Below are 122,434 nucleotides of genomic sequence, written 5' to 3' on the forward strand. Positions count from 1 at the left end.
TACGTAACGCAAAATGTTCATAAAGCTCTAATAAAAATTAAAAAAAAAGACCTTGAGTTATGCGTTAAAAAGGTGGGGGGGTGGGGTAGGAGGGATCGCTCATCTGTTCCCGCATAGTCAACAACCATACAGTCACCATTTGTCGAATGATTTTTCCGAGGGGCAGGACACACCTAATTAATTATTGTATCACTAATCAACTAGCGTAATTTTCAGTTAATTAGCTAATCAATTAGCGCTGACCTGACACGTCATTCCCACCCCGATTTAAACTATCTTGTCATATCGAGAAGAGTCATTTTGACAGCAGCAAACGTGCTTTGTTTCCAATGTTTTTGGAATGATTCTCAAACCCCGATTCGGAATATTCCGAGAAAATTGCACCTTCCAGGACGACCATTATCGTTATTCCTGTGGTCTAAGCAAAAGAGGTGGACTGCAGCACCAATCCTGGTCATTATTTTCGGAAATTCGGTTTGGCTCTTGAGTGAGAACTATGGTTTTGAAGCACAAATATAAGTTCAATCTTTGGTGTCCCCAGCGGAAATTCCCGGAGATCGAGCTTTTAGTAGATGGCCCTGGAGTTTCTCCGCGTCAGGAACCAGCGGATGATGCTTCCGCCGCCACGTTTTGTTCGTTTCGACACGGATTTCTTAAAATTCTGCCAACTCAGCCAAATTCCTTTTTTTTTTCGGCGACACGGTTTTTGGTTCTGCTACCGCTTGCTGCTATTGCGACAGTAACGACCTAAAAATGTGGCCCAGATAGGTTGGGCTGGCCGTAACCAGAAAATGTTTTTCGCAGACAGATAAACGGAAACGAGGAAGCAAGCACGGTTCTAATAATTCAGACCATTCGAATCGAGCTTCTTCCGGGATCAAATTTCAAGGCGCTTCGTAGTTGCGGACCTTTATAGACGAGTTAGAAGTGGAAAAGATTAGTTTGCGATATCCAGAATGATGTAGCCTGGGTGATACGATCACTTTATCCCTTGTGATTCCGGCAGTGCAAATTACCAAAAGATTGACTTGGCCAGTTCTTGAGCGGTAATTTCATTACAAAGAAATTCCCCCACCCCCATATGTAAAAACCAAAATTTATTTCACATGTAATCTCCAGATTAGAATAATCCCCCTTTTAGCACTCGTGTTACAAATGATGGCCAACGCCAACAATTTTTCGCAGTCCAGGATCGCACTCCTGACCGAATCCTTCCGAGTGCGGTCCAACCTGTCAATCACGTCCTGGTACATGCTCGTGTTGTTCTCCTAGTTCCGACTGTAGATGTTAACGCTGCCGTTCTCCAGCAGGTGGATAAGCGTCCGATCTCCGTCGTACTTCCACTCGCACTTAAATCAATCCCGTCGAATCGCTCCAACACTTTCTGAACGCCCTTGGGCGGATGCGCCAATACGGGCCTCAACGGTGTTCCCGGCATCATCGAACACTTGTCCACCAGCAGCAATGGTACAATCTGGTTGTAATTCGGACACTTTCAGTGCACCGTCTTCAGCACATCCTCCACCTTCGCCTTCGGAAGCTTTTCTACACTTGCGAACCGTGTCAACCCGCCATAAACATCGACTGAATCTTGTCCATCATCCGTGCCAGTCATCTTGTTAATCTTCCTCAACTTTCCAAACACGTCCTTGACCGAAAGCGGCGCCGGCCGGAACATCATCCGATGGCTACTCTTGCTCTGATCCGCCGTCGTCTGTGCGTCCATCAAGATTTGCGCCAAACTTCGGCCCGTGCTCTGCTTAATCGCATCATCAACGAGTGCTCCGCAATGTCCAGCTTGACGCCCTCGTAGGCCGGCGCCAAGCAAGCCGGTTCAAGCTTAAGTACACACTCGCCAGCAGATCGTCCGGACTCAGAATCACCGACCAGAAGTAGTTGGCCAGAATCTTGATCATCCGCAGCCGCTCGCTAGTCTTCTTGATGCTCTGGAACGTCCGCGCCAAGCACGTCACCGTTTCGCTCTTCCGCCAAAACGCATTCTCCAGCGGGTGGTAACCCTTTGTCCCGTATTGTACTCCGTCCTGTTGTTCTTGGAAGCGGCCGGACTCGCCGCAAACGCATTTTCTTTGCGCTCGTGACGAAACTCATCATATTGTTCTTGGTGTAAACCTCCTTTTCGGCGATTCCGACGGTTCGCACTTCTTCTTCTTTTCAGCCAACTTGGACGATCCATGGACTCTGCAGAGTCCTTGATAGACTTTGACGATGCGCTTTTTTGTGTATTTTTCTCCTCCTCTTGGCATGCTGTCGCTCGGGGATTTCTGTGAAAAATAGTTGTTTTAGCCAGCTCCATAACAGTGAAACGGTTATCATCTACCAACCTGGCTTTCCCGGTGTTTCCTCCTCACTGAACGACACAATTCCACTTCGTCGACTTGCGTCCCGGCTGCAGGTTCGTCGGTGGAGGAAGCCTCCAGTTTGGGTTTCTTGCCGGCGCTGCAGACCGCGGACGTATCGAAATAACAAAAACAAACGCTCATCCACAATCAACAGCTGCTTGTTCTGCTGCTGTCGGATGATACCGTGCTGAGATGCTAACTTCTTTCTCACCCGGTGAACGGAAATGTCCCTTGTCGTTTGCAGCCGCGTCCCGACGGAACTTTTGTGACTTCTGCTGAAAAAAATTGTTTTTGTTTTGTGTTTTTGACATTTCTTGATCAGACCAAGATAATGATAGAAGGTGGGAACCGTTAGTTGATTAGCATCACACTAATTGTTTAACTGGTAATTTCTAATCAATTAGCCGATTATTATAATTGATTAGAGCATGTGTCCTGCCCCTCGGATTTTTCCTAAATGATCTTGATAATACACCAAATAGGGTGCAACCGTACATTTTCCATTCCCCAAACAATCTTACAATTTATTAAATAGGTCGTTAGGTTATGTTACAATACATTTTTACAAGGGATTTTTTTCGTGGATCATAGTCATACCGTACCCCAAACTGTTCAATTTTTATTTTATGTGAACCGTACCACAAATTAATAAAATATGATTTTAAATGGTAAACTGCTTTACCGACACTTACCGACACCATTTGAAAAGGGAGGAGCCAAAAAATAAACTCTACAAATGTTCTGGGAACTATGGATTTAACGGGAATGGTAAGTATATGATTATTAATGGTTAGCGTTTTTTTTGTAATGTCCGGGATTTGTTACCGCTTGATGATGATGTCTCCTGTTGATTCTTCCGTTGTGCTGCCGCCTTATCTAATTGAGCTATCTCAGTTACATTACGTTTGGCGGTTTAAAATGCATTTTATTATGAAATGTGGCCTCAAAATTTATCATAAATATATCGTAACATGTATGGTAGAACCATACAAATAAATTATAGACCAATCACATGGCGAACAGTTATCGTTCTGATAATGGTCAATCAATTGTTTAAATTATTTGGACTTATAAAAATTATCACGAAAATAAATTAGCTTTACATACAAACTATATGGCAAACAGGTATATCGTTCCATGAATTGTTGAACAATGGTTTGAATTGTTGAGACTTAGGAAAATTTCCGCTGAATTCAGGTATATCGTTCCATGAATTGTTGAACAATGGTTTGAATTGTTGAGACTTAGGAAAATTTTCACTGAATTCAGGTATATCGTTCCATGAATTGTTGAACAATGGTTTGAATTGTTGAGACTTAGGAAAATTTTCGCTGAATTCAGGTATATCGTTCCATGAATTGTTGAACAATGGTTTGAATTGTTGGGACTTAGGAAAATTATCGCCATAATTCAGGTATATCGTTCCATGAATTGTTAAAGTATTATTTGAATCATTCGGACTTAAGATTTTTTTTTGCTGTAGTTCATTTGGCTCAATCATACAATACCTGTTTCAAATAATCCTAAGCGTTAGGCGAACAGTTATATCGTTCCATGAATTGTTGTACAATTGTTTGGATTATTGGGACTTAAGAGTTTTTCGCTGAGCTTCAAGTTGAAAATACTACGTCGGCTATGGTACCCTTATGTTTTAACAATAGCTGTTCCGAAAAATCCTTACCATATGGCGAAAAGTTATATTTCTCCATGAATTGTTGAACAATTGTTTGAATCATCGGGACTTAAGAAAATTTTCGCTAAAATTCATTTTTGGCTCAATCATACAAAAACTGTTTGAAATAATACCAAACATATGAGGAATAATTATATCGTACCATTAATTGTTGTGCAATTGTTTCAATTATTAGGACTTAGGAAATTTAGGAAATTTTCCGCTTAAGTTTCTTTGACTAAATCATACCGAGTATCATAACTTTTATCATACCGGCTACAGTACTATTATGTTCTAACAATAGCTGTTTCGAACCATCCTAATCGTATGACGAATAGATACCGTTCATTAAATTGTAGGAAAAAAAATCAACCATTCGAATATGTCAAGATAAGTGTAACAATTCGGGAAATAGTACCATTTTAATTTTGTTATATGGTTGTGACATTATATCAACAATATCACAAATGGTAACCATACCAGAAATAATTTTCTTATGATTTCGACAGTTTCACCTTTGGTATTTGATTATGCGGGTTACGATTTGTTACGAAGGGGGAGGAGGGGGGGGGGTCAAAAATTTTGCGTTACGTAATAAAAGAACGCTCCTCAAAACGAGAAAACGGAGACGGCACAACGCTCAAATGACGTAGCACTTTAGAGGAAGGTCAGGCATTAAGCATCAAGCTGGTAAGCATCTGGCCGTATTCGGTCGGGTATATGCCAGCCCGTAGAGAACGCACCCACAGCTACTATGACAATCAATAGGGGAAAATTTTATATTTATTTTAATCACACTAAGCGCACTAAGCCGATCGACCATTCTCATCGCTTTTGCCGTTTTCCGCTATCAACATTTTCAGATGTTTCAAAAATGAAGAGTTGCTTGCTCACTTTTATTTGAACTATTTATTACTTTGGAACAGTCAAAACTCTTAATTAAAGCTGTAATTCATGATCAAAGTGCTGATATGCCGATAAAAGAAATAAGCTGAGAAAGGGTATAGTTCCCCTATTTAAGAAAATTGACAGCGAAAAATGTCAGATAAAAACGTAACGATCAAGTCTCCACCAAGGGAATGATGGAAAGAGAGGAATCTTAAATCCGTATAAATGGAGCCTAACATTTCAAAAGGGCACAAAACTTTTGTAAACAATAGAGTTATTTACGTGCGCATGTATGGCGTGTACGTACACGAAAAAAAGTGAGGTTAAATTTTGTCCGGTCAGCAAAATCAAATGGTGCGCTAGTGTGTATACGCGAAACGTCATAAAGCTCTATAGTTTATCCCTTTCACTCAAATGACAGTTTGCATAAGGTGTGAGAGGGATACACTCTTGTTTACAAAAGTTTTGTGCCCTAATGAAATGGAAAGCACGAAATAATTTCAAGATTGTTCAGGTGTAAACCGAAAACGCGATCAAAAATTAAAGTGGAAGAATAAGGCTTTTAACTGCTTATTTCCTTGTCGGTGTACAGTCCGCCGCACGGTTTAATCATTTTCTGACGTACATTCAATTTTGCAGTCCAAAACCCGTCCCAGTCCCAGGCCAAAACCAGTAAATGAATTAAAAAAATAAAATTATTTTTCAAATTTTCTTTTCTTGATTTGTGTGCACCTACGTCGAAGACCAAGATTGTTTACTTTTTGCTCTTTGGTCTGACAGTCTTGGTCTGACAGATTTGGTCTGACAGCTTTATCATGGATTTTGGTCTGGTCTAGGCGAGGGATAGGACACAGCACCTTCCTGGGCTCCACTGAACGAAAATTGAACACCCCGAATTTTATTTTCCAGATTGCTGAGACGTGTACCACGTATACCGCGTTACGGGGTCGAAAATTCGTCATATTCGGGTTATATTATATATTTTTTTTGTCACTGGGCCTACAAAGCCTTTTTTTTCTTGATTAAAAAACAATATTTAAAAAAAATCGGGTTTGAGTGTATAAAAAACTGTAAGGTTTTCTAGACCCGGTGAAAAAAAATATAATTTAAACCAAAAATGATGAACTTTTCGTCACAGTATCCTGATTCAAACAATGATCGATCCAAGTAATGAAAATGACAGTTCTTCAAAGGGGACCATTGTATTGCATTGTCATTTCTTTTTTTTAATGGTGGAAAAAGTGATCAAAAATGGTTTTTAATCGTGTTTTTTACCGTTGTACATAACAATTTACATAAGGTTTTATGACCCTATTTACGGCGTTAACTTCCAGTGTACCCATTTTAGGGTAATTTGAATTTGAGCAAATTCATACGGGAAACAACCCAAAAACGGGTTCTTTTGCTTAATCGTGCACTATGACGTTTTTGTCAAACGGGGGACCGTTCTCATATTGCGTTACGCCGTTTTGTGAAAATCAAACCCCCGCCCCCTCGCAACGCGTTTGACATGTGATTTTATATGAAACAAATCTCACCAATCCCCCCCTCCCCCTCCCCCTCACAAACCCAAACTACGTTACGTAATCGAAGAATGCTCCCCAAAATGCTTCGGTAGTGGTGCAAGCTTTTTTTAATCGTTGATGTCAAAAACTGTGAAAAACAATATGTCAATAGGGAGATTTTTCGTAAACAATCGGATGAAATTCTGAATTTCCAGGTGCTTTCCGGCCTTCGAGGAGGTGAAAATGCAGCACAACTCCCAGGCGCACTTGTTCCAGATACAGGTAAGTGTTCGCGGGTGGCCATTTGAGCGCTGGAATGCATCACCCACAACACACCAATCGAGGCCTGATTTACCCACTTTTTCCTCTCTTGTCTTCTTCTTATTTCATGGCTTTGCTACGCTTCGGAACTGGCCACTGGAACTGCTAAAATGCTTGCCGTCGGGGGACAATGGCATCTGCAGGTCAAATCCCTGATCAAAACGTTAAAGTGTCTACAATCGGACGATAAATACCAGGCTTTACTGTTTCTCATCTCGGCCATTAAGTTGTACGTGAAATTCTTGTACAACGACAACCAGGAGCGAATTTATAAGCCGTCAATACTCAAAGAGTTGAGCAACATCCAGAATGTGATTATTGCGAATCTGTTAAAGTGCCGTAGTGCGGCCGGGACATCGTCCTCGTCGTCGGCAGTGGCATGTGAACTGCGAACCAGTGTGCGGAACAACCTCGCCGGGGCGTCCGGCAGTGATGGAATTCTGCTCTTCCGCCATGGTGGCTCCCGTCCGCTTCGGTCGCTGTCCGCGTACGACCTCAAGGGGAAGCTGCTACGTGGTGGTCTTTTCGACGGAATCCCGCTGTCCGGAGCGGTCAACATCAAACCACGCAACCGCCTTGGAACCATCACCTGCTTCGGAAGTGTCCAGCTGAACCGTTCGCTGGTGCGATTGATCGCATCGCGTAACTTTAAGCTGCTGTTCAACATGTTCGAGCAGAACGTTTTCCCGACGTGGAAGATCTTCAAGGAGAATCGCCCAGGTGGGGGTGGCCGGTCCCGGACACGACCATCAATGCCGGCAATTTGCTACAGCGGCGGATCGTCCCACTCTCCGCCGGCGGCCTACATCAAGAAGGAAGACTTTGACTTTGACGCGCCGTACTCGCTGGCCGTGGACGATCCCTGCTTCGAGGAGCTCAAGGACGACATGGACCTGGACCTGCTGAAGGACGAGGACGACGACGACGACGATGACGATTCGATTTCCAACGAAATCTACTCGGAAGAATCGTCCACCAACAACACGCTGATGCTTTCGTCCGACACCAACACGCTAGACACGAACGATTCGAACTTGGTGCCGGGCGAGCGAAGCAAAGAGCAGGTTTACCAGTGTTTGCTGTGCGACAAGAGGTAGGGCGTAGCATCGTGGCTTGATTGGAAGCGGATTGCTAATTGAGGGTTTCGATTGCTCTTTTTCAGCTACCGGAAACGAAAATCCTTGGTTATTCACTTCAGCCACCATCCGGGATTCTGTCCGGACTGTGGAAAGCAACGAGGCGCTACTTCATTGGTAAGTTTTTTTTTTTTTGCAACCCCCTTCAATTGTTTGGAAAATTAACATTTAACATCAAATTACCTGTTCATTGAAGAACATTTTCTTGTTTGAATAAAGAAAAAAAGTGAAAATTCTCTTTCGAGACTGTGACTCATCGTCAACTCTTTATTTGTTCAGGTGTGCGACAAAATTGCGCAATTACCTGTGACTTATTGGATCAGGTAGATTCGACATTCCTAGTTGTATTTTGATAATGTTTTTGATTCTTTTCTCATTCAGTACAGTTGTTGTTGATGTTAATTACTTTGTTTCTGGCCGCTTCAACTTGTTGGTAATTCGCTGTGCTTAAAACATAGTACATGTACACAAGTTATTGCCTAAAACTTATTTTTGATGACATCACGAGACATTTTAAAATCCAGGGTTGTTATGGACAGCGCGGATTTGGCGCGGATTTTCTGGCTAATTTTGCTTAGGCGCGGGTTTCGCGCGGATGTGAAATTTGGTTAATATGTTAATATTTAAAATAATTGAGAGAGATAAAATTACTTTCAAGTAATAAAGAAAGGTATTATCAGGGAATCAGGGTTTTTTTTTAATTTGCTTCGATTTCTATTACTGAAACAAAATGAGTCGTGTGGTGTTCGTGGGGGAGATCGGTGGGTCAATCGACGCGAGAAAGTAATGGAAGTTCCTTTAATTTTTTGATAGAAGGCTTCGCGTTGTCGTATATATGTTGAATTTAATTTCGTTTTGAAAGCCCTTCCCATAGCATCGTTGCTCGGATGGCACGCCGACGGTAAGAAGGAAAAATTACGGGATTGAGTTTATAATTAAGTTCATCTAGCGTCGAAGATCGGAGAGCAACGAATATGTTTCACTATCTGGTCATATTATCTACCGCCGCCGGTTTAGTTCGTTTATGCTATTGTTTTAATTTCATTACAATCGGTTACGTGGTCTCCTCTTTTCTTGTAGTTCAAATTTGTGGATTGTAAAAATGTATTCCAACGGGCAGTTTTAGTAGTAACTCATCAAACTTTCCATAACTATTTTTAAAATTTACTCGCGTTATCGTATAAACAGTAAAAATATACTGATAAGTCCAGCCCATAGCAATACTGCTCGGTTGGCACGCGTTCGATTAAAAAACTTTTTAAATAATCAATTATGTATCTTTCCGCAGCCGGCTGCCTTAGATTTTTTAAAAAATCAACAGATAAACAAATTTCTTATGGTCGCATCACCTACCGCAGTGAATCCTGACCTCATACCCATCTACTATCCCCCTCAAAACTCATGTGATACTTTGTCGGAGAAGCAGTCGATTGGGCGGTCTCTATCACTCAAGTATCGGACTAACATTCCCATCCACTTCCCCGTGTCTTACCACTGGTCGTGGACGGCGTCGGTATTGATCAGCATGATAGGGATCTTTGAAAATTGCGAAGGGGTGATGATTGGTTCCTACTTTTCATCTGTGGTCCACGGAGCTCCTGGTCAATAACGAAGTAGCAGCTACGGGTAGACACCAATGCTATGCTATGCTATGCTATTTCTGTTACTGAAACAAAATTGAGTTTTCTTCCGAAAATGTTTGTTTGTATTTTCTTAATAAAAAACGTCAAAATGAGGATTTCTTAAACAAATTTATTACTACACTCAACTAATTTTTACCGGCTTTGAATATTTTCAATATCTTTTGAGTTTTGAGTAACGTTCTTTTTAACCTTATTTATTGTTTATTTTATAAAGGATCATGTGAATCATTTTTCAAACTTTTCTCGAAGTTATATACCAGGATGTAAGAAAAATGATTATTGGGGCTTGTTTCCGTGGCCGTACTGTGCTCAAATGCGGATGCTGGCTCTTCGCCGTTGAATTGTAGTAAAACCCACCCCATAGAAAGATTTTTTTTCTAGATTTCTTGGGGGAAAAAATAAAAGATCAAAACATTCCAAAAAGAAAGCTACAATATTCAAAACTCAAAGATTCAGAAATTAGTAATATTCTTGATTTTTTTAGTCTTTTTTACTGAAAACGATCGGGACTGGCAACACCAGCCAGCAACAGCCAACTGTTCGGAGCTCCTCAAACTTTTCGATTTTTTCGCCGTAATTAACAGCGTTTACCCGCGAGTTTGCTGCTCCAGCATGCCAAGGGCCAGCCGTGGCCGTGGCAGTTCGAGTGCGGCCTCGAAAAACCCGCGAAGTTCATCTACCGGCAGAGTGCAGAAAGGTAAACACACCAACGCCGCATCGACCGCCATCGCACACGGGAGCGTGCCCAGTGACGTCACCGATCCATCGTTTTTACACGTGTCATACCGCCCACGTGAGTCCCCAGTACGGACGAGACAATCGACCCGGGCATCCGGAAGCACTTCCGGCCAGCAGCAGCAGCAGCAGTCCACCAGCACTACGACAACAACCACTTCCAACGTTCCCACCAGCAACGAATTTGAGATGCTGAGTGGAGAAGAAAACAACACCGCCAGTGACAGCCGTAGTGCTAGCGACGACGATGACTATGATGAACTTGCGCGCAAGCAAGAAAAGAAGAAAAAATGCAACTCTCCGAAGGAACGACGTCCACCTCCAATTTTTGTTTTGGAAACGTTGGCAGACGATATTGACGAGTTGCTTGAGGGACTCCAATATTGTCTGAAAATTAGTAAAACTTCAGTGCAAGTTATTACGCACAATAAACAGAATTTCGACCTGGTGGTGAAGAAGTTGAAGTTGCGAAACTTCAAATTCTTCACATTTGATCCTGCAGAGAAGGTCCCAGTGAAGATCGTCCTTCAGGGATATCCGGACCGCCCGATCTCCGACCTGGAAGAACACCTGACGGGCGTCAAGGTTAAGCCTCGAGAAATAAAGGTGCTCTCGAAATCGACAACGGTGACAGGTACGTACACCTTGTACCTCCTGTACTTCGATCGCGGGTCCGTCAAAATCCAGGACCTACGGCGGATCAAAGCACTGGACGGCTTCTTCGTGACGTGGCGATTCTACACGAAGAATCCGGCCGACGCAGCGCAATGCCACCGCTGTCAAAAATTCGGACACGGTTCTAGAAATTGTAATCTTCCACCCCGGTGCGTAAAGTTCGGTGAGACCCACTTTACCGAAAGGTGCAATCTTCCGCGGAAAGACCAGCTGGGGGAAAACGCCCAGCAGCACAAAGCGCGCGTCAAGTGTGCGAACTGTGGTGGAAACCACACGGCGAATTTCCGTGGCTGTGCCGCGCGGAAAAAGTACCTCGAGGAGCAGGACAAGAAGAAGAAAGCGCCAGCGTCCCGCCAACCTCCAAAGACTTCGAGCACGAACGCTGTAGCAGCTGGCGGCGGAGCGGTTCCATCGACCAACCCAGCGTTCCCTCCCGGTTGGGGAGGTTCGTACGCTAGAGTAGCCGCTTCTGGGAGCGGTACTTCACCGGGACAAGCAGACGTTACCGGAGATGACCTCTTCACACTTCCCGAGTTTTTCGCTCTTGCTGGAGAGATGCTCACGCGCTTTCGTGCCTGCCGGAACAAGGCAGAACAATTCCAAGCTCTTAGTGAGCTGATGATGAAGTACATCTACAACGGATAAGCTGCCGTGTGCAGCGAAGTTTTTCGACGTCAAAAGACAAAACAAACTGTGATCTAGTTTTAAGCTTTTCTATTTCTATCCTTTTCCTTAGCAAATTTCGAAGGTTTTTTTTTTAAATAATTTTTCCTTCTGTTGACAAATCCATTGTTAGAATATCCAATTGCATCAAAATGAACTAAAGTACAAATCATAGTTGAAAGGTACTCCAAAACTCTATTAGGTTATAAGAATTACGAAATTGTGAATTGATTATTTACTAATAAACTAATTTTACTGAAAATTTGAAAATTAGAATACAAATATTCAAATATGAGTAATTCTCGCTGAAAGTGGACCACTATTTACACAAGGTGCTCAAAAATCAAAAGCAATGTACTTTTCCAATAGCCCCCACCATGTTATGAAAGAAACCATGTTTGGTTGGTTGAATTTGTCCTCACCTTGGCGCCACGAAGCTAAAACATTTTTTTTAATTGGTAATTTTTTGACTTAGGCGCGTCTACAAAATTGCTAATAACTTTGCAAAACTTCAACAAACCCTTGATGTTTAGGGGTGTTTTGGAAAGAAAATGAGCAGAGCTTTCGAATGCACTTGTCAGAAAAATACCGTTCCATACATTTTTTAGCCATAAAACAACAATGTATTTTTAAAAGTCATTTTTGAAGGCCGGCGCCCCGCTTTATCGAAAAACTGACAAATCCATTCGAAAGCTGAGACGATTTCACATAAAGGACCAATAAATCTAAGGTGTATGTTCCTCCTATCTTTTTTAATCTTATTTTGATTCTGAGAGCGCAGCGCGCCGTTCGTATTTCGGGCGCCCAAAATGTTGCATTAGCTTGCCCCAAGTTAATGTTTTGTCAAACAATATAGGTGCTCACTTTTTAAATGATAGTTTATTATCCAAGGATCAAGATGCACTATCGATAATTGACCAATATTTAAGGTTTTGGGTTCTGCCAGGCAATTTAATGTCGAAAAGTTGTTTTTGTTTACTTTTTTTGTTGTTAAATGCTTATTTACAATTGGGTGGACATTTTTACAGTAAAACTAATGAATGTAGCATTTAGGAAATTTCACCACGAACATTTTTCTCGAGGAGAAAACGTAATTTCGATACTTCAACGCAAAGATATTTGAGTTTTAGTGAGAAAAAAAGTGCCAATTTTACAAATTTCCCAGTATTAACAAGCACGGCCTATTATTTACATGCGGCATATGTTTTTGGAAGCCAAAGTATGGTTTCTTACAGATATTTAGGTAGCTGAGTTCGGATCTGCAATCAAATTTCAGATAAACAGTGAAATTTCGAGCCACACCCAAAAGTTATTTGCGGTAATATGCTGTAATTTTAATCGCTAGTGAATTCGGTCATATTTCATCTTTTGCTCACCTTTAATTGATATTTTACCCACGGATTTTTTTTATGAAGAATGTTTTTTTTCAAGTTCTGATCGTTTTGAGAATGTTAAAAAACCTCGTTTTGTGATTTGGCTGGTTTCAATGTAAACTTAAAAATAAATGAAAATTTTAGATTTTTAAGGATTTTTTTTTTTTTGATTTTGTGGAACGATTGTATACGTCAGTCATTAATTAATGACGATTTCCATAACTTGGCAAGGAATAGAAAAATCGCTCCCAACCATTTTCACTACATGCAAATAATATTTAGGCGTGGCTCAAATATCACTGTTCACTGTTTATCTGAAATTTGATTGCAAATCCAAATTCAGCGATCTAAATAACTATAAGAAACCATACTTTGGGCTCCAAAACATATGCCGCATGTGAATAATAGTTCGTGCTGGTTAATTCTGGGAAATCTGTACACGTTTTTCTCGCTAAAACTCAAATATCTTTGCGTTGAAGTATCGAAATTACGTTTTCTCCTCGAGAACATTCATAAGTTTTACTGTAAAAATGTCCACCCAATTGTAAATAAGCATTTAACAACAAAAAAAGTAAACAAAAACAACTTTTCGACATTAAATTGCCTGGCAGAACCCAAAAATTTAAATATTGGTCAATTATCGATAGTGCATCTTGATCCTTGGATAATAAACTATCATTTAAAAAGTGAGCACCTATATTGTTTGACAAAACATTAACTTGGGGCAAGCTAATGCAACATTTTGGGCGCCCGAAATACGAACGGCGCGCTGCGCTCTCAGAATCAAAATAAGATTAAAAAAGATAGGAGGAACATACACCTTAGATTTATTGGTCCTTTATGTGAAATCGTCTCAGCTTTCGAATGGATTTGTCAGTTTTTCGATAAAGCGGGGCGCCGGCCTTCAAAAATGACTTTTAAAAATACATTGTTGTTTTATGGCTAAAAATGTATGGAACGGTATTTTTCTGACAAGTGCATTCGAAAGCTCTGCTCATTTCCTTTCCAAAACACCCTAAACATCAAGGGTTTGTTGAAGTTTTGCAAAGTTATTAGCAATTTTGTAGACGCGCCTAAGTCAAAAAATTACCAATTAAAAAAAATGTTTTAGCTTCGTGGCGCCAAGGTGAGGACAAATTCAACCAACCAAACATGGTTTCTTTCATAACATGGTGGGGGCTATTGGAAAAGTACATTGCTTTTGATTTTTGAGCACCTTGTGTAAATAGTGGTCCACTTTCAGCGAGAATTACTCATATACGAAATTTTATAAATTTATATTTAAAAAAAATTAAATTCAAAACTAGAAAATTTTTTGAATTCAAAATTCAAACAAATTGATTCAAATTCAATTAAAAAAATAAAAAATTTAAAGAGTCAAAAATGATAAATTCTAGAAATTAAAAATTAAAAACGACAAAGAGAACAAAAAATAATACATAAATTCCTAATAAAATAATACAAATTCGGTGGTTCGATTTTTATGAGTGCCTCTTTCGCGAGAATCATCAAGTACGAACTGTGTTTAAATTTTCAAATCCTTAGATTTATGAATTTTTAAAATTTCCAAATTTATAAATTTTATTATCATTTTCATTCCAGAATTTTTTTTTATTTTCATATTTATATTTCAAAATGTTTTAATTCATATTTAGAATTTCTCTTTTTGCCAAAATTATTGTTATGGCTTTTCCCTCGGGTTTACTTCATCCTAGCAAAAATAAATTTGTCCATACAATTTTCGGCGTTTCAAGATTCTGCGTTCTTAGATTCGGCATCATGCGGCTATTCTCGATATAAAATTGCATTTATTGATTACAATTTTATTTAATCGTTTGTGATTGTTGTGTTCCTTTTGATGGATCTCTTGATTTTTGTTCCAAATTTTTTTTTTTGATTCATGAAAAATAAAAATAATGTTTGTCGCGAAATTATTTTTGTTAATATGGCGCGGATTGGGTTTTGGGACGGCGCGGATTTGGCGCGGATTTTTTTCGAACTTCTCCTTAACAACCCTGAAAATCAAACAGAGAAGCTACACAATTGAATGCCCTGTGTCGTCCAGTCAACGCGCTATGCATAACTTAGTTCGTTCGGCGGATAGGAGCAAGCAAGAGCGGAGTGGCACTGCAATTTAGAAGTCACAGCGTCGGAGATCACGAGTGAACGGCTGACATCGCCTCGGGCTGCTAAGGTGTTAAAGTTCTTCCCACATCAACGAATCATCTCTGCGGTAAACTCTACGAAGTAGGCTTGGCCAACTTAACGTTTGTGAAGTTTCAATGCAATGCATAATGCACTGTCGCATTACAAATGTATAACAAGAAGAGTGCTAGGTGTAATGTGACCTAAGGCTTTCTCCAGGATCCCTTCGAAAGATTGGCTGCGCTAAGGTTTAATTAGGTTAGTTAAAAATCGAACGAACAATTTTGGCGGAAGGGTTGATTTTTAAATAACCTGGAGGTTTGATCGCAGCAACCGGTGCGCGAGGTTGAACTTTTTTTCGCTCCGCGTCATTTTTCCCAACTTTGGAATTATTGGTCTTGAAGAAAAAGTGAATTTTGTTAAAGTCGTCCGGAAGTGAAGCGGTTTTCTAACATCCGGCCTGGATGGATCGCGGTGCTGGAGGAGGACGGTTCAATCAAGGATGTGTGCTCGTTCCAGGGTGGCCGTCGAAACTTACCGGAAGAGCAGGGTGGTGATGGGTTCGACCGGGAAATAGACAACAACCGGAAGCATGCTGGACCTGGCCCGAATTGGGAAGGTGGCGAGCGCAGAGAGCGAGGCGGTCTTCGGTCACAGCGTGAACGGTCCCCGTCAAGGTCAAGGTTTTCGCGAGCGAAAAAAAATTGGAGCCGTCGGCACGGATTTCTGCGCCGGCACCGTTTTACGTGGCAAGTTCGCTTAGAGGTGGAAAAGGAGGACGACGGAGGCGAGCGGAAGCAGCCCAAGCGGTAACCGGCATATTTCGCCTCGTGCTTTCCATAGCAAATCTGGTGTCTGCTGTTGTTACAAGCCTCCTGAAGACGTTTGAAAAGAAGCTATCTGGTGAGCTCGTTCTTTTTATGAGACAACCATTCTTTCATATATTCTGACATACGCACACATCATTCAAGACAAACACGCCAAATTATTACTATAAAGGAGTGGCCGTAGCTGACTGGTTATGTTGTTCGCTTTGTAAGCGAATGGTCCTGGGTTCGATTCCCATCTGCTCCCAACGAGAAAGCTTAGGAAACATAAATTGAAGCTTTGAACATGAATGAAAAATCAAAGTTGCTCGAGTCGGGGTTCGATCCCCCGTCCTTTGGATTGTTAAGCAAAAATGCAAAACACTAAGCCATCACGGCTTGGTGAGCTACGACTGGAATTAAGAACATTGTTATCACTAAAACTATATACGTGCTGGGTCCTTGTCCATTTGACAAGGGTTCAGAAGTTCTAAATAACGTTTGAATCCGATTGATGCAAACGTTCTTTAGGGCGGGGCTTGTCGATTCAAGCTGAGGTACCTCGCGCACGGCTAGCCTGCGTAGAAATGGGTCACCGAAGCTCGGCAGAGCTAACACCATCCAAATGCCTATGCGAGTTATTTGCATGTATAGAATGTAAATCTAAAATACATGGAAACAACTCAATTTGTAAGAAGCGACCGCGTGGTCCCGTTTGGTCGGTTGCACACACACACACAGGGTTGATTTTTAAATAACCTCAACAGTTTCTACTCGAATGTTGTAAATCACCATCTTGACGACCTCTTGCGGACAGCATTCAGGCGTAATCTATTACACACAGGAAGCTTATGCAGTTGATTTTGTGAGGAAGGCATCAATCACTGCGGTGGTTTAAAAAGTTTTTTTTTTGTATTAGCATGCGTCTTCAAGTCGATGTAAGCCCTTTCCTTCGTCTCTAGGGCTTTCGCAATGTCTTTAGCATAAGCAAGTATAGCTGAACGATTTCAAAGCCGCGTACGACTCGGTCGATCGCGAAGGGCTATAGAAGATCATGTACGAAAACGGCTTTCCCGGGAAGCTGATCACGATGGACGAGATACGGTGCAGCGTGAAGATTTCTGGTGCGATGTTCGATCCGATCGAATCGCGCAAGCGACTGACTACTACAAGGTGACGATATCTCCTACCTCTGTTCCGACATTTGGCTAGAAGGTGTTATGAGGTGGGCGGGCTTCAACCGAGTCCTTAGGACTCGCAGAGGACAGATCGTGGCGATCGACGGCGACGAGATCGAGGTTGTCGAGGAGTTTGTGTGCCTACTGTAGACTCGACAAGACCGTAAGGGGGTACAAAGTGTACCATGTATGAAACGCTGATAAGACCGGTCGTTATCTACGGGCACGAGAAGTGGAAGATGCTGGACCTGCAAGCGCTTGAAGTTTTCAAACGGCGTGTGCTTGGGAAGATCTTTGACGGCGTGCGTAAGAACAATGTATGGAGGAGAAGAATGAACCACGAGCTGGCTCAACTCTACGGCAAGCCAAGTATTCGGAAGGTCGCCAAGGCTGGCCGAATCCAGTGGACTGGACACGTCGCAAGAAGTAATATGTGTATTTAATAACGATAAAGCATATTTTTCTGAGAGCAATGTAACTTTGTGGGACCTAAAAATTGTATAACTGATTTAAATGAATTTGTAAAAAAAAATCTATCCTTGAACCTCTTGAAAATAATATGCAAGTTTATCCAACTTCCACCTATTGAAGTTTAACTTTAACTTATGTTTATTTTTCTGTAAAATTGAAATTTCTACCCAAACAGGAAATCATTGAGCACAACAAAATACACCACAAAAATCGGCCCCACATCTGCGAGCACTGCGGCGAAACCTTCTCGCGCAACCAACAGTATCAGGTCCACGTGCAGGGACACTTTATCAACAAGATGAAAATGCAGGAGCAAAACAGTAAAAGTATGTTGTAAAACTGTAAACTGGCCGGCAATGAGCTAACGAGAATCTCTTTCCAGAAACGTACAAGTACAGCTGCCGCTCGTGCGGGATCGTCTTCAACAACCAGAAGTATCTGGAGAAGCACGTCCAGAAGACGGGCCACCAGGCCGAGGGGGTGATCTGCGAGACGTGCGGGGCCGTCTTTTCGTCCAACATCAAGCTGCACCAGCACGTGGCGAGGACCCACAAAAATGGTGAGTAGTAGCTTCTTTTTTTAAAAACGCAGAAATACCAAACATTGTGCTTCTTTGCAGAAAAACGTTTCACGTGCGAGCACTGCTCGAAGGTGTTCAACCAGAAGGCGAATCTCGACCGGCACCTGCTGCTGCACACCAACATCAGCGAAAAGAGCTACCCGTGCGAGCAGTGCAGCGCGTCGTACCTCTCGATGGCCTCGCTGCGGGAGCACATCAAGGTGGCGCACATTGGGGTAAGTTATTATGGGTAACCCGACGGGGAACGTTCCCCAACTTGAGGGTTTCTTTCTCATTTTGGAAATAATAACCAGCGGTCATTGGTGACCGGTTTCTAGAGTGGAGAAGCTGAACTCAATGAAATGTTATAGTCTTTTAATTTCATAAAGTTTGATAAGTCGCATTTTAAGGTTAGGTTTTTTCTATACCTGAATTGTTACTAAGCGACCACTGGAACCGATTCTGGAGTGGCCTGTTTTTTATTCAAACGAAAAAAATAAAAAAATATAATATGTAATACCCGTCAAATACAACTTCTCACACTCCATTCTTGGAGATCATGTAACTGACGAGGGTAACTTGGTCCAAGCGGGTCTTGCAGGCCTTGAATCTGCCGATGTACTCGGAGAAAATGCCCCACAGCTCAGCCGAACTGTAGAGCACCTACTCGGCTGCCTCCTCCGTGGCTCTACCGTCTCAGGAGCGACTACTTCCTACAGGTCGAGGGCGATCCTTCGATTTTCCTTCCGAAACTGCGCCCGGCAGCGAAGGGAACTCCGACGGTGTGAACGCCGGAACTGCTGGACTCTGCTTATCCGTCTTCTTTGCCAGCAGTTTCGTTTTCGACGCCTGCTGCCGCCGCTGGATGAAATCCGCACGTTCGGGGCAGCTGCAGATGGTTGCTTCGTGGGATCCGGAGCAGTTGGCACACCGCTTCGGCTTGGCTTCTTGGACTTTGCACGCGTCCGTCTTGTGGGGACCCCCACAGTTGTTGCACCTCCCCTTGAGGTGGCAGTTCCTGGTTCTGGGTCACGTTCGGTCGCTTGTTCCGGTAAGCCTCTCACCGGATGATTGTGCTTGCCACAACCTTCATTGCAGAGAGCTTCTTCAGATTAGTGTATCCCTTGGGAAGACAACAATATACGGAGTTTCGTCAACGGTGGACTTTTCCTTCCGCTTGATGACGTGCACCTCCAGCGCGTCCACCTTGAGAACTCCTCTTCAGCAGGTACTTGACATCATCCGGTTTCATTTCATCAGGCAAACCACGAAAAACTACCCGATGACTTCGTTCGCTCCGTCGTTCGTGGCTGTAGGATTCCACTTTTATCCTCTTGAAGAGCTCCTGCAACTTCTCAAAGTCTTTGACAGAGAAACAGGTAACTTGATTCCAAATCGGGTTAGTTTGTGTATCGGATAGAAACCAAGTTTACAACTTTCCACTATCGTCACGAGCTTGTTAAAAATCCGTGGTGTTCTTCTTCACCAAAGGTGGTTGCTTTTGTTTACTTGCCGACCGACCGGGAGTTGGAACCGCCGGGGCATTTCTCCTCCAGCTGGGCCGGCATTGTTGTTGTTTCGAGTCAACGTTAAGAATGATGTTTATTAAACTATGGTTTTGACAGGTGGTAGGGCTGTCATTTCTCTCTGTGTGTAAGTGCCCAGTCAAATCAATCCGAATTCTGAAACGGAATCTAATTAGAATCGTAAACAAATTCCGTTTCAAACGCAACAACCGGTTCTGTGTTCGAATCGGTTGTTCTGGACAGTTCTGGAGTTTTTATTGAAAAGGTCCAATAAACCAAATTTCCAGTTTTTGCTTTATGGGTGTTTTTGAAACCGCCTTGAGTCAGGGGTGTTTAAAATCACCCAAAAAGCAAAAACTGAAAATTTGGTTTATTGGACCTTTTCAAAAAAAAAAAAAAAACTCCAGAGTTGTTTCTGTTTTCCGCTAGCGGGCTGAGCTCGTTGTTGTGAAGCAGATTCTGCTCCACTTTTCCGTTTTCGACGACAGCTCCGGTGACCTCAGGGGACTTCTTCCGCTTCCGATTTCCGGGGATGAGTTGAAAATCATCCGCCTCGGAGGTCTCTTCCACCTCCATCCGTCAAACAACTCGAGGCACGCAACGTTGCCTTTAGCGCGCACGTCACAAACACGTCTCCTCTCTCGAAGCTGTCGTAGCCAAGTGGAGTGGCCAGGTTGTGTCAACAAATAATGAAGTTTTATACACGCAGAAAAATAAGGCATATTTGAATCAACAAAACGTTTTGTTGATTTGAAAATCAAGATTTTTGTTGAATCAACGCTAAACGTCATAGCAGCTTTTTCGAAACAACAAAAGACTTTTGTGGAATTGAGAAAATCAAGGTTTGTTTCAACGCAAAATCGGCGTTGATTATATTCAACAAAAAATTTGTTTGGCTGATTCTACAAAACATTTTTCTGCGTGTATGCATCATGACATTTTCACGTTTGTGCTCGAACCGACCCAAAATTAATGTCTAAAGATCGAACCCAAGCTGCCTACGACCAGTAGTGTTCTAACATTTCTTCTAACCTCGGGATCTATATTTTGACCATGCCAGCGCCACTATTGGTCACAGATAACCTCACCTGACATTCTTTCTTTTGCAGGACGAAAAATTCGAGTGCAACATTTGCCACAAACTGTTTGCGGCGAAGCGGTCCCTCAAGCGCCACAAGCTATGCCACTCGGAAGAGCGACCCTTCCCCTGTACGGTAGAGAACTGCAAAGAGGCCTACAAGAACCAATCTCACCTGGTGCGGCACATGAAAACGGCGCACCACATCGAGACGCCGCCCAAGCGGATACAGAAGGTGATCAAGAGCATCAGCGAGCAGAGCACAGATTTCGTCCCGCTGGATCCGATCGGAACCGGTGACTCCAGCGCCAGCAAAAGCAACCCCATCAACAAGAAACCAGTGATTGGCGGCAGTGACAAGTCCATCGGCGACAGCAGCACCAACTTTAGCGATAACATGTCCGCGTTCAACTACGACTACGTCGATCCGGTTCCGGCGGCCGCTCCGGTCACTGCGATCGTAGACCAAGGCCAGCAGCGACTTCAGATGCTGGGTCCGGCAGGGCCGCGAATGGGCGTCCACTCCAGTGCAACGGCAGGCTTCAGTGATCACTCCGCCACCACCGCCATGGGTTACGGTGGCCAAAGCTCAAGCGATCACTTCGAATGGCAGAATCTCGAATTTGGTGGTGGCAACGGGCCGGGAACCTCGCAACAGCCTCACCACCACCACCATCACCATCAACAACACCAACATCAGCAGCAGCACCCGCCGTCAATGATGACCATGGAGCACATGAGCCAAGGCTACATGGACAATGCCCACAGCAAAGGCGGCTTCATGGCCGGTGCTCAAGCTGGGGGCGGTGGTCTTCCGGGAATGAGGGTATTTCCGGTAAGCTTCTCGAATAACAGTGACTTTGAGAGCATTGAGTCCAATTCGTTTGCGCAGGATCCGAATCTCATTTGCGAGCACTGTGACGAAACCAACTTCCTAAACAGTCAACAGCTGCAGGTTCACATACAGGACCACTTTTCCGCCAAGGACGGCAAGGAACCGACTGGGAAGAGTATGTCAAACCTCTATTTTATCAAACTATCGCAAAACTAACGCTCCCTCTTCTTCCCACAGAACTGCAACGATTGCACTGCAAAACGTGCAACCTGGTGTTTGCCACCGGCGCTCAGCTAGATCGTCACATCCTGAAAACGAACCACCACACCGACTGTGTCGCGTGTGACCTCTGTAGTGCAATATTCAACTCTAATCTCAAAGTCTATCAGCATATGCTCAAGTGTCATAAGAATGGTAAGGGAGCGGTTGTAGACCCCCTTAAACACACTAAACCAATGCTCGACTCTTTATTTGTAGAAACCTGGTACGCGTGTGAGCAGTGCTCGAAAGTTTTCATATTGAAACACGAGTACGACAAGCACCAGCTGGTACACCAGACCGTCACGGACAAGTCCGTCATCTGTGAGCACTGTGCGTCGTCCTTTTTCTCGCAGGAAGCGCTCAAGGAACATATCAAAATTTCGCACACAGTGGTAAGTACGGCTTTGCCAGGTTATTGGGGTGTTCGTTGGTTCGCGGGAGTATTCGGATTCTTTCCGAGGAAGTAGCTCAAGGCTTAAACGCCCCGGCAGACCGGTTATGGCTACCTTCCAAAACATGGCCATGTGTAGTACCTTCTTCCAGCACAGCCTCCTCTATAAGTACACCTGAAGGGCACCAAAAGACACGGAGACGCAAATCGGTACTTCTCGGACATAAGCGTCACGTCAGAACCTACAGTGGCGCGGATATTGACTCCAACCACTACCTAGTGATGGTAAAGCTTCGCCAACCAAAGGATCATGATGTCGCTACCCAGTACGCACGGGAACTCGAAGCTGCGTTGTCAGACGAGGGTAGGCTCGCCGAAGTATCTCTGGAAGCCTGCTGGAGCTGTATGAAAGCAGCGGAATCGAGCGCCATCGGGTACGTGGACCGAAATCAACCAGCCGTTCCGTTCGACGAGGAATGTCAGACGATTTGGGACGAGAAGAAACACCTGTGGGAACAAGGAGTCGTACACACAGTTGCGAAGACAGCAAACCCATTGGAGTGCCAGGACATGGACACGGTCTAGTGGGCCGCATGCCGGGATAAGGACGTCAAGATTCGGACGAGCGCGAGGTGATCGAAAGGCGGATGCAGCACTTCGAAGAGCACCTGAACTGCCTAGAGGCGGGGTACCAAGGTGACGAGATAGCAACAGCGAGTAAGCATGGAATCGATGCTGAACTCATCATAATGGGCACTACATCTACACCGGCTGATAGTCACGGTCTGGGACACAGAACAGTGTCGAAGCGGGCAAAAATTTCGTTGGGACGTACCAAGCGGGTTTTGTGGAGGGGAAATTGACGATGGACCAAATATTTTTTGCTACGCCAAATCCTCCAAAAATGTTGCGAGTACCGATTTCAAAGCCGCGTACCACTCGATCGCTCGCGAAGAGCTACGGAAGATTTTGTACGAGAACGGCTTTCCCGGGAAGCTGATTAGAATGGTGAAATCAACGATGGACGAGGTACAGTGCAGCGTGAAGATTTTGGGTGCGATGTCCGACCCGATCGAATCGCGCTAGGGACTGCGACATGGCGACGGCATTTCCGGCCACATTGGGCTTGAAGGTGTTATGAGGGCTTCATCATGCAGGGCACGATTTTCAACCCATCTGCTACGTCGCTGACATGGACATTGCCGACAGAACGTTCATGAGGCGGCTAGGAAGTACACCGAATTGAAGCGGGAAGCGCAGAAGGTTGGATTGCAGGTGAAGGTGGCGAAGACAAAGTATCTACTGGTAGAGGAACCGAGTTACTTAGGGCTCGCCTAAGACCGAGCGTGACGATCGACGGGGGCGAGTTCGAGTTTGTGGACGAGTTTGTGTATCTCGGATCGTTGGTGACGTTGGACAACAACTAAAATCAAAATCAAATTATTCGCTCTACAGCATTGCCTTGGCGTTCTCGATTGCGAGATTCCTACTCGAAACTAGGTGTTCAAAGGCTTGATTGTTGAGGCAATTGCAACCCTCTTTTTACACCTAAGTTTCCATCCACCCCGGGATTCAAACTGACGACCTTTGAGTTGTGCCTACCAGCGACTCCATCGAGACAGGACCCAGGGAGACCTGGACCGTCTGGGATCGAACCCAAACCGACTGGGTGAGAGACAACCACGCTTACCCGTACACCACGAGCCCTGGCAAAACTATCAGCAATTCGGACACGACTCCAAAAACTGCACTTGCCGCCCAAGTGCGGTGAGACCGAAGGTGCAGTCTTCCGAGGAAAGACCAGCTGGGTTGAAAACGCCCAGCAGCACAAATCGTGCGTCAAGTGCGCGAATTGTGGTGTAAACCACACGACGAATTTCCGTGGCTGTGCCGCGTGGAAAAAGTGTCAAGATGAAGGGTGCCATCAGCTTACTTACTAATAATATTGAATTGAAAAATATCACTTTCGAGATGGTTCTAATCGCCTAATAATTTTGTTTTCAGGAAAAGAAGTACGAGTGCAACATTTGCAACAAGCTGTTCGCGGCGAAGCGCTCGCTAAAACGCCATAAACTATGCCATGAGGAGGAGGGTGCCTTCCCCTGCCCGGTCGAGGACTGCAAGGAATCGTTCAAGACGCCCACCAGCCTGGCCAAGCACAAAAAGATGGTCCACAGCATCGGGCCCGAACCGGGCGAGAAGGGTGGCGCCAAGGGGAAGGCCGCGGCGGCGGCCAAAGCGGCAAGTGAAAAGCTGCTGCCGGAGCCGCCGCCAGTTGCTGCGGCGCTGCAATCAGCATCGATGCAGCCGGGAACTCCGACTCCGACGGGCTTGGGAATGGGTCCGGCGGCGATGGCGATGAAGATGGAACCTAGGACGCCCACCGGAATGCTGGTACCTCCGTCGCGGACGAGTAGCACAAGCAGCGCCGGTGCCGGAAGCAACCCGAACACGATTCCGTATGGGGATCCGTACGGAGCGGCGGCCGGAATGCACTACAACAACGTGATGGGTCAACAGCCGCAACAGCAAGGGCACTTTGCAGTGCAGCAGAACCCGGCACTACACTACGGCGCGGGAGTGGTTCCCGGTGCCGGGCGGGTTGCCGCCGGTGACCAATCCATGACATACCGAATGGACCCGAACGCGGCCGGTCAGTATGGCCACGGGACGGGAGGTGGAAGCGGTGCCGGTTACGGCCACATGAACAGTTCGTTCGAGTGGCGAGGAATGGAGCTGCCCAACAGTATTGACCCCGGCATGGGCACGTCTAGTGGGACGGGCGGGCAGCAGTCTGTGCAGTCGGTGGCCGCCACGATGAAAGCCAACAAGTACTACCCGGTGATGGATCCGAACGGCGCTGCTGGCGGGAACTTTATCCAAGGACAACAACAACCATCACAACAGCATCAATCTCCGCATCACCACCATCAACATCAGCAGCAGATGCACGCGCAACACATCAAGCAAGAGGTGAGATTTGTAATTGGTCGGTTCATTCGGTAGATTAACGCTTGTTTCCTATCCGCAGCACGTTCATCACCAGCAGGCTCAACAACAACAGCAGCAAGTGAAGCAAGAACCTCAACAACAACCGCCCCAGCAACATCACCCGCAGCAGCAGCAGCAGCAACCACAAATGATGGGCATGAACAATCAGGAGTTTATGGGCTACCAGGTAAGATTGCTTTGAAAGGCGACCAGTGAATAGAGTTTGACTCTTGGTTCTGTTTCACAGGAAATTTGGAACTCCAACATGGTCAAAATGGAATACCAGCAACAGCAGCAGCAACAGCAGCAACAGGATGACGGAAGCAGCCCGAACGTAGCGGGAAGCTCCTACAACAACATTGGCAACATTCTGTCGAACCTGGAGTTGATTGGCAACAACAGCACCTACGAGCAAACGTATGACATTGTTCCACCAAACGCCCAGCATGCGGCAACGGATCAACAACAACAACAAGCCGCTCAGGTCTCTCAAGCTCACGTGCAGCAACAGATGGCACCCAAGAACAACTACCACAAGCAGCAGCCGCCGCCGCAGGCCGTTCACCACCAGCAGCAATATTTCCAAGAACAACACCATCCCCATGCCGGTGGTGCCGCCACAGGTCTTCACCACCACGTGCAGATGCAACATGGCCACCACAGCCAGCAGCAAACGCCCAGCCCGCATCACCACCCGCCGCACATGCAACAGCAGCAGCAGCAGCAGTTCCAGGGCGCGCAACATCAACAACAGCTGCAGCAACAGCAACAGCACCAGTACAATGCACATCTTCCGCACCATCACGCGACGGGTCCCCCTGGAGGAGGTGCCGCAGTACATCACACAGCGGCTGGTCCCTCGTCGGCCGGTCTTCCGCACCAGCAACAACAGCCGGGAATGTACCCGCAGCAAGCCCAACAGCAGCAGCAGGACCACACCCTCACAGACATATCGAAAACGAACAACCTGCAGTTTGTGGACAGCTTCACCGAGTCGATCGACTATCTGCAGCAGTCGTTCCAGTACGTGTAATGTAGAGGTGCGATCGTCTGTGAGTCCCATCCCATCTCTGTGTTTCTCTCTATCTATCTCTTATTATCTCTCTCTCTCTCTTGACTCGACGGAGACGCGGATTAGCGTGTGCACGGACCGGTTCGACGCTTGGTATTCACCCAGGTAGCATGCAAGTTGAACAGTTGTTATGAAAACTGTTGTCTAACTTAAAAAGGTTTTAACAGTCGGGTGTTGAAACCTTGGTCTTGGTTGCAAACATTTTAGAACTCATGTGCCCAAAACGCAGGCGTGGCGGCACGATGAAAAAGAACATTATTGCTATCGAAAATAAGATGGCACCGAAAGTTGGTTACCAAAATTTACAAAATACGACCATGAATAGTTCCACAACAATCGCTGATTACTCATAACGGGGTTGCGGGTTGGGCTTTTTCATTATGCCATTTTAAATTTCAGCGACAGCGAAAGCAAGCCAGAGAGGTTGAAGAAAGGCCCCAAGAAACCGCTCCCTCTTCTCCGTTCTGCTGTTCGTAAAGCCTTTTATTGGACAACTTGAAGCTGCATACTGGCCTTAACTGGGTACAGAGTAGATTCGCTAATTAGAATAGAACTGCAATTGAATAGGCGAATCCGAATTCGCTCATTGGTAGACAGCTGGACAGCTGTCAAAAGCTTGAAACCACGTGCTCGGAAACCGTCGAACAATGGGGTTGAAATGTCAACATCAGTTTGAATGCTGGTTTTGACGTTTAGGTGCTTTTCAATTCAAATACGTTCTGGGTTCTAAATAAAATGATGCTAAAATTGCTAATTATATAGTTTACAACGAAAAAACTTATTTTTCTAAGTACAATTACCCTTTGTACGCCGCTGAAGATTAAAATGGATTTTTAAATCAATTTAAAAAATAACTTTGCGGCTCTTCTTCACAGAAAAGAGTTGATATAGAGCAGCGATTCTCAACGGGGGTACCAAGCCTACTTGATTTACATGGCAGGGGGTACCGGCCTAGAAGAAGGTTGAGAATCGCTGATATAGAGCAATTCCAGCCCAAAACAGGATTTTATAAGGTGCTTTTTTCTCGACCCTCTCCGATTTCAATGAAATTTTGTAGACATGTTATCCCACGCTTATATAAGCCATTTTTTTGTATATGGAGCCATTTACACTCGATAATGACATTTGAGAAGGGCGTAATATTTTTGTAATTCGTAATTTAAATATTTCTGTGTCTCGAAGCCGTTGCCTCGTTTCAAAAAGTGGTCAAAGACAAACTTGTACACTGAAAACCCAACCATGGTAGTTGCTACCATATTGTAGGGTTAAATTGAGAACACGCACCGACGTATTTTTGCTAAAAACATTCCGTGCTTGGATTGACAGATTAACGCAGTCAGTTTTACTATGTCGAGAGCGGTATGGTAATTTTAACCCTCGATTATGGAGAGAATGATAATGATTTCGTATTAGCTACCATGCAATTTTGTGGAAGCAAATTTTCTTAAAACTACCATGGTCGGGCTTTCAGTGTAGGAAATTTGACGGGCTTTCTGAAAAAAAATACACTGAATGAAAACAACACGTCATTTTCATGAGATTTTTTGATTTTTAAGTTTAAAAGTCAAATTTGAAGGTGAGCCCACGATTTTTTTTCCGTTAAAAATTTTTGTGAAATAGCCTAAGATGTTACAAAAAGACTCACGAAAAATGCAGGATGGAGCAACTCACCTAAAAAAATACAAAAATCATCGTTTTTTCAAACGTGCTCTAAACATTAAACTTTTCAAAAACCGAACACGAGAGTCGATTCTTCAGACAATTTTACATAAAAGTCTCCATATTGACCATTGTCCTATGTCCAATCCTTGTGAAGTTACAGCGGTTTTAAAAATAAAAATGTTGAAAAAATAGGTTTTTGATGGTTTTTGGCAATTTCTATATGACAGACTTGATTTTTCACTTTCGAAAATGTTTTTACCGGAAAGCTCGTCTAATTTCCCATAAGTTTTTCTTTGACCACATTTCAATTGGATGTAGGGTAGAGTAGTCATCAATGAGACACGGGGAACAATGATAAAATGGCTCTCACAAGTCGTAGTTTCAATCAATCAGGCTCATATTTTGGGAAAAGGTGTGTCTACTAGATACACATCTGCCATAAAAGTGGCTTTGGTTATGGACGCTCCCTTGAAAAGTTATTCATAAATGTTTAATTCTGGGGTGTAAAAGTAAATTTTGGACAAAAAATACTTTTTCGCTCGTAGGCTGCCATTTACACCAAAACTAATATTTCTTCAAATTTCTTTCGACGTTCCATAGGGATTGAGTTGGGCAACAATGTCCTTTCATTACGTTTGACCAAAATTAAGAATATACCCAGAATCCAGGACTGTCTCATTGTTCCCCACTCATTTCAGCCCATGGGTAACAATGAGACACTTCGATTTTTGTTCATTAAACTTTTCAAAATCTATGGAAATCTTTCAAAACAAGAATTGAAAGTGATTTTTGGCATATTTATAGAGTTTTAACCTCATTTAACCTAAAATACAAAGTTATTTGGTGTAAATATATGGATTTTACATAATTTAAATACTTTTTAGTTTAACTTTTGTTAATTAAATTTTCATGTTGGCAAAATTGCTCTAAAATGATCAAGGTAAGTCACCTGCTATGGAACAATACAAAAACATAATTTTTTACTAGAAAAGTATTGATTTTCATAGCGTGTCTCATTGTTCCCCAGCTGTCTCATTGTTCCTGCCAAGTGCGTCTACAATGAGACAGTTGAATAACTCTGGCTGTAGATGTCGGATCGATCTCACATTTTGGTCAATGTTAGAACACACTAAAAGAAAGAAAATGCAATAATAGGCTCATTAAAACATGCTGATGAAATAATTATAAAAATATTATAATTATAAAAATTGATGACTACCCTACCCTATGGGCTTACAGATAAGCTTAATTACATTGCTCATAACTGAAAACATAATATTTTTTCAGTGTGGCATAGTAACTTGGATAGTAAATTCGCAAATAGCTGCCGGATTTTTCCGGAAGAGATCTGGAAAAAGATCCGACAGAAGTTTCTATTGATTTGACGTTTGCTGAGGGTGCCGAAAAGTTTGCTCATGTTTTGCTTGCAAAAAACAATAGAGCTTTATGACGTTTCGCGTACGCACACTGGCGCACCATTTGATTTTGCTGCCGCACAAAATTTAACCTCACTTTCTTACCGGGAACCATGGTGTAGGGGTAAGCGTGGTTGCCTCTCACCCAGTCGGCTTGGGTTCGATCCCAGACGGTCCTGGTGGCATTTTTCGAGACGAGCTTCCCCTCCAATGGCAGCAGGGTGATAGAGACGTTGGTAATTTCTAAAGAAGTTATGTTTGTTTTTGTTAAATATAATGACGTAAATAATGTTATATTGATTGTGATTTAGATTTTTTATGTCTGCAACTCCGTTAAGATAAATAAGCGACTTAAATTGAAATAAAATAACTTATTCCAGATTTTCTGAATTTTACTTCCCAACAATTTCAAATATACTAGCGTCGATGCTGTCCCGCAAATCCGTGTCTCTGAACGACGAGAAGCCATTTTTGTTAAAAAAAAACAACAAACAAACAAATCACCCGTACTATCCCTTTTTACATCAAATAATTATATAATCATATACGGTAACATCCACACAAATGCTCGAGATTGTTTTGTCACAAAACAACACTCACTCACACACTCATCATATATATTGAATTCATTGACCTTCTCTACTAGCACTTATAAATAAGAAGGAGAACAATGAAACAAGTAAGAACATGGCATCCAGATTTCATCTCACAACACATTTAAATTAAGACATTAAACAAAAAAAAGTGCAAAGCTGCTGAGCCCTCAAAGGGTTTCCGCGTAACTTTGACCAAACTCATCTCAAGTGCAAACAGTGGATGATTTACTGTGCAAGAATAATATGAAAAAATACACACACACACATACAGAGCATAGTGACCGATACAGAATTAAAAATATATATTATTTGCGTAGAGTTGTAGAAAGAGAAACGTAACTTTTAAGTGTATGCAAAGAATCGAAAGTGTACATGTGAAGGATGGATGAGCAAAGTAAAACAAAACAGAGATTTATAGCGTGCAAGAGGAAAAAGAGTTTGAACGAGCGAGCAGCAGCAGGTTTTTTAAAACTATCTCTATAATATTTAGTTTTTACCGTTTTCATAAACAAAAACCTAGATCACGTAAGAGAGAATATAGATCGTAAGTAAGCAAAAACTAATAATAACTTTAAAACGAACGGGAGTAGATGCAAAGCTAAGAGGAAACGGAAAAGTGCGAATGCCGAATAAAATAAAAGAGAAGAATATTGTAATATAACTTTAATAGTAAGTAAGTGTTGAACAACCGAAAAGAGATCAAACCTTTGTATAATGGTCACAATTTAACTGTGACAATGCAAAACACACACACAGGCACGCAAGGAGAAGAAAGTAAAACAAAAGAAACGCAAAGTATGATTAGCCCCAGAGAGACATTACAACAATATATATATTTAAATGTCCGTGTTTGCGTGTGGTGTGCGTAGAAGGAAAAGATGTGTTTTTACAAAAACGCGAAGTGGAAACTTGTACACATTTCAGAATAATAAAAAAAATCCCAGTTTTTACTTCCGTAACTCGTAGTAAAGCGGTAGGAATGTGCAGCATGGAAATGTGGGATGCAATTTTGAAACCAGAAATCATACACACACACTCAAACAATACACGATATTTGCTAACAATAACCAGATAAATACACAAAACACACACAGAAAAGCATACTGTAATGAATAACATACTTGCATAAGAATAATATATTGATAAACAAGTGAAAAAAAAACTATTATATACACAACACAATTATTACATTATTGATTATTATTATATCATTATTGCTATTATTATTGCGAATAAATGCTAAAAGTAATTGTGACATAATATCGACGATTGTTTGTTTACTGAATGCCGAAATGATAACTGTTTTCAATTCCGTCTTGGAAATACTTATCGTCTTTATCGTCTTCGAAAATAACAGTGCTGAAATTTTCATTATGGTGCTCATTTGATTGCTGAAAATCTCATGTTTTAGCACTTGTATCGAAAAGTTATACTTTTCGACACTGTTTAGGTTTTTGAACTGAAAAAAAAATGCGGAAACCAAACTAAAGCGGCGTAAAAACAACAGTTTGGCCATTTTGCAAACACCGACTTCGTAACAACATCTAAATATAGTTCCAAGTGATTTGATTGAACTTCGTATGTTTCAAATATCCCTTATTTATTTATTATCTTTGCAGACTTCAGGGTTTCTTACTAACTAAGCAACAAAATTCTACTTCTTAACACAGATTTACACACATTAAGGTCAAAATTTTCCAAAATAGTCGAGTGATTGAACTTTCTACAGCAGGCGTCAAGAGGGTTGTGGTGTCCGTAGTTCGTCGTGTGTCTTGGTATGTCGAGAAGATGATAATTCCGATGTTCTCTTCAGGGAACTCGGATGTTGACTGCAGTCAATGTTGTTCCGCAAGACGTCAAACACAAACAGTCGTTGAAGGGGAGCTCTTCTGTGTTGAAGTGTTGGCAGGCCGACCAGAGCGCACAGATTCGTGTAGGGTGCCAGTGTCACAACCTTACGAGCCGACGCTGGATACTCTCGATCTTCTGCTGATGGACGACGTAATACGGCGCCCACACCGGTACGGCGTACTCCAACACACTGCGAACTAGCGAGAAGTACAGTGTTTTGAGGACCCTCACGTCGATGAAACCAGCAGCATTTCTTCGAAGGAAACCGAGCATAGCGTACGATTTGGCCACGGAGATGGAGACGTGCTGGTTGAATTCCATCTTGCAGTCAATCGTGATACCCAAGTCCACGATGGAGTGAGCGCGTTCGAGTGTGGATCGGCCCATGTTGTACTCCGCAAGATTTGGACTCCGAATCCTGTAGAACGAGATCAGCTTGCACTTTTTCTCGCTCACTTCCATTCCGTTCTGAACGTACCAGCGAAGCAGCACGTTGATGTCTTACTGGAGAGCACGGACATCGTCAGAATCTCCCATTCGCCGGAAGATTTTGAGGTCGTAGACGTACAGCAGCTTGCATGACTGGAGACGGGATAGGAGTTAATCACTTCGAGTATACTGCACACGCGTATCATACGCACATAATATTCTCATTGTCTGCATACCGTATTGACGATATGTGTCGTATTTGAGGTCATATCTACCCAAATATCAGCGTGAATATCATACGCGCATAATACTCGCGCAGAACACTCAAACCCCGATGGTTTGACACCAACTGTTGTCAAACGAACGGAATCTCTTTTTAGTTTGACACCCCTTTTACACGGAGTTCACACACACCACCAAAAGTTTGTTTTGTTAGTGTGCGTGAGCGCCGTGAAAAGGTCAGTTCGTCACTTTTTAGTTTGACTTTGACCAACTAAAAAAGTGTCAAACAAAAACTGTCCAACCACTTGAGTGTATTCGTATCGACTCCAATATTGGCTTCATATTGGTGCAATATCAGAAGTGAAATGCCCTTTGAGACAGGAACACAGGTCATTGATAAACAACACGAAAATCAACGGCCCGAGGTGGCATCCTTGCGGGACGCCGGAAGGAATTTCGTAGCAGGTCGAGAGAGTACCAACCAATGAGTAACCCAGTCAGGCAGGCCAAGCGCTGTTAGTTTGTCATTTGTCGGAGGACATGCTGAAAAGTGGAACACAAAAACTGAAACCGTCGAATATTCCTGGCCCTGAAATAATCCCGCTGGCGATCTTCAAACGTCGCTTCAACCAGATTACTGCTCCGAATTACCAACCTTTCCATGTCGCAGCGCAAGTTGCCTGAGGAGTGGAAAAGATCCGTATTGTTTTCAGTGTTTGAGAAAGGTGCAAAAACGGTCGGTCGAGAACTCAACAGGAAGTCGTTCATGGACCTCATAGAGCCATTTTGTGTCGTATTCTAACAAGTTGGTTGGATTTTTTTTTCACCTGGTGTTCGTTGATTATTAACTGAAAAACTCGAGGTGGATGACACTCCTGCGTTGACCGAGCGATAAAGCTCCCTTTTCAAACCTTCGCAGCGCTAACTTTTGCGTTAACCGCGATAACTCACTTTTGGCTTACCTTTTTTTTGCGTTTACACGTCAGACTCGATTTTTTTTTGACAGCGAGAACTGTCAAGAGCGAATGACAGTTCTTGTTGTCATATCCTGGGATGGGATAAACAAAGAGAAAAAAAACTATTGTCAAACTAAACCACTTTCAACATGGCCACTTCTGTCAACCTAAACCAGTCCTTTCTTATGAGGAGAAAATGAGAAGTATTGTAATTTGAGTTAAAAAAAATAAAACAATTTTAAATCAATTTCACAAATAATTGTAAATTGCATTAATAGATTGATTAAAATATTTTCTATTAAAAGGCATTTATTTCTATCGTACATCGAATGTCGACTTATCAACATTTTCATTTTAAAAAACAATACATTTCATGAACTGACGATTATTTTGCCCATTGTTTTTACTATTGTTATTTTTTGCGCGTTACATAGAAATGTCATCTACATTGAACAATATTAAACCTGTGCTTCCCGTGAAATTAAAATTTTGCGTGAAGAAACAACATCGTAGAACTGGATTTAAAAGATTTATTAACTTTCTTTGCGTAACGGGACAACGACAGTAGCAGATTTATAGATAAGAAAAACTTTCCCTCCCATTTAATGACTTGCAGGCTTTTTAGGATTTTTTTTAGATTGAAGTAAGAAAACGTATTTAAATCATATTGCATTTTTCAAATCCAAATTAAAATTAAAAATCTTTCATATAAAAAACACATTAAAAATTGGAGAAGTGAACATTTTTTGACTTGTCGTGATCGTATCGAGCGTGACCTCGAGTCATCTTTGATTTGCCAACCATTTCTAGTGTTTTGTATCCGGCAGCTCCTTATGAACGTATCCACCGTAAAACGATGGAACATAAACTCAGGATTCTCCACCCACGTCCAACCGCAAATTTTAACAGCCAAATTAAAAAAAAAACCTTCGAGGAAAAACTAAACAACATTTCAACAAAAGAAAAAGTCATCCGCATGCTTGAGCACTGAGTTGAAAAACATCATCAAGAAAATTTGAATTGTCAAGCTATCTGAATCACAGATTGCTTGATATTTGTATTCGAACACGAATTTTCTTGCAAAAAAACTGAAGAAGAATACAAACGTAAACATTCAAAAAGAAGACTCTATCCAGCCGTCCCGTCCCAGGTCATATCAGTCGAGCAGTTTGTTTTGATAGTTTTTAAGTTGTTTTTTACAATATAAGTTTTGATTATCAACAGGGAGGAGGTGCATTAGAGGGTGCATTACAATTACACAAGTAAGGCGATCTTTTTTTGTCTTTAAGTTGTTTTTTACAATATATGATTTGATTATCAACAGGGAAGAGGTGCATTACAATCTGGTGCAGGACTGATCTAGCTAGACGTGTAGATGATGACCGCTTAGATGATGTGTTTGATCCAGATAGAGTCTACGACGTCGAAGACATGTTTTCAAACCAAACCAAAAAGTTCAATCTCGCCAACTCACGTCACCCAAATCCCAAGCATTCGTTCAAAATTAAAAATTCCAGCGGAAAAATTGTCCACATAAATATCAAAACATTTTTGTGGATGATTCAAAACGGCAAGATTCGCTGAAACGTCGACAGGAACAAACGCTTTCACGAAACTTCGATACAGAACACCTCAACACGCTGTACCGTTAATGAAGTTCAGGAATCCATACACCGTGGCGACTGGGTGGCACTTAAAAGTAATGCGGTTTTGATAATAGCACACGTTCACGGCTTTCAGTATTTGTCTGGAAAGAGAACTGTTTTTACTTTAGATGAGTGCCATATGAATCCTCCCAGTGGGAGTAGCGCGAGAGGGGTTGGTGTAACAGGATTTTTTTACATTCTGGGTGATAGCAATACATTGCTGTTGAACACGAACTTGCTGCACGAATGTATTAAGGTGGCGTTATGTGAAATCTCGGCACGATGAGTAGCGTTGATGCTTTTCGAGCTCGTTTTTTTGCGTTTTAGTGTGTTATCGCGGAGTGACGTCCCCCTCGGAAAAAAACTCTTGAGCGTAAGAGAGTCCTAGGCAGTCTCCTAGACCTAGGGTAAAGAAACAGCCTGATGAACTTCGTGCGCCTACAAAGTTGTTGCACCGCTGGCAAAACGACAACTTGTGACGACCTGTAGGCTAACCACCGACTTGTTCCAATATCATCGTTCATATCTCCGCGATGACGACGTCTGTGGACAGCTAAAACCTCCTGCTCGTGCTTAACGAAGAATAAGCGATAATTCAAATTGAAGAAACGGTCTCTGATGTTCAATCCGATCGATGAACGGCTCTCGATCCATAACACGACTACGCATCCTGCCTAAAGCTAAGAAAGCTGAATACACACACAAACGAAAATTTCTTCTAGACTTGAAAGACTTTCTCTACATTCTCACTGAAAACACCAACAAACTTTGTGATTAGGTATTTTGGAAACTGTATTTCGATATCAAGATGTTATCTCCCATTTTACTGTAATACAATAAATGTCGCGGCGTTTTTTTCGATTTTTTCTCCTTTTCAACTAACTGATTTTTTTTTCACTCCGATGATGGTATCGCGCACAATCTTGCCGTAGAGTGTAAACTTCATGCTCGCCCCTTGTTGCCTCAGATGTTTTCGGTGTTTTCTTTTGTTTTTTTTTTCTTACTGTGTGTTTTTAAAAGCTAGATCAAAAGCACGGTGCTTAGCCGCTGAACGTCGACATGAAGCTGGTGACGATGCCCTTCAGCTTGGCCTCGGTTTCGTCGGAGATCTTGCCCTCGGACGCGATCGTCTGCAGAAGCGCCTTCTCGTTGGTCTTGACGTGAGCCAGGAACTCGCGCTCGAAGGCAGTGATCTTGCCGGGGTCCATCTTGTCGAGGAAGCCTCGGACACCGCAGTAGATGACGGCGACCTGCTCTTCGATGGCCATTGGCACGTACTGGCCCTGCTTGAGCAGCTCGGTCAGACGGACACCACGGTTCAGCAGCTGCTGGGTGGCAGCATCAAGATCGGAACCGAACTGGGCGAAGGCGGCAACCTCACGGTACTGGGCCAACTCCAGCTTCATGGAACCGGCGACCTGCTTCATGGCCTTGGTCTGGGCAGCGGACCCGACACGGGACACAGACAGACCGACGTTAATGGCCGGCCGGATACCCTTGTAGAACAACTCGGTTTCCAAGAAGATCTGTCCGTCCGTGATGGAGATGACGTTGGTTGGAATGTAGGCGGACACATCACCAGCCTGGGTCTCAATGACCGGCAGGGCAGTCAGCGAGCCACCGCCGAGGGTCGGGTTCATCTTGGCCGCACGCTCCAGCAGACGCGAGTGAAGATAGAACACATCACCGGGGTAGGCCTCACGACCCGGGGGACGACGCAGCAGCAGCGACATCTGACGGTAAGCGACGGCCTGCTTGGACAAATCGTCGTAGATGATGAGGGCGTGCTTGCCGTTGTCACGGAAGTACTCTCCCATGGCGCAACCCGAGTACGGGGCCAGGTACTGCAGCGGAGCGGCATCCGAAGCGGTGGCGGACACGATGATGGTGTAGCCCATAGCACCGGAATCGGTCAGACGCTTCACAATCTGGGCCACGGTCGAACGCTTCTGACCGATGGCGACGTAGATACAGTACAGCTTCTTCGACTCGTCCTGACCGTCGTTGAAACGCTTCTGGTTGATGATGGTATCGATAGCCAGAGCAGTCTTACTGTAAAGGAGAGAACCGAGAGACAGTTAGCGATCAGCTTTGCATGGCAAACAAATGCAACATTTTACCCAGTCTGACGATCGCCAATGATCAGCTCACGCTGTCCACGACCGATCGGCACCAGCGAGTCGACGGCCTTGATGCCGGTCTGCATGGGCTCGCGCACAGACACACGCGGGATGATACCCGGGGCCTTGATACCGACACGGAAACGCTGGCCGGTCTTAATTTCACCCTTGCCATCAATGGCATTTCCCAGAGCGTCAACGACGCGACCCAGGATCTCGTCACCGACCGGGACGTCGACGATGGCACCGGTACGCTTGACAATGTCACCCTCCTTGATCAGCTTGTCGTTACCGAACACGACCACACCGACGTTGTCGGGCTCCAAGTTAAGGGCCATACCCTGCAAAAAAAGGACAACAAAAAACTGGTTACAACGAGTTCCTCCTCCAAACGCTGATTCCTCCGCACCTTAAGTCCGGACGAGAACTCCACCATCTCGTCGGCCTGGATGTTCTTCAGACCGTACACACGGGCGATACCGTCACCGATGCTCAACACGCGTCCAGTTTCCTCCAGATCAGCCTTCGGGGCCGAGCCCAGGATGCGCTCCTCCAGGATCGAGGAGATCTCGGCACCGCGGTTCGCGGCCGACACATGCAGGTTGCGGGCGGCGACCTGGACGGCCGGCACGGCGATCTTGGCAACCTGAAAGAAGATAATAGTTTAGTTTTCTTGTGTTATCTTGTACTTGTTAAGGTTAGACTGTTTACGTCACAAGATTTTTGTTTAGTTTGTACAAAGTTGTTATGTAATTGCGCAATGATCTAATTTGTAACATTGCAAAAGTTACTAAATTTACTTGAAGCTGGCACTTATGCCTCACATGATTGATTGATTTTTCTAATATATCTTTTTGAAAACTTTTCCTTAAGTTACCATCACAATTTCTTATTTTTTTCAGAAAAATAACACTAAACTATTTTCACTAATTGATTTTCGAACACTTTAATTTTCCAGAGAGGGTGCAAAACTATTCTCCAAACTTTGGCTAGACGTTACATAACATTGGCACCCGGCATCGGCGAAAAATTCTTCCGTTCGCTAAAATTGCATAACATTTTGCACTACAGTCCCGTTCTCCGGTGAAATCCGTTCCACCGGAACCGTGTTCCAGCAACAATTCCGAGCATTTCACCGCCAACTGCGTCAATTTCGCACCGTTCTCCGATCCAGCCAACTTTGATTATGTCACCATTTTTTCCTCCTCTCAATCGAGAGCCTCCATTGCGGCGGATTTCGGCTAAAAAAAACGGAGAAAAATCTCGGAATTCCGGGCGCCGAGGCCGGGGTCGCTCACCTGGCTAGCGGTCCTCGGCAGCTGGCGGGCCACCTGGGCGGCGAAACGAGCAGATAGCATCGACATTTTGGGTTTAATCCGCTTCGTTCGGGGATCGGCACTTTTTTTCTGTTCTTTTTCTCCTCCTCTGGACTGTGGCGAAGATGGACGTCGCGGTTGAACCACTGAGACAAGTATGAGAGCGAGCGGCCGATCTTCGTCGGCTGGGGCGGCTGCTGAATGAAGAAAAAATAGCTCCCGAGAGAGATGACAGATGCGACAGGAAGGCGAGGAACGCAAACTTTTGGCAGCAGCGAGCAAGGGGTGATGCGTGAAAAGTTTGACCGTTTGAGGAATAGGGTTCTAAAGTCCTATTTCATTTTTTTTGTACAACGATGCCGGGACTCGTGGTGTAGGGGTAAGTGTGGTTGCCTCTCACCCAGTCGGCCTGAGTTTGAACCTAGATGGTCCCGATGCTAGGGGCTAGTAAGAGTAAAAGTTTTCACAATCCGTTAACATAAATAATTGGGTCCTAAAATGAAGCTTAGATTGCTGATATTATTGTTTACAGCGATAGGGCTTATTTTTCTAAGTACAATGACCTAGGGGTCGGACAGATCGGTCAATACATTATCAACGCATTAAAATAATTGGTCAGTATATCGACATTTCGTCAATATATTAACGAAATCCCACCATGCTTATAGGAACCTTGGTGAGTTGAAATGTCATATTCTAATCAAAACAAAACAAATTTTAACGGTTTCGGTTACAGTCAGGAGGGCGTTCCATGGAATAAGTGGCCTGGGCGCCGTTTCGGCGCTGTTCTACATAGTAAGTGACGACTGGCTTTCACCCCCAAATCGGTTCCAAATCGAGGGACATAGTCTCGTTACGGTGAACCAGATCAACCAACTGCCGGATGCGGATGCGGAGTCGAGATTATGGACGTGTTTGAGCGGGTTCGAGTGAGCGGAGGCCTGTGGAAGTTGGACGTGCAGATTTCGGTCCGGTCGGATCGAGTGCTTTTGAAGAAGCGGGACAGGAGCGAGGAAGGGTTGAACTAAGGCGATTGAAGAGGTTAGTAAGCTGGATGGTTTAACATCAAAAAATTCAATCGACTTCCTCCCTCAGATTCTTTTCCGGTTCTAAACAACCTCGGCGAGCTTCGCTCGTTCAAGCGCATCCGCTACGATCGCTAGTACCAGATTCAATACCAACGAAGCCACGGGCGGCGGCGGTCGGAAGATTCCGGGAACCAACAACAAGATTTACATTCTTGCGGCACTTGTACGGTGGTTGCGGAACGCGGAGGTGGTAAATCCATTTCGTCCCAGTTGCTGCACTTCAACCAGACCTACAAACGGTTCGCGGGATACATGCCGACGAAGAATTCAAACTTTTTGTTTTAATTTTTTTTTGTATAGTTGTTGTAAATATAGTTGTGTTTCCGCTTTTTATTGATAAACCACCGAAAAAGGGAGAGGAGGGTTTCGTTTCGTCCTGTAGCAGGCCCTGGACACCCTTACGACGAAGGGCCTCAACTCGTCCACCGTAGTCACGCAAGAAGTCGTGATGGATGAACTCCCGGGGTTTTTGTTTTCTAAAACGATCTTCTTGATGGTATTCTTCTGACTTAGGAGGGATAGCCTTCTACAGATTGTGAGCCTTTTTTATGTGTTGTTCTGTGCAACCGGCGTGCTGTAGACGGTTCCGCAGAAGCCACAGCATAAGTCCTGAGATGCTGAAAAAACACCTTGTGCTCCAAAGGCAAATGATGGCCTCCTTCAGAGGAGCAAACGGACACAAACCATCTGAAAGCTAGCTAGCTAAAAAGTGGTTTTTGGCTTCCGTGCACCTTTCCGTGAACGTCCTCGGGCACCACACCGTTTCGGATGGTTTCACCAAGTCTCCGTCCCCGTTGTTCCTCGTCGGGCGGCTCAGACAGAAGGGTCATACGAAGGAATCGTCGATTCTGGATATGAACCGTGTTAAACTCCGTTTTGCGCAAACTTTTTTGAAAATGATGTTGTGATGATGTTTAAAAGATGTCAAATTTAACCGAGATTAATAATACACGGTGGGAACGCTAGCTCAACTATTCGTCGATCTATTGACGAAAATATCAAACCCGCCGTCAATAGATTAACGAATAATAAAACTATCGACTCTGTCCAACCCCTAGACAATGACCCTTTGTACGACCACAAAGAGTTTAAAATGGATTTTTAAATCAATTTTGAAAAATTAACCTCGCGGTCCTTCTTGACAGAAAAGCTCCTACTTGACAGCTCGTTCAAAGGGGACCATAGTTGATCCATCGAAAAAATGTTGTCTAGTCAAAAAAAAAAAATTGTATTAAAATGAAAAAAAGTGATCAGAAATGGTTTTTAATCGTGTTTTTTATAGTTGTACATAAAAATTGAGATAGGGCTTTAGTACCCAATTGCCGTTGTTATTGATAGGACACATTCTCCGACAATGTCTCACCGACGACGGTGTCTCACCTTAAGGCTAGTATGGAGATCGGAAGGAAAGGGGTCAAGAAACAGCTTTACGAACAGCAGAACAAAGGAGAGGGAGCGTTTTCTTGGGGCTTTTCTTCACCCTCTCTGGCTTGCTTTCGCTGCCGCTGCTGCCCATTTGAAATTTTTCTTGACCGATTCCTTCCGAAGTGCATACACCGCTTTAGGATGAAATTTTGAAAAGAGCGATTCTGGGCTTTCATAGTTTTCAATAATTCATCATTTGAATATCATTATGTATAAGTTGGTTTAGTTATGTATCAATTCGTGTTAAAATCAGCGTTTTAACACATTTTTCTTAAAACTCCTGGTTTTTCGAGACATAAAATCAAATAATTCTGGAGCAACACAAGAAAAGGGCGGATTAGCATTTTGGTAGCTGGAACTATTTCTCAAATTCCGAGCCAACAGGTAACTTTTCCATAAAACTCGATGTGTTAAACAATAGCTGGCCTTCCCAGCTACCTTTTAACGTTGCGGGTTTTGTTAAATAGTTACCTGTTGCCTCGGAATTTGCAAAATAAATACACTCAACCCCCGGTGGTAGGTCACTTTTTCGTTTGACTCTTTTTTTAGTTTGTACCCCGTTGTCACTGTCACTTTTTACACGGCGCTCACGTACACTATCAAAACAAACGTGTGGTAGTATGTGTGAACTCTGTGTAAAAGAGGTGTCAAACTAAAAAGTGACCCCGTTCGTTTGACAACAGTTGGTGTCAAACCATCGGGGTTTGAGTGTAGTTCTAGCTGTCAAAATGACTCTGAACCCGCGGCTGCTGGCCGGAACACGGATCACAGCTGAGACCGCTCCCGCAGTGCGACAAAAAAACACCCGACTCTGAACCCGCGGCTGCTGGCCGGAAGACGGATCACAGCTGAGACCGCTCCCGCAGTGCGACAAAAAAACACCCGACTCTGAACCCGCGGCTGCTGGCCGGAAGACGGATCACAGCTGAGACCGCTCCCGCAGTGCGACAAAAAAACACCCGACTCTGAACCCACGCCTGCTGGCCGGAACACGGATCACAGCTGAGACCGCCCCCGCAGTGCGACGAAAACACCCGACTCTGAACCTGCTGGCTGGTGGCCGGAAAACATCTGGGACCGCCGTCCGGCATCTCTGACAGATCGCCAGCGTACTAGGAAACCAAGGAAAGCAACCGTTGGCCGGAACAGGGTGGGTGGAAATCACGCCAGCTGAAAATCGCACTGCGGGGACGGTCTCAGCTGTGATCCGTCTTCCGGCCAGCAGCCGCGGGTCCAGAGTCGGGTGTTTTCGTCGCACTGCGGGGGCGGTCTCAGCTGTGATCCGTGTTCCGGCCAGCAGCCGCGGGTTCAGAGTCGGGTGTTTTCGTCGCACTGCGGGGGCGGTCTCAACTGTGATCCGTGTTCCGGCCAGCAGCCGCGGGTTCAGAGTCGGGTGTTTTCGTCGCACTGCGGGGGCGGTCTCAGCTGTGATCCGTCTTCCGGCCAGCAGCCGCGGGTTCAGAGTCGGGTGTTTTTTTGTCGCACTGCGGGAGCGGTCTCAGCTGTGATCCGTGTTCCGGCCAGCGGGTTCAGACTCGGGGATATTCTGCGTTCAGCGTCGGTCTCGGATGTTTTTCTCCTTGTTACGCTGTTAAAAACGTTTTGGTGCGGGCTGCGGACGAAAGAGGAACACGTTGCGAATGCAAAGACTTGTGGGCGCCATGTTGGTGAAAATTTTTGACATAAGCTCGAGCATCGCGAGCAGGCGTGTTACACGCGTTACCAAATTGGTTTGACAGTACCCCCGTACCGTTACAAGCGTTACCGTCGATATTCGTCCATGTTGTTAAAAACCTGGATACGCCCTTTTCAAATGTTGCTCCAGAATTATTCTTTTGATTGCAAGTATTTTTTCGAACTAGTGTAAGTTTACCATTTGATTTGCGTTGCAACGTCACGGAAAAGGGACAGTTGTTTATGTCAACAGAAAACTACACATTCAATGTGTATTTTGATATTTCGGATGCTCTTTGTACTTGGAAAGAGCTTACAAATGCAAGCTAGAGCGACTTAATTGGTTGTCTAGAACCAAAGTTACATCAGATTGAAGTTTGCGTTGCAACGTCACGAAATTTTAAGTCATATTGGTCACATGACAAAATGGTGTATGCGTGGTTGATTGTTGAAGATAAATCGATACTAAATATAATATATTTTGTAAATTTAAAAAGATCGTTCGTTGGATTAAAAGTTCACGTTGGTGAGTATTTGTAGAAAGTTCAAACTTCGACGTTTTCCGGCTGGGAAGTGAAGCGCCTGAACGTATAGATCACGATCACTTCGTCCTCCTTCAAGAATGGCTGACTTGACACTGAACATATTCTCAATACTCACCGGTGACTTCTTCGGTATTACAGGTAGATGTTTTTGATCAGGTTCGCTCCAACCTTTGTAAGTAGTCCGAGTACGACAGTTCCAGGACCTGCGGCTTCCGTACAGACGGTCTTGACAGAACTGGTGCAAACTGTTTTTCCGGATGTTAAGGTAATACTCGTCAAACATGTCCCGCAACGAGAAATGGACTGCGGACCCTCGGGACAAAAAAAAACGACAAAATGAAAGAAATTTTACAGTTGAATTAAAAGTGAAATCTTTTAAATCAGTGAGCAATGAGATTTTCAGAAACTGTAGCAGTAAAAGTTTTTATTTTCAAAACAAGAAAAAAATCTTTTGATGTAGCCAATTTTAACAACTTTTTAATTCAAAAGTAAGTTAATTTTGTCATTACCGTAATATCACAGACAAACAGACGGGACACTCGAGTGCGGAACCATCGTCCTTCAATAACCGAGCCAAAAACGGTTATTTAAAATGCAATTTAGCTTCGGCATCCACTCACCCGGCGCTGATGGCGCTGCTGTCGTGACAGCTCGCCCGTCTTTCCTTAGTGTGTGTAATGTTTTTTTGTTGTTGTAAAGTTGAGCGTGAGCACGTGGCAGCAATTGAAAACAAAACAAAATATGATAGAATTCAGGAATTCTAACGGTGATCCGCAATCCGAGTTTCGACCAGAGTCAGATGAGTGGCTGACTAGCGAGTACATACCCTTTGCGCCTTTGCCCCACTATTAACCCGGTAGGCCTGCCGATGCCGAGGCTGCTGATGAGGCGTCCGCTACTGCGGAGAAAGCTAGATTCTATGGTGAAGTCATCTCCTTCGGAGCCACCTTGGAGCAACCTGCTTATCCTTCATGGATTGCTGCTCAGATTGTTGCTGCTGGTCGTCCTTATGGCGATGTTTCGCCGATCGCTAGCGCCACTCAATCTTCATCCACAGTTGTTGTTGTGTTTCGATGTAAGAGTTTGCGGCAGCGTTTTTTGGAATCTTTGCGACTTTTTTCATCTTATTCGCCACCTTTTTGCTGTTAGACGCAACTTAACTGCGCCGTGGACACGTTTCCCGCGGATGTTTCGAAACGCCCATCGTTGGGATCAATTCTGGTAGATTTGAATTGATTTTTTTCTATTTCGGCGGCCACTACTGGTGTTTTCGTGACTTGTATCTTGTATCTTGTTGATCAGGTGTAATGGTTCGAGGTTTCGGGAGAGAAGGAATGTTGGACAGTTTTTGGGAGTAACGGGGAGGACCAGTGGTTTGGTCTCTGTCGTTGCGGTTGTGGTGCGTCGTTGTTGATTCTGCCGCATGGTTTGGCCGTCATCTTCGGCCGTCGGTATTAATTTTAATTTCACCGAGTACTGACGATATCCAACAACAACATTATTTCAATCAGCTGTTGATGTTTACAATCGGCTTGATTGTCTCAAGCATACACTGACATGACACATGACCAGGCTTGCCACAAATACAGATTTTTCAGCACAGGCCCGAAACACAAACGATTTTTTTTTACAGTTAAAATAAATTTGAGCAGTTTTTGTTAAATTGACCAAAAAGATAAACATTGTTAGAATCTTTTGGCATGTTCAGTTTTTGGTAAGAATATTATTCTTTAAAGTTATACTCGATTGAGTGTTTGGTATGTTTGAGTATGTGGTATGTGGTAATGTGTGGTAATATTTTCTTGTGTGTAAGGATGTAGCATAAAAAAATTCTTGCGTTGTATTAAAATAGACCCTCTTATCCCACTGAGAATTTTGGCTCGAGCTCCGAGTTGATCTGGCTCGAGATCGAGCCTGAATCGAGTCGAGGCTCGAGGCAAATTTCTCAGTTGGATTTCAGTTTATCAAAAAGGGGTCATCCAGTAACCACGTGATTACTTTTTGGAAGTTTTATAATATTTTTTCCTCCTTTGTGAACATTGGTCTGTACAAAACAAAAATATTGTTTCGAGTGGAGACTACCGCCAACAAGAGGTAAGATCTAGGTCACGACCACGTCACGACGCATATCTTTTTTGCTGTAGAAGGTGAGAGAGCCAGTTTCTACCAAAAACTTTGCCAAATAAGTTGTTTGAATAGAGAAAAATTGGGTCCTAAAATGAAGCTTAGATTGCTGATATTATTGTTTACAGCGATAAAGCTTATTTTTCTGAGTACAATGACCCTTTGTACGACCACAAAGAGTTTAAAATGGATTTTTAAATCAATTTTGAAAAATTAGCCTCGCGGTCCTTCTTGACAGAAAAGCTCCTACTTGACAGCTCGTTCCAAGGGGACCATAGTTGATGCATCGAAAAAATGTTGTCTTGTCAAAAAAAAAATGCATTAAAATGAAAAAAAAAAGTGATCAGAAATGGTTTTTAATTGTGTTTTTTACCGTTGTACATACAAATTGAGATAGGGCTTTAGTACCCAATTGAATAGAAAGGGAACTGTCCTAGGAACTTCCCCTAAAATGTGTTTGGTAGGTTGAAAATTCTGAGTGAAATTACACTGAAATGAGTTATTTTCGACGAGAGTGTATCGATTCAAATGATTTTTGAAACACCCCCTGCAAAACGCAACTTTTGACACTTTAAAATCTAAACAAACACACACTCACACAACCATCTGTCATCAGAGTTGTCATTCTCGTGTGTCCCGTTCGTTTCGTTGTTGGCAAGAAGAGCAAGAGGAGAGAACTGTAAAACTTTTGTAAAATTTAATGGTGGACCTGTGTGTCTCGCGATCTCTGCGCAAAAATGAAATAATACCGTTCGAAACGACCGAAAGCGGCTACAGCAGTGCGTACGGGCCGTGAAATGATACGTGGAATGTAAAGAAGCGGTAAATTTTGGATGGAATGCTGTGGAAAAGAGCGAAAACTGCAAGTTGCTTGCAGCGAAAACGAAAAGTTCGGCGAACGACTACTTCGATTGGATAATGATTATGGTTCTGCATTCCTTTGCATTCCTCCGGGAGCTGCTGGTGCTGAGCTTTGTGGCCAACTAGGATCGAACTAATTGGCACGAACAAATCGAAGCCAAATTGTATCGGGAAGAAAGGAAAATTAGAGCAGACCACTTATGCAAATCTTTTAATAGAACTTGTTCGCCGTCTCAGAAGCGTTTATGATTATTTATAGCAGAAAGCAGCGGCGGCGGAGATCGTGAAAATATTTGGGCTCAGATCGTTCAAGAGAGAACGGGTGTTTGTGTGTGTGTGTGTGTGTGCATGTACGTGGTGCGTGTTTAGAATCAGAAAACTGATCTTTTTGATCTTTCGTTTTTTTTTTCTCCGAGTCGAGGCCAACTGCGTTGACCCTTTCGCTGCCAGCGGCTTGCATTTTTTGTTGTTTACCTTTAAAGTTCTTCAACACAAGCTGATTCACAGCTCACTTTGATTGATGGTTGTAGAAACAAACGAGGAAACAGCAGTAGCAGCAGCAGCTTCAAAACGATAATTTGAATGATTAACTAGAAGTGACCAAAAAACGACAATCCCCGCAAGAGGAAAGAAAAAGAAACATGGAATCCGTGTACGATCATCACCAGCAGGACGGCGGAGGTGGTAGTGTCGTTGCCGCTGGCGGCATCACGAATCTGTACAATAAAATTCTGGAAGTCCACTGGAAGTTCTTGGACGCGGAAGAAACTATGGAGAAGATTAACTTAAGGAGGCAGCTAGAAGGTAAGTGGGAACTCTGGCACTTGTTTTTCTTTGTTTTGTGAATCGCAGCACCGGTGGGTGACCCTTTCCATTGCTCGGTCATGACCGTCGCGGGCATTAAAATTGCCAGTGAAACTGATAACACACGATGCTGACGGGATGATGAATCATCGCATCGGTTGTTTTGCTGTAATTTGCGAGACTAGAAGGTTGCGAGTAGAGTGAAGCGCAGACTGACTGGTTATAATTCTTCCGGGGACTTTTGACCGCGTTCAGGGTGGCTACTCGTTATTTGTTGCCACATTTGAGTCATACATTTGAAGTACCGTTTAATTAAAACTTTGGCCAGAAATGAAATTTTGAGTATCCATCTAACATTGAAAACAATTAATTAAGTTTTGCATATGGCGCTTAATAATGATATATTTTTTAAAAATTTTGCGTCATTTTTTAAATTCTGGTCGCGAAACTGACCACCGATTTTCAGCAACTGACCAAACCCATCATGGACGCGTTCCTCTTCCCATGATGTAGTTCAATTTACCGGAAGGTTGCGACCGTGACCTCGCCGGTGGTGCGAAATGACAAATGCAATGATTCTGTAACATCATAATAATATAAGTCATTTAAATGTTGGTCATGTCTGTAACATAACCACTAGTACCCTTTTCTGTGGAGTGGAGTGTGGAGTTAATGAACATTGATTTTTTTTTTTGCGGGAACAGTCTCGACAGCAGCTTCCGATAGTCTGCCTTGAGAATAAAATCAACCAACTTTTAACCTCACTTATGCCAACGGTCGTATCGCTTGCTTAGGGCGACTCCCAGACCTTTACCTTGTACAACTACCAACTCCACGCGATGCTTACGCAGCCTTGTTGTTTAAATTCGATCAAATTTGGTCAAACGGTCAGTTTGATCGAGTTCCACAATAGGGTTGGGAAAAAGAGCCTGCGGTTTCGCTACCTTTTTTTCTAAGTAAGTTTAGCATCAACACTTTTTTTTCTTAACTTATTTTAATTAGGTCCTTTTAGGTGCTGTGACCAGGTTGGGACCGAGGATCAGTAAAACAATATATAATAACAAAAAAAAAAAACTCCTTAAATTCCATACTTGGAGATCATGTAACTGACGAGGGTTACTTGGTCCAAGCGGGTCTTGCAGGTCTTGAACCTGCCGATGTACTCGGAGAAAATCCCCCACAGCTCAGCCGAACTGTAGAGTACCTCCCCGGCTTCCTTCTCCGTGGCTCCACCGTCTCGGGGGCCACCTTGGCTGCTTCCTGCGGGACGAGGGCGATCCTTAGATTTTCCGTCCGGAACTGCACCCGGCAGCGGAGGAAACTCCGCCGGCGTAAACGCCGGAACTGCTGGACTCTGCTTCTACGCCTTCCTTGCCGGCGGTTTCGGTTTCGACGCCTGCTGGCGCCTCCGGATGAAGTCCGCACGCTTGGGGCAGCTGCGGTCCGTGGCTTCGTGGGCTCCAGAGCAGTTGGCACACCGCTTCGGCTCGGCTTCTTGGACTTTGCACTCGTCCGTCTTGTGGGGACCCCCACAGTTGTTGCACCTGCCTTTCAGGTGACAGTTCCTGGTTTCATGACCCAGCTGCAAGCAGTTCCTGCACTGGGTCACGTTCGGCCGTTTGTTCCGGTAGGCCTCCCACCGGATGATAGTGCTTGCCACAACTTTCATTGCAGAGAGCTTCTTCAGATTGGTGTATCCCTTGGGGAAGACCACAATGTACGGAGTTTCGTCCACGGTGGACTTTTCCTTCCGCTTGATGATATGCACCTCCAGCGCTTCCAGCTTGAGATCCCTCTTCAGAAGGTACTTGACCTCGTCCGGTTTCAGTTCATCAGGAAAACCACGAAGAACCACCCGATGATTTCGTTCGCTCCGCCGATCGTGGGTGTAGAATTCCACTTTCTTCTTCTTGAGTAGCTCTTGCAACTTGTCAAAATCTTTTACAGAGAAGCAGGTCACCTTGGTTCCAAATCGGGTTAGTTTGTAAATCGGTTTGAAACCTAATTTACAACTTTCCACTATCGCCACGAGCTTGTAAAAATCCGTGGTGTTCTTCACCACCAAAGGTGGTTGCTTTTGTTTACCTGCCGACTGGCCGGGTGGTGGAACCGCCGGGGCGTCCCCTCCTCCTGCTGGGCTGGCATTGTTGTTGTTTTTGTTATCCGCTAGCGGGCTGAACTTGTTGTTGTTGAGCAGGGTCTTGTCAACTTTTTCTCCTTCGATGCCGATTCCAGCGACCTCACTGGACTTCTTCCGCTTCCGATTCCCGCGGACGGGACGAAAATCTTCCTCCTCGGAGGATTCCTCCACCTCCATCTGTCAAAAACTTCCAAGCACGCGAGATGACAACACGAGCAAAACACGTCTTAACTTATCGCTGGCTGGCGACTGAGAGAGAGCATCAACACTTCCCGTGCTCCTAATCCTTATTCCTGTCCCGGTGTATGGTGAAGATGGGAGCGGCCGGCAATGTATGGCTTTCATGGTAGAATTGGTTTTAATTCCCTTTAATCAATTTCTATGCAACCTGAGCTGGACAATCATCACACATACATGACGAAATCCAGTCTGCAACCCGCTAAGATCACCTTCTCCATGCGAATGCGAATGCGAATGCGAATTGATTTTTTTTTTGCAAGGATCGCACTCTTCCTTGGAGATAGTTTAGCGACGAATCAATTTAAAAAATAATAATACAAACTCTTTGACTTTGACTGAATTGGGTTATAATTGGCACGTATCTATGCTTAATTTTGCTGAAAAATGTATAAAAACGAAGTGGTTTTCTTAAATATTTTTTTCTTGTTACCCTATCGAGATACCTACCTAAAAACATAGACTAATTAAAGACTACTCACTCCGAACAAAATTTTCCAAAAAGTATGACTCATAAGCTGTGAACCGCGGGTACAACGTTGAACCACCGACACCGACGTAACACTCAAGTAAAAAAGATGACCCTTCTTTGCATCACCCCTCCGGTAAGTCCGGTGAGCTGTCAAACGGGTTTTCGAAAAATGTATTAGCAAGGCAACACTGATTATATTTTGTTTGTAAACACAAATCAGCTGATTCATTCATAAACTACGTTTTGTTTGCAAACAATGGGTTGAGCAGTGTTGCGAAATATATTTTTATCGGCAAGGGGTGATTCCAAGGAAGTAATTGGGTGAGTCGTGCTGGGACAAATTTCAGCACATTTTTTACATGGAGTGTTACGTCGGTGTCGGTGGTTGAACCCCATATCGGTTCGCCCCTCGTATGACAGATCGACCTGGCAGCGCTGGCTTTTTCGATTTCGTTTTGTGCTGATTTATGCGCGCATCTTGTTTGTGTTGTTTTGCTTTGCAATAAGTCAATCAGCAGTGCAGGGATTATTGTTTAGCGAGCCAAATCTGTTCAACACGAACACCTTGATCGCCCGCGTCCTCGCCGCCGGATGTGCCAATGCGTGCCCCATCTCGAATCCGGTTAACTCAACGGTCCCGATTGCCTGCGACACTCTGCCCAAGGCTGCAGTTTTGGACCCAAAGCGCGTGTTGGCCATTTCCACGCTGGACATTGACCGTGCCGGAGTCGACCCACACCTTGGTCTGCCCTAGTGAACGCCAATGAGAAGGAGCTGCTGAAGAAGGCCATTCTGGAGCTGAAGAAAAACATCCAGAAGGGCGAGGAGTTGGTCAAGAAGAAGTGAATCTTTAGATCAAGTTGAAAATATTTGTAACCAAGAATTGAAAATAAAATTTGAAGTACATAATAAAAAGCATTTGCGTTTTTGTTTTCTTTGTAGTAAAGTTTATTTTCATTCTACATTCTTGGACTTAGCGGCGGCGGCGGGTTTCGGTTCCGTGACGGGGTGGCTTCCAACAAGTCTCCCTCTACATGGGACAAACTGTGCTGACCTCCACTAGTAACTTTAAGGATGCGCATGCCCTGCACCTGCTTGCTGACAAGCTGCGTTGTTCGGCTTCCTCGTTGCCAGTTCCAAGTTGCTGGTTCGAGCTCATGCCCCGGGTTCGGAATGGCAGTTCGGGGCAAAGATCTTGGGCCTGTTGAGGTTTTTGAAGTAGATTCAGTACGTCGAGGCCCAGATGGCGTCTGCAAGGACTTTCTTGCCTTTCAGGATGAAGATCCCGGGTTGAAGAAAGTCAGTCTTGCCCCGGCAGTATCAACCGGTGGCGGGCCACGGCTAGATACGCCGCTTTGCTTGGTAAACCCGACGGTGTTCACGTGGTCGTTTTCTAGGAGGATGACGATTAACAGCCCGAAATGATCTCGATCGGGAGCCAGTTCTTGCCCTCGATGGTGAGGCCCATGTTGCCGTTCGAATCCCGGAATGACCTTCAGGCGTAGGCGTGTCCATCTTTCAGCAGACACACGGAATCGCTAGAAATTCGACCACCCTCAGGATCCCCCCCGAACGATGGTTCACTCTAGTAATTACCGTCCGCATCTGGAACATTTTCCGTTTAATTCAAAACAAAAACATAAACAAAAACATAAACAATAACATTGCGTGAAATGTCATGTCAAAGTCAGAGCTGCCAGTTGATGACATTTCGATCTGTCATTTTTGACAGTGAACCAGCCGTGCCGAGGGGTCATAAAAAGGTTGAGTCATGGTTCAGAGCCTACTGTGTAGTCTTTTATTAGTCTATGCCTAAAAACCTTAACGTCCTCCAAAAAGTCAAAGTAGTTATGTCACAGACATAACCGGAATGGCGTAGACTACGTAAAGTTTTGAGATGTGGACATAGAGTTTTCCATATCTTAATTTTGAAGAATTAGCTAGATACTAGGAATACATTAACGGAATAAGATCGTAAATGGGAGATGGACCCCCCGACAAAACAGAACTTACACACTCCAGTCAACTCAACTGCCATGTAACCATACTTTGAATGTGTTGGTAAATCTTTGACTAGAAAGCCTTATTTAAACAATGGAAACATCGAATGGAGAAGAGAAGAACGAAAAACTATTTTTTCGCGAACCGAATGAAAGTTTGGTAGCATAATGTGGTGGAGAGAGGGGTTCAGAAAGCTGTGCAATCCGTCACCCTCAAAGACCAACACTAGTTCCTGAAAGGCATTTCACCGACTCATCACGGGTGGGACGAGAGACTGGGAGTGAGGCAACTCCGAAGAGTTGGGAAGTCTTTACCCCCTACCGCGAAAGATCCAAACGGTCCGGCCATCGAGAGGCAACTGGCTGACGGTGACGACGAGAAGGCGATGCGCGCTTCTTTTCCAGTTCTGGTCCCTCTCTCCTGCTGCTGCTGCTGCCGGTCCGACGTCTGAGACGTGAATGATGGAATGGGCTCTGGCGCGCGTTCTTATATAGCATTTCGGCCCGCTACTTCCCCTCCTTTTTCGCGACCGACACTCGGTCGCGTTGCTCGGATGATTTTCCCCTCAAAATAGGTACTTGACATTCCCGTCCGTGAGTGGGAAGCGCTCAATCTGTGCATTTTGAAAACATTTTAAAACATTCAATTGTTTCAATAGTAAAACTATTTTGCCAACAATGAAAGTTTTATAGCAAATTGCTGAATAATTTTCGAATCGAATGGAACATAAGTCGTGTGGATTCGATTAGAGGGAAGGAAGATATAAGCGTTTGACGGATGACGCAGTAATCCAGGGCCTTCGGCCCGGATTTTTTGGAATGGCACCCCAGTACCTTCGACAAAGACGTAAGTCTACGTCAAAAAGCTGAATTTCGAAGGATGAAGCGATTTTTTTAGACCATTGTTAAAATAAATAACGTTTTTTTGTGATTCATTTTCATTCCAGACCTAATCGTTCAGTACATTTGCAACATGCCTCACAGCCAAAAGTTTATGCTGTTACAAACTGTGCAAGTTTTACAAAGGTATTTCCCATACATTTTAAGTATTTCTTCTGAATAAACACGAAAAACATCCCATTATTAGCAACACTTCCTTTTTAAGGGCATTGATTAAAAGATTTGTTATTCGTGTTACCTAAAACTATTAAATAACGTGCTTTAGTTAAGAGAACTAATTATCTCTTTCCGTCACCGTTCAGTTCCATTGCAAAAATGGAAGATTTTTCCGCGTATAAAGCATCCATTGGATTTGAAGCCATCAGCCAGTACGCGAACAACTTGTTCACAAAGCCATGGCGGAAGGAGTACAAAGTTATCAAGGTAATGCGATTTAAGGCCATTTGGGTTTTAAGTTTACTTCAAATAACACATTTACAGATGTACTCCGGATTCTACCAGCACGAGATTGCGGCAAATTTGGTGGGCGCAGAGGCACTGTTCGAGCAGATGGGGTACAAAACGCTACCGAACAAAACGTTGGTGCTGGACGGGCCAATCTGTCCGGATCGCGTAACGAACGTCTCGCGGGATGCCATCACGGCCACGGTCGAGTGCCAGGTGAGAACTTCAAGCGTGGAAGCATCGGTATTGGTTTCTAAACAACATTTTATTGCAGATTATGAAGAAAATTTGTGCTCAGTTGACGGATATGAAGCTGGCGGTAAACTGGAGTGATATTTACAGCTTTCGAGAACTTAATACAAGTATAGCGACTAGTTGATTTTTTCTGAAGGGGATACCTTAATATTCTTTGTGTGTTTTTTAGTGAATGTAGAGCAAACTGTTCTAAACATGGCGATGCTGATACAGGAGAAACACCACAAGAATCAGCAGGCTCGACGAAAAGGTATTGTCGAAACCTTAAATTATCTTTATCTCCAATTGACCTAGACTAATCCTTTCCATTCATGACCATCTCATTCCATTAGTTTTGTAGAAACATGCTTTTTTCTTTACTAAAAGTAGAAATATGTAGATTTGGCTTTGTTATAAATATATCCTATTGTGATGAATAAAATTTACCCTGACACTGTTAACCTCAATCTCATCCTTTCATTACTGTGCTAACACTATTTGACACGCGGTCTTCACGTTTTATTAAGGGGTTAATTACATGTAGAAAATCACAAAATTTCATATCACAGAAAACTTTATAAAATCCACTTAAAAGATGATATTCCATCACTACGGTAAATTTCATGATTAAATTGAGTAAGAGACGATGTGTGGTCAAAATTTTGCCATACGCCAGGGTGCCACGATATTTCAAGATGGGATGGACCAAATTGGCTGAAATTTAGGGTGAAGACTCGCAAGACATACAGTGAGTCAAATATTTGCCCGTACCCCCCCGTACGGAAAATGTTTGTGATATAAAAGTACATAAAATTCGACTAATGTGCCATGTTTTATACATCAATCGACGCGGCAGAATGTCCTCTTTAAGACACTGTCATTGGATTTGCAAAAAACTTTTTCTTAAAAATACAAAAATAGTTTACTGAAAAAGTAAAATAAAGAGGTCAAATAATTGTCCGTACCCTAATAAAAGTACAAAATCTGATCGATTTAAGTGAATTCATTTATGAAATGTTGTTTCTGTGTCAAATACTAGCACCTCTAGCCAGTTTGTGACAACTTTGAACTTCTGATAACTTTATTAAGTTAGTTTATATTAAAATTGGATTAAATTTAGTTTTTTTGTAAAACTTATCAAAATATTAGTTTATAAACAACTATTTTTATAAAATTGCTATTTTATGTTGTAAGAGTCTCTATTTAACAAGTTTTAACAATATTTGTTCGAAATATACATTGTTTTCATCTTTTTATTGACATTTTCGACCAAAAATACTGTTTCGGAACAATACCGTTAAACAATCCGGATTGTCCCGGAACCGGTTTAACCCTCGGAGGAAATTTTGTGGTGGTCAGATAGAGGACAAAACCCACCTCTTCCAATTTAAAGCATCCAATTTCGTCCACTACAGCCCGATTACGAGTCCCTAGTCTGAAATTTGAAATTTTCACTTTCCGTACTGAGAATTTCTGTACCGTCCTGGGACAGAATGTTTTGCTTGGGGAATTTGAAAATTTCAAATTTCAGACTAGGGACTCGTAATCGGGCTGTAGGGGACGAAATTGGATGCTTTAAATTGCAAGAGATGGGTTTTTTGTCCTCTATCTGACCACCACAAAATTTCCCTCCGAGGGGTTAAACCGGTTCCGGGACAATCCGGATTGTTTAACGGTATTGTTCCGAAACAGTATTTTGGTCGAAAAATGTCAATAAAAGATGAAAACAATGTATATTTCGAACAAATATTGTTAAAACTTGTTAAATAGAGACTCTTACAACATAAAATAGCAATTTTATAAAAATAGTTGTTTATAAACTTATGTTTTGATAAGTTTTACTTTAAAAAACTAAATTTAAACCAATTCTTAATATAAACTAACTAAACAAAGTTATCAGAAGTTCAAAGTTGTCACAAACTGGCTAGAGGTACTAGTATTTGACACAGAAACAACATTTCAAAATCGATCAGATTTTGTACTTTTACAAGGGGTACGGACAATTATTTGACCTCTTTTTTGACTTTTTTCAGTAAACTATTTTTGTATTTTTTAAGAAAAAGTTTTTTGCAAATCCAATGACAGTGTCTTAAAGAGGACATTCTGCCGCGTCGATTGATGTACAAAACATGGCACTTTAGTCGAATTTTATGTACTTTTATATCACAAACATTTTCCGTACGGGGGGGTACGGACAAATATTTGACTCACTGTATCCCGTGTGCATGACGGAGTCTGATTCTGACTTTTTGCATTTAAAAAAATACACAAATCAAAAAGCCGACGGTTTTTTTTTCAATTTCAATTGTTTTTATTAGAATTTAACTTTTCTGCTCCAGGATGTTACATTTGCAATTCAGAGATTTGGAGAACCTTTCAACTGATATCAATTCATAAGCCTTTGCAGGGAGGATACATATTTTTACGATTTTGCTAACTGGGTGTTCTTTCAGGGAAAATAATTGTTGAGAAAAACCCCTAGATCTATGCCGACGGTTTTTTAAATGAAAAACATAGCAACATTTTTATCTTTTTAAAAAATAAACCTTTTTGAAAATCATGCACAAGGGTTTGGTTTAACGAATTTTCACCAACATTTTGAGCCGATTTGGTCAAAGCACTGTTGAGATATCGTGGCAGCCGTTTTTTGGAACTGCTAACTTCAAATAGCTACAGTGAGTCAACTATTTGTCTGTACTCCCCCCGTACGGAAACTGTTTGTGATGTAAGAGTACTTAAAATTCGACTAAAGTATACATCAATCGACGCGGCAGAATATCCTCTTCAAGATCAATTCATTGGATTTGTAAAAAACTTATTCTAAAAAAATACAAAAATAGGTTACTGAAAAAAGTTACCAAAAGAGGTCAAATAAGTGTCCGTACGAATATGATCGATTTAAGTGAATTCTTTTATGAAATGTGTCAAATACAAGTACCGTAAACCGGGGTGACTTTGATAGGATTTCAATTTGTTTTTGGAATATTTTGCATCAGATAAAGTTGTACCATCACTAAAGTAGATGATACAGTTTTTAAGAAAAAAAAAATCAATGTTTATATTTAGTTAACTAAGTTTATAAGCTTTTTAACAAAAAAAAAAAAACAAACTAAATCCACCTATGTGGTTGGAGCCAACCTCACTGATTACCAATAATGACTGTACACAAATTTCATCTATTTTTTAGATCCGGAATAAAAAAGTACATAAATATCACTTAAGTGACCATATCTCGAGACAGGGTTGCCAGATCTTCAATGTTTTGAACTCGTTGGAAAGTTCTTTTGATAACTTAACTTACGATGGGACGGCTGGTAGATCCGGACATAGTTTACGTACATTTTTTTTTTGTTTTATTATAGAGACTTTACACCATTGTGCATTCATCTCTTCAAGGTGGATAGTGGAAGAGGAAAGGTTACAGAGTTTTAAATCATCACTTGTCTGGCTATATTTCAATAATTGTTACCATGCCTTTTTCTAAATATTTCTGTCTATGTTTCAAATATTTAGCGGAAAATTTTGATTTTAAATTATCAAGTTCTTCAATTTTATCTTCGTCCTCTTCCTCCAGGGATTTAACAGTTATCTCATAACACTTATTCCTATAATATTTTGCTTTTATGACATCTTCGTCTTCTTCATCTGTTGTTTCTACTTCAGCCATCTCTCTTCGTTTTGTTGTCAATTCGTCATCCGCGTCCAAATATGCTTGTAAGCGCTTCCGGGTTTTGCGAGTGTGCTTAGAAAGCACGGTCTCGAATCCATATTTCGAGCCAAACATTTCATTAGGGCCCAAAACCAAAACGTAAACATTCGGGATTATTCCACTATTCCATTCATTAGTACACTCCCTACATGCCCTCCAAGAATCAGATTGATAACAAACAATTTCCTATTGAAAAAATCAAAAACTCAAAAGGGCCCATAACAATGTTCACTCCGAACCAGAAAAAAAAGTTCAATTGTGCCCTTTTCTTTTTCGTTAGTTTTTCGTAGTTGAGGAACTTTCTATGTAATGAAGTGAAGTTTTCATACATTCTTAACACTAATTCACTTCAAAACAACGTTTGGTTAACGTTTCACCAAGGATTTCTGCAGAAAAAAACTTCGTTGAACCACAATATTTAACACGGTCCCGCGGATCCTGTTCAGTACACCTTCGAAGAATTTTTATATTTCACATGCCCTATTCTCACCATTCGATCACAAATCTTCACCAATTAACATAATGTTCGCTGAATTCCTCATTATTTCTAACTGAACAAAAGGTCCCATAAACATCATTCAAAACAACAATCGGATGACAGCGCTTTAGTGCCCTTTCAATTCTCTTCGAAATTGCATCTAGAAAGGGCCCATTATGAACAACAGTTGGAAAGTTAAAAGGGCCTAATAACGAGATTTTTTTAAATTATCAGTTTTATTGCGAAAATCAACATAAATTAAGAAGCATTCAAGCAGAGTTGAGGATAATGATGTGTTTTATCGTATCATAAGTAAAAATACCATCAGTGAAGCTTCTTTTTAAAATAGGAATTGAAACAAGTTGTGCACTTTTTGCAAGCGATTTTCTCGAATCGCGGATTTTGGTTTTGTGCCCTAATGAAATGTTTGGCTCGATTTGTCTTTTTCGTCAATTTCACTTGTTTCCATTGCATTTTGTTCTGGTTTACTGTTGTTGCTTTTACTGCTGCTGCTGCTACTTGGCTCAGGTTCAATCGGTGGTGTACTGCTTTTTTGGTTCACCTTTTTAGTTGAATCCGCACATTTTTTGTTCTTTGCTTTGAGTTTGCAAAGCGATTTTTTGCCTATAATCGTCACTGTTGCAGCAGCATTGTTTATAGTGATTTTTCGGCGTTGGCTGTTTCAGCAACATTCGCAGGGTCCGAACTCCATTTGGGATTCCTGGGAAGAAGTTAATCCAGCGGTCGTTGGTGATGGTCAAAATTTCGCCGTATTTACTCATCACTTTTACTACGTCGTCATTGCTTATGCCTAGAGGTAGGTCAAGCACACGAACATCCGTAGCGTTGTTGTCCAGGTAAATCGGGATTTTGCAACCCTGATATACCAGAAGTTTGTCGATGATGGACGAGGCCACTGCTGAGTCGGCGAACTGCAACACGGCTATTCTTCTTCTATTGCATAATTGCAATGCTCGCAAGTTTTCTTGGTTTACTTGAAGGTCTGCGAGGATTTTTTTTACAAGCTTCGGGCCTGGTTGGGTTTGGAGTTGACAAAAATCCAGAACCACACTGTTTTTGTCTACGGTGCAGATTTTAAAAAAAGCGGCGACGCGCACACAAACTGCGGACTGGCGTTGATAATGCGACTTGTAAAGTCGGCGGTTACTTTGCAACTGTTACGTACATTTAAGTGAGATCCGGATTCAAAAAAGTACATAAATGTCACTCAAGTGACAGGGTTGCAAGATCTTCAATGTTTTAGACTCGTTGGAAAGGTCTTTTGATAACCTAACACATGAAAACACATTTTTATACATAACTTTTGAACTACTTATCGAAACTTCAATCTGTATAAAACTCGATCTATGGGACCCTAAACCAAGTCGAATGCAACAGCCTAAGAGCGAGTTTTTCACCAATGTGTAACAGGTCGTATCGAGGTGCTCCGATTTGGATGAAACTTTCAGCGTTTGTTTGTCTATACATGAGATGAACTCATGCCAAATATGAGCCCTCTACGACAAAGGGAAGTGGGGTAAAATGGGCTTTGAAGTTTGAGGTCCAAAAAACCTAAAAAATCTTAAAATTGCTCGCATTTCCGTAAAACTTCATCAATTCCAACTCTCTTAGATGCATTCGAAAGGTCTTTTAAAGTACTTCAAAATGTGTCATAGACATCCAGGATTGGTTCGACTTTTTCTCTTAGCTTTTGCAAATTACTGTCAAAAATTGTTTTTTTTAAAACCTTAATATCTTTTTGCAACAGCCTCCAACACCCATACTCCCATAGGTCAAAAGATAGGTAATTACATGGACTATAAGCCTATGGTATTAACTTTTTGGTCAATCGCAGTTTTTCTCATAGTTTTTCAATTTTTCTAGAACAAACATTTTACAACGTTAGTTTTTGGCCGGTAGGCCGCCATAGCGGCACTTTTTAGTCTCAATTTTGTCATATTCGAAATCCTCGGACAATTTCACGTAAGTTAGAAGTATTGGAGTTGTAAATTTGATTGGAAAAATTGCCATTAAGAATGAATTAAAATATTTTTTAACAATTTGTTTAATTAGGGGTAAAACAGGTTTTCGCCTACTTGATACAGCATTTGACGTATTGATCATAGGGTAAATAAGATCTATTTCTTTTTTCAAAAATGTTTTATTTAATTATATTTTAAATCAAATTTACAACTCCAATACTTATAACATACGTGAAATTGTCCGAGGATTTCGAATATGACAAAATTGAGACCAAAAAGTGCCCCTATGGCGGCCTACAGGGCAAAAACTAACGTTGTAAAATGTTTGTTCTAGAAAAATCGAAAAACTATGAGAAAAACTGCGACCGGCCAAAAAGTTATTTCCGTAGGCTTATAGTCCATTTAATTACCTATCTTTTGACCTATGGGAGTATGGGTGTTGGAGGCTGTTGCAAAAAGATATTAAGGTTTTAAAAAAAAACAATTTTTGACAGTAATTTGCAAAAGCTAAGAGAAAAAGTCGAACCAATCCTGGATGTCTATGGCACATTTTGAAGTGCTTCAAAAGACCTTTCGAATGCATCTAAGAGAGTTGGAATTGATGAAGTTTTACGGAAATGCGAGCAATTTTTAGATTTTTTTTTGGTTTTTGGACCTCAAACTTCAAAGCCCATTTTACCCCACTTTCCTTTGTCGTAGAGGGCTCATATTTGGCATGAGTTCATCTCATGTATAGACAAACAAACGCTGAAAGTTTCATTCAAATCGGAGCACCTCGATACGACCTCTAGAACAAACCGAGCAATATTTACAAATACTGCCTCCTAAGTAAAATGCGTCAAAAACCATAGAAAAAACATGCAAATATATGAATTCAGTGTAGTAGGCTTGTGCTTTGGGATGTTCCCTTCAATATTGTATACTTGGTTTATGAAAATTTTTAGCTCAAAACTATTTTTGAGCCATTTAAAAAAAGATTTTTTCAGCTACTTTTCCTAGGTGCGGGGCAGAATGGGCCACCCTGCGGGGAAGGATGGGCCTCCTTAGAAAACAAGCCATTTTGTCTAATACAACGTTGAAGGGAGATAAGAAATGACTTTTTTTAGGGACCTTTCTAACATAGTTTCCATGAAGTTATACCACTTTTATGAAAATAGTCACTTACCAAAACAAACATTTTTGAAAATAGTTTTAGTATGTTGAAATAAGACACTATTTTTACAAATAAGCATCAAAATAACTAAAATATCAACTAATGTTGCATTAAACGTAATTTGTGAACCTACCAGGAGCGACATAATCCATTTAACCAAAATTTCATAACTTTTGATTGTTTTTATAAGGCAGGAAAAGGGTGATCCATTCTGCCCCCAAGTGGATTTTAATTTAACACTTTCACCACCAAGCCTCGAAATGACTTGAAGGTTCCGTTGTTGTTTGATTACCTTCGTAATAGCTCCTGGTAACATTATAAACATCGAACAAACTTTTTCAAACAATCTAACTTTTCAGAAGGCTTATTTAAGAACCTCAAAATAAACAACATTTACGTGGTTTGTCAATCAATTTAAATTTTTGCTCGTAATTCGAAAAATAGAATGAATTCAAACGTCGTTTTCGGTGTGGTGATGTTATTTGACGTCCTTTATAAGACCCAAAATCAAAATTAAAAAAATATATTAAAATTCAAATTGGGTCCTTAAATGAAGCTTAGATTGCTGATATTATTGTTTACAGCGATAAAGCTTATTTTTCTGAGTACAATGACACTTTGTACGACCACAAAGAGTTTAAAATGGATTTTTAAATCAATTTTGAAAAATTAACCTCGCGGTCCTTCTTGACAGAAAAGCTCCTTCTTGACAGCTCATTCCAAGGGGACCATAGTTGATCCATCGAAAAAATGTTTTCTTGTCAACTTTTTTTTTGCATTAAAATGAAAAAAAAGTGATCAGAAAGGGTTTTTAATTGTGTTTTTTACCGTTGTACATACAAATTTACATAGGGCTTTAGTACCCAATTGCACGTGATTTTGTGGACCTTCTAGATCATGCATCTCCATAAATTGAGAGTGTACAGTAAAATAGCTGGTCAGATTATTCATCGGGTTGGTTTGTATCAGATCCAGCATGAGCTTTATTTTTCTCCAAAACAAACCATTTGTTTATTTTTTTTTTCACAACTTAGAGTACTATTGCGATAAATTGTTTTGAACAATCTATATATTCTATGTTCTATGTAGATTCTATGTAGATTCTATGTAGATCTATGTTTAGTTGTAGTTTTTCACATTAATTCTTTGAATGTATCATTCTTCTCAAAATAACTCATATCAACTAATGCTGCATCTGTCTGATCATCATAAATACATACTAAAAGATAGTTGAAGCAGAACGCTCGTTCAGGTTGTTCCATTTGTTTCTCTTTCTTTCCAAATGCCGCTGATGTAGAGTCGTATGGCAACCCGCTAGTGCCAGCCGTTAGTTCTTGTAACTCTTGCAGCAGCCAGTATCAGTTTCATCCGCACATGCAGCAGCAGCAACATCAGCATCAGCAGCCGGTTCCTCCTCCGCAGCCCTCCATGGCCATGCAGCCGCCGCTCACGATACCTTTCTGTGGTCCCCAGCCTTTGTACAATACGACCCCCTGTAACATCCACAGTCAACCTAGCTACGGTTATCACCATCACTTCCTACCGAATTCTCCCTCCCAACCTGTTCCTCCTCCCTCCCACGTTGTCCAGTCCGCCGGCCTTCCACCCCCTTCGCTTGGAACGATACCCCACTCAAAGTCACTGGACCACTACCAGGATCCGACCGCGGCCATGTACAATCTGGCGGCTTGCATGCAACGACACTCGATTGACCAGCCCCCCTTTGACTATGCCGCAGTATCGTCCGCGAGTCACTATGGCGGCCCGATGGGAATGGCCCCACCGTCGTCCGGTGTCTACGATGCCGTCGACGGTTCCTGCGGCATGACCCCGTACAGCAATCACCCCTACAACGTGTCCGGGAATCGGTTTCCGCTACCGTACAAACTGTCGGCGAACCTCAGTGGTCCGTGCATGAACGGTGGTGGCAAGCAAAACGGAACCGAATCCTTCTATCAACCCAGTATTAACGGTTACCATCAGCAGCAGCACGTGATGCCACCTTACTATCACCATCGAAGCAACAGCAACGGTCAACTGTACGGCCAACAGCAGCAGCAGCAGCAGCAACAATCTCACAGGCACACGGCGGCGGAAATCTACATGAACCACAACTTTGACTCGACCGGACCACCGCTTCCGCCCTCGATTTTGAGCAAGAAGAAATCCTCGTACGACGACTACGATGTCCCCGTTCCGACGAGGCACCACCACCCGGTAGAACCAAAAACGCACGCCGGCGATCTGATTTACATCGATACCAGAGATGAAGCTGGCAAGAGGGAGCGGAAAAAGTCCGACCGAGGCGAGCGGAACACGGATTTGATGGCTGACTACGAGATCGACATGCTACCGGAAGCGTTGATGGAACGGCAACAGCACCAACACCAACAGCAAAATCAGCAGAACCAGCTTCGTCACCCTTACTTGCACCACCAAACGTCTCGAAACTCGCGCCAGTCGGACTTTGATAGCTACGAGGACGAACAGCTGCAGGCCGGAGCGTACCAGCGGGCCACCAACGTAAGCAAACGCATATCGAGCAAGAACCAGGAAGGAATCGGTTCGTACGAGTCGTGGAATTACGTGTTTCAAAATCTGGAAAAACAGGGATACAACAAGGATTTGGGAGAACGGGGCGACGTGTTGGTAGTCAACCCCGAGGACGAAGACTACCTCGAGGGTGGTAACCACAGCCGCGGTGGAACGCTAAAGCGGCCCAGCAACGAGAAGCTAAAAGCCATGAAGCCCAAAGCGGCCGACAAGGTGGACGGAATACGGACGCGCAACGCGCAGCAGCAGAGTCAACGGGAAAACGAACGCAACGAGAATGCAGCCGCGCGAGCCGCTGGCCAAAAGAACGCCCTAGTACAAAAACTATCGAAAACGAGCAATAGCAATAACCCGGACAATAGCAGCCAGCCCAAGGCGAACCACAACCACAACCACACCAGCAATCCCACCAGCAGCTCCAACAGCCGGAGGAATTCCGTCACCCGTAAGATTTCGACCACATCCACCAAGGACCAGAACGGCGGCAACAGCAGCAGTGCGTCAGGCGGCGGAATCCTCGTGAATCACAATCACCCCACTACATCGGGCAAGAAGAAAACGGCCAGCTTTGACACGGCCGCAGCGACCATCATCAACCCACACGACAACGGCAGCAGCGCCGAATGGAATTGTGAATTTTGTACATTTTTGAACCCCGAATCGAGGCGCATCTGCGAGATGTGCTCCAAGAGTCGAGACTTTAATGGAGCAACGACGACGGCGGCGACGTCGACCAGCAACGGGACGGCGACCTGTGTATAATATGCGAACCCATGTACTAATTGTGATCAAACGTTTTGTGTTTGGGGGAAAATAGTAGAACACAGAAGACAATGCAAACCGTGGTTATCATTTGGGGAAGAATTAAAAGAATTGACCGTTTCTTGTAGGTCACCTAACTAGTCAGAGACAGAGAGAGAAAGCAAGAAAGAGAGGAAATAAACAAGTTATATGGAACTTATTAAAAATATATTGAAATTGTTATACATTACACTATTTTTAGATCACCTAAGACAAAAAAAACTAATGTCTAACATTTGTAGCAATTTCTAAACTAATTAATGTAAGCTCATGTTTCCCAGATTATGAAAGTTTTAATAAAAATAACTTTTCTTTGTTTGCTGTTGACAGAAGAAAACAGTTGGTCGAGGTAAATTGTATGCTGAATCAAAGAATAAAAGAAAGCCCTTTGTTGCGTAGTCCATCGATTCCATTTGAAGATATTAGCGAGGATTTTCTCGTTTTGTTAAATCTTCTTTTACCAAAGCTCATGAAGTTGAAACGAACGAAAACGAGCTAAACACTCAAGCAGCCACCCGACGCCCCCGACCCGATGCCACATGCTCTTTTATTCTCTTTTCTCTCTTTCTTGCTCGCGCAGTGCTGCGTGGTGACCGTGGTGACAGCAATAATTTGAAAGCAGTCATGGTGAGTCATTACACTACCGCAAACAAACTCACACTTTTTCGTGTTTGACAGATTGCCAAACTTGCAAACTTGTTTGCGGTCAACTCTCAAACAAGGCAAAATGTATACAGGCTGACATATTCCTTTGTGGGCCATCATTCAGTGAGGTACTCCTGAATTTTAGCTCCTGAAAAGTGCTTAAAAAGTGCAAAAATGCCTCAGGGCAAGAAAAAGAGGCGGTCCTCACCAGCAGGATCGGCAGATTTGAAGAAGCTAAAGAATGCCGAAGCGCTACCTGCGAAGCCAGGCAGTTTGGGCGAGGACGCTCAGAAATTGACTGGAAACCAGTTCGCTACCCTCCCTGTGGACGTGAGCGAGAAGGAAGAATTTGAACGACGGGAAAAGTTGCCACCCATTTTTGTGAAAACATCGTCATCGGATTCGGTGCGAAAGTGGCTGACCGGGTTTATCAAATCTGGTGCTTTACGAGCTTCCATTCGCTTGTGTGCTGATGGACTCAAAATTCTGCTACCTACCAGAAAGGATTACAACTACGTTCGGGATTTCCTGAACAACACAAAGATTGAATACTACAGCCATGACGATCCAGGTAAACGCCCCATGAAACAGGTCCTCCGAGGCCTGTACGACATGGATGTGAATGTGTTGAAAGAAGAGCTCAAAACTCTTAAGTTGAACGTGATCGAAGTCTTCAAGATGACGAGACACAACAAGGACATCAAGTATCGTGATCAACTGTACCTAGTTCATCTCGAGAGAGGATCGATAACGCCGTCTGAGCTGAAAGCAGTTCGGGCAATTTTCAACATCATCGTGACTTGGGAACGTTATCGCCCAGTGCACCGTGACGTGACACAGTGTTCGAATTGCTTGCAGTTTGGACATGGTGGAAGGAACTGTTTCATCAAGAGTCGTTGTGCAACCTGCGGAGGTGAGCACAAAACTCAAGCTTGCGAAACAATCAACGAGAACATCGAAGCGAAATGCTTCAATTGCGGCGGCGACCATTCTACCAAGAATCGAAGCTGCCCAAAACGAGCTGAGTTTGTAAAAATTCGGCAGCAAGCGACGACGAGGCACCAACCAAATCGTCGCAAAACACCACCAGCATACACAGACGAGGATTTTCCTGCTTTGGCGTCACCTGGAGCGGGATCTGTTCGAGTGGTTCCAAATCTGCAGCCATTGCCGTTGAATCAGCGGCAAAGAGTTGCAGAGCATACAACACCTCCAGGCTTCAGTCAGCAACCGAGGGAAAACCAACCAACATCAACGGGTGAAGGCAGTAGTGACCTGTTTTCACCACAAGAACTTCTGAACATTTTCATCGAGATGACAACAACACTGCGTGGTTGCAAAACTCGTGCGGAACAAGTAAGAACTCTTGGAGCATTCATCTTAAAATACAGTTCGTAGTTTACTCGTTCTAGTGATTTTGAATATTTCAATGGATTTATTATTTTTGTAGTTTTAGGTTAGGATAAGTTGTTAAAGTGATTTTTTTCTTTTTTCCCAAATGTATTCAATTCAATGCAATAATGTAAAACAATTTGAAGCAAATAAATCAATGTGATCAGTTAATAATAAAACGAAAAATACAACAAAGATGAAGAGCATTAGGCCATACCACTTATCATGTAAAAGAAATGTAATTATTATAAGAATGTTCAATAAAGACATATTTAATTAAAAATTAAAAATTATACAGGCTGACGTTTCTACAAACGCTTCCAGGCAAACAAACAAAGCAAGCAAAGTGTCAAAATGTGCGAGTTTGTTTGTTTGTTTGCCGTAGTGTAATAGCTCTTTAACTTTGCGTTGCGCTCACTGGTTCGAGTTTGGAGACGAATGACCACAATGTGATTGAAGTCACCATAATTTAATAAAAAAAAAAATGTTCGTTAGTGAATCAGGTTGTAAAAGTGAAGGCGAACGAAGCGCTCAGTCACCATTCGCTGGAAATTTCGATTGGTTCAAGCCCCGAGAGCCATCGTCAAAAGAAAAGAGGGTATGATCAAGGGTATGATAAACAAACAAACCAAAATTCACGTTTCTGCAAACAAATCTTGCTTGCCATTTCATTAGGGCACATAACTTTTGTGGACAAGAGTGTGTCCCTTTCACACCTTATGTAAACTCCAAATTCTACCAAATAAGAGAGCTTTATGACGTTTCGCGTACGCACACCCTTTGGTTTTGCTGTCTGATAAAATTTAACCTCACTATATATTCGTGTACGTAAACGCAACACATACGCACGTAGATTACTCTAGCGAAGCAGGCAAACTGTCATAATGTACGAGTTTCTTTGTCAAAGTACATTTTTTTAAACAAAATTTTCTGTTTGGGTGTTGCAGGCCAAGGATTGATACCTAAGAGCATGCAATGGCACTGACCTTGTTGCGTGCTCTTCGGTTGACGTCCACGTAAGGAACATCCTGGAAGGAGCGTAACTAACTACATCCGTAGTTCTGTTAGATCATCCGAATTATCTTGATCAGAACAGTATAGCTCTGGTTCCTTGCAAGTGTCATATTTTCTTACCTCCACGTTGGCTTGGTTTTCATGATGACCTAGCTGGTGGCCTGTGGAAACGGATCGTAAACCTTTGACCACCGCGGGTCAGAGTCGAGACGGCTAAAAGAAAGGGGCGCAACAATGTGGGAAAGGGAAGTAATTTGTGATTGTAGACGGTATTGTTTTGATTCGCAGTATGTTGAGTCAACTGTTGTGGATGTACCTGAAACATCGCACAACGGGGTTTCTCTTCTCTTCATTCTCAGCTACCACCTATCTCCTATTTTTATTATGCTCTTCTGATTCCCAATTCTTCACTGATTCTTTTATTTAATATCCAACATTTGATTTTAATTTTACTAACTTTTGATTCTCTTATCTCTCAAAGCTTTTCCACTCTTTTCTATCAATTGATACTGCTGTAACAAACTTTGTTTTGTTTTTTTTTCCTTAAAATATACTTTTCCTTAATGTACTAGTAATATCAAGTCTATTTATCATTCGCCTAATCTTTTTTGATTTTATTGCAAATTTATTTATTTGAATAATTCTTTATCTGTCCTATAAATTATCATTACTATAATCTAAGCTTGTTTTGTATCTCTTTTTATTAACTATTGTCTAATTTTACATCTAATACATCTAGCTTCTCATTTCTATTCTTCAAAATACGCTCATCATTCTCTTACTATTGATACTTGATTTTTATAAAATAAATTATCTTTTACTGTCAATTGTTTTCAATCTTCACCCTTTTTTCAAACAAGTGAGGTTTGAGCCCTTACTCAATTTATGGAATGGTTAAAGGATTAACACAAATATTACTATTGTATTTTTGGTAAACTTTTATAACATGCTTAGGACCAAAAATTGTAACAAAACACCGCGACAAAAGAAATAGCAACATATAAACACGACTCAACACTAGGAAAGATTTCAGGAGAAAACAATACTCAGTAAAATAACAATTAGTTTTTGAATTCAAACTAAAAATAAAACAGTTTTTGCTTTAATGAAAATTGATAGGCACACTATAAATGGTTAGGCGCTTATACTTACATCAAACCCTACGTAATGTACCACCCTCGGCCGAGTTAAAATGCGTAACCGGAAAAGAAGGTGTGCATGCCTGGCACGAACACTCAAAGCATGTTCTAGCGTGCTGCTCGTACTGACTCAGAGCAAGGGTGAGATGTAGGTGTAAGGGCAGTGCGTGTTCGTCGGGAACCTAGTGCATAAGATCGGTCAAAGCCCGTTCTTAGGGTATTTTAACCATTAGTGGACCCCCTAGTAGAGCCGAAGCACATTTTTCACAATTTTTCAATATTTTAAGCACTTTTTCATAACCCTTTGTACAAAACAATGAAACCTGAAGTCATTTGAACAATTTTGACTATTTGTTTCATCAGTTATTTGTTTTTGAGCAGAAAAATAGCCAATTGAAAAAAAAGTTTTTTTTGCCTGTTGTGGACCCCCTTTTCCTATAGTGGACCCGGGTCCATAATCCGATTGTGGACCCGGGTCCACTATAGGCAAACTGTTATTCTTATACCAAATTTAACCGATATTTGATGTTTTGATGCATGGTGTAGGTCTAATGATAGATATAATGAATAAAAGATGGATTTTGCTCACTTTTCATCATAAACAAATATTTTTTGTTAACAAATTTGGCTTTGAACAACAAAAATCCAAACAGACATTTAAACACATTTATTTCCGAAAAAGATCAGAAAAAACGTCTCGAAAACCACTGTAAACATAAAAATAATTTAAAAAAAGTAATCTTGATGCAAATTTTTCCATATTAATTACATAAATGGTTGACCGAAACTAAACAATAGAATTGTTTACAGTTGCTGATAAAACCACGCATGTTTTTTGGAAAAAAATGTTTTGTTATTGATTTATTATTATAAAATATCATTTCAAACTGCAATTATGGTGCTTCAGTTAAGTACAATTAACTATAGTTTTGATTAATTATAAATTCTTACGGCTTCAGCATTATTGGTACTTTTAACATGAAAACAGCTATATTTATACTCATACAGCAATTCCATTTGAAAAGAGCCTAAACCAAAAAAAAAGTTCTCCGATCGGGCTCAAAATTTTTCTGGGGGTTCCTTGGCCAAAATAATTAGACCCGTATTTTTTTGTTTGGCCATTAGGGTGGCCTACATCGTGCTAGGGTGGTTCAAAAAATGGCAATTTTCGTCATTTTTCGCAAAAACCACTTTTTTCTAAAAATCATATCTCCGCGCCATTTCATCCGATTTTAGCTGTCTTAGACGCAAAAGAAAGGTGATGAGTTTGGCTATTTGGGAAAAATAGTAAAAAGTTCCAAAAATCTAGCTTAACTATTGAAAAAGTCGTATGAAAACTTAAAATGGCGTTTTGACCGTGTCTGGACCAAAGCTGTCACAAACCCCAGAAACCAAATTTATATTTTAAAAAGCGAAGGTTACCAAGAGGCTATGTTTTCATATGCGTTGGTATCTAATTAACTTTATTTTCTAGAAGGGCCGGTCATCAAACAATAATAGTACAACGCGTAACCTGTGTGTAAATGAGTGTTTATTCCACCTAATTTATTATTCAAACATCCAATTGTTTACTCCCTACCTGCCGTAGTACCCCTTGATTACACCCCTCTAAATCACACTTTGTGACCAAACTTCTGGCACCGATTCTTGGATATAATCCCGCTGTGTATTTGTGTAATTTTATAGTCATTGATTGTTTGTTTTTATGCTGAAAATCAAATTAATGCTATTTGACCATGCTGTACAATACAAATCAAAAATTGCGACGGTCAGTATTTTTTTTAGTTAAAAATTAATATGCGGCTTTGACGCAACAACGTAAATGTACTGAAAAAAGAATCTGGAGATGAACAATTTCTTACTACACGAAAAAAACATTTGTTAGTTTTAACTCTTTTCATGTTGTATCTTCCTGTCTTAAAAAAAATAAAAATCTTACAACTAAAGTTTAAAATCGTTTAATGTTTCATCAATAGTTTATCTCTTTTACAAATTTAAACCATCACAATACGTTGCTTATCCACGACATTCAAAGAAGATCTTTTGCTCTCTAAACTGTGTCTTTTGGTGGAAATTGTGTTTTTTTTTGTTTCAAAAATAAATGTTTAGACATTGCGTGAGATTTAGACAAACATTCAGCGGCAAATAAAACAAGTTGCACTCCGACACCTAAAGATTCCGACGTGGTTACACTCAGAAAGGCTATGTGTACGTGTGTATGTATGTGTGGGTGGTGTTGTTGTGTTTAATGTTGTCTGACTAAGTTAATATGTACGTGCAAGTACGTTCAACTATCGCCCTACTAGTAAGTAGTGATGTAACAATTCCCATCACAACATTTCTCCCCTCCTTTTCCCTCTTTCCGGTGATAAAAGTCATTTTTTTGATAAAGCTTTTGTTTGGGTCTTGGGGTTGTGGTTCAATGCAACGTGATTCAATCCTGGTGGTCCTCCTTTATCCTTTGGCGGCTGTTTGACTGGCGAATTTGCTGTCGCAGCTGGGCAGTTTTGAGGCGGGCCATCATCTGCGTCGATTGGTAGAGCCAGCTTCCCTGTAAAGCAGGATAAGTTTATTTCTGGAGTTGTTTTGAAAAGGTCCATTATACCAAATTTTCAGTTTTTGCTTTTTGGGTGTTTTTCAATACCCCTGATTCAAGACGGTTTCAAAAACACCCAAAAGGCAAAAACTGGAAATTTGGTTTATTGGACCTTTTTTTTAAAAAAAATCCAGATTTGTAAAAACTATTGTAGTTTCGAAGCCAATGATTAAGCGTTGATTTGTTAATTTTGCCAATTAATAAAACTGTATGCACAACATTCTGTGATAGTTTATGTTAATCATATTATAATCCTTTAAACTTTTTCGATGAAATTGTGAAAAAAGATTCGATCAAATTTTTTCTAAAATCTAATTTCATGTATGCTACACAAATCCATGTCGGCTTTTGACTTTTTTTTTCTATTTAGTATGTAATAATAATTCTTTTTGACTTCGGTAACATGATTCTTCAAAACCGTTGTCACATCTAAAGCAAATGATTGCTTCAATGCGTTGTTATCTCAATGGATGACATTGAAACGCATCTCTACTGCTAATGAAAGATGAGACTATAAATTTGGTGAACCCAAGATTACATTTGGATGTAAGAGTTAGTTCAAAAATTTCAAAAATTTTAAAAAATTTCAAAATTTTTAAAAACTTCAAAAACTTCAAAATTTTTAAAAATTCAAAAAATTTAAAAAAATTCAAAAAATTCAAAATTTTTTAAAAAATTTAAATTTTTAAATTTTTTAAAAATTTTAAAAAATTAAAAAAATTAAAAAATTTCAAAAATCTTAAAAATTCAAAAAAATTAAAAAAATTAAAAATTCAAAAATAATCAAAATTTTTAAATATTTCTAAAAATTTCAAAAATTTAGATTTCATTTTTTTACATTTCAAAAAGTTCAAAAAAAATTTAAACTTTTAAATAATAAAAAAAAATCCAAAATTTCAAATAACCAAAAAAAATACAAAAATTCCGAAATTTGGATTATCCGTAGTTCGATTTTTCGAAGGTTTGTATGGAAATTCGGATAGTAGAATTACGAACCATTTTTTTTTGTTTCTTCTCTTTCTTGTTTTAAAATTCAAATTCGAATTCTTCGACCCCGGTTTTTATCAAATTTCAATAGTAATAGCCTATGGGTCATTCCATCTGAAGCGGAACAGCATTTGAAAATTACCCTCTCCGATCCAGCTCAAATTTGGCAGAGCTGTTGATACTATCAAAACATGCAAGAATCCCGAATTTCATCCAAATCGGACCACCCCCTCCATTTTTGTACCTCCTCAAAAAATCGACTTTTTGGCGATTTTTGACCAAACCTTCAAGTTTCAAACGACGATAACTCAGGAACTACAAATCTTAGAGGGTCGGTCTTAGACTCAATTTTGAAGGAAATTGGACGTAGAATCCATTTCCGTGATCAAAATGTCGATTAATTTATTTTATTCTACCTGTATTGCGCAATTGAAAACTTTAAATGGCCGTATCTCAAAACACCCCAACTTATTTTTTTTATTTGACCTCACCATCGTGTTCCCTGGCCAATTTTACATAAGAATCACTTATCGACAGAAATGAATATGTTTCGTTCCAGAGATATCGAATTTTAAAGTTGTGTGTTTTCGAGATTGCCTACATGAGCTTCATTCGCTGCATCTGCTGGAAGCACACAGGCGGGCCGATCAATAACTGCTACCTGGTCATTTATTGAAATAATATTTCATCATAAATAATCTTTACCAAATTGGGCAAAAATTAACTGTATAACACTGTCGGAAACTGAAGTTTAATCGCGAATAATCGCGAAATATCTGCTCAAAAAATTAATGAAATGAATTTCTGTGCCAACCCACAGGACAGAGCAATAACGACACACAGTAAAGGGCAGAATTGGATTCCGACGAAGCGAGCAGGAAAATGCAATTAATCTTGTTAGTAACACTGAACAATAAGTGCACGATACATTATTGAGTAAAAAATATGAATTAAAATGAATAAAATTTGTTGATACGTTGTACTCTAGTGAAGGATGATCACAAGGAGTAGGAAAAGGATTTCTGGAAAGTATAAAACTGAAAAATGTAAGAAAATCACAAAGTTTGATCTGCTGCAAAGCGGCTAATTCCCCAAATTTAGTTGCGATGATTTCGACACCGTCCGAACAACAGTATTTTTTTTTCTTACATCATTCTTGGATTCTTTTAATCAAATGGAGCTGGCTCACAATATTAAAATTGATTTAATATGATCAATCTTTTAAACCAAAAATAGGATTTGCCAAATTATGGTAAAGTGTCAATAATGAACTATAATAATAATAATAATAAAGCAGGTTTTGGGGTTTTTGCTGAATGGCACTATTTTGCTACCGCTCATGATGAAGGCCCTAGTCATGGCCTCAGAGGTACTCTAAAACGGTTAGCAACACGTAAAATAACCCAATAAATATTCCTTTCACAAAAACAGATTGATCAAGTAGGGGAACAGCATCTAATTCCAGCGTTCCTCTTATGTTGCCATATCAGCGCTTTGGCATTCAATTACAGCTGATTAAAAGCGTTTTCAACTGAAATCGAGTGATAAATAGCTCTATAAGAAGTGAACAAGCAAGTTTCTATCAAAAGTTTTGCAAAATTTGTTGTTTAAATAGTGAGCAAATTGGACGAAACTAGGAGCGAGGACTTAACCTGCCAAACATACCAGAATTTCCCCTATTAGCCATTTGAATAAATATTTGCGTAAAATTATGAAAATATAAATTAAATTAATCATCTCCTAGAACACCAGGTAGCAGTTATTGATCAGCCCGCCTGTGTGCTTCTAGCAGATGCGGCGAATGAAGCTGATGTAGGTAATCTCGAAAACACAAAACTTTAAAATTCGATATCTCTGGAACGAAACATATTCCTTTTTGTCGATAAGTGATTCTTATGTAAAATTGGCCGGGAACACGATGGTGAGGTCAAATTAAAAATATAAGTTGGGGTGTTTTGAGATACGGCCGTTTAAAGTTTTCAATTGCGCAATACAGGTAGAAAAAATAAATTAATCAAAAATTTGACCACAGAAATTGATTCTACGTCCAATTTCCTTCAAAATTGAGTCCAAGACCGACCCTCTAAGATTTGTGGTTCCTGAGTTATCGTCGTTTGAATCTTGAAGGTTTGGTCAAAAATCGCCAAAAAGTCGATTTTTTGGGGAGGTACAAAAATTGAGGGGGTGGTCCGATTTTGATGAAATTTGGGATTCTTGCATGTTTTGATAGTATTAACAGCTCTGCCAAATTTGAGCAGGATCGGAGAGGGTAATTTTCAAATTTGCACTTTTTCGTGCACAGTTGAGATGGAATGACCCCTATGTAATAATAAAATGCATTTTTCAAATATTACATCACCGCCATCTTGCATTGCAAAAATTTAATTCACTGTAGCTCGACAATCAAAAATTGAACAACGAAAAAAAAAAAAAAGTTTTTCGTGATTCGATTATCCGAAGTGAAATTTTTGCGAGGCCTTCGGATAATCGAGTGTTGTTAGTGTTCTGTTTCTTTTGCTAATGTTTTATAAACGCCCTCTCAAACGCCCTTATCAGGTTTGAAAATCACCCCATTCTTTCGCCATTGATACTTTTTTTGAAATTTAAAAAGTTATTGGATTGGATTTTATTTAAAGTTTTGTATTTTTCATATTTTTTATCTTTTTAAATTTTTTAAAATGGTTGAAATCTTTAATTTTTTTTGTCGATGGTATGTCGTAATCTTACTATCGAGAAATCTCGATCGTGAGTCGAGAAATTACGATCGAATGCAATAATCACCACGTATGCCTTTACGCACTTTTTTTAAATTCAAATGATAATGGTGCCATTTTATAGCAGAAAATGTGAAAAACAAGCAAAAAAAAATAAAAAGTGACTGCATCAACATGAAAAAATGAGATAGGCAAAATGTAATGATAGGAGGTGGTAGAATAGGCCAAATACTACCAAAAACAAACATAAACTAAACAAGATGAATGCAAATTAACCAAAAATGAAATAAGAAAAACATAAAACAAGAGAAGTAATGTTTTTCGTAGAACAGAGTTGCTCAAAATTACCTTCTGAACACGGGAAAAATAAAAACATTCGAAAAAAAAATTGAACAGTAGAGGGTTAATGGAACTTCCCACAAAGCGTATGCCTACTACACTGCCCATAATTGAAAATTCGGCTATTATGCCAAATCAAGTATTCCGAGAAAAACGCGTTTTAGTGTTTGACACAAAATCTCCGTCAAGGTAATTTCCCATAAGAGTGGCATATTAGCCGTTTGGTTTTTCGCATCGGCAGCCAAGTCTAGACACTATTTCAGTAAAATTCAAGTTCCAGAAGATGCGTTGGAACGTCCTCTACCACCTGGTGCTAATATCTCGTTTTTGCCAAAAGTGGATATTAGCCGTTTTTTCAATGGTGGGCAGTACACTGAATTCATAAATTTGTATGTTTTTGGTGCATTTTAAATTGGCGTGCTTTTAACATCAAATTCGAGTTCTGCGACGCCAAAAAAGCAAAGCAATCACTTTAACGACCCCCGGTTTTTTTGTGTACTCAGTTCTAGGCGTCCGAAGGTTATGATGTGTGGTGACTCAACCAAAACCTCTTTTAGGCAAATGGACCGACGTTTTACTTTACCATCCGATAGAAGGCATAGTCACGCAAATCTCGTCCCGAAAAATGAAAAAATATCTGTAATCTTAAATAATAAATTAAACTGATATGTACAGTACATATGTAAAAAAAGTATTTACACCCCTCGAAGACCCCCAAAACGGTGTTATACCCCCTCCAGAATGTTTATTTAGCAATTCTATGGTAATATATTGACATTTAGTTAGATTGAAAGTTTGCAAAATTAAGTTCAGATAAGTTTTATATAGAATTTCCAGAGTTATACAAACTTTTATACTAAGTAATTAGTAAACTTTATATTCAATCCAAATTATTTTTTTAATCAGTCAAGGATGCCTATGTGGAGTTGGGAAACTGGATTAATGGTGATTTGTCAACAAATAACATTATTTATGTTAATTTTTCGAAAGGTGTAAAAACTTTTTTTGTACCTTTTTTGATTTCTGTAATAGTATTTATTATATAACTTTTTATAGAAATCATCTTTTCATGAGCTTTTTGTAGCAAAATGTTTGGCATGAGTTTCTGAACAAAACGTAGTACTAGGTTTCCGTCAAACTTTAAATTGTTTACATGGTTCTTCACAAATTGTGCATAGTGCCCGAGTGGTGTAAATACTTTTTTTACATACTGTATATGTATTTTTCAATTTCATAGATCGAAATAACGTAATTATTTTTTTCATGTTTTTTTTTTTTTGGTTGCAGGCTTATTTGAGCTTCAAATGTGGCCAAACATTTAATGATAGATATCCTTAACCAGGGCGAGTGAGGACAGCTGTTTTAGCTGTTTGTAATCAATAATTGTAATTTGTCTGTTGGTTATAGTCGAAATCAACACTCAAATATATTTTTTTTTTGTTTTTAATGTGTTTGCTGTCTTCTTTGGCCCCAGTTACGATAGTTAAAGTATGTATGTACAAAAGGTAATGAACAAGAAATAAAGAAAAAAAACTCAAACCAAGCATGTACACCGGAACCACAAAGAAATCCAGTTTACGTACAAATCAATGGTTATGAAACCATACAGTACGATCTTATTGCTTACCTTCCCACCCTAAAGTACCTAACTAGTATGGCTTAAAATGCCTTTTTTTGTGACGAATTGTACATTTAAAAAAAATAAAAACTGTCGGCATGTGGAGGCAGTCTTGCTTGCTTGAGGTCCAATTGGTAATTCTTGTATTTTTTGTAATCCAAGGCTGGTATCATATTAGAAATCTCGAATGGATATTTCCCTGAGATTGTTTTAAATTAAAATCCGCTCTACTTTTGACTAGACACGCTATACTTACAACCATCAGCATGCAGTTGAGCAGAATTGGCACTGAAAACACGAGTGATATGAACAATCCCTTATCGTCAAAGTACTGCTGCTTGGAAAAAATCCTCCAATTCACGGCGGCATACTCGTTTATGCTTTCGGAGAAGTAAACCATCAGCACTGAAATTTGTTGTTGTTGTTTTTTTTTGAGGAAATGGTTCGTGATGCGTTATTTGTTTTGTTATATATACTTACGCAAGACTAGAAACAGAAACACTTGAAAATTTCCGCAATTTCTGGTCAACAGTGCCGTTGATGTTATGCAAATGTGGAAGGCTATCAGCCCGATAAGCCACGGGTCGAACCAGTCGATCTGGAATTTGGAAGAGAGAACAAAATTTGCACAGTTAAAAACAATACAAGCTGCGTGAAACCTTGACTGGTGGAAGCAAGAACTGCTGCTGTAACTTATTTTAAAACCCTCTCCTTTTGTGTGTTCTGATTCATTGCAAAAGCAAGCCCGAGACCTTGTTGCAAGTTTCGAGTTTCGCGAAATCTTCTTATGCGTGTCGTCGCTTGGGGTTTGAAACTGGTTTGGCCACTTTTAAGGGAAAGTTCAAACGGTTCATCACACTTACGCTCTGCAGGAAGGTGATAAATCCTTTTATTTCGTTTATTTCAATTAAATTTGGATCGACCATGTTGCTGCACTATATGGATACTCAATTCCAATTTTATCTTTTTTGAATCGCACTTTTACGCTTCGAGCTACGCACAATACACTGTCTAACAAAATATCCTTAATCACTAAAAATGTGGACGACGGCCTAACTATCAGTTTTATTGTTTAATTTATTATTGTTCTACATTAATTAAGTTAGCCGACCAGTAAAACTTCGGCCATAAGATGTGTTTACGTTTTCCCTTTTAGTTTTTTCGCAAAGTTGACAGGCCGACCGAGTCAAAAATGGGACCCGTCATCACACCGCTGCATTGCTGGTGGACAACACCGCAGTTTGTTTAACCCTCAGATGCTTTTGGTATGATATTTTAGTTTAAAAATTTATGGTGAAAACTATATCTTTTCAACTCCGATTTTATAAGCATTTTTTTAGGAAGTCACTCATTTTACATTCGAATTCTGGAATTGCATAAAATGTAACTTGCTGCTAAATGAGATTATTTCAGCATTCGTCCAAATCGGCAAGCTTCTTTCAATAATTGTACGACTTGAGCTGGAAAAATTTCCATTTTGCAACTCGTTACATAAACCACACAAAAACCACGAGTGGCGCGATGGTTAGCGGCTTCGGCTGCCGATCCCTAAGTTGCTATGGGGCGCGGGTTCGATACCCGCCTTATCCTCCTGGCCTTCTATCGGATGGGGAAGTAAAGCGTCGGTCCATTTGCGTAAAAGAGGTTTTGGGTGACTCACCACACATAACCTTCGGACGCCTAGAAATGAGCAGAAGCTTGCAACAGAGACCACAAAAGACCCGGGGGTCGTTAAAGTGGATTGCTTTGCTTTTACATAAACCACTGTTTTTTCAATAGTTGACCAGTAACCCAAAGTTGTCAGAAAAAAAGTTTACCTGAAAATTTTAAACAAAACTTCTTTTTTTAAGAAATTTATTTAATCCGTCTTTATTTATTTATCCAAATCTCTGAGTTCCGATTTCAATAAAGTGTTCATATTACACTGAAATGCTTATTAATTTTGACAGGGTTATCAGACCTTAAATCTTTCGGACTCGCTAAAAAGGTCTTATGGTAGGTAATGCATCTAACGGTAGGTTGCACGACAATGTTTGTATTTTTAAAAATATCTTGGATTCGGCTCCAAAAAATATATAATATATATGTATAATAAACACTTAAGTTTTTATAACTTTTTTTTAGATTTGTCAGATCTTCAACCTCTTAGACTAGTTGGAACGGTCTTTTGAATACCCATTAGGGTGACAATAAAAACAATTGACATTAGGAACACCCCCTGCACGATTTCCTGGCCAAACTGGCTGAAATTTGGGGTCTTCACCCCATATCCAGACATCTAGACATATCTCATGTGCATGACAGCATGATTCAGCTCGATTTTTAAAGTTTACTTTTTCAAAAAATACAGAAATCAAAAACTCACAAAAAATATTTTTATCTTTTGTTTAAATAAACTTTTTGAAAATGGGGCTTCCTCATGCAATATGAACCGGTTTAACGACATTAGGAACGAGCAGAATAGACTCTTTGTTTACACTTCGGCTTCGGCCCTGTTACAATGTTTGCTAGAACTGTTAAATTCAAACAGCTATATCTCGGCAACTATGCAACCAAATGTCTTCAAACTAGTTTTGTGAATAGATGACAATGTATATTTTGATGCACTGAAAACAGATTTTAATTTTTTTAGGTGTGTGCTCATACCAACCTCAGACATTTTTGCAGATGGACATGTATGTAACTCCTTGACAGAGTAAAATGACTTTGGGTACGACTGCAAAGAATTTAAAATGGATTTTTAAATCAAAAAAGTTCTTTGTCAAAAAAAAAATAACATCGCGGCCTTGTGACAGAAAATGTTCTTCTTGACAGCTCGTTCCAAGGGACCCTATTCTTATACAGTCGACTCTCTGGCTGTCGATCTTCTCGATATCAATATAGCTCCATCTATCGATGAATTCTTCAGTCCCTTCAATCTGCATACTGCAATTCTCGTCATTCCTCGATATTTTCTCTTGCTTGAAGGATCTCTTCCTCGACGGCCCCTTGGATTCTACTTGCTTTAAAAATCTCTTCCGGTTGTCAATAACTTCACTTTCCCATGGCTTGCATAGACATTTTTCTTTGCGAAACGAAGCTTTGAAGGGTGTTTGACATTAGTTTGTTTTTGTTTGCTGGACGTTACCATGATTCTCTCCCATATCTGGGTATCAAGAAAATAATATTTTCAACCGAGTCATCATTTTGCATCGTTCTGTAAACTGATGATTCTCTTCTTCGATGGTCCCTTGGATATTGACAACTTGATTATAATCACGTAGATTTTTATTTTCTTTTTGTCTGTGGCCGAACCATTACACCGCGCCGTGGCCAACGCGCATGTGGTCGATCAGGCAAAAGTTAGTCACAGAACAAAAATGCTTGCGATGGAAAATGAGAGAGAGGAAAACCTTTTGCCCTTTGCTTGACAGCCGGTTTATGATGGGCGAAAATTGATGGTTCTTCTATGTTAGCAGCACATGAGCAGTGATACTCGTATACGAGCGCATTTGCGTTATTGGATAGGGGTGAAAAAGATTCTTCTAGGTGGATTGATCTCGAAAGGGCAGATAGAAGCAAAAAAACGACTGACTGACAATTTTCATTCCGATTTGGACAAAGTCGAGTCAAGTTTAGGAGGTGCTTGGTGATAAGAGACAACAAAAATTAACATTCTAAAGTTACGATTTGGCTTGCTTCGATTCAGTACTTAAACAACCACGCCATGAGTCCCACTATCAAGGTAAGAAGAGAAAGAGTGTGTGATAAGCGTTGAATCAGCTAAAATTGGGTGACTTCCGTTTAGATTGGCATCATCGGAGGATCAGGACTGGACGACAGTCAAATCATCGAATCTCGCTCGGAGAAGGTGGTCAACACGCAGTTTGGCAACCCGTCGGATGTGCTGATTGAGGGCAAGATTGCCGGAGTGGACTGCGTTTTGCTGGCCCGCCATGGCCGGAACCATTCCATCATGCCGTCGAACGTGAATTACAGGGCGAATATCTGGGCGTTGAAGGAGCTCGGTTGTACGCACTTGGTTGTGTCGACGGCGACGGGTTCACTGCAGGAAAGCATTGCACCGGGGGACATTGTCATTCCGGATGGGTTTATCGATCGCACCACGAAGCGGGCGCAGACCTTTTACGATGGCAGCGGTTCGCTCGTTGGAGTTTGTCACGTTCCGATGGAGCCGGCGTTCTGCAGTCGGAGCCGCGAGGTACTTATCGAGACGGCCAAGGAGTTGGGCATTAAGGTGCACGAGAAGGGCACGGTGGTTACGATAGAAGGACCGCGGTTCTCGAGCAAAGCGGAAAGCAAAATGTTCCGCCAGTGGGGTGCCGATCTGGTGAACATGACACTGGTGCCGGAAGTGGTGCTGGCCAAGGAAGCGGGCCTATGCTACGTGGCGATTGCCATGGCCACCGATTACGACTGCTGGAGAGAGTGCGGCGAAAACGTGAACGTGGCGGATGTGCTAGCAACTTTCAAGAAGAACGTCACCAAAGTTACGCAGCTTATCACGAGCGTGATTCCGAGACTGGCTGCCATGGATTGGACCGACACCATCGAGGAACTCAAGAACACGGTCAACGGAAGCATCATGCTACCTCATTCCAACTAAGAACATACATATTATCGATTGCCACAGCACAATCTGCATTTCTAACGGTGTAATTCAGTGTCATATTAATTTGTACCTAGTCAATTGCATGCAGCAATATGATTTTGACGGCAAAATAAAGAAAAATGATTGAAAACTCAACCAAAAGAGGGCTGTGATAATTGAAGAACTTTGTGAGAATAACATACTTTCTGTCTAGTTTGTATTCACAGCTCTTCCAGGTGTAATTTGATCAGCTTTTTCTGGGGCAAATCCACCGAGTCCAGAACCTTCGTTACCAACCCCGTTGAAACCGTCTTACCGTTCTCCCGGATCGTGAACGTTTGCCCACAGGACATGACCATTCTTCTCAGCAATGTTAGCCGAACCGCGCCGTGGTCACCGGGCATCAACATTTCCTGTCCGGCCAGATCCACCCGGCAGGGAACGTTCCACGTTTTGCTAAACAGCTGCTGGATATACTTGGAGGTCAGCGGTTTCGAGCGTCCTCCTTCGTTCTTCGCAAGCAAGTACATCGTCCCTTCAAAGTGGTTCGAAACGCGCTCGGAACCGGCCGCGCACAGCAGCATTCCGCGTTGAACGGCCGTTATTTTGACGTTCCTCAGCAGCGCTCCGATGTTATCGCCAGCCTTGGCCACACCAACGTCCTTTTTGAACACCTGGAGTCCTCCGACGGAAGTCTTGACCTGCTCGTCAAATCCGAGCAGTTCGGCGTCGTCATTTTTCTTGACCGTACCTCGCGCAAGCGTTCCGATCACGACCGTTCCCCGTCCAGGCACCGTGAACGCATTATCGATCGGCAACAAAAACGGCGAAGTCAGATCTCTCGTCGGGGTAGGGATGTAACTGTCGATCGCGTCCAGCAGCTTCATTATCGACGGTTCCCCAAGCGCAGATTGATCACCCTGCAAGGCTTGCAGCGCTGACCCCACAATTACCGGACTGTTAATTCCATCGAACCCAAAATCACTCAGAAGCTCGCGCAGTTCAATTTCAACCAACTCCAGAACTTCATCGTCAACCTGATCTGCTTTGTTGATGAAAACCACAATTTTATCCACCCCAACTTGCCGCGCCAGCAGCAAATGTTCCCGCGTTTGAGGCATCTGACCGTCCGTCGCCGCCACCACCAAAATCGCTCCGTCCATCTGAGACGCTCCGGAAATCATGTTCTTTACGTAATCCGCATGACCCGGACAATCGGTGTGGGCGTAGTGTCGTTTCTAAAAAGAATCCTATATCTGTTTTAATCCATCCTAATCGAACAAAGTTCCAGCAAACCCTACCTCCGTACTGTACCCGATGTGGGCCGCGTTGATCGTGATTCCGCGAGCCTTCTCCTCCGGAGCCCGGTCAATCTGATCGTAGGGAACATAGTTTGCGCGCCCATTCTTCGAAAGAACCTTGGTGATGGCCGCCGTCAGTGTCGTTTTGCCGTGATCGACGTGGCCAATAGTTCCGACGTTGCAATGCAGCGGGGCCGGTGGAGGACTCGATGCGGGTTTGGCAAAGTGCCGGCTCGCGACGTCGTGTTGTGCCGTTGATGGAAGGAGGAATCGTTTCACTGGTGCACTTGGTCGCATCGAGATCTGTTTTATGCTCAGTGACGATGGTCGTATTTTTGACAACAAGTTAATTAATGTAACCATTTTAATAAAATTAGTTGATAACTAAAGTTCAATCTGCTCAGCATGCTAAAAACAACAACAATTTTACATAACTTTTTGTTGTGTCAAATGACAGTTTGCAGTTTTTAGAATTAAACGAATTAAACAAAAACAGAAGGTTTTTTGACGTAGGGCTATGCCGGCTATGTTCCAGTACACTAGGGTGACAAGAATTTTTTTTTTGAAAGTATTAAGAGATAGGGGGCTTGATTCTTTTGGTTAAGATAAAAATAAGTAACTATGCCAATTTTGATCCAAATCTGAAGTTTAAGGGTCGCTATTGATCGTTGAAGTTTGTATAAGAAAATTCGAACACATATATGGGAAGAAGCAACAATTCAAGCAAAACATTGTAAAACGTCCAATCACATTTTTCAAAACATTGAGAAAAACGAGGATGAAATCTGCGGTTAGTTTTTCAATTCCTATTTCGAACATAATTTGCCAATTCTGATTATTAATCAAATAAAAAGCATAAAACTAGATGTGTTATGCTTCCCCATCTTCAATTTTATGCAAAAAATGTTTTTTTCCCGGGAAATGTTGAATGATGAAATGAAAAAAATACATTGGCCTTGAAAAAGTTTTCAACATGCCTAAGGCTACCAACTGTACGGATTTTTTCCTTACCGTACGGATTTTCGACCTTCCCCGCGGATTTTTAACAGACCGGAATTTTTCGCATAATACGGATTTGTACGGAATTTTAACAACTTTTTAAAAATTTCATTGCTTTTTTGATTGGGCCAAAGCTTTCTCTAATTAGATATTTTTATTTAACTGTCAGTTTGATTTTAAAGGGATACCTTGCATAATTTTCCGGGTTTTCCTCAGTTCAAACTTGATTGTCAATGATTGTTCTTTTCAAAATCCTTACAAAACATATTTATTAAATTAAAGATCAAATTTTGGCTTGTGAAAACCTTGTGTTGTGCTTGTATTTATAGGATCTCTAGAAATGTTTTCGTGAAAACACTAACAGCGATATTATTCGTAAAAGCAAACTTGACATTTCGTAAACTTTTAAACGTTTAACAAAAATATTTTTAATTCTCAAATTCCAAACTTATCTAAATACAGTGGACTCTCTGGCTTCTCTTCTCGATGACAATATTGCTCCAGCTGTCAATAAAATTTTCAGTCCCTTAAAGAAGATTGCTTGGATTTTCCGTTCTATAATTTGATAACTCCCTCTCTCGACGGTCTCTTCAATATCGACAACTGTAGTTCCTTGACAGTTTTTGTTATACCATGGTGTCATATCGGTAAAGTACACTGGTTGGTCACTTTTTTAGTTTGTACCCCGTTGGTTGGTCAAGGTCAAACTAAAGAGTGACGAACTGTCACTTTTTACACGGCGCTCACGCACACTATCAAAACAAACGTTTGGTAGTGTGTGTGAACTCCGTTTAAAAGGGGTGTCAAGCTTAAAAGTGACCCGTTCGTTTGACAACAGTTGGTGTCAAACCATCGGGGTTTGAGTACGGATTTTGGCTCAGCAAGAGTTGGTAGCCTTAGCCATGTGCAACAATTTCCACATCATCCGTGCGGGAAACCGATAATGAGGTAATTCATGCGTTCCAAACTGTCAAAATTCCAAAACGTCATTGCTACACTGAAAATACGCCACACTTTTTATTCAAGTGCCCAAACACATGAATGATTGAATAAAACCACATCATAGATCTAATTGGTTTGTGTTTCAACATCAATCCAAATCACTATCAAATGCAAGTGTTTGGGCGATTAACTTTTTGGTATTTTTTGACACATTATTGTCATTCGGGTGGCTCAAGCTTTTCAAGTGTTTTGCTCATGCATTTGTCCCACTGTCTTGAACTATTCAAAGTGATGAGGAAAACACTTGAAATTGATCTTAAGATCTACACAAAACAAGCACTATTCAAAGTCAACGTGATTATCCACATGAATTTAATGTGTTTCACTGATTGATTTTAGCGCGACTTTTATCGATGGCTAGAAGCGAGGCTAGAACAAGTAGCACAAAAAACTCTCCCGTTTTCAACTGGTCGGCCGGCGCAGTGGTAGCGTGCACGACTAGCAAGCGAGAACCTGTATATCGCTTGCACGTACTATTATTTTTCAACACCATTTAAAATTCAAGTGTTTGGCTATTCGAAATTATTGCATGGCCAACTAGGGGTTGGACAGAGTCGATGGTTTTATTATTCGTCAATCTATTGACGGCGGTTTTGATATTTTCGTCAATATATCAACGAATAGTTGAGCTAGCGTTCCCACCGAGTATTAATAATCTCGGTTCAATTTGACATCTTATAAACAATAACATGGACTTGTCTGAGTCGTGCATTTCATTTTCAAAAAAGATTGCGCAAAACGGAGTTTAACACGGACACTGGGACACGGATATCCGGAATCTACGACACCTTCGTATGACCCTTCTGCCTGAGCCGTCCGACGAGAAAAAAAAAAAAAAAACAGAATCAAATGAAGTGGACGTGGATTTGGTGAAAGCATCCGGAACGGTCCACACTCCACGATCATGTTGTTTGAGTTGTGTGGTGCCCGAAAATGTTAACGGCACGGAAGCTCAACAACGAAGCCAACAACTTTCAGAATTGGTTGTATTGGCCTCCATCTGCCCTTGGAGCATAATGTGTCAAAGTTTTTTCAGCATCCCTGGACTTTTGCTGTGGGTTCCGCGGAACCGTCTCCAGCACGCCGGTCGCACAGCACTACACACACATAAAGATTGCTCACAATCTGTGGAAGCTCATCTCTCCCAAGTCAGCCATCAGGAAGAGGATTACCCTGGAAGTTCATCCATGACGACTTCCGGCGTGCCTACGGCTAACGAGGTTATGGCTATGGCGAGATTATGGCATTGTTAGCGTTCTTGCCAGGGTGTCTAGGGCATGCTACAGGACGAAACGTACCCCTCCTCTCCCTTTTTTCGGTGGTTTATGAATAAAAAGCAAAAACAGTACTATATTTACAAAAAATGGAAAATTGAAAAATTATGAAAAGGTTTAACACAAAGAGTTTGAGATCTTCGTCGGCTTGTATCCCGTGAACCGTTTGTAGGTCTGGTTGAAAAAGTTCAACAACTGAGATGAAAAGGATTTAGCACCTCCACCTTTGCGCTGGAAAGGCTCGAGTTGGGTTAAGAACTTCCGCCACCACCGGATAGTGCCAGACCAAAGTCGTCGTCGTCGTCGATGTTTCTAACGGTTCATCTTTTGTTTTGTCGTATGCGGTTCGGTTCTGCGAGTCTCACAAGTCGAAGGCCGAACATTCCCGCGGGCCCCACGGGATTCGTCTGCGCCTAGGTCTGCGCCGTTTTGCCTTGGATGAGGTTATCGAAGAATCCTGATGTACTCGCCTCCTGTGATCTGTGATTTTTCACCGTGGGGCGGTGGACTCGTGCAGTTCCCTCATGTTCGGAATGTCTCCGCTGCAATCGTACAGGATGCACATAAACGAGCAAATCATGCAGGTGTTGTTTTTGAACCGGATATCTGAGGAAGCAAATCGTCAGCAGTCGGCAAGCAGGAGGATGCTATCTGAGGAGTAAAGTCAATTGAAGCATTGTAGATAAACTACACAGAAAAAAATATTTCTGTAAATTTACATTATTTATCATGTACCAAAAGGTATCATGATAAATGATGTATATTTACATTAGGTTCATTGGAAATTTACATTAGATTCATTGGAAATTTACATTAGTTTTGAAAATTTACATTAGTTTCGGAATTTACATTACTTTTGGAATTTACATTAGTTCAAATCAACTAATTCTGATTGGCCAATGGGAATGAGAAGCTCGACTTGGATTGCAGTAGGAAAAGGGTGTGGCCTATGTTCTATTTTAAAATGAGTGAAGCGGGCAGCAAAAGGAAATTATGATTTTAAAAAAATGTTTCACAGGTAGGGGACGCTTTCTCGTCGACGGCCAAGTGGAATAACGCTGGACTGGAATCGAACGGACGACGGGTGTAATATTCGGTGTTACTGCTGCTACCCGCTGCCGACTGAGCCATCTTCGCATTTTATAAACGAGCGGCTAAAGCATCAACTTGTTCAGAGCGAGGCTCAGGCAGTGGGCCAGCGAAGTATGAGAGCGATAGAAAGAGAACCAAATATTACTATTTTTAGTTCGGGTAGTTTTGAAGTCAACGTTTGGCAGAAATACATTGGATATATGATTTACATTGAATAGTAATTTACAGGAAGCCGAACACGGGTAGAAATTCATCAGATTTGAGTTTCCATGCTCAACGTTTCCATTAGATTCATGATTTACATTAGATTTAGATTTACATTAGAGTAATTTCCATGACTTTTTACTCTTTACATTATATTTCAACATTACATTGAGTGAGTTTACATAAGAAACAGTAATTACTGTTATGTACACCCCTCGTTCGTTGTACTAAATTAGAACGCAAATGTCAAACGTAGAGCGTAACGTTCTGAAACGACTTCGCTGTGAGGTTGAATAAATCTTTCCCTTTTATCATCTAGAACTCAAACCGAGCACATCTTTTCTAAAAAATCCGGACTTCTTCGTATTAATTGGCGACGAGGAAAAAAGAGTTTTCTCAGTTTTCCTCGGTGGAAATCGGTGTAGGCAAGCGCATCGGTTGGAGGAAAATTTGGGAGAAGTTTTTCTTTGGTTACCGGGGAAATCGGTGATAACTGATTGGCCCGTGAAGCAGCGGAATTTTTGTTTCGTGTGAAAAAGGCAGTCGGTGATAATCGATTGTCCCGGAAGACTACGGATTTGGTCCGTGTGAAAAGACAGTCGGTGATAATCGATTTGTCCAGAAAATACAGAATTGTCCGTGTGAACACGTCGGTAAGCAGCAAGTTGACGAAGGAAAGAACAAAAGGAATCGCACGAGGGGCAGACAAAGAGAAGCCATTTTGTTTTCTTTCCCTGACGCGGAGCGTGGAAAAAGTGGTTTTTTTTGGAGTTTTCTGTAGACGGTTAAGCAAAAAAAAAAGTGCAGTGTTCGTGGTGTAGAACCTCTTTTTTTATTATTGAAACTATAACAATAATTAATTTTTAACGACTGCCTGTTTACGGCAGGTCTAATATCTTTGTTTGAAGAGTAATAAGAGTGTAATCTTTTGTTTTAACAGGGTCGATCCGAGGAGCCGGACATTTTGGTGTTTTCTGGCCGGGGCGGTGTGTTCTGCCTTTTGTGACGTGTCGGGAATCATCAACGAGGCGGTGGATTGTCCTTCCGGTGATTTCGGAACAGAACCAAGTGATTTCGACGTTGTCGGAAGCTGATAGGTGACCGGCTGGTAATTTCTGTCGCTACGGGTGAGCGGGGAACGAGCCACGTGTTGCAGTACCTGGAAGCGCTGATTTTTTGAGGTTAAGTTGCCGCTGTGTGGGTGAGTCACTTCAAACCTTTATATATATTGATTTTGAGCCAGACTAATAGGTCTCCTTGTGCTTTTTTTTTTTGATTTTTTTTTAAAACTATTGATTGAAGTTTGTTGAAATGAGCCAAGGAGGCATGGTTTCATCCATCGAGCCGTTCCGCAAGGGTTCTTCGTTTTCGGACTGGATTTGCCGTCTGAAATATACATTCGACGGTAATGACGTGACAGATTCTAAAAAACAAAAAGCTCACTTTATGAATTTATGCGGTCCTTATCTATTTACTCAACTTAAAACGATTTATAATGAGAAGGATTTGGCCAATGCAACCTTCAACGATATTGAAGCCAAACTTAAATTGAAGCTAGATAGGGTAGAACCTGACCTTGTTCAAAGATTCCGGTTGAGTCTGCGTAATCAGCAGCCTGACGAAACGGCAGAAGAATTTGTACAGGCCGTCAAGCTGCAGGCGGATTTTTGTGGTTTCGGTGCCTTTCGTGATGTGGCCATCCAAGACCGCATTTTGGCGGGCTTAAGGGATGATCGGTTGAAGGAAATGTTGTTGAAGGAGGAAGGTTTAACGTTAGATAAAATGGATAAACTAATTACGACGTGGAATATAGCCAGGGATAACGCGCATGCATTGAACAATAACAACAACAACTTCAATTATTATAATCTTCCTGTCGGGTTTATCGATCAATATTCTCCACAACAACATAATTTTCGTTCTTCTGGGCAAGTGAACAACTTTCGTAGATCGGTGCATGAGAGATTAGGTTTTCGTCCGTACATTAGGCAAAACTCTCAGCCACAAAATAACAACAATAATAATAACTACAGACGTGATGCGAACAATTTTTATCATCGTAATCAAAATCATCGCTATTCTGGCAGATACAACACACAATACAATAATCGCAATGCCAATCACACAAACAACAACAACAGAAACAATCAACAACCGAACCGTTACAATAACAAAAATTTTAGAAATAATGAATCAAACAGTAGATATGGGCAAGGTTCTCAGCCAGAGTTAGAAGAGGAATCTGTGGTAGTCTGTGAATATTGCGGGGTTCCTGGCCATGTGAAACGCAAGTGTTTTACTCTCAAGAATTTGAAGCGTGATGTGGTCAAATTTGTAGATCTAGCGAAACCTGGAACCAGTTCAGAGAAGCAGCTCACGGACATGATGGGTCGATTGACAACAGCTGGCGACATGGCTGGAAGTGACAGCGATGATAGTTACTCCGAATGGAACTCAGGTGAATTGCAGTGTATGTGTGTGGAGTCCATTAATAAGATTAGTGAGCCATGTTTGATGAATGTCAAACTTGATGATATTTTGGTGTCGATGGAAGTAGATTGTGGTTCTACGGTTACTGTGATGGGCAAGAGCCAATATTTTACTCTTTTTGACAAACCTTTGAAACAATGTGATAAGCAACTTTTGGTGGTGAACGGAAACAAGCTGGAAATTGAGGGAGAAACAGATGTGTTAGTTGAGCTCAATGGTTCTAGACATGTTTTGAAGCTTCTTATTTTGAATTCAAACTTTAAATTTATTCCACTTTTTGGCAGGAACTGGATGGATATTTTCTTCTCTCAATGGAGGCAATTTTTTCTAGCAATTTGATTGTTGATGAACAAGTCAATAGTTTAACTACACCAAAACGTGAAGAATTGATTGAGGAAATTAAAAATGATTATGGTGAGGTTTTCATTAAGGATTTTTCTACTCCTATTAAAGGTTTTGAAGCTGAATTGGTTTTGAGGAGTGATGTGCCCATTTTTAAAAGGCTTATGACGTACCTTACAGGTTAAGGGAGAAAGTTTTAATTTATTTAGATCGATTGGAGAAACAAAATGTGATAACTCCGGTAAAGTCGAGTGACTGGGCGTCTCCTGTTATTGTTGTAATGAAAAAAGATAATCAGATTAGATTGGTGATTGACTGCAGGGTCTCAATCAACAAGGTGTTGGTTCCAAATTCCTATCCTTTGCCGGTTGCATGTGATTTATTTGCTAAATTGGCAAATTGCAAGGTTTTTTGTTGTTTGGATTTGGAGGGAGCTTATACTCAACTTGCTTTATCGGAGAGGTCCAGAAAATTTATGGTTATTAATACTATTAAAGGTTTGTTTACATATAACCGTTTACCACAGGGGGCTTCTCCTAGTGCGTCAATTTTTCAATTTGTCATGGACCAAATATTGGGTGGCATTGAAAATGTTTTCTGTTACTTGGATGATGTGTTAATAGCAGGAGAGAATGTTGATGATTGTCGTCAGAAGCTGTTAATTGTTTTGGACAGACTTGCGAAGGCAAACATTAAAGTAAATTGGGAAAAGTGCAAATTTTTTGTGCCTGAGTTAAATTATTTGGGACATATTATTGGGGAGAAAGGTTTAATGACCAGCCCTGACAAAATTTCAACTATACAAAAAGCTAAAGTGCCTACAAATGTACATGAACTAAAGTCTTATTTGGGATTGATTAATTATTATAACAGATTTGTGCCTAATTTATCTTCCAAGTTATATCATCTCTACAATTTGATGAGGAAAAATGTTAAATTTGTCTGGAGTCATGATTGTGACACGGCATTTCAAGAAAGTAAACAATCTTTGATTAAAGCCAATATTTTGGAGTTTTATGATCCCCATAAAGAAATTGTTGTGGTGTCTGACGCCTCGGGCTATGGTCTGGGAGGAGTAATTGCTCATGTAATTGACAAGGTTGAAAAACCAATTGGTTTTACCTCTTTTAGTTTAGATGACGCACAAAAAAAGTATCCAATTCTGCATTTGGAAGCTTTGGCATTAGTTTGTACTATTAAGAAATTTCATAAATATTTATTTGGACAAGAGTTTATTGCTTACACTGATCACAAACCCTTGCTGGGGATTTTCGGCAAGGAGGGCAAAAACTCAATATTTGTAACGAGACTTCAACGCTATATTTTGGAGCTGTCCATTTACAAGTTTGAGCTCAGATACAGGCCTTCTGCGAAAATGGGAAATGCGGATTTTTGTTCGCGATTTCCATTGGAGCAGGCGGTGCCTGCTGAGTTAGATCAAGATTTTGTTCGGAGCATAAATTTCAGTAACACATTGCCAATAGATTATGTTATGGTTGCGAAGGTGACAAAGGACGACGTTTATTTACAACAAATTATTAACTATCTGCGTGATGGTTGGCCGCTTAAGTTTGACAAACGCTTAATGGACGTTTTTGCAAATCAGAAAGATTTGGAAGTAGTTGAAGGGTGCGTTTTGTACCAGGACAGGGTAGAGATCCTAAATTGGGAGACTGGACGAAGTGAATTTGACGTACCCAAACAGACGCGAGTTTGACGTATCCAAACGAGCATTTGCCTTTACGCACAGCAAAACTTATCAGTGTTGCCAAGCTCAAAACATACGTTGCCAGATCGATTTAGCAAGCTTAGACCAGTCTCCCTATTTAGGGTCTCTAGGACAGGGTGGTTATACCACGTTTAATGCAAAGCGGAATTTTGACACTTTTGCATGCCAATCACGCAGGAATAGTGAAAATGAAATAGTTAGCACGAAAACATGTCTATTGGTTTGGTATAAACAAAGATATTGAAAGCTTTGTCTCAACTTGTGATGTATGCGCTAGCATGGCAGTGGTGCCAAAACCAAAAATTTTGTCTCAGTGGACTCCAACAACAAGACCATTTAGTAGGATACATATTGATTTTTTCCATTTTTCTCATAGCAATTTTCTTTTAATTGTGGATTCAAACACAAAGTGGTTAGAGATTGAGTGGATGAAGAAAGGTACGGATTGTGCCAAAGTATTGCAGAAATTGGTTGCATATTTTGCAAGATTTGGGTTACCAGATGTTTTGGTATCGGACGGCGGTCCTCCATTTAATTCTCATGCATTTGTTTCATTTCTTGAAAAACAGGGCATTAAGGTGTTGAAAAGTCCACCATATAATCCATCTAGTAATGGCCAAGCTGAAAGGCTGGTGAGAACTGCGAAGGATGTTTTAAAGAAGTTTTTACTAGAACCTGCAATGGCTGAGATTGATTTGGAGAACCAGATTAGTTTGTTTTTGATGAATTATAGGAACAATGTAGTTTCTAGTACCGGGCAACTTCCTGCGGAAAAGGTGTTCAATTATAAACCTAAAACTTTGCTTGATTTACTTAATCCCAAAAACAATTATAAGCAGCATCTTCTCAAGCAACAATCCTCGCCTGATGAAAACCTAGATGATTGTCTTAGGGATGTGGAAGTTTCTAATGACTTTTTAAAAGATCTGATTCCAGGGGATGTTGTATGGTACAAAAACCATAATGCGCATATCCCAAACAAATGGATTAGAGCACATTTTCTAAAACAATTTTCCAAAAACTTATTCCAGGTGTCGGTTGGAAGCGCTCGGGTGATGGCCCACAAGATGCAGCTTAAACCCCATCACGAGCGTAAGGAGCGCCCGAATGTGCACCTGTTTCCAGTGGTGCACGGCGAATACGAGGGCGAGGAGGAAGCAGTTTGTACGGCTGCAGCAGATATTAGTTCGGAAGAAGAATTTCGAGGATTTCCGGTGATGGCTGGAGGAAAAAGAAGAAAAAGAAGTGCGCTTACGGCAGAATTGCCTGAAGAGTATCCACGTAGATCAAAAAGGCTCAGAAAGCCGATTCATGATTTGAATTATCAATATAATTAGTGAATTCAGAAGACTAGGATTTTTTTTAAATTAAATAATCATTAAAAGTGATATCAGAGAATTAGGAAAAAAAAAACAAATTCGTTCAGATAAATTAACTAAATTGAATTGTATTCATTAGAAATCTTTCTTGCTAAAAGAGGGAGGAGTTGTTATGTACACCCCTCGTTCGTTGTACTAAATTAGAACGCAAATGTCAAACGTAGAGCGTAACGTTCTGAAACGACTTCGCTGTGAGGTTGAATAAATCTTTCCCTTTTATCATCTAGAACTCAAACCGAGCACATCTTTTCTAAAAAATCCGGACTTCTTCGTATTAATTACATGCTGTGTAAATTTACATATTTTTTTCTGTGTAAATTAAGCTTTCGAATACCGTTTTGTTGTTGAACTCGATCTCGCCAGTCGGGTGCATTTTCAACACCAAGATGATCTGGCCATTTGGAATCTGTTGCAATCTCGGTTGCAATCGTTTATTATTCGAACTTTAGTATACAGTAGTTAGTAGCACACGTGTTATTTGATTTTCCTTAACTCCTCGACTGACAGCTCGTCCACAGGGTGCACCTGCACGTAGCGCACTCCTGAACCCGCACAGGGTACCACATCTCCCTTCCTTTATTGATCGAGCGGAACATCAACGTAATCATCAAACTTCAGCGGACGTTTGCAAACTCGCTTTGGCCTTGACGGAATATTAGGGATATCAGCAGGCTTCGGTGAGGTATCCAATGGTGCTGGTGGAGAATCTTCCCGGAGTGGTTCCTGCGAAATAGAACAGTTAGATGGAGATGTTGATGAGCGAGTTGATGTTAGATCTACAGATTCCGCTGGCAGTGAAGTTGGAATCTTTTTCAGATGCGAAGAGTTTCGCTCATAGGTTGTTCCACTATCCTCGCTCTGTACTGTGCAACGTGTACCAGATTTCCGTACAACAGTATACTCGACCGGAGAGTAGGTTGTCGTGAGCTTGTTTCCGGGTAGTAAATTTTGCATCAACACTTTATCCCCTTCTTGAATCGACGAAGGTCTCGCGTTCCGCTTGATGTTCTCACGGTCACAAGCATGTTTCTTCGCAATAGCATCGCGATCACAGAACTCTTCGTTTGGCGGAGCGGTTTCAATTTCCCTCAAGAACGGAAGTTTGGTTCTAATCGTGCGTCCCAGCATCAACTCCGACGGTGTCTTTCCGGTTATGGAATGCGGCGTAGAGTAGTACATCGTCAAGTACTCGTCAAGGTCCTGCTTCCAGTCTCGTTTCAAAGCGTTGCTGATCTGCAGCCGCTTCAGCAATGATCTGTTTTGCCTTTCGACCTCTCCATTTTGCTGCGGGAAGTACGGTGTTGTGTAGTTCAGGGTTATACCGCATTCCCTACAATAGTCCCGGAACTCCGAACTCAAGAACTGCTTCGCATTGTCGAGACTGATTGTCCTCGGGAACCCCAGCCGCTTGAAAATGGCACGAAGTCGATCAACGGTATCCTTCGCTGTGATTTTGGTCATTATTTCGATTTCCTTATAGCGGCTGAAGTAGTCAACGATTACGAAGAGGTACTCCCCAGAAGGAAGCGGGCCAAGAAAATCGATGGCAACATCCACCCAAGCTTCCAGGGGCAGTGGTCTTCGTTGCATCGCTTCTGGTTTCTGCGGAAGTCCTGTTAGTCGGCAGCCCTCACAATCAGTAATCCATTTCTTGATGACCTTGTCCATTCCTGGCCACCATACTCTGTCTCTCAACCTCCGCTTCATTCCGGATTCTCCTGGATGTCCCTCATGTCCCAGTTCAAGGAATCTCCTGCGCAAACTTGACGGAACGATCATCTTGTTGCCCCTGACAACGAGCTCTCCGACCAATCCAAGTTCGTTTTGGAAGGTTTCGTACACTTTGATCTCCGGGTACTTCCAAATTCCTGAGCGCAAGCTATCCTTCACGAGGGTCAGCTCTTGATCGTGAATGGTCGCGTCCTCAATCTCACTAATATCGATCGCCGTTGATTCCAACACGGTCAGAATCAGGAACTTCTCATCAGGATCGATATCTTCGTTGTCATTGGAATGCACGGTTAGCCTCGACAAAGAGTCAGCAATGTTAGATGACCCTTTCCGGTAGACAACTCGGAACCTGAACGATTGTAGACGAAGAATCCATCGTTCGATCCTCAAGCATGGGCGTGATGTTGGTGAGAAAATTGCTTCGAGGGTTTGTGGTCAGTCTCTAATTCAAACGTCCGACCGATGAGATAATGCGCAAATCGTTCGACCGCCCAAACCAACGCCAAGGACTCTTTCTCGGTCTGGCAGTATCGCTGCTCGGTAGATGTCAAACTTTTGCTTGCGTAGCAAATAAATTTTGGGCTGTCGTCGGTTGAGGATTCAAATTGCAACAAAACAGCGCCCAGTGCTACCGGAGATGCATCCGCGACGACTCTTGTACGAAGGAGTTGTCAAAAACTCAAGTTCTTGACGTCCGAAATCATCGTTTTCAACCTGTAATTGAAATTTTAAGCATGCCAAGAAATACATGAAAAATATGAAAATCCACCTCAAGAAAGCCTGCTCGTGCTGATTTTCCCAGCTGAAGCTAACGTCTCGTTGAGTAAGCTTTCGCAGCGGAGCCGAAATTGTCCCAAGACCCGGCAAGAATCTTCCGACGTAAGTGACTAGTCCCAGGAAACTCCTAAGTTCTTCGACATTTCGCGGAGATCTGAAGGCTCGAATCGCTCGCACCTTATCGTCAGCTGGTCGTATGCCTTTGTCCGAAATGTGATGACCAAGGAAATCGAGCTCAGTCACTTTGAACAAACATTTCTTGAGATTCAGCAGAACGTTACGGCTCTTTAGTACGGTTAGCACCTTTTCCACACAACGATCGTGTTCTTCTTCTGTGCGTCCAAACACAATGATGTCATCGATGTAATGCACACAGTTGTCGCACCCCGCCAGTAGCTGTCCCATGATTTTCTGGTATTGTTCCGGGGCACAGCTGATCCCGAACATTAGTCGTTTGTATCGGTACATGCCGCGGTGCGTAATAAAGGTAGTAATCGAGCGTGACGTTTCCTCCAGCTCAATCTGGTGGAACGCGTCCTTGACGTCCAGCCGGGTGAAAAAATTTGCTGCGTTCATCCGAGGCAAGATATCGTCAACTGTCGGCATGACAAAGTGTTCCCGCTTGATCGCACGGTTCGCCTGGCGCATATCAACACACAGTCTCAAGTCGCCATTATCTTTAACCACCACCACCAAGGGTGAAACCCAGTCGCTGTACTGCTCTACCTTCTCGATTATGTCCGTAGATTCCAGTTGGTTCAGCTTCTCCTCAATGCGACTCAGCAGAGCAAGGGGTGGTCGTCTTGCTGGCTGAGCGACGGGAGTTACCGAGCCATCAACCGAAATGCGGAGCTTAATTCCCTTCAGTTTGGGGAACGGGCTATTGTTCTCAATCTTGAAACATATTTAAGTTGATGAAAGAAATGACCTAGCAGTATTAAAATCAAACTTACCATCCAGGTCCGGTCATCTTGACCCGGCAGCCCAAGCCTTAGTACGTTGAGCTCCTGGGCGGTTTCCTTCCCGAGCAGCGGCTGGTTTCCATTTGCGACGACGTAGAATCGTGCTTCAGCCTGCATCTGTTGATTCTCATTCTGGATTTCGACTGTAGAATCAAACATTCCAATGACGCTGAGTGGTTGTGCGTCTTTGCCATATCCCCTGAACTGCTTGTCGACCTGCTTGGTAGCATTTCGAATTTCGATTCCTTGTACCTTCATACGCTTCCAAGTCGTATCGTCAATTATGTTCTTGTTGCTTCCAGAATCAATCAGCACTTGCGTCATGATGCCTCAATCTTGATCCACAGAAATTCGTCACCATCTCCGATGGAGAATATGAAACTTTTGTCTCCCCCCTCGTCAACGATGTTCTCATCATCTACTGGTCGTACTCGTTGAAAACTGCGCTTTGGTTTTGGGGTTGAGTTCGTAGCTCGGCTCACTGCGCCCTTCGCCATGACTGTTCGACATTTTTGCTCGTAGTGTCCAATTCTCTGGCAACGGTTACACTGGATGTTGAGCGCTGGACAACTTGGGTCATTTCCCAAGTGCCCGCGTTTGCCGCACCTTGAACACTCAACAGCGTGGTTCTTTGGTGGATGTGTGTGCATTCGGTTCACTTCCACCGGGACCAGGCATGGTTGACGACTACCGGACGGTCCTGCTGCTACCATCTGGCTGGCCTGATACTTCACGGATTCGTGCGTTGAGACAATCTTGAGGACATCATCCAGGCTGTTCTTGTCCGTTTGAAGTATCTTCTCCTTCAAGTCCGGCGGGGCAAACAATGTGATCTTGTCAATCACGCATATTTCGCGGCATTCTTGCTGTGTCTTGCCAAAGTTGCATTTGTTGGCTTGCTCTTGAGCTCTGAACAGGAACTTTTCGATGGACTCTCCTTGGTCTGGTTTCATCGTCCAGAAGATATTCCGCTCCATCGATTCGTGGTGCTTTGGAGCAAAGTAAGCGTCGAGCTTTTCAACGGCAACTTTGTACGGATCCACTCCATTCGTATCGTCCGCTTCCACGTCGGCTCCGGGGATTGTTTGGAAAACATCCTGAAGGTCAGGACCGGCCCGTGCCAGAAGAATGTACTTCAGTTTTGTTTTGTTCGTTTCTCCACTGGCAAAAACTGCATACTGGAAATTTCGCTTCCAGCGGACCCATTGGTCACGAACTTCGTTCGCCGGCAGCGTCTTGAATGTGAACGGGGGAATTTCGAACCTTTCCATCCTAATAGAATGAAAATACTCAGAAAATTTCACTTAGCATTTGAAACTAAAACTTTTACCTTGCTGGTTTCCTGAATCGTCTTGCCGAATCAGTTCCGAGAAAACATGTTTGTGGTGGACGACCTTCGTACGTCCTGCCTCTTCCGGCGCAGCTGGTACTGCTTCTAGCTTTCCTACTCCGTGCGGTGGATGTTCCGTCTAGCGAATGCCTTCGACCGGCCAGATGCCTTTGCGCGGCGGATCCCTTCGAGCGGCGGATGCCTTTGATCGGCGGATGCCTTTGATCGGCGGATGCCTTCGAGCGGCGGATGCCTTTGATCGGCGGATGCCTTCGAGCGGCGGATGCCTTTGAGCGGCGGATGCCTTTGAGCGGCGGATGCCTTTGATCGGCGGATGCCTTCGACCGGCGGATGCCTTTGAGCGGCGGATGCCTTCGTCCGGCTGCTTTAAAAAGCAAGATTAATTTTTATGTTTACGTCTTTTCCTTTTATGAATAACGAACAAATTCTTTCTTACCCTGGGTTCTAGAGCGCCCGCCTCGTCGCCAATGTTGCAATCTCGGTTGCAATCGTTTATTATTCGAACTTTAGTATACAGTAGTTAGTAGCACACGTGTTATTTGATTTTCCTTAACTCCTCGACTGACAGCTCGTCCACAGGGTGCACCTGCACGTAGCGCACTCCTGAACCCGCACAGGGTACCACAGAATCGGAGCCGTCGATTCTGATAGAACTATCTGCCGGGGAAGAAACGTAAACAAAACTTTATTGCGCGTCTTCAAAAATGGTTTCTCGTTAGAAAATCTGTCTCCCAAAACAAGGACTGTTTTTTCGTGTTTGTCAAAACACATTCGCAAGAGGACGTATCTGGGCCGGAGTTGGTGGACGTCGCAGACCCGGACTCGGAACGAGAACTCCTGCAAATGGCTAATGGCTGCGGGATCGCGATTGACCACGATCTAATGGAACGGGACGGTTCGATCTGCAATCGATCAGACACCACACGGCCATTGTTTAAGCAACTATCCTACATTTCCAAGAACCATCTCATTTTCCAGACTGCACTCTTGCGGCGGAGGAAGAGGAAACACACCTGACTTGACTTTCTCTGCATCGTCACCACCTTCCCCGGCCACCGATTCCACGGGTTTTGTTCGGTTTTCTGGAACGACGTCGTAACCGGTGAAATTTGTTTTGTTTTGATTTGATTTCAACTGACATTTCAACTCACCAAGGTTTTTAAAGGCATGGTGGGATTTCGTTAATATATTGACGAAATGTCGATATGCTGACCAATTATTTTAATGCGTTGATAATGTATTGACCGATCTGTCCGTCCCCTAGATGGCCAATCACCGCAATTTCGAGTGTTTTGCGATTGATATTTGAGTGCTCTGTACTGCAGGGTCAGATCATGTGCGAAGCACTTCGATGCGCTGTGTGAGTTTTGCTCAGTGTAAGGCTACCAACTCTTGCTGAGCCAAAATCCGTACTCAAACCCCGATGGTTTGACACCAACTGTTGTCAAACGAACGGGTCACTTTTAAGCTTGACACCCCTTTTAGACGGAGTTCACACACACTACCAAACGTTTGTTTTGATAGTGTGCGTGAGCGCCGTGTAAAAAGTGACAGTTCGTCACTCTTTAGTTTGACCTTGACCAACCAACGGGGTACAAACTAAAAAAGTGACCAACCAGTGTACTTTACCGATATGACACCATGGTATAACAAAACTGTCAAGGAACTACAGTTGTCGATATTGAAGAGACCGTCGAGAGAGGGAGTTATCAAATTATAGAACGGAAAATCCAAGCAATCTTCTTTAAGGGACTGAAAATTTTATTGACAGCTGGAGCAATATTGTCATCGAGAAGAGAAGCCAGAGAGTCCACTGTATTTAGATATGTTTGGAATTTGGGAATTAAAAATATTTTTGTTAAACGTTTAAAAGTTTACGAAATGTCAAGTTTGCTTTTACGAATAATATCGCTGTTAGTGTTTTCACGAAAACATTTCTAGAGATCCTATAAATACAAGCACAACACAAGGTTTTCACAAGCCAAAATTTGATCTTTAATTTAATAAATATGTTTTGTAAGGATTTTGAAAAGAACAATCATTGACAATCAAGTTTGAACTGAGGAAAACCCGGAAAATTATGCAAGGTATCCCTTTAAAATCAAACTGACAGTTAAATAAAAATATCTAATTAGAGAAAGCTTTGGCCCAATCAAAAAAGCAATGAAATTTTTAAAAAGTTGTTAAAATTCCGTACAAATCCGTATTATGCGAAAAATTCCGTACAAAAATTCCGGTCTGTTAAAAATCCGCGGAGAAGGTCGAAAATCTGTACGGTAAGGAAAAAATCCGTACAGTTGGTAGCCTTATACATGGCTGAAGCAGGAAATTTTGCAACTTATTTTAATGTATGTTAAATTTCAAAATTTAAACACGAATCCACAGCGAATCAATGTGGAAACTAAAGATACACTAAAAGCACGATGATTTGCTGTGCAATCTTGATCAGAATCGCGATAAAAGAGGTTAAAATTGAAAAAAATTGATAAAGCAAATTCTGGTCTAGAATCAATCTCATGTTTGTAAACAAACGACGCCATAGTGTCATTGTTGTTCGGTAGCTCATATCAGGCCATCGCCGGGGCCCTGATCTACATTCAGGTTCGCTGAACTAATTTTCTCTCCCATACGTGTTTTCGATATTGCCACTATGGGACCATCCATAAACCACGTGGACAGTTTAGGGGGTGGAGGTGTATGGCGATTGTCCACGCTTCGTACAAAAAAGTTTTTTTGTATGGACAATTGTCCACGAGGGAGGGAGGGGGGGGGGGGGGGTTTTGGGATTTACAAAAATAGTGTCCGCGTGGTTTGTGGATGGTCCATATATGCTTCAATTTGTAATCTGCGTCGTTTCAAAAACGTTCAGAATGATTTTGGAGCGCACTGCACGTTTCGGCGAAAGCGTGCTGACTTCAGCAATATTATCTCTATCCAGGTTTTTAAGCGAAGATGGCGTTGGCATGGTGAACGCCCGAAATGTCAAAATCGCGCAGTAGCACCAACATTAGAAACAAAGTATGGCTGTCATACCGTGTCACACTTGTTTCGTAATGTTGGTACCACTGCGTGATTTTGACATTTCGGGCGTTCACCATTCCAACGCCATCTTCGCTTAAAAATCTGGATAGAGCTTTTATATGACGTTTCTCGAACTCGCACAAGCGAACTATTTTAAGGGGTTATATATATGTAAATCGGCAAAAATGTCAGAGGTTGGTTTGAACACACACTTAAACTTTTTTCAAAATCTGTTTTCAGGGCATTCAGAAATACATTTCAATCAATTAACAAAACAAATTTGAAGACATTTGGTTGTATCATTGCCGAGATATAGCTATTTGAAGTTAGCAGTTTCAAAAAACGGATGCCACGATATCTCAACATTGCTTCGACCAAATCGGCTCAAAATTTTGGTGAAGACTCGTTAAACCGGTCCCGTGTGCATGACGAAGTCTGATTTTCAAAAAGATTATTAAAAAAAATGATAAAAATATTTATCAGTTTTTCATATAAAAAATCGCCAGTTTTTGATTTTTTTAATTTTTGAAAATTCAAAATTTTAAAATCGGGCTTCGTCATGCACACGGGACATAATATTATCTTGGGAGTCTTCACCGTCTTCACCCAAAAATTTCAGCCAATTTGGTCCGTTCCATCTCGAGATATCGTGGCTCCCGTAAAACAACTTGGTGTTCAGAGAAAAACGCTCTCAAAGTTTGACAGCTCGCTTTGCGCTTGGCAAAATTTTGAGCTTAAATCGTCTCAAACTCAGTTAAATCACGAGTTAAATCATGAAATATCTTCATGAAACTTTCAGGAGTGATTGAAAATCATCTTTTAAGCTGATTTAATAAATTTTCTGTAATATGAAATTTTATTATTTTTTACATGTATGTAATCCCTTAAATTGCCTGATAGGTTGAAGTGAAAAAAATAAGGGTAAAGTGGCAAGAAAACCTAGAGTTTTATTTTAAAGGGACCATCCATAAACCACACTTTTTTTGAAAGTCTCAATCCCTCCCCACCCCCATCGTGGACAATTTTCATACAAAACAAATTTTTTTTTGTATGGAGCGTGGATTACCGCAATTTGCATTTGGGACATTGATGCGAACATGGGCCTTGGTCTTGCCCCACTTAGCCATACTCTAGATTAAATCGTGGTTGATCCTCAAGCTTTTACCCGTTTTTTTGCGCTCTTTTCTTTAAGTTTTGATAGGTATGTGAAAATATATTTTGCCTACCAGTGTAATGTACATTTTCAGTGCCGGGTAGCCGGTTGGCGGTAAATCTTTTTTTTTCTGCGTGGCACTCATTAATGTTCATTTCGTCTGCCCGTCAAACCTAAAAGTCATTCCATTTTCAGTGCTCGACCAGTGTGGAAGTGCGGATCGTGCGGAATTATTTTTACAGTTGAAAATTCTGTAAAAAGTGATTGTGACCAGTATTTTCCGATCGATTTTGGGTGAGTAGTGTTATTGATTGTGAATGTTGTTGAAGTAGTGACGAATTTAGGTGGAAAATCGACGCATTTGCAACGCGGCGTCATTTCAGCGTCGGCGTTGGGCGTCATACGGCTTTGAGGTTTGCTCTCCACAATTTGCATTGTGTGATACTTTAGTTGGTTTTACTGATGTAATATTGGGTAATTATTTGTAGTTTGTACTTAGTTTTGATGGCAATCGATGTATTTAAACTGAAATCTTATTTTTTTCTTTGCTGCATTGAATAAAATACGACGCCATTTTGTTTTACGCTTTAGCATCGGCAGGTTCATGCGCACCGCAGTGAATCACCGGTTGAGTGCCCCGTGAACAGTTTTGTGACGAGTGTTCATTCTTGTGCGTGAGTGACCTGTCAGTTTGTTGAGGGGTTACATGTTTTGTTTTCTTTCGCTCTAAAAGGCAGTTTGACTGTTTGGTTTGTTTGTTTTGTTCTTTACAGATTTGGGAAAGCAAAAGTTTTGCAAAAGTTCGTCCGTGCTTTCGCAAAGACCGCGCCAGCTCGCCAACTCAAGCCAGATTTGATGAAGACGGCCCATGAGTAGCAACCGGTCAGCCGACAGAGATCGTATAACTGTGAAGATACGTAACATGAAACGTAGCGCCTCGCGCGACTCCCCACCAAGAACGAAAAGGCGCGGCAGTATTGGACGTTACGAAGGCAGCTCAGACGAACGGGTCACCCCAGACAGGATGCGTCGTCGCGTAGCTCGTTCCCCGAGTCCCCGTGGAGGCAGTACTCGCTATGCTTCCCCGCACCGGGAGGAATATTCCCGAAGTGCGCGGGATGGTGGCAGTGACCGATATTCGTACAAGGTACTGTGCGTTAGTGCTCTGCACCCGAAGGCGTCAGATGAGTTTATTAAAGAAACATTGTATCGTGAGTACAAGAAATTTGGGGACTTTAGCATACGAATTTCGCATGATCTGGACGAACGGGTAGCATACGTTTGCTTCCGTACGTCAGAGGATGCAAAGGAAGCAAAGAATGCCAAGTCCCGAATTGTCTTGTACGAAAGGGCCGCTCTGGTGGAGCCTGTTTTTGAGTCGGCCAAACCCGAAACCAATCGTAGACCTTCTTCGCCACAGGATTATGATCGTCACTACTACGCCCGTTCCCCCGGAGTACCGCCACCGGATCGTCGTCGTCCAGAGCACCATCCTTATGACAGTTACGGAGGGCCTCCACCAGGCCGAATGCATCATGCGGATTTCAGACCACCAATGCACCACGAGTACATGCCACGTGGGCCACCGATGCACCACCACGGACCTCCCCACATGCATCCCGGACCGGCTCACCATCATTACATGGCAAGGCCCTACATGCCTCGTCCGAGGGCACCGTTCGAAAAGCCGGACAACAGCAAGAAGGACAAGTTCCCCAACTATCTGCACCATGTTCAACCCGAGGAGGATCCGCTTGCGACGAGGACGCTGTTTGCCGGCAACTTGGAAATTAACATTTCCGACGACGAACTGCGCCGCATTTTTGGCAAGTACGGCATCGTTGAGGACATCGACATTAAACGTCCTCCGCCCGGCACCGGAAACGCATTTGCTTTCGTCCGTTATCAAACGCTAGATATGGCTCATCGTGCCAAGGTTGAACTGTCCGGTCAGTACATTGGCAAGTTCCAGTGTAAGATCGGCTACGGAAAGGCCACACCGACCACTCGCATCTGGGTGGGCGGTTTGGGTGCATGGACATCGGTTACCCAGCTGGAACGTGAGTTTGATCGATTTGGAGCGATCAAGAAGATCGAATACAACAAGGGCGACACTCAAGCTTATATTCTGTACGATTCCATCGATGCCGCAACGGCTGCTGTAAAGGAAATGCGTGGTTTCCCGCTGGGAGCTCCGGATCGTCGAATTCGTTTAGATTTTGCCGACAACGGCACCACACCGCCATTCCCCAAGCGAAGCGGAGGTTTCGAAGATGGCGGTGAATATCGCCGTGGACCAGACTACGAGTATCCGGAAGGTGGCAGTGCTCCACCTTATGATGATGCTGCTGGCTACGGTGGATACGGTGGACGGCCGTTCCGTGGCCGGGGAGGTTTCCGTGGTGGTCGTGGTGGATTCCGAGGCTTCCATCGCGATGGACCACCACACGGTGAAGGCGGAGACGAATGGCGCCGGGGCCCTGCTGACGGTGACTACGACTCACGCCGTCGTTCCGGTTCCCGCGAACCCGGTATTGATAGATCTCGATCACGCTCGCCACGTCGCCGCAGTCCGGCAGATTCCGACTCGGACTCGTCATCGCGTAGAAATGGTATGCTGTCCAGCGCACGAACACTTCCCGAAGTTGCACGCAAATCTTCAACCGTCTGGCAGGGCGCTTTGATCTTGAAGAGTTCGCTCTTCCCGGCCAAATTCCATCTGACCGACGGCGACAACGACATCGTCGAAAGCTTAATGAAGGACGAAGATGGCAAGCATCACCTTCGCATCACGCAGCGTCTCCGGCTGGATCAACCGAAGCTGGAGGATGTCCAGAAGCGCATTTCCACGTCGTCGTCACACGCAATCTTCCTCGGGCTGCCGGGCTCGACCTCTTCCGTAGCTTCGTCGGACGACGCCAGCGTTCAGACGCGTCCGCTGCGCAACCTCGTTTCGTATCTCAAGCAGAAGGAAGCCGCCGGCGTCATCTCGCTGCTGAACAAGGAAACCGAAGCGACCGGTGTGCTGTACTCGTTCCCGCCCTGTGACTTTTCGACGGAGCTGCTGAAGCGCACCTGCCACAATTTGACCGAGGAGGGCCTGAAGGAGGACCATCTGGTGATCGTGGTCGTCAAGGGAGGAACCGCCTGAGGAGGAGTGGACACGGGCACCGTTAGCACGTGAGGTAAGTTGTGGAGGGGAATTGGCTTAAATGCAAAATTTACTAACATTGCTTGCGATTGTGGTTAACGGGTAGTTTCTAAAAGTAATGTAGACTATTGTGATTTTTGAGCTTTTTTTATCTTATATTTTTTTCTATCTTCTATATACAGTAGTTGTTCGGTAACTGGGCGTTGTTTAACTGGCCTGTTTTTTAACTGGCCGCTCGATAACTGGGCCTTAGCCCAGTTAAAAAGCAGACAAGCGTCAAAAAACCAAAACAAACCAAAATGACCGAGGGGTTAATGGATGCAAAAAATCATGTTCAATAAATAAAAAAACTTTTTTCAAACTTTTGTTTAATTTCAAGTTAGGCCGTTGCAAATATTTTTTGAAGTTTATGTCCCTCGGCTCTGTCCAAAGTCGATTACTTTTATTTTTATATTTAATCTGGAAAATATGCATTGGTGGTTCCCTCGTTATTTTTTGTTCAGCCCAGTTAACGAGCAACATTCGGTGACTTGGCTACGTTCTCAGCCCAGTTACCGAACAAGTACTGTACTGCCCATGTTCGCATAAATGTCCCATATGTAAAAACAGCAAGCTGAGACAAACGCATTTGAAGTTTGTCCCATACATAAGGCTACGTGTTAAATTTTCGCGAAAAACGGGATTTCCTCCTGATTTCTAGAACAAAGTACTGGATGTTATCCAAGTTTTAAGCGAAGATGGCGTTGGAAATGGTGAACGTCCGAAATGTCAAAATCGCGCAGTAGCACCAACATTAGAAGAGAAAAAAAGTTGCTGTCATGCCATGGTACTCTTTTTTTTTGTAATGTTGGTATCACCGCGTGATTTAGACATTTCGATTAAAAACCTGGATAGGCTCTTTTGAAAGAGCACACGATTTTGAACCAAACTGCATCAATAACTCGAAATCGATGAAAATGCATATGAGACATTTATGCGATCAGGGGCAGTGTAGTACATAAACAAAACATGATAAATGAAAATAAAAATGCTAAAAATGAAGCAAGAAAAACCGAAAACTAGAGAAGTTAAGTTTTTCGTAGAACAAAAGTTGCGCAGAATGACCCCCTGAACACGGGAAAATAAAAAAAAATCGAAAAAAAAGAAAAAAAATCCAATTCCATAGTTGAAGCTCCTGTCTCTAAGATCGTAGTACAATCCAGACTAGATCATCAGAAGCCTCAATTCTCCAATGTTTCGATTATCCGAAGTTCGATTTGCCGAAGGACTGTACTGCCGTTCTACGCATAATTGTCCCATGTCAGTTTTGGACGATTTTGACTTTATGGCATTTTTAAGTTTAGTTTGATGTGTACTTTAAGAAAAACACATAAAATCTGGTGCTTTGTTCGGAAACTCATTAAAAAAAAACAACAAGTCTGTTTGTCCCATCGTTAAACTTCCACGCATAATCGTCCCACCAAGTATTTTCTTACACGGAATCATTAGTTTTACTAAGCATTATGTCTTGTTTACCTGTTGTATAGCAAGAGAATCACAAATAAGGGCAATAAACTGCTAACTGGGGCGATTAGGGACACATAGGGTGAATAGGAACCCACGGGACAATTCGTGCTTTCCATTTCATTAGGGCACAAAACTTTTGTAAACAAGAGTGTATCCCTCTCACACCTTATGCAAACTGTCATACGAGTGAAAGGGATACACTATTGTTTACAAAAGTTTTGTGCCCTTTTGAAATGTTAGGCTCCAATTATGCGTAGAAACGCAGAAATCGGTCGAAAAATTTCAATCGCGTTTTCTCAGTTGTACTTTTTTGAACATGGGACAATTATGCGTAGAACGGCAGTGTATTGGACTTTGGTTAATCAAATCACGAACAAAACATTTTTTTTTTCGTTTTTTTCTTGTTTCTAACATCAAATTCGAGTTCTGCGATCCCATTTTAGTCAAACTTTAAAGGTTTAAGGATTACTTTTTCAAAACAACCAATGCGCCATGGATTTCCTATGTACATAGGACCTTTTGAAAATTAAGCGAGTAATAAAATAACATGCGGATAATCGAGTCTAGGCGTCATCCATAAAGTATCCCCCCTCCCCCTAGAACGTGACGCACTTCATATATAACAGGGTTGTTAAAATATCAAAATATCAGCTCTCAGCAAATACAATTATCCCGCCTGAATATTCATGCCTCAAATACAACTGATCTTCTCTCTTAATTGAAACTCTCAGCGCCGAACATAGCCGAACACGTTTTCGTGTTTACCCACTCGCGATTGATATTTTCCTTTTCTCTCTCATTCCCGCTTCCACGATCATCCTACCACAAAAGCGTTTAACCACAAAAGCCGCCACAAAACTAATTTCGCAAACGCAGTTTGACGGGACGTCATGCATGGTCGGATCCTAATCGCCATCTCGCGTTCTCTCATTGCAGTTTTTGGAGAGATTGAGAGACTCAGCGGTGAGAGCGCAAAGTCGAGGAAAAGGGGAAGAGTGATAGAGAGAGAATGACATCGCTGGGAATCACGAGACACAAGAAGAGATCTCACAAGCTATAGTGACGGCCACTATACTCTCGGATATTTTTGGTGCAGAGATAATCTATTGATAGCTTTTTTATCACTCATTTGCAACACTGATATATAATATTTTTATCTAGTTCAGGGGTGCTCAAAGTTTTTGGAGGCCGGGCCAAATTTGAAACTCAAATGAGGTTGCGGGCCAAATTTACAAAAAAAGGTTATTAAAAAAATTTAATTACGTTATTTTGATTTAAAAGATTAAATTTTAGTTATTTAAAAAAATGTCAATTCAAAATAAAAGACAATACAAACTAACGGTTTCCTATCGGTATTGTTGATTTTATTGTTTTAGGTAAGCAAGGCAATTTGAAAAAAAGTTTTTAGCTGAATGTACTTGTGTTTTCAAAAAAAAAAAAAAAAAATGTTTTGTTTCGAAAATGGTGACATAAAATGTTGAATAATTTATCTAAAGGCGTAATTTTATTCATAAGTTTAGTGTGGCTTATGAAAAATCGTTGAGAGCAAGAATTTCAACACTTCAATGAAAAAAATGTAAGCTTCCGTATGGTTAAACTGCAATCATTATTTTCAAAAAAAAAAAAAAAAAAATCGACAAAAAAACATTTAACAGAAAAAAACATTTATATATTTCAACGAAAATAAACAAGAAATTATAATATTTTTCATAAACCTAAACATGTCCAAATGATTCTAAATGCAAAGGAATGAATATTTAATGAATTTCAGCTGATTGCACCTAAATTAAGTTTTTTTTTAAGTTTTAAAGTTTTTAGGAAATATATTTTTGCTCCTTGTTTTCGAGCCAATTTATTAAAAATGGAAGAGGGGTGGGTTGATTTTCATCGACGAAAGTTTTGAAAAATATTTGCTACAAACTTGATCCTCAGATTTCCACAACTTGTCTGCCTGAATCAGTTGGTAGTCAATCAGATGCGTTATCTAACTGTAATGAGTTCAAATCCTGAAGGAAGTGCAATGTATGTTTCAGACTCAGTTCATAAGAGGGTTATTATGACTTGCAAATCAATAAAGAAAACTTATATTTTGGCAAATATTCCAAAATTCTACCAAAGTCAAACTTGAAGTTTTTTTTATATATTTCTAAAAATGTTTGATGAAAGTTTTGACAATATTTACTAGTTTCACTCACATTGAAATCTGTGAAATTGTTTTAATTATTAAATATTATGAACAATTTTTTTGTATCCTAAAGTGGGGATCAAAATATTAATAAATCATAAACTTTTTTTTATTAACAAAAAATAAAAAAGATTAGCGCATATAAAAGTTTAATATAAACCTTAACTTTGAAAAAGTAAAAAATAACTTTACAAGTGGTCAACGGGCCATTTTACATGATCATTCAAAATGGGCCCGCGGGCCATAAAATATCACCGCGCGGGCCACGTTTGGCCCGCGGGCCATACTTTGGTTACCCCTGATCTAGTTCCATCAAAAACATAAATCGGGTGAGATTCAACAGTGTCGCAACCAATCAAGCTTAAATTTGGCATTCGGGTTCAGTACACTTCGTAGATCATACTTAGCTGAATAATAATTTATGATTATGAAATGTCTTGGAATCTAATCCCTCATTCATTTCAAACGGTTCGCTGCCATTTTCCTTCACACGACCCACCACATTGCTTATTAATTTCTCCGCTAAGAATGGGTCCAGTAACTGTAACTGTTTGTACAGCATGCTCTAGCCTTTTTCGCTCTCAATTCATCTCGCACAGCTTCTTCAAATCATCTCTAACGGGTTTAATCCATTGCAGGTGAATACATTTTTTCTCTCAACTTCAAAACGCTAAACTGTTCATAAGAACAACAACAAAAAAAAAAGTAGCAAAAGAAAAATCTACGTTTCTGAACGCGGCGGCGGCGCAACACTACACCCAATCAATCATCATTAAAGTATAAAACACACACACACACAAACACACACACACACATCCACCCACCCCCATCTTCCCGATTACCGGCAACCGGAACGATAATTACGGAAGTGCCGCTGCCGCTGCTGCTGCTGCTGCTGCTGACGATGATGATGACGACGGCGGTTAAGTGCGCGCGCGCGCGAGTGTGTGAGTGGACGACCACCGGGACCGGATCGTCGGCGGCGAAGATGGTGACGTCGTCGTCGATTGTTGTTGTTGTTGCGCGTGTGTGTTGGAGTTAGTGGAAGTGTAACGGCTAACGGTTGTTTCCGGAGATCTATGCTAGGATGATTTGTAATTCACACTCTAAACGGGCGCGCGGCCCGCGGAGAGCCATCTTCCCCGCGAGAGAGAGAGAGAGAGAGAGAGAGAGAGATAGAGATATGTATCTTTTAAGTGCTAGGTCGCAATGTATCATTAAGGGGGTACATTGAAGAATATTGTTTTTGTCGCAGGGTATTTTTCTCTGCTAGTTTTTTTTCTTTTATTATTAGTTCACAACTTCCGTGGAAAGTGGCTTTCCCGTGGTGGTATCGCGCGCGCGTTGGAAGATGAAAGTGATTGAAAATGGAAGAGACGATTAAGAGATTGCAAACACAAAAGTGGTTCAAAGTAGCCAGTTAGTAGTAAATGACGAAGATGTTTTAATTGAAGAAAATGTGGAACCATACAGTAACCAAGTACTATGAAATGTAGCAATAAACGATAGAGTGTCCAACCAGTTTGCGCCAGAATCGATGAAGAAAGTAGAAATATGATGAAAATAAGTTTTGACCAACTGATCAAACGAACAAATACAACTATTTATAACCAACAGTTATGTGAAAGTTCATGACCGCATTTGAGGAACCTGGCAAAAAGAAATGAAAAGGTGGTTTCCAATGTTTTGTTCTGGTTTAGTTTTGTGATTCGTTTTAAGTTTATCTGAAAGACATTCGTGCAACAAGTGTCAGTTTTCCTGGTGTCCAAAATTACCGTTTTTCGAACGTGCTTTGAAGGTCAGCGCAGTTTCCCATGCGTGGCCTGTTTTCAGTGGGAATAAAGTGGTGACTTCAAGTTATTTTCAACCCTTACAAATTTTGCAGTGTCAAATGTGACCAAAATGTTTTGTGTTTGTGCTTTTGTTCAACTTGAAAAGTTTTGTGTTTCATCCTTCAAATCTGCCCTTCAAACTTCTCTCAGTGCTCTCGCTCTTGTGGTGTCGTTTCTTTTTTTGGTGATTTCAAACGTTCAATTTCCCCCTCCCATCAAACAAGTGTGCTCTTCAGTGTGTAAAGTTTGGCGAACGTACGATTGTGCTTAATAAGTTTTCTTCTGGACGACTTGCCTGTTTTTCCTCCAGTGAACATGACGACCAACAGTGCCAAAAAGTAACAATTTGGGCTTCCCGTTTTGTTTTACTCTATTTGTGTGGAAAGTGTACAAAAGTGTTGCTGTTTTCCTCCTACACATTGTGGCGGGAACACCGACCGACAAAATATTCCCCCCCCCCTTTCTAAGCGCTAATAGTAGAATGTAGCATTTGCTGGTAAAATTCTGATTTTAAAATTGGTTTTGCAAATGTTACTTTATATTAAAACGCGCTGTTGCACAAATGGCTTCAGCCACCAGCTTCAAAGAAAACAAAAAAGTGACACCGCACGGAAGATGAGTTATGGTTTTGAGTTCTGTTTTTAAGTTCCGTTTGAAAAAAAAAAAATCATGTAAAATGCGATGAAGATGAAGGCTTAACGTGTTCTAAGTGTGGTAAATTGCAAACTCTTGTATCTTTAATCAGTAACAAACTATGAAAATCTTGAAAAGGTTCAACCAGCAACGTAATAACTAAATGTAAAAAAAAAACAAAAGGAAGAGCAACAAAAATAAACATGTATCAACGTTTCGAATCGAATAAAAAAGTGTGCTTCTCCGAAGTTGAAGTTTGTTCGTTCTTTGCAGTGAGGTGAGGAGTGCCCGAGAAGTGAGAAATCTGCTATCGTCTCTATTGTGTGGTGATTGTTTCGGAAGTGGTTTGTTGTGGGTGAGAGTGAGTGGAAGTGGTTTGTTTAATGGCCTTTTTGGGGGCCACCGTTTTCCCCCGTGACTTGGCGAATGAAAGAAAGCGGTGGTGATAACGATGACAAACGAACGAAATGATGACGATCTCTTAAAATTACTGCAATAGACTGAGTAGATCTTAAATTTTGAGCGTAGTTTATTTTATCCGAAAGTCCCTGAATATCTTAAAAGTGGTCTCTAAGACTACCACTACTGCCCATGATCGCATAGGGTATATGGCCCTATTTTGGACCTACTATGCAAAGTGTAAACACATTTCACATTGCTCTCATGAACGGTCTAACTAATTTGGCTCGTTTCAGGATTGTTTTGTGTCTTAATTTATGCTTAACAAAGTGTACTATTGAAAATTGAAAATAATTAAACCATTTTATTGAAATAAGCATTTCAAGTAAAACATTTTTTGGATGCTTTTTGGACTTATTGAATGTATTTAGGAGACATCGCTGAACCTATTTTGGACCCACACTCTGATTGGTTAGAATTTGGACAACTCGAATAGCGGCGTGCGGCGACAACACGCACACTTACAAAAACTCGGTTTGATCAACCAAAGGGCCCATCCACGATTATAATTTGGAAAATATTTATTTCAGAAATTAAATAATTATGATAAAACAATGGATTTGAATTTGACGCGAATTTGCACTTTTTAAAACAATGTGATATTTGAAAAGATCTTTGTTTGAATACTAGGGTGCCTTTGATAGTCATAGTTTGTCTTGTTAAAGACAGATTTGAGGTGACACTTTGAGAAGATTAAAATAATGCTATTTATCAACATTTTCTTAATTATAGTTAACAAACTTTTTAAACTTTTCAAAATTTCATGAAAAGTTCTTCATGAGGTACTTTGAGCACTTCTCTACCACGATCAGTATTGCGCAATTCCCACTAACTTGGACTTCGCACTAAATTATTGCTAATGATCGCACTATTGCGACTTGTCAGACTGGCTTGGGAAGTTTTGAATTTCCTCAAAAATGATCAAAGCGACTCGTGGTTAATCGCTTGTTTTCCAGCTGTCACTCGCAATTTTGAGGTGCGAAAGATCAGTTTGGTGGAAACTGCGACTGGAAATGTAAATAAACAACGAGCGGTTGCCTAGTTTTGTGAATTCTTGTTGTCAAAAGTGCGAGAGAAAACTGCGGCCAAAATCCAAGTTACAGTGAAAGGATCAATATGATTCCATACCATTTAGTACGTATTTAATTTGTACTCTTCATTTTGCGGAAAAATCTCAAACCTATCCAAGTCACCCAGATTTACGGTAATCAGATATGTCTCAAATCATAAAATTTATAAAGTTAACATCGCATTAAATTCGGATTTTCGGACTTTATGTATGGAGTTGTTTAGGTCCCCAAAAGGAACTGAAAAATTGCTGTGCTGGAAAATCGATTTTAATATTACACCCTAATGCTACAGCGCCGGCGGTTCGCAATGTTCACTGTTAGCGACGATAGAATCACCGTATAAAGGAGAAAAGCTCGGAACTTAACCTCAAAGGTAAACAACCGAATGAACTTTTTTGACAGGTGTCAGTTCCGGCACTTAGCAATTAAAATAATAATTTTGTTCCGGATGTTCCGTTTCGCATGGACACAAACACTCCTGGTCACGGGGCAAGGACACGGCCACGGGAATGGCCAGGAACAGACACCTACACGGCCAGAGACACGAAAACGGCCAGAAGCACGGGCACGAACACGGGCAGGAGTCCGGACAAGGACACGGCCTAGTGCACGGCCACGGGAACGACCAGGAACAGGCAACTACGTGGTCAGGTGCACGTACACGAACACGGCCAGAAGCACGGTCAAGCACACGGGCACTAATACGAAAAAAAACTCGGATTATGACGTTTCGCGTAATCGGAAGCAAATTCAAATTCAAAAAAATGCTAAGTCCCGATTTGACACCTGTCAAACCACTCAAATGGCACTCACAAAATGAATACTGAGTTCTTTAAGTTCATTTGCTACGTCACGGTTTTCTTGCCTATTTCGATAACCATTATCGTTAACGTTATTGTCGGAAGATAAGGTTATCAATTAACAACCTTGCAATTTTGATTACTCTTTTAGCTAGATCGTCAGCTGTGTGCTATCTTGTGACATAGACCATTTTGGTCGACGTTTGATATTATCCGCGCACCACCAAACCGAAGTGCGCAACACTTCTGTTGCGCGAAAAAATCAGTTGCGCCGAACCAAAATGTAGTGGTTTGTCGTTAGCGTGTACATCAGCCTGTGGCGCAACAGCTTTGACAGGTTGCGTTCGTATTTTGATTTTTGTCTGCTTTCACAATATACTTAACAAACACTACAAGATGCTTTAACTCGCTTCCGTTTCCCGGATATCGCAATACACACTTGTGACAAGACCAATTTATCATCAAAATGATCGTGCACACTTGTGACACGTCGACACGTGACACGTTGGAAAATGTGATAACTGCGATAACTTTAAAATTTCAGCGATGACCTATAGATGTTTGGGTGAATTTTCGTTATTGAAAGACGCAACTTTTAGTACCATAACATCTATAGGTCATCGCTGAAATTTTAAAGTTATCGCAGTTTTAGTGGAAAAAGTTGATTTTTTGCCGATTTCGTCATTTTCCCGTTTTTGCGCGTGGCGCGTCGAAAAACCCAGTTTTTATTTTCAAAAAATCATATCTCCGAAACGTACGGTTCGACATCGCAAATTTTTTGATATGTTATGTGAAATTTTCCGCGGAATCCGATAAAAATATTTTCAGACATAGGCTCTTTGGTCCAGACACGGTCAAAACGCCATTTTAAGTTTTCATGCGACTTTTTCAAATGTTAGGCTAGATTTTTGAAACTTCTTACTATTTTTCCCAAATAGCCAAACTCATCATCTTTCTTTTGCGTCTAAGACAGCTAAAATCGGATGAAATGGCGCGGAGATATGATTTTTTGAATAAAGAGGTTTTTGCGAAAAATGACGAAAATTTACATTTTTCGAACCACCCTAGCACGATGTAGGTCACCCTAATGGCCAAACAAAAAAATACGGGTCTAATTATTTTGGCCAAGGGACCCCCAGAAAAAATTTGAGCCCTATCGGGGAACTTTTTTTTCGGTTTAGGCTCTTTTGAAATGGAATTGCTGAATAAGTATACTAACACATATTTTGATATACTGGTTGACATAATAATTATAGCTCTAAGAGTTTCCAACCCCTTGGTTAAACTATTGATTTAAGCCTATTTTAGTTTGTATGGGAATTCTGTATCTTTTAACTGGTGTAACCAAATTAGTTAAAACTTGGAGCGTTTGTTAAGCGATAGTATACGAACCGATTGCTTCAAAAAGTTTGGCTCTATCATTAATAGTTTTGAAATTATTTACCAACAAACTTTAAAAATCGATTTTCTCGAAAAGTACTAAATCAGTAACAACTTTTCAAAAGGGCGAAACCCTCAGATGTAAACAAACTGAGTTTTTTTCAGAATCATATAAAGCGAACAAAACTGATTCTAAAACACCCTTCATCATCTCAAAATTCCGAAAATACGTAGTTTTACAAGCAAAAAACAAAAGGGCCAATCAACAACATCAATCAAAACAAACCAAATTGATGGTACGTTCGTTTGAGGGCTAGTTCCGCACTGAGCTGTCAAAGTGTTTGTTTGAAGAAACTCGCGCTAGTTCCGCACGAGTTTCGCCGCCATCTTGGAACTGAAACTCTAGTGCCTCACTCGATATTTTTTCAGTTTCATGCGAGTTCCATGCACACTGCAATAGAATGTTCGTTTGAACCAAAACTGGCACCGACGAGTGTGGCACTGGCTGTTCAAACGAACGTACCATGAGTTTCCGCCCTTCTGTTTTCACCCAATCACGAGGGGCGAATGTAGTGTTTTCTGCAAGTTCCGACGTATATTTAGAAACACTAAATTTTCGTTATAATTTAGTGAATTTTAACCTGACAATCCTCAAAATGGATAAAATGTATGTTTCTGATGTCTCTGAACACAATTCCACAACAAACACAGATTTGTATAATCCTTAATACATAACTTTTTTAATTTCAATTATTGTAGTATCGGATCTGGTCTGGTTTCACAATCTAGATATGAAGGTCCATAATTTAACGGTTCTTGGAACATCCGGGGATTCTGGGTCGAGCAGTTGCAGGACAAAAAGTTAGTGTAGGGAGGTTTAGGAGGAATGCCGTACAAAATCATCGCCTCCGTAACCATTGAAGCTATGCAAATATTGAGAAGGCAGGATGGTGTCGCGGGGTGGCTTAGTCGTCAGGTGCCATGTCTCCCACTTCCGGCGGGGACACCTCAAGGAACGTCACTTCAATATAGACCATATCGTCAAACCAACTTGCTACTTACTGTGTATCATAGCCGTGATCCTGGCTCAACGAGTCTTGGCCTGAATCGGACTCCTTATGAAGGTTTTCTAGACCATTTTTTTGTCACTGAGGTTGCAAATATCACTGTATTATCACTGACTGTAACGTTTCACAATGATAAAATAGTTGTTTCACCCACAACCCGAAAAATGAATAAAAAACATCAGGGCGAATCTGTTGTTTACTTCTGATTTTTGGCGTAACCTGACGGGCGAAACCGTTGTTTTGGTTGAGTGGGTGACGAATACGGTGGGGCGAAAATGTAGGCACGCTCTTCAAAAAGGCGTAATTTCTTTTTCTTAATTTTTAATAGCAAAAACACCTTAATTAATTTCAAATTGCTCTCTATGATGAAATTATTGCAATTTTCTATTACGTTTTGACAAAATTTATGGTTTTCGTGCTTTTTTAGGGAAAAAGGAATTGATCGAAATTGCAAAATTTTGAATGTTGATTTTACCGAAACGGCAGGATCGTAGGTTTCGCCCTTTTGAAATGTTGTTACTGAAATGGTCGTTGTCACAAGATAGCACACAACTGACGAGATGGTTTTTAGGGTATAGTTGACCCGTCGTGAAATGTTGACTTTTATGAAAATATATTTCCGTTACAGATAATGGAAATGACTATTGTTCAACATAATCTATCCTTTCTCAAAAGATTTATTGAACAAATCTAGGCTGAAGAAGCCATTTACTTGATGAGAATGCTGAAGCACACCAGAATCATTCAAGTAAGAGGCGCTAACGACTCTGTTGAGTACATAAATCTGCCAACCGACAATACTATCTGCTGATGAATGTGGCCGATTCTTCCCTCATGCCTAATGATCTCATTGTAGCGCCCCAATAACCGACCATCCCCAGGGAAACCTGCAGGCGGCGCGCCAATAATGGAGCACTTTTTTGTAGTTGTTGTTGAAAGCAGCATGGCCATTTTCTTCTCCACTATTTCTAGCACGCTCAAGCCATTAAAAGTACCCCGATTGTGTTGTTCGTGTTCTCCACTCCTGAATGGAAAAAAAGCAGCAGCAGTACATTCCATTTTCTATGAGGATAAAAAAAAGAGCCAAGAAATGAGAACGATAAGATGATCTCTCAAGTAGACGGATGTCCAATTATCACCAATAGCACACCAACCGACAACCGGCAGCAGCATCTTTCAAGCACCATCAGCGCGAGATGCGATCATCGCAAGTCTCGAAGTGAGCTCAAAACCGGTTGGCTTCGAGTAGAAAGAGGAGAAATTTCTTCGAAAGAATGTTTCTGACGTTCGTCCTTCACCCCGAAAGCGACCAAAGGCGAGGCTGAACTGGACTCGGTCAGGTTCGCGGTCACTGGCCGGATGAAAAAAACTTTCTATTCTGCCTCAGACAAGACTTGAACACCGCGGTTCAGTAAAAGTCGAGTTGAAGCCATCTCGAACAAACTTTCGATATCTCTCTATCGCAGGTTTTAAAAAAGTGGATGCTGTGTATGTATAGTTTTGGACAGAAGACATGTTCTTGATAGGAATATTTAAATAACGGGTAAGCATTAACACCTTCTCCATGCGCAATGATACTCGACCTAGAATCGATTTCATCGAGGCACGATTTATCACTAATATTTGAATTGCTTCAATCTATTACAGTGGAACACCAAGTTTGGAGCTGTTTTTTTTACGATTTATTTCTTATGGAAGAACTGTCATTTGTAGTACCACTCGATTCCGATACACTATTTAAGAAATTTTGAGAACACAACAAACTGTTTTTTGAACTTCAAAACTCTTTTACAAAAATTGAACTTATCCTAACATAATGTTTCACAAATGAATGCGAATTGATATTGAATATCTAAACATTGATGAACAGTGTGGTTGCAGAAACTTTAGGACCCTTCACTGAGGCAATAGGGTGTAATATGGTTGTATGGAAAAAATAAAGTTGTAAAAATTAAGTGAGCACAGCACTTTTCCAGTTCCTTTTGGAGTCCTAAACAACTCCCCAAAATTTGGGACCGATTGGTTTAGTCCTCACTTTGCGCAAAGCGATTCAATTTTCCATATAAGTTTGTATGGAGCAAACATTATTTTTTTTTATTTTGATATTTATCAAATCCACGTTTCATGCTATATTAAAACCGAATTCATATTCGGATGCTCTGGAATGTCGTCTACAACTTTCCAGAAGAGAGTATAGTGCTAGCTTGCCCCTGAAAAAAGATACAGTGTGTTCAAAACTCGTCTAAAACGTGTTTTTTGCTCGAAAATCACGTTTTATACGAGTTTTGAGGACGCTCTATCGTCTTTCAAGAGCAAGTAAGCACCATACTTACTTTGGCAATGTTGTAGAGCACATTCTAGAGCATCCGAATATGACTCCGGTTTTGATATAGCAAACGTGGATTTGATAAATATCAAAATCCAAAAAAATGGTTTTCCCCATACAAATTTATATGGAAAATTGGATCGCTTTGCGCAAAGTGAGGACTAAACCAACCGGTCCCAAACTTTGGGGAGTTGTTTAGGGCCCCAAAAGGAACTGCAAAATTGCTGTGCTGGAAAATCGATTTTGATATTACACCCTACTGAGGCAAGGCAGTATACTGCCGCTCTAATCTAGTCCTTCCCATATATAATAGGATGTAACAAAACGGGTCAATTTTGCGGGCATTTCAGGACATGATCCCCTAGGTGTACTGCTTGATTGATTGCGACAGGACCTGGTGCTTTGACTTTGAATTTTAAGTGGGATTTAACCCGTAAAATCGGTGCGTTTTGGTTTTTGCCAGTTTTGAGTCCCTTAACGGTTTTTGCATTTTTCAAAAACCTGATGAGCTCATAGTCCGTGTTCCAGGGAACAACTTTGCCCAAGAGTGCGAAAAGATTCGTCCACCACCGTTAGTGGGGGTGACTATGAGTCAAAAAACGATACACCTCTCGTAATTTCTTAAAAACAAAAACAATTTAAATAACATCGAAAATCTTTCAACGTAGATTTGTATTTGTTCTTAGATAGTTTACTAACATTTTCCCAAAATATGGTGGATTTTGATGAAAAAATCAAACCATCCACATTAACGACCCCCGGGTCTTTTTTGTGGTCTCTATTGCAAGTTTCTGCTCAAACCTAGGAGTCCGAAGGCTTGAATGGGGAGAACACCCAAACCCAGCCCGGAAGCATGTTGACAGCTCCCATAGAAACCGAGCGTACCCCTTTATGTGGGCCCAGTGGGGCTAAGATGGCGGCCTGCGATATTGTCTCGCCAATCTTTTGAAAATGGCGAATAGTTTAAATATATATAATATAGTTTCTGCCTTGTTTTGGTTTAAAACGGCAAAATAAACAGTCTGGAACCATTTTCTAATAAAACTTGTTTAGAAAGACGCCACGTTCAAACATTAAACTAGAACAGTTGAAGTGAGCGTGCCGTGAAAGCCGTCACGAAAAAAAAGTTTCCCATGCAAATTTTAAGTTGCGTATTTAATGGGCGGACTCCGACGAGGCCCACTGGCCATCTGTCGGTGATTACGCGCAACTCACGAAAACTGTTATCTTAGTGTCCGGCTGCCCAAACCTCTTTCTACTCCAAGGATCCTTCCACCCCACTGTCTGAACTGATCACCTTCGGATTGCGAGTCCAACCGCGCCAGCGATTCCACCGGAGTAGGCTTAAGGATTTTGATGAACACTACCTTAAATGCCAATAGTTTGAAAATTGACCCAATCTCACCCCTTAGAGGGGGTGACATTGGGTCAAATGAAACTAAAATGATGCTCAAATACAACGATATGGTAAAAACAAGTCATCCAACAGTGTTTCTTGTTCGAGGGAATCGTATTGACATGCTACAAAAATCAAAAAAATCAAACCATCCACATTAACGACCCCCGGGTCTTTTGTGGTCTCTATTGCAAGTTTCTGCTCGAACCTAGGAGTCCGAAGGCTTGAATGGGGAGAGCACCCAAACCTCTTTTTACTCCAAGGAACCTTCCACCCCAGTGTTTGAACTGACGACCTTTGGATTGCGAGTCCAACCGCCGCCAGCGATTCCACCGGAGTAGGCTTGGTTTGGTGTGTTGTTTGTACTTATGGCATGGAGACAACTCCTACACCTGGAATGACTTAACGGCCTAACAACCAAGGCCGGGACCGACATTTTACTTCCTCATCCGATGGAAGGTTGCAGCAGATGGGAATCGAACCCAGAATCATCCGCTTACAAAGCGGACAGCGTAACCATTCGGCCACGCACTGCCACATGCTACACGCCGTTTAAATCAACGCCTCCGTTGACGTTGACGATTGAATCAACGATGACTGCGATTACGATTACTGTAAAACGGGGTGACTTTGATAGCCGGGGTGACTTTGATAGGTTTGCGATTTTTCCGCAAAATGAAGAGTGAAATTGAAATACGTACGGAATGGTTTGGAATAATACTGACAGTGGTAGAGAAGTGTCCAAAGTACCTCAAAAAGAACTTTTAATAACATTTTGAAAAGTTTAAAAAGTTTGTTAACTATAGTTAAGAAAGTGTTGATGAAAGCCATTATTTTAAACTTCTCAAAGTGTCATGATTTTCTCAATGAAAATGATTTTAAATCGGAAAACGGTATGCATTTTCGGATTCTTTGGACAATTTTCCACTAGGAGAAGGTTAAATAAGTTTGTAACTAATAAATAATATGTGTTTTTGAAACACAATTTAAAAAAATCTCTAAATTTATAGCCAATTGCAGTTGAACAAATTTCATGTCAAATGTGAAAACTTTTGATTCCTGCTTCGGATTCAGTATATAATGCGATATAAATCAATAATTTTATAAACAAAACAACAAAACTAGTTTTAACCAATTTCAGGCAAAATTCCGACTTTTTAACAATTTTACCTAAAATTTATATGTTTTTTTTTAAAAGCTTATAAGCTTAGTTAACTAGTTAGACACATTGATTTTGTTCTTAAAAACTATATCAGCTACTTTAGTGATGGTACATTTAACGTACAAATAAAGTATAAACATCTTAAATATGATTTTAATAAGAAAAACTATGCCTATCAAAGTCATCCCGGAATTTAAACTAATAATTTTTAACGTAACTATTTTTCTAAACACTATTGAAAAAACTTTTTTTTCCAAAATAGTGCATGGACTTTGTGTGGCCTACCCTAGTACATGTTTTAAAAATAATAATCTTGAGAAAAAACTTACCTGTTGAAAAATATTCCAAAAACAAATTGAAATCCTATCAAAGTCACCCCGGTTTACGGTACGTTTAAATCAACGATCAACGACATCGATGATATAAACGCCGTTGATTTCAACGATTAACAGCATTGGCATCAACTATTAAAATTGACTAAATCTGGCCTGCCCAACGTCCGGCCCGCGGGCTGAATCCGGCCTGTGAAGCCATTACATCAGGCCCACGACGTCATTTCAAAATAGTTCAATTACTGGCCCTTAAGGCTGTTAATGAAATATTCGATAAATAAATTTAGAGTCTAGACTTGAAAAATAAGCTTGTGATCATTTTTTAACATATTTTAACAAAAGTTAAATTGAGAAAATCTAGCTTTTTTGCTTCAGCAATGTTTTTGTTTCAAATTCAAATATTCTTTATGTTTGAATTTAATTTTTATCATTTCTGCATTGATGTTTCCAGAATCAATAATTTAACGAGAAAGCTATGAGTATCAATTTTGTAAAATTGTAAAATGTACGATAAAAAAAACTTGGAAACTTAAATTTTCAGTTTTTTTTTGCTTTGAGGTACTTTATTAAAATTGATTGATTTTTTAATAAATGAGTAAGCAAAAAATAATGTTAATAGAGATAACAAAGTTTGCTGAAAAAAAAAAAAATATTTTTAAAATAAACTTCAATTATAGAAATTGTAAGAATAACTTAAAAAATATGATTTTTTTTCCATTTTCAATTTTTAACAAACATTAATTCCGGCCCTCTACTGCTTCAAAAAAAAAAATCAGATCTGGCCCGCAGGGCCAAAAGGTTGGGCACCCCAGGACTTAATTAATCGCAGAACTCGAATTGAAGCTAAAAGAATTAAAAAAAATGGTTTTTTTGTTCATGATTCGATTACCCGAAGTCCTATACAAAGACTCGAATAATCGAGTCTGGATTGTAAACCGAACTTCGACAGTTTTTTTTCCCAATATCAGATCAATTTCAAAATTTAGGCTAGGATAATCCTTGTGATTTGATATGCAGTAATATGCCAAATTTTATTTTTAATGAACTGCAGAACTGACGAGTTTGTGCAAATTAAGCTTTTTATGTTAACTTATATGTTAATTTATTCTTGACTCTTTCTAAAGACTTCATTTGCAGGTGCAAATCCACCGTAACGAAAGACAACGTTCCCA

At 41.6% G+C, this 122,434-nt stretch overlaps 11 protein-coding genes across 18 annotated transcripts; 5 read left to right on the forward strand and 6 right to left on the reverse strand.

Moving 5' to 3' along the window:
- The first annotated feature begins 6,553 nt into the window (after window positions 1-6,553).
- Window positions 6,554-27,179, forward strand: LOC6033496. 2 transcript variants are annotated; one of them, XM_038261952.1, is made up of 13 exons: window positions 6,554-6,707; window positions 6,890-7,839; window positions 7,909-7,999; window positions 17,747-17,897; window positions 17,954-18,130; window positions 18,191-18,366; window positions 20,766-21,569; window positions 21,627-21,744; window positions 21,807-21,983; window positions 22,047-22,222; window positions 24,226-25,194; window positions 25,253-25,399; window positions 25,460-27,179. In XM_038261952.1, the coding sequence occupies exons 1-13, from the start codon at window positions 6,669-6,671 to the stop codon at window positions 26,243-26,245; spliced, it is 4,761 nt and encodes a 1,586-aa protein (XP_038117880.1). In that variant the 5' UTR covers window positions 6,554-6,668; the 3' UTR covers window positions 26,246-27,179. The 2 variants fall into 2 exon arrangements, with proteins under 2 accessions (XP_038117880.1, XP_038117879.1); XM_038261951.1 differs by having other exon boundaries at window positions 20,766-21,744.
- A 4,725-nt stretch (window positions 27,180-31,904) lies between these two features.
- LOC119769196 lies at window positions 31,905-32,270 on the reverse strand. The gene has a single exon (XM_038261110.1). The coding sequence runs from the start codon at window positions 32,268-32,270 to the stop codon at window positions 31,905-31,907; it is 366 nt and encodes a 121-aa protein (XP_038117038.1).
- A 3,558-nt stretch (window positions 32,271-35,828) lies between these two features.
- On the reverse strand, window positions 35,829-38,708 carry LOC6033499 (ATP synthase subunit alpha, mitochondrial). Its single transcript, XM_001843888.2, has 4 exons — window positions 38,480-38,708; window positions 37,591-37,827; window positions 37,182-37,522; window positions 35,829-37,113 (listed from the first exon to the last, which is right to left on the reverse strand). Exons 1-4 carry the CDS (start codon window positions 38,543-38,545, stop codon window positions 36,102-36,104), a joined length of 1,656 nt encoding a protein of 551 aa, XP_001843940.1. The 5' UTR covers window positions 38,546-38,708; the 3' UTR covers window positions 35,829-36,101.
- A 7,269-nt stretch (window positions 38,709-45,977) lies between these two features.
- Window positions 45,978-64,475, forward strand: LOC6054711 (protein tamozhennic). Of its 2 annotated transcripts, none has more exons than XM_038262017.1 (8): window positions 45,978-46,175; window positions 46,722-47,018; window positions 52,815-52,893; window positions 53,070-53,190; window positions 53,248-53,427; window positions 53,486-53,573; window positions 53,636-53,716; window positions 62,065-64,475. In XM_038262017.1, the coding sequence occupies exons 2-8, from the start codon at window positions 46,856-46,858 to the stop codon at window positions 64,080-64,082; spliced, it is 2,730 nt and encodes a 909-aa protein (XP_038117945.1). In that variant the 5' UTR covers window positions 45,978-46,175; window positions 46,722-46,855; the 3' UTR covers window positions 64,083-64,475. The 2 variants fall into 2 exon arrangements, with proteins under 2 accessions (XP_038117945.1, XP_038117944.1); XM_038262016.1 differs by having other exon boundaries at window positions 46,745-47,018; window positions 62,065-64,471.
- A 5,347-nt stretch (window positions 64,476-69,822) lies between these two features.
- LOC6033504 (transmembrane protein 18) lies at window positions 69,823-77,738 on the reverse strand. The gene is made up of 4 exons (XM_001843893.2): window positions 77,429-77,738; window positions 77,046-77,163; window positions 76,822-76,970; window positions 69,823-70,862 (listed from the first exon to the last, which is right to left on the reverse strand). The coding sequence occupies exons 1-4, from the start codon at window positions 77,489-77,491 to the stop codon at window positions 70,746-70,748; spliced, it is 447 nt and encodes a 148-aa protein (XP_001843945.1). The 5' UTR covers window positions 77,492-77,738; the 3' UTR covers window positions 69,823-70,745.
- Window positions 77,739-80,022: 2,284 nt separating this feature from the next.
- Window positions 80,023-81,318, forward strand: LOC6033506 (S-methyl-5'-thioadenosine phosphorylase). The gene is made up of 2 exons (XM_001843895.2): window positions 80,023-80,289; window positions 80,353-81,318. The coding sequence occupies exons 1-2, from the start codon at window positions 80,272-80,274 to the stop codon at window positions 81,169-81,171; spliced, it is 837 nt and encodes a 278-aa protein (XP_001843947.2). The 5' UTR covers window positions 80,023-80,271; the 3' UTR covers window positions 81,172-81,318.
- A 38-nt stretch (window positions 81,319-81,356) lies between these two features.
- LOC6033507 (elongation factor Tu) lies at window positions 81,357-82,886 on the reverse strand. The gene is made up of 2 exons (XM_001843896.2): window positions 82,458-82,886; window positions 81,357-82,394 (listed from the first exon to the last, which is right to left on the reverse strand). The coding sequence occupies exons 1-2, from the start codon at window positions 82,818-82,820 to the stop codon at window positions 81,378-81,380; spliced, it is 1,380 nt and encodes a 459-aa protein (XP_001843948.2). The 5' UTR covers window positions 82,821-82,886; the 3' UTR covers window positions 81,357-81,377.
- Window positions 82,887-87,234: 4,348 nt separating this feature from the next.
- On the forward strand, window positions 87,235-93,203 carry LOC119768600. Of its 5 annotated transcripts, none has more exons than XR_005278095.1 (4): window positions 87,235-87,681; window positions 87,969-88,229; window positions 89,367-89,486; window positions 92,621-93,203. XR_005278095.1 is itself a non-coding variant. In XM_038258715.1 (4 exons), the coding sequence occupies exons 2-4, from the start codon at window positions 88,340-88,342 to the stop codon at window positions 92,643-92,645; spliced, it is 471 nt and encodes a 156-aa protein (XP_038114643.1). In that variant the 5' UTR covers window positions 88,138-88,229; window positions 88,331-88,339; the 3' UTR covers window positions 92,646-93,203. The 5 variants fall into 5 exon arrangements, 3 of the variants coding, with proteins under 3 accessions (XP_038114643.1, XP_038114645.1, XP_038114644.1); XM_038258715.1 differs by lacking the exon at window positions 87,235-87,681 and adding an exon at window positions 88,331-88,433 and having other exon boundaries at window positions 88,138-88,229; window positions 89,367-89,718; XM_038258717.1 differs by lacking the exon at window positions 87,235-87,681 and adding an exon at window positions 88,331-88,433 and having other exon boundaries at window positions 88,138-88,229.
- Window positions 93,204-93,393: 190 nt separating this feature from the next.
- LOC119769197 (uncharacterized protein K02A2.6-like) lies at window positions 93,394-96,762 on the reverse strand. Its single transcript, XM_038261111.1, has 4 exons — window positions 96,430-96,762; window positions 95,332-96,370; window positions 93,749-95,118; window positions 93,394-93,691 (listed from the first exon to the last, which is right to left on the reverse strand). Exons 1-4 carry the CDS (start codon window positions 96,760-96,762, stop codon window positions 93,545-93,547), a joined length of 2,889 nt encoding a protein of 962 aa, XP_038117039.1. The 3' UTR covers window positions 93,394-93,544.
- LOC119769198 lies at window positions 96,759-98,397 on the reverse strand. Its single transcript, XM_038261112.1, has 3 exons — window positions 98,226-98,397; window positions 97,769-98,150; window positions 96,759-97,710 (listed from the first exon to the last, which is right to left on the reverse strand). The coding sequence occupies exon 3, from the start codon at window positions 97,707-97,709 to the stop codon at window positions 96,759-96,761; it is 951 nt and encodes a 316-aa protein (XP_038117040.1). The 5' UTR covers window position 97,710; window positions 97,769-98,150; window positions 98,226-98,397.
- A 3,737-nt stretch (window positions 98,398-102,134) lies between these two features.
- On the forward strand, window positions 102,135-111,518 carry LOC6033508 (RNA-binding protein spenito). 2 transcript variants are annotated; one of them, XM_038258714.1, is made up of 4 exons: window positions 102,135-102,257; window positions 102,737-103,110; window positions 103,384-105,148; window positions 109,444-111,518. In XM_038258714.1, the coding sequence occupies exons 2-3, from the start codon at window positions 102,832-102,834 to the stop codon at window positions 105,112-105,114; spliced, it is 2,010 nt and encodes a 669-aa protein (XP_038114642.1). In that variant the 5' UTR covers window positions 102,135-102,257; window positions 102,737-102,831; the 3' UTR covers window positions 105,115-105,148; window positions 109,444-111,518. The 2 variants fall into 2 exon arrangements, with proteins under 2 accessions (XP_038114642.1, XP_038114641.1); XM_038258713.1 differs by having other exon boundaries at window positions 102,737-105,148.
- The last annotated feature ends 10,916 nt before the right edge of the window (window positions 111,519-122,434 follow it).

Source organism: Culex quinquefasciatus, chromosome 3 (genome assembly GCF_015732765.1).
Source record: "Culex quinquefasciatus strain JHB chromosome 3, VPISU_Cqui_1.0_pri_paternal, whole genome shotgun sequence".
NCBI classification, from domain to species: domain Eukaryota; kingdom Metazoa; phylum Arthropoda; class Insecta; order Diptera; family Culicidae; genus Culex; species Culex quinquefasciatus.

Bases quoted from the DNA above. Each gene is read 5' to 3' on its own strand.
- LOC6033496 (XM_038261951.1), top strand. From the start codon at position 6,669: ATGCAGCACAACTCCCAGGCGCACTTGTTCCAGATACAG. The intron at 6,708-6,889 runs GTAAGTGTTCGC...TGGCATCTGCAG, and splicing joins CGCACTTGTTCCAGATACAG to GTCAAATCCCTGATCAAAAC. The intron at 7,840-7,908 runs GTAGGGCGTAGC...GCTCTTTTTCAG, and splicing joins TGTTTGCTGTGCGACAAGAG to CTACCGGAAACGAAAATCCT.
- LOC119769196 (XM_038261110.1), bottom strand. From the start codon at position 32,270: ATGGAAGTGAGCGAGAAAAAGTGCAAGCTGATCTCGTTCTACAGGATT.
- LOC6033499 (XM_001843888.2), bottom strand. From the start codon at position 38,545: ATGTCGATGCTATCTGCTCGTTTCGCCGCCCAGGTGGCCCGCCAGCTG. The intron at 37,523-37,590 runs GTGCGGAGGAAT...CTTTTTTTGCAG, and splicing joins AGTTCTCGTCCGGACTTAAG to GGTATGGCCCTTAACTTGGA. The intron at 37,114-37,181 runs GTAAAATGTTGC...TCTCCTTTACAG, and splicing joins ATTGGCGATCGTCAGACTGG to TAAGACTGCTCTGGCTATCG.
- LOC6054711 (XM_038262017.1), top strand. From the start codon at position 46,856: ATGGAATCCGTGTACGATCATCACCAGCAGGACGGCGGAGGTGGTAGT. The intron at 52,894-53,069 runs GTATTTCCCATA...GTCACCGTTCAG, and splicing joins ACTGTGCAAGTTTTACAAAG to TTCCATTGCAAAAATGGAAG. The intron at 53,717-62,064 runs GTATTGTCGAAA...CCGCTGATGTAG, and splicing joins TCAGCAGGCTCGACGAAAAG to AGTCGTATGGCAACCCGCTA.
- LOC6033504 (XM_001843893.2), bottom strand. From the start codon at position 77,491: ATGGTCGATCCAAATTTAATTGAAATAAACGAAATAAAAGGATTTATC. The intron at 77,164-77,428 runs GTAAGTGTGATG...TCCAAATTCCAG, and splicing joins TTATCACCTTCCTGCAGAGC to ATCGACTGGTTCGACCCGTG. The intron at 70,863-76,821 runs GTAAGTATAGCG...CCTGCTTTACAG, and splicing joins TCAACTGCATGCTGATGGTT to GGAAGCTGGCTCTACCAATC.
- LOC6033507 (XM_001843896.2), bottom strand. From the start codon at position 82,820: ATGGTTACATTAATTAACTTGTTGTCAAAAATACGACCATCGTCACTG. The intron at 82,395-82,457 runs GTAGGGTTTGCT...GATTCTTTTTAG, and splicing joins ACATCGGGTACAGTACGGAG to AAACGACACTACGCCCACAC.
- LOC119768600 (XM_038258715.1), top strand. From the start codon at position 88,340: ATGAGCCAAGGAGGCATGGTTTCATCCATCGAGCCGTTCCGCAAGGGT. The intron at 88,434-89,366 runs GTAATGACGTGA...TCAAATTTGTAG, and splicing joins TCTGAAATATACATTCGACG to ATCTAGCGAAACCTGGAACC. The intron at 89,719-92,620 runs GTTAGTTGAGCT...AACTTATTCCAG, and splicing joins ATTGAGGGAGAAACAGATGT to GTGTCGGTTGGAAGCGCTCG.
- LOC119769197 (XM_038261111.1), bottom strand. From the start codon at position 96,762: ATGACGCAAGTGCTGATTGATTCTGGAAGCAACAAGAACATAATTGAC. The intron at 96,371-96,429 runs GTAAGTTTGATT...ATATGTTTCAAG, and splicing joins AAGATGACCGGACCTGGATG to ATTGAGAACAATAGCCCGTT. The intron at 93,692-93,748 runs GTAGATCTAACA...TCTATTTCGCAG, and splicing joins CTTCACTGCCAGCGGAATCT to GAACCACTCCGGGAAGATTC.
- LOC119769198 (XM_038261112.1), bottom strand. From the start codon at position 97,709: ATGGAAAGGTTCGAAATTCCCCCGTTCACATTCAAGACGCTGCCGGCG.
- LOC6033508 (XM_038258713.1), top strand. From the start codon at position 102,832: ATGAGTAGCAACCGGTCAGCCGACAGAGATCGTATAACTGTGAAGATA.